The following is a 118,169-nucleotide window of genomic DNA, read 5'->3' on the forward strand; positions in this document are numbered from 1 at the left end:
GCTCTTTCTGTTCTCTTCAAGATACCTTCGTCTTTAGTCTTCACATTAATTGTTTCAAAGTCATATACCATATACATATGACTGTACTGACACATGCCATATAAAATCTGGTCGTTCATTCACACCGTTAACCTTCTACCAACTAGGATCAAAGCCAGCTCAGTGATAACTACCTCCATCCCAATCTGTATCTCCTTGATAATGCAATCTCAAATCCACCATCACTGTTGATAACAAAAATTCTTTACCTTCTCAAATTTCCCACAGACATCTCTTCTTCCTCCTCAGCCTCTCCATTTGAAATCTCCCTATATTTCTTCACTCAGAACTATCATACAACCGGTAGAGGTTTTTTTCCCCCTCACTTTAGCACCGTTGATGATTTTCATCACAATCAAGCTAGACAAGAATCCTTTCACAAATTTGTGAAATGGAGCTTCGATGTTTTATTTTGTGAATTTTCAATACAAAATTAGAGTAACATAAAAAAGAAAAATACAATGGATATTCATATAATTTAATTGATTCTTTATTAATAATTTCACAAAATGTACAAAACTATACACAGCAGTAAATACAATAGCAGTATTCACCAACTAAATAAATAAATTACACTGCTTCCCTTCTATAAAGAAACAGAGAATATGGAAGACCAATGATTCCCCAATATCAATTACAATCTTAATGGAATGTAAAAAATAGGATTATCAAGCAGAATTGTTTTTCTCTCTTTCTCAAGCTATCTAAAATGTATATTAGTGAAATATGTGTTTCAATTCAAACAGGATATTTTGGACTTGAAATATGAGTTTAATGATTTGGAAGATAGCACTGAAATGATGCCGTCAGGGAACAATTGCAAGTGAAACTCCCCAAATTTAATCACAAATTACAAGGTACTGGGTCTCGTTAGTTACATAAAGACTTGTTATCATAACATAGCACAACTTCTGTAACATATTTACCATCAGCCAATCAGATTGAAGGATTTCAGTAGCTTTTTACTGTTATTGCAAATTTGTTATTTTAACAACTTTTATGAAATGGCCCCCAAATTAGTTTCTTGCAATAGGAAGCGATTTACTACAGGTAAAATCGAAATTTGATCTTTCAATGGATTGCAAATAGAGAAGTTTCTTGCAACAGACTTCTGCGTAATATCAGATTAACAAAGACCGACTCTGTAGAAATTCTGGGAAATACATTCAATAATTGATAAAACAAATGACTTAAATCGAATGAATAAAAAATGGATTCCACACATCAAAAGCATCTAACAGTGTCCGGTAAGTAGAGATACAATCGCTCTTACAATCAGTTGCAAATTGTAACTGTAGTATATATGTAACACTTGGTTTGCCAAAGACCTTCAGATCAACTGTTTGACCGAAATGTGACGTCATCAATTTTCACTTTTTGCATATCAGCGTTTTTGATACCATATTTTGGTAGAGCTTGAGGAGAAACCCCCACAACCTAAATTTGGTGGGAATTGGTCCATTGGGCTCCAAGGTATGACCTCATGAATACATAATTAGCCCCACTGAAGTCAATGTATTATTGGCCTGGGGACCGTTTCTCAACACCGTCATAAGTCTAACTTCTTGACTAAATCGAAGATAGTGAGCTACTTGTCCGCTAACCGTTTCACGAAGCCCTCTTTGCCAAGAACGGGGACAACAACCTGACCAAATATTTATGACACCTCCGAACCTGTCATAACTTCTTTCTTAATGACGTAGTGGCATCACGTGGGTACACTATGACATGCAAAATTGCCTCGAAATTTGAAAATTGTAATCTTACGTAATCATTCATAGAAGTTGAGATTACTTTGCAAAACAGGTGTGATAGCTCATTCAATAATAATTGTAATGCACAGAAACTATAAAAACTGTTGGTAAAACGCAACAAAACCACTCATTTTGAAATAGTAAAATAATTGAATCGATAAAGATTCTACCACATCAGGTCATCCATAACTGGACTCGTATTCGTCGTTTTCAAACACCTATCAACATTTTTGATAAATTCTATCTCTAATTTATGCAAAGAATTTGACAAATCGTGTGTTTCGGTATGTAAAAATTTAAAAATTTATGTTAAACTATATTTTGATGATGTTTGGAACCATAAATAAACGTATAATTATCATTATTTTACAAAGAAAACAATTGTGGTTTACTTTCGTAAACTATCAAAATTTACTATCCCAGGGATACCCATCTCAATGTCCACATGTGATTTTTTAGTCATGAAATGAATTATTCATAATTTGATTTTCTCAGCAATTGAATGCCCCAGTCTTCATGGTTTAAGTATGCATGGTTCATATTTTGCCTCTGCTATTATTTTTATTAGATGTATTTCCAAATTAATCACAATAATTGAAGTTTTATCACATTTTTGCTTTTCAAAAATTATGCTATTTTGTGACTAAGGCTATGTCTCGTCTGCTCTTTCTACCGATAGTATCGATATCAAGGAATTCTAGTTAGGAAGCCCTTCGTGGAACGGGTTTAGTAAGATTGGAACTAACTCCGTGGTTGGTGGATAAAGATACGACTAACTTGTCCAGGTGTTGAGAAACGGGCCCCTGATTCCTAACATTTAGAACCTGGCCAATAATACACCGACTTCAATGGGGCTAATTACGTATTCATGATGTAATATCGAAGGTCCCAACGGACCGATTCCCACCAGATTTGGTAGTGGGGGTTTTTCAACATGCTCTACGAAAATATGGTATTAAAAAACGTTGAAATGCTAAAAAAGATTTTTACGTTATCTCTTCGGTAGTCTATAGCTCTATGGCCAAGCATGAAATAGATTTTAAGTTCAGAGAGCAGAGATTGCATAAAAACTGACCAACCACATAATAAATACATAAATAGGCAAAATATACAAACTAAAATTATCAAATTATTCAAAAAGCATTATACATATAAATGTACATGAGCTGTTTGAAACTATACAAATTATTTCAGTTCTTCAAGTGAAATCACCCCAAATGGAATACAACAGGTAAAATGTGGAATCTGCATACTATAACGTTGAAATAATAAATAAATAATTTTTAAATATTAAAAGATAATTCAAAGCGAATGCAAGAGCAAGAAATGCAATACTTGAAGGATAACTCATCACACGTACTCTTGTCAATTACATGTGTTGCTCAAAAACATGTATGTCAACAAGGGCATCGGAAATTGTGACAAAACGATAACTTTGACATTTCTAAAGAGAAGCACAAAACCAGGAAGCAGGTATGTGGAAGTGCCCCATAAGTTATGCTTTTCATAATACATGAATTTTAAGGGGGAGTGAAGTGTGTGTGGTCTCTCACTGACTGTGTGTTATAAATACATAGTCTTAAACTATACGTTTTCAGATATCTACTTACATGTAATACTACAGAGAATAAATCGACCTATAATTGTATTTGTATAGAGAAACTAATATGTTTTGAGAGGAAAAGTAATTGTTTTGCTACTTGGTAACATAATAATTGCGATATAAATGTATTGAGTAGTTAGTTAGCATGTTATCATTCCAGTGGGTCCATATTACTAGACTACACTAGCATTCTGGGTCAGGAAACTGGCCAGGTATGAGTAGTTGACGACTCGAGACGGCGCTATTGGTTCGTATCTGCTTTAAGTTGTGTGCCCTTACTGACTTATCCTTATTCTTCTCTGCATAGTTCACTTTAATATTTCTCTCATTTTTCTAATTCTTACTTGTTGCCTCTGCTATCTGATCTTGTATGTCTAGGGGAAAAAGTGGTATACCAACAAGCCACTCATGGTAAAGAACAACGGTGGCACATGTATTATGAACCACAAAAATTGAATGTTTTGTATTTCATCTCTCCAGCAATTACACAGCATCATGTGGAATGTGGTTTATCAAATACAGGTTTATATTTTTAAAAAAAAGTGGAAAACTTGACATAGCAAAGCATAAAAAGAGGAAGGATGTGCAAAAGTGTGTACAGTAACAGCAAACATTACTAGCACCAGCTGCATATATATTCTTAGAAACATGGAAAATACCAAGTAAAAAACAAACAAACAATAATTTGGTACTTTAAAATATTGGTGGGTTTTTATATATTAATCATGTATTGTAACTAAAATAGTATAACCTTTTCTGAAAGTGCTTTGGGTTGGCATAATCCAGTTATTTGGAAGAATTTGGATATTCCTATTTTTTGCTCTGTTTCTTTGATTTCATGAGAATTGATATCCAACTAGGCTTTGAAGAGTTAACATATCTCTTTGCATGTTCTTCTTTTTGGAGGAGGAAGTAAAAATGTGAGTCCTTTGGTCAAATAAAACTGTCAGACTTGAAGCTTAGCACGTTGAAGAGATGATGCGTCATTTGCAGATTTATTCCTTCAGCATTTCCTTGAAAGTGGGTCCTCAAGTCAGCACTCCCAAATTTTCTGTAAAGATTCCAACATCTATATGATATGCAGTAATGACTTGAAGTGAAATATCTTCACCTTACAAACACAATGCATCGCCATGAAAAATAACCAGCTTCTACAAAATGAATTGTATTGTTTTTGCATAGTTGAAAAGTTATCTTTTCAGACCATTATTTGTGCCTCCTGCAGGATGCGTAGCCGAGGTCCGATGGGTATACCGATGTTTTCAAGCTTCTCCTCACTCAGATAGGGCATCTCTATCATCGATATCCCAGCCTTCTCAAAATTGCTGCTGTATTTCTGTTTTAGGGTTAAAAAACAGATAGAAAAGAAACTTGTTGTAACATAGGTGAAATCTGTTGCATTCGAACAAAATGGATAAGACTGGATTCCAAAATATTCTTCAGGACGATAACTTTTTCATATGGAGAATTTCTATAAATTACCACCCAAATGGAAAAAAGAGGGCACATCAAATCTCCAACACCAATAAGAGGGGCATCAAGGCCATTCAATAGAGCATCCACGGTCACAGCCTTAGATTTAATAAAAGCCCTGCTGGATTCTACATTCCATTTCTTATATTTGATTGCAATTCTAGGGTAATATTTATCAAGATTTGATTTAAAAAAATAATATCTCTTACTCAAATTAACATTCATTTTCTGCCCCTTTACAACTCCAACTAATCCGAACTGAACATGGGAGCTCAAAATGCAAACAGGATTATTTTGTGACCAAAGCATAAGAAATTTTAGTTATTATCGAACAAAATGGCGTGCTTTATTCACAAAAAAATATTTTCCTTGATTTCTTAAACAATAAATGCAAAAATTAATGCCCTGAACAGCAATAATCACCTCATAGCCAAGATCCTTTAGGAATATTGATAATAACGGAGGCTCCTCCCCAAAGAATCTGAAAGATAAAAGTACAGGCATCCATGAATACCAGATTTCATTATAGAATAAAATGATGTTATGTACATACAGATTTGTTATAGTCTATAGATGCTGGGCAATTCCATAAATTTTGTACGTCCGACGACTCAGACCCCATAAATGTGAGACCTTCCTTTCTCTGTTTTCTATTTCATATGAAATGTTGTAATGCTAGAGATGTTTGTAAAGTGAAGTAAGGGAAAAAAGGGGGCTGACGAACAAAAATATTTATCATGTATATTTAATATATCAACACAATAAAATCTGAATTTAACACAATATTTCGTTTTTAACTCTGCATTTTCTTTTGTTGGGCAATTCCAAAAATAAGTACTTTTGACACCATATGTTTGGGACTTTACAGAAATTATTTGTCTCTGTTTTTTTTAATATTTCTTATGAAAACTTGTCGACTTGGGTAGTTCATGAAAAGAAGAATGGAGTAAAATGGGGGCTGGTCATAGAAAAAAAAGGTTGATTATGTGATGAAATTGCCCTTTTTTAAAATAAGATACACAAAATATCAGGGGTAGTATTCTGAAAACGTTCTTACCGGTATCTTAATTTTGTTCTTATCTACGTCACGATTTCAAATTGGTATTCTGAAAACGTTCTTATCTTTTGTTCTTATCTTTTTCTTATCTTGCTTAACATCCTATGCTGAGCGCGTAAATGTATTACTCGCGCATATAATACAAAAGCGCGCTAAAAAGATAAGAACAAAATGAAGATAAGTGGTATTCTGAAAACGTTCTTATCTTTTCTCTTTCTTATCTTTCACGATATTTATGATAATATTTAAGATAGCTAGAGGGTTATCACATCTCACGATGTCCGCGTTCTTTCTTGCTTAAAATCGATGGCCACTAGTTGTAACAAGTACCCACAAGTATTCCTCCCACCCTTTCTTTCATTCACCCTTTATTTTCCCCGTCTCTTTTTTTCTATCCCTTTTTTCTTTCTTTCTTTCTTTCTTTATTTACTTTCTCTTTTTCTTCCTTTCTATGTGTCTGTCTTTCTTCCTTTCTTTAAGTTCATTCTTCATTTATATTTTTTGTTTTATTCTTTTGAATCTTTTAATTTCTTTACTTTTCTTTTGCTTTGTTTAATTCATTTATTCTTCATCTTTCTTCCTTTTTTATTTTCCCTTTTCATTTTATCCCTTTCTTTCTTTTCTTGAATAAGTCTTTATTTCTGCTTTTATTATTTCCCCTTTCTCTCTTCCTTTCCTTTTCTTTTCTTTTCATTTTTCTTTCTTCCGTCACATTTTTGTAATCTTTTTATTTCTTCCTTATTTTTTTCTTTCATTCTTTCGTCTTTATATGTGCTTTTCCTTTTTTCCCCTTTTTCTTTCTTTCTTCCTTCCCTTAATTTATTTTTTTCCCCTTATTTTTTTATTTTTTTTATTTTTGGGTTCTTTTTTTTCTTTTTTCGCTCATTCGTTTGTTCTTTCATTTTTTTTTCAATTTCTGCTTCCTGACACTCTTGTGTCTTATTTACTTTCTTTTTTGTGTTTTATTCTTTATTCGCTCATTCTTTTTCGTTCATTCTTTATTTACTCTCTTTCTTTACTTTCCTCTCTGTGTTTTTCTTCTATCAATTAAAAAAAATATTTTTCTTTATTCTTTCCATTAATGTTTTTTCGTTTTCTTTTTTTATTCATTCTTCACTTTTCTTGACTTTTTATTTTCCCTTTTCGTTCCTTTTCTTTATTTAAATTTACCTTTCTTTCTTTTTATCTTTCTGTAATCTTTATTTTTGCTTTAATTTTCCTTTCATTTTTTTCTATCTCATCTTGATTTCTTTGTTTCATTTTCCTATTCCTCTCTTCCTTCACTTTTTACATTTTTTTCTCCTTTCGTTTTCTTTTTCTTTCACACTGTCTTTTTTTTCTTTTTCGCTTCTTCATTACTTCATTTTATCCTTTTTTAATCTTTTTTATTTTGTCCTTTTACTTTTTTCCTTTAAGTTTCTTTCTTTTCTTTCTTTATTTTTTCTTCCTCACTTTATCATTGATAATCGCTCTATTTCTTTTTCCTTATTTTTATTTTATTTTATTTTTTCTTAGCTCCTTTTTGCTTGCTTACTTTCGTTTACTCTTTATTTCTTTCATTATTTTCTGCTTTGTTCCTTTCATCTTTTTTTTAAATTTCTGCTTCATTCTGACACCTTTCTGTCTCATGACTTACTTTCTTTCTTCATATTTTATTCTTTATTCGTACCTGCTTTATTTACTTTTTTTCTTTCTTTATTTTGTGCATGTGTCTCGAAATAATAATCAGTCATTGCGTACAAAATGCCTATTTCGCGCAATGCGCCAGAAACAGTGTACGCACAGCGCCCATGATATTCTCTTGACATAAGGAACGCTTCTATTGGTTAAACTGCCAATATAAAGCGCATTTTGATTGGTAATATCCTAAAAATGGGCGTGTTGAAGATAAGAAGGAGGCAGTCCTTACAAAGATAAGAACGCGTTAAGAAGATTTTCAGAATACCGATTTGCAATGATTTTAGCGTCTTCTTATCTCAATGAGATAAGAACAAAGATAAGAACGTTTTCAGAATACCACCCCAGGTGTCTAGCAATTAGTTATGCAACCCAATGACAGGTAACTGGAAAATTGTACATTCAAGGTCAACCCTACACCCTACCCCCCAAGAGCTTAACTCTTACTTGGTGAGTTTCTTGATCTTCTGTGGGTTGGCACACTGCGGCACAAACGGTCTATGAAAGCTCCTTGATGATGCAGATACATCGTGATTAAAGTACGCAACATCCTTCAACTGATTCACTTCAATCCTCAATGCTTCGATCTCTCGAATCAGAGCATTCTGAGATCGCAATTCAGACGATAGGTGGGCAACGCTACGGGCCAGCGTCACGACATGAGACTCCACTCGGGAGAAACGCTTGTTGACTGACTTGATATCTCGTTCCCGTTGTTTGGTGGACAGTTTGTTGCCTGTTGGTGGGATTTTATATTATAAGATGTCCTTAAAAAATTGTAAGCTCTGTATAATAATTGTCATCTGATTGGTCATTCAATATTATAAAACAAAGAATAATTAACAGAAAATATACATATTGCAATTTCTTTTACAGCAACAAACATTTAAAGAAATAATTTCTTGCCAGGTACCCATTTGCCTGAATTTGGGCCTTTAAGATATACTTTATTTTAATTTCTAGCTGCCTAATGCATGTGTTAAACATTGGATTTAAATATCAAATTAAGTATAAGTCACTTAACTTTTGAGCAAATAGTTATTCTAAACTCTGAACAATATACTAAAGGTAACTCAGTCTTGGGTTTTCGCAAGTCAATCAGATTTAAAGGACTTTGTAATTACTGTGAACTTGGAGTAATAGCAAGGGTAACTCACTTTTTTGTTTGCCAATGTTTCTCATGGGTGCATTGATCTTGTTTCCTGCCTTTGGACTGTCACTCTCCAGCTTACTAGAACCAATCACCTAATGTATAGAAAAGTATTGAAATGAAGCCATTACATTTGATTACACACTAAATAAATCACCCTATACTTGAAAATTGCATTTATTAATTTGCAGGGGTCTTAAAAAAGGAAGTCCCTGAAACTCAACAACTGACATTCATAACAAAAAAGAGAGAATAATTTGAATTGGTATATTATTATTATCATAATTCAATAAGAAATCATTGGAAACCTACATCCTTTTTTAAGTGAGGAAAAACTTTGGATTATCAATCAACATTTGCATAAAATTACCATCAACATCAACATCATCATCATCATCATCACCATCACCATCACCATCGTCATCATCATTGTCATCATCATCAATCATCATCACCATCATTATCATCATCATAATCACCATCATCATCATCATAATCACCATCATCATCACTAACATCATCATCATCATCATCATCTTCATCATCATCTATTTCAGTCAGCACTCTCCCTCTTACAATGAGTTACTGACTCTCGCCCCACGATGACACTCCCTCCTTCCACTTTTTTCCATCTTGAGCATCCGCCTAATGAAAACAGCGTCTGAGGTACTTACACCCAGTATTTCTTTATACATTCCCTCCAGCGCCAGGAGCTGTGACCTGACAGCCTCCATGTTCTGGTTCTCCTTCCCGCCGGCCAACGAGGAGGCCCTAGATGGGTTACCCTGGAGGGTCTCCTCCTCCCTTCCATCAGGACCGGACATCAGACTGGATGGTGCCTTCTGCTTGGGGGATACATCACTGTCCGATGCCTCCGTCTGCTCCTGAACTTGATTCAACTGCAAAGATGGTACTGCTGCAGAGTAGCAAAGAAATATCAAACTTTATTATCATTCTCTGTGTCCCAGCAGATTCATTCTCCAAGATTATGTTCAAGAGAAAAGTTTTGCAGCCTTTGAATTTGAAACAATGGTATATATAAAAAATATATATTGCACATGCAGGAGGATGTACAATTCGATGGAACATTCAAAACTTATCAAAAATAATTTGCCTTTCTCTTTTATCTATTTTTCACCCTGAATAATTTAACAGGAGTTTATAGATTTTGACATCTTTCCACTACACTTGGTTGTTCAACTTTGATGTATAGAACGATATTGAATGAGATTCATGAAAGTACACACAAACATATTTCTATAGACATGCGACATAGAGTGAGTGAACATGTCCCCTGACAGCTGATATTTCTAGACAAACTAATGCATACATCCTCATCTTACAGAGGAAAAATAACAGAGGTGGTGATCTACATCTGACTGTCTTTTGAAGACTCAACTTTAATAGACAAGTCATCTCAAATGTAAACCTATCACTCTGTTAGTGAGAGAAGTTTACCCACCTCTGCTACTACTTCCACTTGATTTGCGACTCTCTTTCCCTGTCGAAGCGCTTCCTCTACTGTTAGTCCTTGATCCATGCTTGTTTTTCCTTCTGCTTTTACTACCGCTTCTCTTTAGCGGTGACCTAGAGTCTCCAAGTTTATAGTTCGCACTGTGACTCCTGTTCACAGGACCCTTTCTGAGCTTCCCTAAACTGTCCCCTCTGTTTCTCCTTGGATTCAATGGTGATTGCTGGTTGTTGGTCGCCCAGATGCTGGATGATCTATTCTTCTTGTAGGCCGAGGGCGATTCTGGAGGGGTCTCTGGAGGGGTAATGTCGGGAGAGAGCGGGGGCAAGGGCGGGGTGTGCGACCGCGAGGAGCTTTCGCTGTAAGGCATATCATACTCGTACGCCATCTGCTGCATGGCAAATGCTTCCTCGCTCATGCCGCCACCAGGCATCATGGGATACATGGGGTTCGATGCGCGTATCGGCACAAAGGCAGTGTTCTGATTCGGTCTCTGGTACAGCCGTTGCAGCAGTCCCTGATCGTCCAACGGCTGAGGCAGACTCTGCGACAGGAAGGCCTGCCCCCTGTTGTCCATTTGATCAATGTATTGTTCATGAAAGCCAGCATCTGCATTGTACTGGTCGGGGAATTGGGAACGCGATGACGAGTAATACCTCTGGAAACCCTGAGATCGAGGTAACGTCTTGGGAGAGCTACGGCCTCTAGATTCGTAGCCACTGGTTGGTGGGCTCTGGCCATTTGGCTGCAGCTTGCGGTAGACCGGAGGAGAATGACGTTGGATGTGATCCTCATATGAAGGAAGATGCCTTGTCCTTTGACCATCACCTGGTGTTCTGTATGGTGGGGACTGCAAAATGAAAAACACAGAGTGTAAGTTTTCCATCTATTTTCCAATATACTTTTTAAATAATTAATGTGAACCTTGGCAGATCCATGACTTTGTGAGGGGAGGGGGGCTGAAAATGTTTCCAAAGAATTTAACCAAAAAAATGGTTATCACAAATCTAGGGGGGCTACTTCCTGCTTTTCCACAGGCATTACTTTTGCAAGCTCATCCAACCCCCCAACCCCCCCCCCCCCCTGGATTCACTGTTGGTGAACAAATATTTTAAAGGATAACAATAAGTTTTTTGGTCGTAGACCTAATATGGATTTAAATTTGAAAAAGAACACACAAAAAAGTTGATGCAATCAAGTTTTGAAGTACAGTAGATTCAATGTACAGTTGTCTGAGCTGGTAGAAAACATTATCTTTAGCTGCAGTCCTGCTTCATCGCATCTTTCCAATTCAAAGGCATCAATCTAAATTTACTAAACTCAATCTAAATGAGTCCATTAACCAGGATTCTGAAATTTAGTATCATCTTGTGCTCAACATATTCTGGCATAAAAAGCCTAACTAAAAATGTGTAATATACAATGTTATTATTATTATCATTATAAATTTTTTAGAGCGTGGTTAACATCAATATATTTTACGAAATAAATCATGACATACCCATGTCTGGGAAAGATTTGACATTGACCCTTTGTTGATTGGCTCCTCCCCATAGACCACACCCGATAGGTTGCGGAAATTATCTGGGAGCTTCTTGCTGATTGGACGGATAGGTTGAGGCCTCCTAGTTCACAAAGAAATGAGAACAAATAAATAATAAATCTTGCAAATCAAATATATCATAGCTGCATCACATTAGCTCGATTAAAATAAACTAAAGCATGATTCAAACTTTTTTTTTAAAACAGAGCTAATGGATGAAATGCTTTAAAATGAAATATTGCAATCAGTAAATCTAAACATTATTCACTGTCTTTTGGATTGAATACATTGAATAATCAGAGTCATTAATATTTCATAAACATAAATCTTAATGGACAGAGAGAGAGAGAGAGCATAAGCTGTCACCTTACACAACCATTCAACAATATATCACCTTTATTTCATAATGGAATAGAGAAGGTGAAATTCCCCAAGGTTCTTTGCCAGAGATAGTAAAAGGCAGTGTCATATGGTACAAATATTTCAGAAAACACACAGAGTGATAATTACAAGCAATTCAACAAATTTTGAATTATGGTACACAAATAAATTAATATACTCAGAGATGTTTGATTTAATGGAATAGCATATATACAAGGGAAAGTGAAACACAATTTAAGACAAATGGTCTTAAATTCATTGGACCCAAATATAGAGAATATAATGACATGAGGTTCAGAGTGGCACTCTAATTCACACGAGAGCAGCACGCTGGCGATTTACAGTGTACTGCCCTGCCGGTGTAAACTTCAGAAGGTTCAGTACATCATAAGTCCCTCTTGCACAAGCAAGTATGAAGAAAAGCTAGATATATGCCTCACCCATTTGAGTAGGCAGACATCTCCTGCGGAGGTTGAGTTGATGGAGCAGTCCCCATATGATGCGATGAGGGACCGTGGAAGAAAGGAGCTGGACGGTTCCAATTGGTGGTTGGTGTGGATGCATCGGGAGGGGGCGTGGTAGAGGAAGGGGGTTGATCTAAGAGGACTTGAGCACGAGGACCCTCTTTCTTCTCAGTCGTTGTGGACGGCTGGAAAAGGATTAGAATATCACAAAATGTCGTCAAAAGATAACATGATGTAGAATAATTTGAAAGTACCTTAACTCAATGGGTTATGTAATTTCATGCCTTCACATTGTCAATTTGAGTTTGATTAAACCCTTGTTGCAAAATGATCAAATGTGGTATTAAACTTTCTGAAAAATAGATGAAGGGAGAATACATTGAAGAATACGATTTGAAAAGTAGACAAAGTGAAAATAATTCAAAGTGATAAGACTATAAAAATATAGCCAGTGATTATGAACTGATGTGGTATTACACTATCTGAGAAGTACCGAATCTCAGGCACAGCGAACAGCGGGTTGTATCTATTAGGAGACCCTCGCGGTCAAGCGGCGCAGACACGGATCAGATTCCACTGAGCACAGTGGCTGAACAAATTTGGTCCAGAATACAAACCAACTAGGACAAGACCACAGAGATTTATCATTCAAACTTAAAGGTCAAGTCCACCCTAGAAAATGTTGATTTGAATAAATAGAGAAAAATCAAACAAACATAACGCTGAAAATTTCATCAAAATCGGATGTAAAATAAAAAGGTATTTTTAAGGTTTCCCTTATTTTTCACAAAACAGTGATATGCACAACTCAGTGACATGCCAATGAGTCAGTCGATGATGTCCATCACTCACTATTTCTTTTGTTTTTTATTGTTTGAATTATACAATATTTCATTTTTTACAGATTTGACAATAAGGACCACCTTGACTGAACCATGTAGTATTAAACAATGCTAATTCCACATGTTCAGGGAGGAATTAATCTTTGTTTCCCTTGACAATGAAGAGAAAATTAGAATATTTCATATTTCATGTAATGAAATACAAAAGATATAGTGAGTGGATGACGTTATCAGTGTCCACATTTGCATACCGACCAGGATGTGCATATAACTGTTTTGTGAAATTAAGCGAAACTTTAAAATGTCATAGCTTTCTTATTTTACATCTGATTTTGATGAAATTTTCAGTGTTATGCTTGTTGGATTTTTCTCTTTTTATTCAAATCAACTTTTTGTTGGGGTGGACTTGTCCTGTAAAGAAGTGATATAAAACAAACTTACCAGGCATTTCTTGTTGAAAGTATTAATGGGAATTATTCATCCTTGGTTGAACTGGCAATATCAGAAAAAAAGTATTTGCAAGTCCAACCTCAGAGGAACAATTCCCCACTATAATTTCTCAAAGCTTGGTATAGTTGTCCAATATACTCACCACATAACCTGAGATGTATCTATCCCAATCCTTGGGGTAGTCAAACTTATCAGGATCCTCCAACATGGCTTGAAGGTTAGCCTCCTCATCAATAGCCTCATCTTCATCGGTGACATCACGGAAGTTTGGTGGAGGTAGCTCCAACAGCTCACCATCATCAAACTGAGGCTAACATCAAAGGGATATTACAAATTGAATATATGTGACTCGACACACCGAAATGAGAGACAAGTCGGAATGTTCCAAATCCAATTTTTTAGTGATTATTATTCCCCGTTTCTTTACCTTTAATTTGATATATCACTCGACCCTTAAAAGTAAATATTAGTAGAGATATTAGCCTTAGAATGCAAGAAGAATTGGGCTCTTGAAAATAAAAATCAAGAGAAAAACGTCTTCGAAGTTTGACTTCCGTTTTGACCCTGCTCCATGAATAAATCTATTTTGCCACCGCCGAGCTAACCGAAATGCCCTAGTAACCGCTTGCCAAAAAAGGCGAAACGATTAACCAATGAGGAGGCTGCTTTGAGAACAATAGTCAACTTGCAAGTCACGCGCGACTGCAAGACGAAACAACGTTTCATGTCAATCAATTATCTTCTACACATCAGTGGTTAAACCGGGGTTTCATAATAATCTTCGTGAAAGAAAAAGAATGCCATGATATAAAAGGTTGGACCTAAAACCACGGAGGGAGTGTTCCAATTGTGCCATCGGCTTGTTTGAATGTCGATGGCGTTTACTCTCACCCGGACTCTTGACATGTAATCTATCAAGCGAGTCATTATGACCTGAACTTTAACCGCATGTAAAAAAAAAAAATATCCCTTGTAAAAATAATGGTAAGATGGGCCTTCAAAATAATTTGTACCTCACCTTTACTAATGGCTTGTGTGCTCATGTTTTATTAATGCTTATATTAGATTGAGACAGTGAGAACAAAAACGCGAATGATTTGTTCAATATCGTCTATTACCGATCATTTGGGGGGGGGGTATAATTTACAGCATTGGAATGATTTGAAATTAGTACAAAATACATTAAGGTATATTAATGAAAAAAGGCAATAGAAAAAGGTTTATAATGATTCTAAAAGTGGTGCAGAAAAAAAACCTTGACATAAACGTCTTAATTCTACAACAAAAAGTTCGAGGAGGTACCCTGAGTAAAGTCCCGTTATAATTATTTCCAACAGAGGATAGATTAGGGGAGATACGCTTTTTATTTTTTTAAACAAACAAGTGCACACCTAGTTACAAATAATGCGTAAAGCATTTCCATTTATCTGAATGAAGGATATAAGAGCAAAGGTGTCGTAGCCGCGGGGATCAATCCCGGACTCTCCATGTATAGCCAGGCACCTTAGAAAACTCGGCCACGGCACCTTCAACATGAATGCTGATTCGGATCGATATCAAGCACAACCAATATTTTATTCTAACACAGTAACAGATAAAGAATTAGAACATGCAAATGCCTTGTGCAACAAGTCTTTGTAAGATTGAATGATTAAATTTGGAGGAGAGAGAACCCCCCTAAAAAGAGAAAAAAACATAATAATAATAAATTCAAAATAAAAAAATAAAACGAAATAAAAGCCCGGTTGTGTTTATAGTTCTCTGTTTTTTTCTTGTCCGTTTTCTTAATTTTCCAATAGAACTAGCTTTGACTCATTCCATTCTACCTTAATTTCCCGCTGTTGTTTGCTATTTTGTCATCTTTGTTGTTTTATTTCCCTTTCTTACTAATCACGCTAGCATAGTATTTTGGAATGATTTGTTCTTTCTCACATGTTCTTCTTTCATTCCTTTCCCGCTTTCCTTCCGTTTTCCCTTTGTATGTTTTTCTTACTTTTTCATAGGCGGATCCAGCACTGATAACAGTGCGAGAACTGATTAAAAAGCTACAATAATCCGTCTATAAATGCAGTCTCGACTTTCGACATCGCACTGAACACGCCATTTCTGAGTTGATGATCGACACTTCACACGTTTTGAAATAACAAAAGCCCGGACGTTGCGAGTAACAAAACCTAGACTACGGTAGACCCGGCGGTCGCCCAACGAGCGCCGGCGCGGTTTCGTATTAACAATTGATCATTAGCCTTTGTGTTACGGGGTCCTGGCCGCCCAAACTACGATGGATTGTGAGCTTTAGATAATAATGATAATTTTCCAAAGTTACAAAGCGCTGATCTCCTTTGTTTGAACAGTTCTTGTGCTTGGCTTTCATTTTGCCATTATTACGTTATCACCAATCTTGACCAACCTTATAACTCAGATTTCGCATCCCGTTTGACGGTTAGTAACTCTTTGATAAATATAATTAAAAGACAATTATTAAAATCTCTTTGAAGCACGGGTGGGAATGAAAGGGAAGGGGGAGCCTAGGTTTTCATTTCTCTGCCACGGCCCGTTAATTGCTTTTAATTTTATATAGATTAAAAATTATAATCACAAGCCCTTTAAAGCACTTTACTTCATGGGCGCGGTGGAGCGAATTTGAAGGGGGGCACTGGGAAAAATGGCACCTTCTCGTTAAAAAAGAAAGACTAATCTACAGTAGTGTGGTGAGCGAAAAATTTTGAATTGGCTGCAGTATCGAAGCTTCGAGCGAGCAAAAATGAACATTTTTATAACGAAAATCCAATTTTGTGTTAGATTTTGACAAAAATTATAGGCCTATTCAGAAATAATATCATTATCGACATAGAAAAAAGAGAAGATCGAAAGGGAACAAGAACGGCAAACAAAAGAGGAATTAACGAATTAGAATTAAAGAAGTGAAAGGGGTTGAGGAAGAACAAGAGGGAGATTTAGAAAGAAGAGACCGAATGGCCTGAATGAGAAGAGCGAACGAAAAGGGGGAGAAGGGAAGAAAGGAAGAAATAAAACACAAGAAAGACGAAAGAAGAACTGAAGGTAAGAGAATAACCGAGAGGGAAAGAGAGAATAGATCTGGACAAAGTTGAAGGGGACAACATGACAATGTCTTGTAGGTTAATGTTAATTTCAATAGGTGTATTTTAAATGACTAATATTTTCAATCAATATCGTAAGACCCGTATACCATTATCAAAAAATAAAAAATGCAGGCCTACTGCATGGTCCTTTCGGGCCATATTTCATTGGTCAAAGTCAGGGGCGGTTCCAGGATTTTCCAAAAAAAGGTTTTCAACCATAAATTAAGGATATTTCGTACCCGCCAAAAAATTGACAAGCAAAAAAAAGAATAGGTCTTCAATTTCAAAAGGGGGGTACATCCCGGGGTATATCTCGGCTTCAATGGCATTTTTACATTACAAATTTTTAATTTTTCTTCTCAAGGGGGGGACGTCCCCCCCTGGATCCGCGCCTTGTCGAAGTTGATAATTATTCTACTGTCTCTGACTTCCTGTTATTTCTGACAATTATTTCTTTCTCTATCGTTCATTCAAACATTATAAAAATTGAAGGCAAAAATAATTGGAAATAATGAAGCCCACCAAGCTTTCATGATAAACTTTTTTTCTTTTGTTAATGATACTGCAGATCCATTAACCCACATTCGCGAACATACAATACTTTTATGGATTTTAAACCATTTCTTTTGAAAATAAAGTTTTCTCTTCGAAACATCCCGATCACTTGCAAATAATAAAGAGAATCTTCAACATGTCCATGTTATGTTTCATGAAATAAATCCGGGGTATTTGAGGAGATTACCACATGGGAAGTGTGACCTTCCCACGAACCCAGGCACTGGAACCGTTGGAATTTGCCATTGTGTGGTATTTTTGACCAATCAGAGTGCAGTATACTTGTTTTCAAGCTGCTTTATGTACTTGGCAAATGAAAAGTGTGATCTTGACCCGATTAAACCAATTCTTAATTTGAAACCTATATCATTTCAAAGCATACATATTCAGCTTTATCATGATATAAAAATCATTTGGGCTCAAACAAAAATAAAGTGTGAAAATAGCAGCTTTTGTCAGGTGAAAATATTTATTTTGTAGCATATTTTAGATCAAAATTTTAACCTATATTACAAAATCTTTGAATAAATCCAAACACATGACCTGAAAGAATGATTCTTCTTCTTTACAATGGTACCAAATTCATGAAATTCGATGCATAATTAGAGCAGCAATGACCGAATGAAAAGAGGTGTTTTGGTCCGCATCAAGCTCATTAAATATGCAAAACATCTCAAGTCATGAATATCACTTGGATGAAAGAAGCCACTTTCTTGGGACCTGCAGTCTGACTGATCATTGCATATATCATCAAGGTTCCCAGCTTTTCAAGAAAACAAAATTCCCTGATTTTTCCCAGATGAAGTTTAAAAATTCCCTATTCATTATTCAATCCCATTCTCAGTTTCACATTTTTTCTAAGCTCTTGCAGTGAATTACATGTATTTTCAGTATAAAATCAATAAGGTAAAACTAATTAGTACCACCATAACCAGTCATTAAATGGATGTTGTTTTGATATGCAACAAAATATAACAAAGTCTGAATGACTAGCGTGCTTTCAACTTTTGGGCTGATCAAAATTCCCTGATTTTTTTCCAAATTTGAGGCATTTTCCCCTGATTTAAGGTATTTTTAAAATCAAATTCCCTGATTTTTCCCTGACTGGAAAAAAGTAAAATAATTTTCCCTGATGGGCTGGGAACCCTGTATCAGTGAATATATCATTGAATGCATGACTGATTATATCACTGAATATACGCATTGAATATATAGGTTCAGGGAATTTTGTTTTCTTGAAAAGCTGGGAACCCTGATGATATATGGAATGATATATTTGATGTATATCAGTATAAGTCTTATCAGTACAAATCCTGAATTTTATATTTTACTGTCCATAGGGACTGCCTCGACAGAACATTTGCTTTGTTCTTTTGCAGCTTCCCATTTCATGTTCATTTGTATGCATGTACTGTAAATAGCCTTGTACAATCTTAGCCTTTTTTAAAAATCTTACTTGCATCTTACTATGTATCTTTGTTTCTTCATGTATTTTGTTATTTTTTATATGCTCAATGTATTTTAATGGACTTGAATAAATCAATAAATGAAATGAAAAAAATGAGAACCAAGTAGATATGGGAGTACCATTTGGTAAAGCATTTATCCTTAATACAAGTTCTCTCAGAGAGGACCTCAAGCTGTTGGTCCTCTGGTTGCTTACTAAAAAGCATTTGTGCTTTCTCAGCCATTACGTAAAATAATAATTACTCGTACTACCCTCTCTTAATATACAATACTGATAGGTTAAAGTAAAGAGTATTGACTACTTAAAAAAAAATCTGGTCTTCCAATGATGAGTACCGCTACCACGCATAGCAGACACAATATGTTCATGCAACCTAAAAAACATTAGCACTCTATAATAGAGAGCACTCAAGCAGAAAAACAAAAGTGATTGTATCTCTACTATTGTAAAAAGCAATTGGGATTTACAATGAAACCCATCTCCCCCATAACATCATAATAAAGACTACAGTGGATAGTAGAGATATGATCAATTGAAAGAGAAGTGCTTAATGGGAAGAGTTTACGGAGTATGAACTAGTTTTTGTTCTGTTTAATCGATTGGGAGTTGCAACTGATAATTGTGACTGATCAAGAATGATATCACTAATTGGGGCGAGTTACAAAGAATGGATTCTTTTGTGCTACAGAACTCGCATATAAATGGTACATTCATTTATTAAATGTCTATTGATGATATCAAGATACAGATTTATAGGAGCTTTTCATGCAACAAACAATCAAGCATTTTCACTAAATTCTGTTATAAGCTTCTGAAATCCTTGCACCTGATTGGTGCAAGGACATATTAGTCAGTGAAGACCACTGATTACTTGCTTTGTGAAACACTCCCCTGACATGAAGGGGCATTGCAAGAAACTTGCAATCAATTGCAAGTTTAATTTCAGTCCCTAAATCAAGCATATGTCTTGATGTTAATTACAAATTTGCAACTGATTGCTAATCTGCTCCCTGAAACAAGGAGTGTAATCTGATTTGCTGCAACTAAAATTGATCAATTAATTGTAAGATTGCAACAGAATATTTGCAATTGATTGCAAATATTCTGTTGCTACACCCCCTTGGTATGTGTTAACTCACCTGATTGTTTCCATTGATAAGACTACCTGGTGTGGGCGAGTCGAGTAAGTTCTTTAATTTTTCCTCGACCGTCATGGATAATGTATCCCTCAGCGGAGATTTGGGGTTCTATGAAACAAAAGAACATACAAATAACAGAACATAGCATGGGGGATCATAAAAGTATACAACTTTGAATGAAAGTGATGAGTCAGACCTCTATGACTTGTACACTTCGATTTGGTTGCCCCAAAATCTAATTAGATCATCCTCAATCACATAAATGAGCTAAGTTTGAAATTATTGATTCATTCAATAATATACATGATTCTTTAGTCACAATGAGAACCTAAACTGGATGCATAGAGAAACCAAAAAATATAATGCCTTTGGTAACCACCTAGATGGGCAAAGGCATAAAAATGTAAATGAACAAATGAAAGTGGAAAAATTACCTTGTGTGTTAAGCAATTAACCCCTTCTCCTTATTCACAGAATTAACTATGGCCGGTTGGTGTTTCACAGAGCTATTAGTATTCGTAATCAAGAGCGACTTTACACAGGACCGGGGTAATCCTTATTTGTAGTAAATGATACACACCAGAATTTCATTGGTGTTGATATAGTCCCCAAGAAAGGAACACCAGTCTTTTGTAAAGTCGCCTGTAAATTACAAAGAGCTTCATGAATTACCCACCAGGTCTATCATTACTGTATGAAATGATAGAATTCTGCAAAATTGAAACAATTTAACAAATGAATGCCAAAAAGAGGGCTTTAATTAATCCAGGCCTGTTGATTGGCCTACTTGCCCCTTTTACCAGGAACTTGGGATATTTTGGTGCACTTTTACCTCCCAAAATTGCATTTGTGCTGTAATATCAAAATGCACCCTTTGGAAAAGGGGCCTTGCACTAAATAATATTGAAATTTAAGGACTGTGAGAACATAAGCAATACTTGTAGATTTGAATAATGCTTACAGCTAATGGGTTCCATGAATCTCCTGCTTTGACTGGTTGGGGTCTGATGGCCCCACGAGGGCTCTCTTTTGATAGCTGCGTCCGTCTAATCTCAGCTCCATGCTGCAGGACTCCTTTAGATCCCATCTCTGTCATACTCTGAATACATCGATTAAAAATATGAAAAAAATGAAAGTAATACAATGAATTTAGTGACACTCTACATCGAAAAATATATCATAGCATTTACACATTAGAAATAAACATATCATCAAATTAAAAATACTTAAATACTACATCTATGCTGGATACAGATCTGTATTCAGCATAGATATCTATAAGTATCCATAAGATTTCCACTGTTTCTTAATTCTATTTAAAAAAAAGGTTTATAAGATCTAAGAGAAATGGGAAGTTTATTCAATTATCTTGATGCATTAAATGTAAATGTGCAATCACCTGCTTCACTGCGGGTTACTGGATAACTTAAGTCGATAAAGATCTTTACTTAAAGAGTAAAAATATAAAACATAAATACAGTAGGACAAACAAAATGGAATTTGGACTGTATTTCCGAAACTGCTCGCTTGGGTAAATCAATATAAATAAATAAATAAAAGACTTGAGCAATAACAAGCAAAGTTCCAAATTAGAACAATTAAAATGTCAACTAAATCAGATAGGAAATTAGGCAGTTCTTGCATAAACAGCTTTTAATTGTTTCATGAAATTGTTCAAATTGCTGTATGATATTGAGTGAGTCAATGACAGCTCACCCTTTCATATGTTAATTTATTGAATGAAAGTTTTCCAACTATATCTGTTCAAATAATGTACACTCCCATGTCTATAGGGGTTGTAAACGATGCATGATATAGAAAAAGTGGTATGTGATTTCTTTAAAAAATACAATGAAGAGCAAACAAACTTGTCACACTATATCTGTGTATTCAATTTAACACTGAAATCATCAGGCTTATACTTTGATCAAATATGCAGAAAATGGCACTGCATATTAAAAATATCATTGTTTACATGACAATCAACACTGTACATACAAATCATAATTGATATATAGCCACTGTCAATATAAACAATCAATATTAACGACCAATGTAAACAATAAATACCAATAAACGAAGAGTATATTATGATGGGAAAGTGTCAGAGCATGGGCCAAAATGCCCTTCATTTTAACCACAATCAGCCAAGGTCATGCATCACATTGGTTTTAAAGTATCAAAATAAATACAATCCAATAAGCCACACAACCCTAAAATTGTCACAATTTGGCTTTATGAAATGATATCAAATTTCCCATGGTCACTCATCCTTCAAACTAAGAATGTGTCTAAGAGCAACTGAGTAACCACGCGGATCAATGCAAACATTCCACTGTGCAACTTTCTCACATTCTGCGGGTGAGGTGCAGTTGTCAGTCAATAAAAATCCATAAATATAATAAGAGTGAATAAATATTTGAAGCATAGATACCATGACAACGTGATCATTATGCGCAATGACTTGTAACTTGTCTTCATGATCATAAAAATAGTACAAAAAATCATCAATGTAACAAAAATAAATAAATATTTGAAGCATGAAAATACTGTATAATCACTGTGCCCAATGATAGACAACTCGTCTCCATAATCAGAATAACAAATTTTTAAAAATAACATAAAAAATATAATAAGAATCAATTAATATTTGAAGCATAATTACCATGACGGTATGTTCATTGTGTGCTATGGCCGGTAACTCGTCTTCATGGTTGGTAGATCCCATTAGACCCGGTAAGGCAGGCTCAACATGACCATTAGGAATCAGACGGGGTGTAGTGGTCTGCAACTCAGAGGTACCCTCTGTACCATTCACTGAAAGGGAACAAGAGAAGATGGGAATAGATATGTGGTTCTGTCACTTGACACTTCTAAAGGTTTAGGGTTCAAATCCATGGGAAACTTAATTTCTTAGGCAAGACTTTAAGGCATGTATGCCATTCTCCCCTCAAGTGTTAAATGGGTACCCAGTAGGATATGAATGTCAATGTGTGTATTAAATGGTTGCATATAGCCAGATGACCGTTTCATCAACATTTTTATCCTTGATTCTGATTGGCTTAGAAGCAATGTTACTATGGTAACTGTCGAATAAATCAGGACTTGTCGGATCAAGTCCTTTCATGAAACGCTCCCCTGGTGCACTTTATGTAAAGCACAGTGGTGGTTCAAATGACCGGGGTTATATATAAAGTACATGTACTTAGAAACATACTGTAGGTATGAAGCGCTACATATATTATTATTACTATGAAGGCTTCTATACACAACTGTTGTCTTTAGTCACATCAACACATCTGAACCAACGGATGGTATGTCTTAAGACAAGTAATAGCATAATAGCTCTTGTCGGTCTGGGCCCCGTGTTACGATTGATCCAATCAATCTCAAGTATATGGAATTCCATCTATGTCATAATTTTTTTCCACAGGAAATTTGCACATCGTCCATTGTAAACAAAGAGAAGCACACTGATTTTTCAATAAAACAATGATTGCATAAATATTCATCATAATCTAGAAAATATTTTTAACAATCAACATATGTCAATTTTAGATGTTGACGTTGCTGGCTTTCCATAGTTGCGATTGATCAGATCAATTGTAACTCTATGGAAATCCATCAGTGTCATAATTTTTTTCTACGAAAAACTTGCACATTGTCCTCTGTATGCAAAGAGATGCGCAGTGAATTTTCAAGAAAACAATTAATGCATGAATATACATCATAGTTAGAAAATATTTTGAACAGACATGAATAATACATGTTGATGTTGCTGGCCATCCATAGTTGCGATTGATCGGATCATTCGTAACTCTCTGTAAGACAGGGACCAGGAGTCGGTTTCATCAGTGTGACTGAGACATTATGATGCATACATAATCAACAACAGCAATGGCTGCTCATATCAAATCTTTAGAAGATGTAGAATTCGGCCAATTGTCTGATCTATATGATAATTTGGGTCACTTTAAACAAATTCAGGACAATATTGATTTAACTTAACGGCTAGAGATATCACAAATCAGTGTTTAACTTGGCACTGAAAATATTTTACAATTAACTACAATAGAATTTACCAAAATTAGCATTAATTATCCAAAGGGCATTAAAATCAATATAGCTTGTAAAAGAAGCAAAAAATTTATATACCTCACTTACGTATTTGCCTTAGAGCACCGCCCCCCTTAAAGTTTTATTTGCTTCTCTCTCAAGTTCAATCCACTTGATCTGCTTAACAAGTTAACAATATTGACTTCACATCTGAAAAGCTCACATGTGTGACCCTACTTTTCCTCTTTTTTTTTCTTTTAGTATCTCTCATCACTTGCAAAATGACCGCTTCTGAAAGAGCTAATATTGACACAGATTGAATTTAGTACTACCACAGCAGATACCGGTTTAAAGTGTATAGACTTTAGCCCATAATGTCAACCTCATCTGTAGAATATGAATACATGCAGCAGGTTTGTTTCTCCTAAACCTAAACCAAATGGATCTAAGGTAACAACAGTAGTTAAGGAACAAACATACTCACTTGTGTAATCTCCACTCTTTCTTCCAAAACTAGTTTCAGACTGAACAGATATCTGTGAAAGAAATAATTCAAAACTTACTTATTTTTTGAAAAGCAAACAAAATGGTTGGCAATTTTCTTTCCACGTTAATCTTATAGATATATGCATTGATCGCTAATCTGTTTCATTTTTTTTTAACTAGGAGTGTATACTGATTTACTGGAACTAAAACTGAATCTATCAATTGTAAAATTGCAATAGAAATTAGAAATTAAATATACAACATCCCCTATTCTGAATCATAATTCACCCTCCTTTGTAACAGACCAAATACCAACACCTTGCACTAAGAAAATGAAATGAAAGTAATATATTTCACAGTCCTACATACCTGGCTAAGAGTACTTGGATCTCTCCCCTGTAATGATATCCTTTCTTCATTCTGTGAGATGCTATCTGGTACCGGTCCTCGCGGCGTGGACGGTGCACTGTCTTGCTTCTGACTACCGGTGCTCACGGTGGTACTCTGTCAAGGTTCAAGCCATACTACTTAATAAAGGACTGAATCACTTATTACCAGTGTGTTGGCTCAGTTGGTAGAGTGTCTGTCTCACAACCAGAAGGTCATGAGTTCAAGCCTGTTAAAACCCTGGCCGCGTCAGACCAAACAATGTTAAAATATGGGAGTTGCTGCTATCCTGTTTGGCATTCAATGGTTTAAGGGATAGAGCAATGTCGATCAGGCACTGCTCAGTGGCTGCCAGGCCTACGATCAATTGGGCAAAAATAATTTTCTGATTTCCACCATAAGATATGGATTGGATTGAATTAACGTTCAAAAGCAGGACATGACTGATACATGAAGCAGCTTCTCACTTGAGATACCACAAATTCAGAATTTCAAAAATTCATAACTCAATCTCTTTAATATCTATTGATGGATTTTTTTTTCAAACCTTCACAAAACTTGTTCTCTCTAATTTGCATTTATTAAAACCACCCCACGTTTCCATGTGAACTTCCCCTTTGAAACATAGTGGTAAATGATAGAATTCACCTCAAAACAATGATTATTATCTCCATCCATTCACAATAATGCTTCTGTCAGGGTTAAATACAGTACCGAAGTGATGACGTCACAAAAAACTATTTTTGCATTTCAGCGGGGTTATTTTTACCATACCTCGGCAGGGCATGATGAATAACACCCACTACCAAAATTTGATGGGAATCGGTTCATGGGGGTCTTAGATATGACCTCAAGAATACATACATGTAATGGTTCCTAACATTTAGAACCATGCCAATAATACATTGCTTTCAATGGGGCTAATTATGTATTCATGAGGTCATATCTCAGGCCCCCATGGACAGATTCCCACCATATTTTGGTTGTGGAGGTATTCCATCATGCTCTACCAAACTATGGTATAAAAAATGCTGACATGTAAAAGGGAAAATTGATGATGTCACACTTCTGTACTCTATTGCTGTAGATATAAAAAAATACAAATATGAGTCATCTATTACCTAGCTTGATTTTGTTTAATTTAGCAATGACCATTTTTAGAAGACTTTATCTGTTGTATGTTACATGTACATATAAACTAGATACCCATAAAAGTAACATGTCCCTAATGAGTATAATGACATTGTGCATACCTCAAACCTTCGTCTAAGGGTGTTGATGAGTGCTATAGTAGACCGGAGATTCCCATCTGTTATTTCTGCAAAACAAGGTCAAGAAGGCATCATTATCATACTTTAAACAGATGCCACAAGCTATGCACTGTATACATTCAAACAGTAGAAATAGATTCAATAAGATTATAAGCCAAAAGTACAATTTGTATCTGATCAAAATTACTTGAAGATTTTACCCCCACAAAGATTATCAAAAACAGCACATATAAACTTGCTGATCTATTTCCAGAATGAAATCTATAGAGCTGTGATTTCTAATGACTTTACTTTAATTTTTCAGAGGCTAATTAATTTATCATCATACTGGTCATTAACTATCAAATAGAGAGCACTTGAAAACACAAATAATGTAAAGCAAACCTTCCTCTTTATCAAGGTAGGAAACAAGTATCAAATACAATAAACACCCCAGACCTCAAAAGATTATTTTCCAACACCAGTGGCATTACAAAATACATTCAATGAAAAAAAAATATCCATAATAAAACTTAAAAGCTGATAGTTTATACATACCTTCAGCATTGACCCCTCTGGTATCAAACCCCTTGGTTTGTAAGAATCGTAAACATAGATGAATGTTTTCAATCCTTTGGGCTCTGATGATTGGACGGGTCTGGATTCCTTGAATCTTCTCATTGACTAGAAAAGATAATGAAAGATCAAACAGAGATAGATATATATTAATGGTAGTTATTATAATAGAATTAAAATTAGCAATCAAAGGCTGAATTGCATTGAATTTGTAAAGACTAAAATTTCAATATTATTCTCTCTTATGGTTATTTCATTTATTTCCCTTTCCATAGGTGTAGGATTATTTTCCTTAAAATGTTGGTATACAACTTGTACATGCAAATAATAGCAAAACATGTAAACAATATACATGATATGGGGGATCAAAAGGAGAATGGCATTCAAATGAAGTTGGGATTTCAGAAAGAAGAATAGGCAGAGATGAAAATGAAAAAGGGAATCTAGTTATAATAATAAAAAAAATAATATCAAACAAATATGTAGTTGAGTAATATTGAGTGAAATGATATTTTGGAAATTGTAGATTATATAACAAACCTAATAAAAAAGTTCATTAGACTGTTTTGCAATTAAAAAAAAATCATATTAAAAGCATGAACTGTATGAGGCAAACAGGAATATTTACAAATAAGATGTTTCGCTATAAAGAATTTGAATATTTCCTTGCAACTTATCATTTGTTTATGTAATGTTATTAACGTTTCTGTGAAAATACTGAACAGAAATAGATGGGGTCATTATCCTGTCTCCACGTATAAAGAGGGACTTAGGGTTGGAGACGCGGTAAAGATGAATTTATATTACCATCAGAAGTATTCAATTAACAGAACAAAAATCCATTGAGTAACATGATACAATGTAGGGTCTCTGAATGGGTTATTTTGCCAGCAATGCTTGGGTAAAATCACTCTATCAATTAGTCAAATAACTTCTTATCTGAATGACAAACGTAGATGTCTGCACAATTCCCAAGATAATGGAAGTATATTTGTCATGACTAAGACCAACAGTAAACATTACCGAAACATGATGAACACACTGAATGTTCTATACACCGGCAAAAGCAAATACTGATATTAAACCTGCAAAAGGTTGCTACTGTTGAATAACATTATTCCCATTTCAAACAATTGCTTCAGTTGGATTCAATGCAAGCAATACTAACAATACACCAACATTTCCTGTTACGGTTGGCCTGCTACTTGAATTACCAGTTATATTTTCAAATTAACTTTGTAAACATCGTGAATATTTTCTACAATTGTGTCTGATATTTGTTTACATACACTCCAAAGAGTAGATGTTTACAATTACAATCTTTCTTCTTTTTTTCTTTTGGTGGAAATACAAATTATGCACTTTGGCAAGCTAAAAAAAGGTCAATTATGCACTTTGAACTGCTAAGAAAAGGTAAAGGAATTATAGCTTCTTGTTAATTGCTTTCTGTCAAGAAGAACTACCGGGAGTCAGCCATTGAGCCCAAATCAGTATGCATATCATGCACTGAATGGTGATTCCGGATAACAACTTGAGGACTGAGCCAGATTTACTTTTCAAGTCAAACGAATTCCCCGACCACAAAGGGTATTAAAGGAAGCCACGCTTCTCAAGGGTTTCAAGCTACTTCATGTAGTATCTATTACATTCTGGAGAGAGAAAATATTCATGAAGCTAAAATTTGAATGTTGCTGGAATAAACAGATGCAATATAGTATGTTACTTCGTGACTACAACCTCCTATGAAGGCATTACTGAATTGCAAACTTGAATTCAATTTAATTTAATCATTTCATTAGTTGGTATGACATCATAATGATAAAAAAATTTATGAATTATGTATTACTTTATCAAGAAATTTTAATGCAGCCTGTTCAATTTGTTATTCATTCTTTTTTTTTTCAAAACCACGTTATCCTGACACATTGTCCATATGGCTGGATAGATTGAAATTGTAAGGGTGGGCAAGCCTTTTAAATGTTGGGAAAGTTTAAAAACACAACAAAAGATTTACAAGAGAACTCTACCAGATTCCAACAAGGATAGAGCTTTATCCATGGGACAGAGTCAACAGAGAACCAGATTGCTTCATTGGTTTTCAATACCAGGTTTTGGAGATGATTCCAGCGTGACAGAAACGATTACGACTATTGAGGTCCTGATCGCCTTTGACGCCTAACAGTAGGATATCCATAGATATTTCAGAACCAGAAAGACTTAACTTTGTGTTTTATTAGATAAGTTGATGCTTTCTTGCTTCGAAAGTGCAATAAATCTCCAAAGCAGTGATTGTTGGCAACAAAGTCCTAATGGAAATTCTTATTATTTATAGCAAAAAGGTTTTCTCAGTATTCACGCTATGCAATTTGAATTCATGTACAGTAATTTAGTAGTTATATTGGAAAACTCAAGAAGCCCCAAGCACAAATGTTACTATAATTAGATACCCAAATAAATTCATTACTGAAGTCAAAAGTGACACACACAATATTTGATACAGGTACATATAATGCATCAAACAGTGGCATGAATATTACCAAATCAGAAATATTGCTGTTGTTTTTTAAAATCTAATATCCCTTGAAAATATTGCTGCTGAAAGGTATGAAAAGATACTTGTATAAATTGTTTTGTCAAATGTTGCACTCATATAAAAGCATGCATTTGAATGTGGCAATGAATAGATAAACATACTCTTGACTTGAGTGATTTATTCCATGTGCCAAGTTTTGAATGAGATTAATTCATGTGTACATCATACGATTGTAAATACAGTTACAGTAATCATAACAAATGACAAAAAATATCAAACAGTGTCACAAGTCATGACTGGGAGGGATTATAGCTGCATGCACCATTTTCTTTGAGAAAACAATTCAGGAATACGATGAGAGCAATTACACCAGTCTTTGGGGGGTATGAAATAAATCAATCCCTGCATCTTTCAAAGGTGCATGATGCTTTTGATGATTTTGAATCAAGCAGAGTTGTTCACATTGCATGGTTGGGTAGCGCTACACGTCACAAGTGGGTGATCTTTCAAGGATACGATAGGGTGATCTTTCAAGGATACGATTGGACTCTGAAGGTACTGGATGGCTGATAATTGTCTTTGAGTGTTCACCTTTTGTGTTAAATCCATGCACTACTGGTGGGAGGTTTTTTTTTGTAGCCATTGTCAATTTGGACACACTCTTGAAAGCTTTGCAGACCTGTATATTACAGACCCCCTGCAGATTCCACAGACTATTATATACAAGCTGGTCATGCTATAACTACAGATTAAGGTTGAAAACAATTCTAAGAATATTATCATTTTAAATATTTATGGAATGGTATCTTTTTCAGAAGTGTTAAAAATATCCTTTTTTTCATGGTATCAATATATGCCTGACTGTGTGGGGTAACTCTTATAGCGCATTTCTTATTTGGCCACTAAAATTTAGGATATTTATCAAAACTTTGATAGGTCGATATGGACCCCCTAAAACATGCTGACTGGACTATAACTACAGATTAATATTAAAACAAGTGGAACGCCTCTGGCAGTCTCGCCTGCATTACGCGATTTAATATAGCAGCAGTGCTAACTTTGTAAACTACTATAAAATAATCATTCACAAAAACACCATTCATATAATGACATAATACCACGTTCATTGACCATAAATGACATTTGAACGGTGACTTAAGATTTGTCAACTACACCCATGTCCACATTTCATTCACTCTATCTATAAACTTTCAAAGTTATGATGGCAATTCAACAATTACCCCAACATTGCCTAAGTTTATTGACCTTGACTGACCTTTGACCTTGGTTTTGTGACCTGAAACTCACAGGGGATGTTCAGTGATACTTGATTACTCTTATATCCCAAGTTTTATGAACTAGATCCATAAACTTTCAGTTACGATGGTAATTCAACAAATACCCCCAACACGGCCAAAGTTCATTGACCTTTAATGACCTTTGACCATGGTCATGTGACCTGAAACTCTTACAGGATGTTCAGTGATACTTGATTACTCTTTTGTCCAAGTTTTATGAACTAGATCCGTAAACTTTCAGAGTTAGGATGGTAATTTAACAAATACCCCCAACACGGCCAAAGTTCATTGACCTTAAATGACCATTGACCATGGTCATGTGACCTGAAACTCGCACAGGATATTCAGTGGTACTTAATTAACCTAATGTCCAAGTTTCATGAACTAGATCCATAAATTTTCAAAGTTATGATGGTAATTCAACAAATACCCCCAACTTGACCAAAGTTCATTGACCCTAAATGACCTTTGACCTTGGTCACGTGACCTGAAACTCAAGCAGGATGTTCACTTTTACTTGATTAACATTATGCCCAAGTTTCATGAACTAGGTCCATATACTTTCTAAGTTATGATGTCATTTCAAAAACTTAACCTTCGGTTAAGATTTTGAAAATAATTCTCCCAACATGGTCAGTTCATTGACCCTAAATGACCTTTGACCTTGGTAATGTGACCTGAAACTCAGGCAGGATGTTCAGTAATACTTGATTAACCTTATGTCCAAGTTTCATGAACTAGGTCCATAGACTTTATAAGTTATGATGTCATTTAAAAAACTTAACCTTAGGTTAAGATTTGATGTTGACGCCGCCGCCGCCGTCGGAAAAGCGGCGCCTATAGTCTCGCTCTGCTATGCAGGCGAGACAAAAATGATTATAAGAATGTTGCTATTTTTGGCACCTTTTTCAAAAGCATTGAAATACTTACTTTGCCCGGTATCCATATGTACACTTAATTGGATTGGGTACTAAATAGCGCACTTCTTCTTTAATAAGACATTGTAAATTAGGTCACCAAAACTTTAATAGGTCAATTCAGACCCCCTTAAGCTCTGAATACAAGCTGGTCAGATTATAACTACAGATTAATATTCAAAAAATAAAAATATTGTTGTTTTGATACCTTTTTCATATGTGTTGAAATATTTACTTTGCCCAAAATCCAATTAGGTCATCAAAACTTTAATAGGTCTATAGACATTTTGGCCCACTACAGCTCTGAATACAAGCGGGACAGAATATAACTACAATTAATCTTGAAAAATATTTCTAAGAATATAACTTTTATAGCATTGTACCTTTTTTAATAGGCATTGAAAATACTAGTTTGCACAGCAACCAAGAATGAGTGGGGCAACTCTTAAAGCACACTTCTTCTTTAGCCATTGAAAGTTGGGACATATATACACTTCAAAGATTTTGAATAGGTAAAATACATATCCCCTCAGCTTTTACGGACTATTATACAAAACACTAACACTATCAATTCAGAAAGAAAAAAAAAAAGAATACTGTTACTTTTAGATATGGCATGGTCTTGAAAATAACACTGCACGGTGTCTATATTTTTAACTGAGTAGGCTATAAACTCTTATCGAACAGCAAACAAGAAAATATCCTGTTCCAAACAATGTGACAAACATTGTGCACTTCTTCTGAAGATAGCAATGGTTCCCCAATTACAACCTATCAGATGAGCATGTAAAATTGAACTATACCACCAAGGACCAAATTATAAGGAACAGGCACATGGTGTAGTGGTTCAAGCTATGACAGTCAGAATCATTCTGTAGTTTTTGGTGAATATAATCCAATTCCAGTAACCCCACCCTCCCGAAAACAACAACAATTTTTTTTTAAAGAGATCAAGAAAATTTAAACTCTTTGCTTCTTTTCTATCTACATGTATAGTTATAACTTCTAATTTCATAATCTCAATTTGTATTGTAACTACATAATTTAATTTCATACTTCTTGAAAATATGTCACCTGTGGGGAACAAGATGTGAATCTTTTTTTGGACATGGATATAATAGATGAATCCTTGTTTTTATTCAAATAGCCTATTAATGTTTGCCAAGTTTGCCACATATATGTGTATCACCAATCCAGAAAACTTGATAATACCCACTTCATTTCCATCACCTTACCATAAATTCAACAGTTCCCATGATAAATTACTTGTGGTTGCATTATAAATCATAGATCCTTTCATTATTTCAACTCTAGACATGCCAGAGTAAGCTAGCCATTACTGATATGCTTCCGGCACTTACATTTAGAGATAATCCTTTCTTTCCACCTTGCCCTACCCCCCATTGAATACTGAATAATTTGATCTTTGACATCACAACCAATGCAAACTGTATATATAGAACCAATGATGAATTAAAGATATGATTTTATTGGTAGGGACTTGGATGATCATACACAAAGTATAAAGCTGGTAAAAGTTTTAACAAGCTCAAACTTAAAGGGATGGTCCGGGCTGAAAATATTTATATCTTGATACATAGAGTAGAATTCACTGAGCAAAATGCCAAAAATTTCATCAAAATCGGATAACAAATAATAAAGTTATTGAAGTTTAAAGTTTAGCAATATTTTGTGAAAACATTCGTCATGAATATTCATTAGGTGGTCTGATGATGTCACATCTCCACTTTCCGTTTTCTTATGTTATTACATAAAATCATAATTTTTTCATTATTTCATACTTGTGTGAATAATATGTCTCCCTTATAATGAAATAAGTTGCAGCGATAAATATCTAATGCACTAAATCAGTTGTCGATCCAATTTTTCTAGTTCTTGGAGGAAAAAATTTGAATAAACCTAATTTGATGTAATAAAATACAAATGAACAAGTGGAGATGTGACATCATCAGCCCACCTAATGAATATTCATGACAACTGTTTTCACAAAATATTGCTAAACTTTAAAATTCAATAACTTTGTTATTTGTTATCCAATTTTGATGAAATTTTCGGCATTTTGCTCTGTGAATGCTACTCTATTTATCAAGCTATACATACTTTTAGCCCGGACCATCCCTTTAAGTTTGAGCTTGTTAAAACTTTTACCAGCTTTATACTTTGTGTATGATCATCCAAGTCCCTACCAATAAAATCATATCTTTAATTCATCATTGGTTCTATATATACAGTTTGCATTGGTTGTGATGTCAAAGATCAAATTATTCAGTACTGTACAGTCACCAATGAATATTATCAGTATCAAATGAAGGATTATTATAATTTTGTAAGATTATAGTCATACAATGTCTTGTCCACCTGACCTTGGTTTGGTTATTATCCAAGCTATTGATTTAAAGACATTAGTCACTTTATCTTAAAAATTTGTGATAGGCGACAGACAGACAGAAAGATGTCCAGCTTATTCCTCCTCCCCTTCATCTCTAGTTGGCAAAAAAAAAAGATTATAAGGATCTGAATTGCTACCTGTTTTAGCCAAAAAATATCAATTTTCAATTGATATTCCAGTGACTGAACTCAAATGCTCAGAACAATCCAACTGATACCTTCTGGTTCAAAGTAAAGCCAAGAAAAAGATGTTTTAATTTGATATCAATTATGTCAGGTCACCTATTTCTCATTGTAACCTATTTCAATATACTCCAGACCAGACTGCTGCCCTGACAAATGAATTGTGAATTTTCTTTGTATTGAAGTTCAATATCGCAGGTGCATGAAATGCATGTGACTCAATAGGCAGGGGTATCTGATTATATGGTTCAAGCAGTGCACAACCTCACATCAATACACATGTATGAAAATGTACCACTGTTAGATATGAATATGTACAGCACATGTATGTAGATGGAATAATTTCCAAACCAAAAACCTGATCTGTGTATAAAGTGCAAACTAATTTTGTTATTCATGATTAGACTACACTGAATAACTTTCTCTTTCTTCTTAAAAACATATATGATAAGCCCTACCTCTACTATTTTGCGATATCCAACTGCTGAACAAGAGACATACACAAATCAACAAAGAAGCAATTCTACCAGTATGCATATGTACACAAAGGAGAGCCATATCATTTAAATAAAAAAAGTTATCATTCCGATGACATTAAAATTTATGTTCATATTCATATGATACAACACATGTTCATGCAGTAGTCATACAGATCTGCAAGTGTTATGAATAATCTAAATTGATATTTAAATACAACCAACTTGAGTAGTATATGTTCAGGCCCTAATAGTTGAACAAACCTGCAATCCTGAATGTCTTCCAGTTTTACCTAAGTAACCAGACTTCACCCAAATAACTCAAAATCACTCACCATTACCTACAAAACCATGGTAACCAACAGCTCACATTCCAACTCATAAGAAAGGATAGAGTAACCCAATTCCATTTCTTATGTTCCTACAGAAACAAACTTGCTGAGAAATTGAAGTAATACGATTTGGTGGAGCGCCATGACAACCTAAATTGTTCCAGATATGAAGGAGGGCCTTCTACAGACTCGTACATGTAGCCATGGGCATGTTTTCTAGTTGGAAGTTTCTTGTCGCCCAGCTTGTTATACCCTGCAGGGATCCAATGTAGTCTTTTAACAAAGTTATCACACTTACAGCACAAAGAAAGTATTTCTTTCAAAATGATCTGTATGTGGATGGACATAGGCCGACATGCACATATCAGTGACATTACAATTCTCTGTAGAAATATGAAAATAGACTGCTTCAATTCTTTCAAAACTCTACCACATCTTCGGAAGAAACATGAAACTGTCCTAGTTTTAAGAAACATTACCAAACTTGACATATTCAAAAGGTATCTGAAAACAATAATACATTAATTTGTAAACAGCACACTGTATCATCTACATACAGGAGCTATATGAATCAATTTATCATCATAAATATTAGGATTTGGTTATTGATTTTATGTATCATTTAAAACCTGCCTTTTCTCAAATTTTGCACACACCAGGAACATGAATCCATGTCTTGGAAACTATACCATTTTCAATCATGAATTAAGGCTGTGTTGAAGACTACTAGTATGCAGAAACATAATATTTCGTAGCGCATTCCATGGATTTGATATTCAATACCTGATGACCTCTGACCCTGAAGCTTGGATGATGGTAAAGGGGTAAACAGAATCACAATGCTCATCAATCATAATAAATGTAGATTACAGGGTGATATCGATTTCTTCATTTTCTCCATCTTCATCTTGCTAACAGACGGTAATTTATACAAGATCAAATTGTACATTTAGAAATCCCATGGGAGAAAATCAACTTGACGAAATTTGGGCCCAATTTGAATGTCATGACTTCAACTATCATATTTCGATCATTTCATGCTACTATATAGGGATATGCCTAGAAAATGATCTAAACGTCTGCCGGCAAGTTATGACATATCTGCCCAATCTCATTTTCTTGTTTCCAAGATGTTTTTGTAGAGTACCATTAATTTAGCAAATAAGATTGTTGATGCCAAAGATAAGTGGGGATGAACAAAAAAATATCATCAATTATCAGCAATCTGAAAAGAGAGATTTGTTCTCATCTTTACATCATTGGCACAAACAACCCAAGAATGCATTCTTGATTCTTTGGTCCTGATGGGCACCCGTATAACAATCTTAACAGGATTTTTATGGTGAATTTCATGATTTTAAGTGTATATTTCTTAATTTTTTAAGCCTGGAACAAGTGTGTCTTCCGTGAAATTCTCCATAAAAATCTATGAACTGTTCCCTTTTCTGTATTGCATACAACTGGCAACTCTGTTACGCAAAAGGGCCCAGTATTGTTTGCTCAATCATCACCTAATGGTGAGCTATAAAACACTAAATGAAGCCTTTCAAATGACAAAAAAGACACTCAACTTGCTATGGATCTTGAATAAAACCCCAGCAATACCCCCCTCCCTGATCACCAACTTCTTGACAAACCCCAAGGGGGTTTATCATTTGCATCTTAAGAGCCCTCATTGGTATACTCATCATCTATTGTAATTGCAGTTTATCCCTGTCATTGTTGGTTCACAGTAAATGGGTCTTCAACAGAAAGACAAAGTAATCAATACTGGTTCCACTAGGAAATCGATAGGCCCAAGGAAGGATCAAGCCAATTTTGGTCGCAGAGTGGTGGAAGGTCGATGGCTTGTAAAGAAGACGGAGAAGACTCTAATGCCTGCTCAAGGTCTCCGAGGGATAATGTCCCTTTGTGGATAATGTATCTACCTTTGTGGAGAGGTGTGATGGTAGCACATTTGTTTGTCTTGTTACAGTTGATTCCGAAAGACGGATCATGTCAAGTAAATTGACTTAAAATCCAAGAGTGTTACTCTCTTGATTGTTCATCCCACAAAGGTGTGCATTGGTATTCACGACTTGTTTCTTTCTAGTATTCTCTTTCCTAAATGAGGTTTCCTAGAAAAGACGTCATTGAATAGTTGGCCGAATGGCTCTCATTTTGCTTTATGGCCTTCGTTTCACATGGAAAACAAGAAAATCAATTATAATCAATTTACAATTAATCATCTGAGGGAATCAACCAACTATCTATCCTTTATTTTGTGCAAAACTACCAATTTAAAAAAATAATTTAGTTTTTTGTTTGTTTAATACTTAACAAAATATTTTTACTAATTGATTGGTTTTAATATACGGTAAATTAATTGCCAATTCGTCTACTGCCAACCCGTTCACTCACCACATGGTCTACTTTCATTTAGTCTAATGCCATTCTGTCCATGAACATTTCGTCTAACAATCATTTGGTCAAATCATCACTTCATCTAATCACCATTTCATCTATGACTGTTTCGTCTCATAACCAGTTGGTCTAATATCCATTTCATTTTCATTTGTTTGCAAAATTAACACTTAGTCCAATTAGACTAAATGGTATATGGACTATAAAGTGGCTATCAGACCAACTGGTTATTAGACGAACTGGTGAGTGGACGAATTGGCAGTTAGACCATGTGGATAGTGGATGAACTGATGGTAGACCAAATGATAGTCGACGAGTTGGCAATTGGACAAATTGGCATGAGACGAAATTCAAAGGATTTAGTAATTCACCCTGTATTGCTTAAAAGTTTGTGTCATTCAAATGTTTGTAAATCAATTTGCTATATCCTCTGGAACACAAAACAAAAGTTCAGGGTCTATCATTGGATCAAGTCATGCAGTTTATCTTATAATTGCCTTTCACTACAAAAACAGCTTTTATCGATAAATGCTAAGGAGTTGAATAAGATCCTTTTATTGCATGTTGCACCTTATGAACAAATTTCTAGATTGACAAGCGAATAAAAAAAAAAAAAGCTACATTACATTCAGCTTAGAGAAGTTGGCATGTGTGTAAGTGAATGGTACCCAAGTTTCTAAGGGAAAACCAACATAACATGTGAACATTATCGCATATTAAATTTCATTGTTGAATTCATTAATATTGTAATCTTCATCATCATCATCATTAAAGAACATCCAAAACAGGTAATTTTCATTTGAAGTTTTGTTTGAAATGGCCTTGTGACTTAAACCGGATTCATGATGTGAATGCAAATGTACGTGTATCACTATATTTTTCCTAAATCAGTTGGGTCCTACATGTCCTCTACACGACCACATCCATGAACTTGTAACCCATTAAACGTGTTTGGTTAAGCTCACTAATGGGGGAAACCATCCACTAAGAGGGTCTAATGTAAATATGAAAAGGCAAATTAGGGCAGATCAATGATGGGTCATTTTCTTTACTCATTTCAATGGTAATCTATTCATCTCTATCCTGCTAGGACCCTACCCCTCCCTAGTCTGCAGGCACAGACCCTGATTGAAACTTTGGTCAACAAGTGTGTCTCCACGCAAAGACTAGCACAGACAAAACTTGCTGTTTCAATTCAGCTAGCGAGAGGGCCTTCAGTACACAAGACATGAGTAGGCTGTAATTCAGACCCTTTACTCGAGTGAAGGGTTTGCATGGCAGACTAACCCCTCCCCATATCTCTCTTTCTCTCACTCTTTCAAAATTTAAGATTTTGAGAAAGTAGGAGAATTTTTTTCTCTCTCATGTTTCTAAAGTGCCGACAAAGAGCTTCTGCTTTCTCTCTCTTTCTTCTTCAATCCTGTTTCTGAGGAGTCAAATTTGACTTGGTTATATAGTGCCAGTCTGGAGTCAGCTGAGTCAAAGTGACTTGATTCTGAGTGAATTTGACTCATGATCAAATTGTTTTCGGCTGATGCCACACCAATCCAAGTAAAATTTACTCTGAATCCGAGTCACTTGGATTAGAGTTGACGCCCAAATGGTGCCATTATTAGTCAAATTTGATTCAGAAGAAATAAAAAGTGTTCCTTCTAAAGGTATTTCTCCAAATTCATAGAAATCATATACTACTAGTATACAGAGCAAAAGCTGGGGGGGGGGGCACAGGGGGGGACGTGTACATAGAGGACCACACCTGTCATTTTACTCTGGTGTTGAACACCCATGTGTGTAATTAAAACACTTCTGGTATTAAAACACTCTGGTTGTTACTTTTACACTCTTTGGTGTTATATATTAAAACTCAAGGGTGTAAGTTTACCATCTCAAGGTGTGGCCCTCTTAGGAAACCAACTGGGGTCATGCAGATTTAACACCCCAATTTTTAGCAAAAAAGATTTATCCACTGATGTAACGGCCCTTCAACCTCATAACACCTACATGTTGGATAAAAAGGACAACACACTTTCACCTCATCAATAGACCATGAAACCCAGGCCTAAATAAAAATATTGACTAAAAATGAGGTGCTTAAGATTCCAGCAATTACAGCCTGCTATTTAAATAGTCTTGAGACTATTGATGGTAAAACCACTGCTAAACAAATAGGCTCCATTTTCCTTTCCTTCACCAAGAGTCAAGTGCGTCATTCAAACTACAAGGGAAGGGACTCTTCTTGCCGTGCGACCACACTCTCACTCCTACCCCATCGACTTCAGACTATCGATTTAAAGCTTCGTATTGATTTCTTCAAACCATTGTAAAGAAGATTTTAATCTTTGAGAAGCTGTTAGGTATTGAGCATGCACAATGTGCAATCATAATGATCATAGTGCTGGATGCATACAGCGCAATTAGTGCGCCTGATCTAGTCATCATCATTAACTTAATACTACTACCACAGACCAAATGGGAACATTTTGGTTAATTTCTACCATTTTCTTGTAAAGCTTTGTTTTTCTCAAATTTAAACTAAATTGATATGATTATCCGATTTCAGGAAATCATTCAGTAGTATACTTTATTCCTAAAAAAACGTCATTTAAATAAAATAAAAATCATTTAATAGCTTCCTTATATTTTTTCCTGAAAAAATAGAAAGATGAGAGTGACACCCATCAGTGCAGTAAATAAAGCAGATGATTCTTCTGCTACTATCCTTATTGCAATCAAAGCACGCTCCAGTATTCTCAGACGACTAAGTAAGTCATACCACATTGTGTTATCAGATAAAGTGTACTCAACAAAATAACAGTTATTCTAACTGGAAAGAAATGATTATATTTTAGTGTCTCTGAAATGCATTTCATTTTTCTTTCTTTCTTAATTGGAAAGGACCACGATACAGTCAGTGTATAGTTTCCAAAGAATGTGAAAGTTGTGTATAAGAATGGTTGTAAAAAAAAGGACAGGTTTACATGTAAGTAAAAAATTACATCTGCCTTAATAATAACTATTGAAAACTCCTTTGAATTTCATTGATCAATATGAAAATGCTTCTAAAATACAAAATCCTAGAAACTTATTCATTCCTAAACATTCTCTGATGACAGTCAGGTTTAATCAACCACTAAAATGATTATCTTTTACAATCCAATAATGCAATTCTGAGACCTACAGGTGATTCTGGCCAGACTCATAAAGATCTTGTATCATTTTCTTCTAATGAGCGCAACTTAATAATTAATGAACAAGATGGTAAGATTCCAATGAAGAGAAGGTATTGATTAATAGACCTAGAAAGTACACTGAGCGGAACATGGGTTCATGCTCCGATGGCAGCGAAGGGTTGGTACAATGAATGGCTGTCCCTGGAATCGGACCTGATACCAATAACACATGATGACTGCAGAATGCGTGATGACGTGTGCTGTAGTAAGACCATTACTAGGCTATTAAGGATTATAAAGTGTTTCCCTGAATTTAATGAAATGCCTATATATTGAGTGAGGGGTGTATTCAGAAATAACACAAACAAAACACTTAGAGATGACTTAAAGATACAAAGTATATGGGAAAAGAATAGTTCCAAGGATAGAGTAAAAAAGTTTTCGCTTCCTTCTTTCTCAGTCCTCCCCGGTGATCATGTCAATGTAATACCATGTTAAGGTACATGTACATGCTAAATAAAACAGAAGGGAAATTCCATAATGATCATCAGTTTCACACATCAAGAAAACTCAAACTGACTACAATTACAATAGTGAGGTTTTGAGAGAGTATCTGGATCGTTGTCCCAAACTGAGCAGGCTTGTAGGTATTTTGTTCAATTTCTATGGAAATTTTTGGTCAAGTTAATTCAAAATAACTTAAAAAGTGAGGACCTGAGAAAATATCTGATCTTTGTCCCATACTGAGCTTTTAGATATTTTGTTCAATTTCCTAGATGAACATTTGGTCAAGAAAATTCAAAATGACTACAGAAGTGAGAACTTGAGGAATTATCTGATCTTTTATTTGTCCCAAACTGAGCAGACTTGCAGATGTTTTGTTCAATTTCTATAGGAATTTTTCTTTCACATCTGTCAAGAACACGTCAAGCCAATTACAGTGAAGATCAATAATGTCCTTTACATTCATAAAGCCATTTATAAGGAGCTGCGACAAATGGAACATGTTTTGTTGAAAAATAGGGTGGAGGAGGTCAAAGGTCACAGAGCAAAGAAAATAAAAGGACATGAAAAAATAGTGATAAGACATGTCTTTCTTGCCTATTGTATAAAGACAGTAGTCATAATGGGAAGAATGTTTGATGATCGTTGAAGAATGTTGTTGATTAGTCATAACTGATTTTAAGGCTATTGTGCATTGGTCATCTTTCGCTATTTTCATTGTAACATACAACGTAACATTCACTGGGTGAATTTGTATTGGTGATTACTGATTAAATGATGGGGATTACAATAAAAATATTGTGTAGAACATTAATGCTACAGAATAAAGCATACCCAAGCGCTTGCTAAGCCTTTAAAAGTGGTTTCTTTGTACTTTAATTGTGTTATTTTTCCTTTCTTGAATGTACCAGTAATTCTGTTTACCTCAAGTAGTATAGGAGCCAGGATTAAAAACATCACAATAGTAATAGACAAGCTTACATGACTGTATGTATAGCAACAAAGCTTACAAGATTTATACACCTAAAATAAATGTGTATATAGGAAAGGGCAGTTTCAAGATTTTGGCCAAGAAAATGTAGAATAAAACTCTTGCAAATTAAATATGATGAATTCAATTCAAACTGTAAATTGGAACGGACTGAAGTACATTACCACATCAAACTGCCGCCACCCTGAAAAATATATTCTGATACTTTTGCATGAGCAAAATGTTTCTGTAGTTGTTCACAAGCATTTTTGGTTAACTATACGTACTTGTACTGTCTACACACGCCTGTCTTTTTTTCTCACCTGTATTTGAAAAGAGAATTTATAAACTCATGAGAACCTTATGGAACATATTTCATGTAAATTATACTCACACAAAATTTCCAACAAGTTGACTAGAGTTAGACCATCTGACACACTCTTGCGGAAGTCCGTCAACGGCTTGTGTTTCTTCTTCTTCAATACTTTGTTCAGCCATGTTAAGTGCTCCTAGAATTGGATTGAACAAAACAAAACAAAAATTATATCATTAAAGATATAAAGAAAAAAACTTTTTTAATATGAGAAAACAAAGATGAACCAGAAAATATGTTGAAATTTGAACATTAAAAGTACTTACCTTTTCAGTTGAACTGCCACTAGATTCACTCCGAAACAGCTGAGTGATAGATCCTGATCTTATGTGTCGAGTGAATGGTTTGACCGATGTCCCCATTATTACAGAAACAGATCAAGATTTAATTAATATAATTCTGAGAGCTTTTTTCCATTAAAGGTACATAATATAAGATCATAAGTAAATTCCTTCATCATTGAATGTAACTCCAAAATTGATCCTTGTTCATGGATATTTTGTTTAATTGAATCACCAATGCAATGTTTCTAGCTCTGCTCACTACACGGTGTATCTAGTGTAATATTGGACTTTAGCAAATAGTTTTACTTTTAAATGTACATGTGTACAAAGGCTAACCATAAATCTCCAAATAGCTTTTTATCATTCCACTGATCAGAATTGATAATGTAGTCTTCTCAAAGAAGATGTAGTCTTCTCAAAGAAGAAAACAGGGAGAGAGACCATTTAAACACGATGAAATTTTCATTGTATTTAGCATTGTTATACAACATTGAAGTACAGTATGCTGTACTTTAATATTATTTCTATCTATGTACAGACCTGTATACAAGCATGTATACATGCTCAGCATGAAATTTGTCCATATTGTACCACACTCTACCCTGGTGAGGTAAATGGGGACCTGGCAGAAATTTATTTCTTGATACAGAGAGTCTATAACTGCTGTGCTAAAGCCACTGGGGTAAGAAGTGTGAGGTTCTATATAAGCAATCATATTTATTATCATCATTTATCATTAGACTTTATACTGCAGGCGAGGGTCTGGATGAAGTAGATATTGCATATTGTATCATCGGAGGGAAAAAAACCAACAAAAAAATACAAAAATACAGCAAAACTTCAATCATTGCTCTGGAAAAGATACAGCAAAAAAAATTGCCAACTAGTCCATGAAATGTAGACTAGAACTTATGCCTCTTTTTTAAATAGCTATCATAAGAGCATGAGCATGGGTGTTTGTATACTCTATACTGGTCTCAAGCACAATGGTCAACAAATCAATCAAAATACATGTTGGACAAGAAAATGAGAAGCAGCTAAGCACATAAATGTAGATGGAATCGCTCAATTTTTTTTAAAGAAGACATTGAATAGACTCTTATTTTGAGTCCTTGTTTTTTTTTTTTTAATTTGGTTACAATTTTGAAAATTTGAGATATTAATGACAAATACTAAAATGCATGCATCATTTCTACAAGCCTGTATTTTGTTCTTAGTGACTTTACAAATCGAAATAAACCTAACTTTTGATCAAATTTTCGAAACTGAGTTTTCTGCATACCGGTACTGGTATTCTGAAAGCCTCTCATTATAACTCTATAGAATACCAATTTCAGATCAAATTCTTATTATTTAAAGAATAAGAGCATATCTAAATTTTGTACAAACCGGCACATCCCCATCCCTTGTGACACAAACAATTCTTTCTGTTACTAAAGCAGTCTCCAGAATGGTGCGAATTAAGAGGTCAATACCCTGACCTTAGGTATATGTTGTGCGCATGTGGCGTGTACATGCATCAATTGAATGATTTTATGAACTGGCAAAAACCATGGTTTATGCTGCTAAAAACTATGCGCATGGTTTTACAAAGTGACTAAACACTTCTAAGATGCATACATGTACATGCATTGTGCTTTATTTCAAATATTGAAAACATGCATTTCAAATTCTGAACAACATTTCTATTTTCTAATTTGAAGGAAGAACATCCAATGCCTGATAACTTTAAAATTGGCTTGAAAAGGGAGATTGCAGTAGGGCATTTTCTGTGTAATTTCCAGGTATCACGACATTTGCTCTGGCAACAATTGCTCCAGGCTTTATTTCGTCTAAGATATACACTGTAGGGTTAGGGCTACGGTTGCAATTTAGGGTTTTATCTTAGGTTTAGGATAGGGTATAGTGTTAAATCAAGGGTCCTTCCATTAGTGTGTGGAATTTAGAGTGAAGCAATTGTCTCCGGAGCACGTGTCATGGAACCGGTGTTGTATAGGGCGTTACATACATCCATGTGGATACAAAGTGAGCACTCCTACATGTTGACCACTTTAGGCGTCTCTTTTTGGTATGACTTTTATCCGAAAGAAAAGGAAGTGCATCCCTCACCAATTTCACCTGGAGGACGAGCCCCAATTTATTGATTATATGTCACCCCTATAAAGCTTTCGCCAAAGGATACTGACTTGGGGGAGAATACGAAGGTGTTAAAATCAATTCGACTTGCCTGTGCTAAACCAGCAATTATCATTACAACCGTAATTGATAAAGAACATATAGCACCCATAGTACATGTATCGGATGTAAAGCACAATGTTCAGTATGTTTTTCAGGGCTGTGAAGTTTCCTTAAGTAGTTGAATGAACTTTTGCATCCCTGCCATAATCATATTTTTGTTTTAATGACTTAAAAAATCTATCAAGTGATGTCCTTTCTGTATAACTCCGCTCTTTGTGTTTTAAAATAAAAGCCATTACATCTTGTCCATGATTTTCAGCCTCCTCCACAATTCCTTTTTCATTATACATATTTGTTGCCCAAGCTTATTGTGCTTTTATACTAACTTGATCATTGATCATTTTTTGATCGCAAATACCTTCTAGAGAAGACCGGGAATGGTGTGGAAACAATATACAGGAGGGGCAACTGAAAAGTTTTGAGCCTAACATAGAACTTAGGATAAAGATATGAAGACCAGATTTGGTCCATAAAATCTTTCAATTTCTTAATCCCACCCCCCCCCCCCGATTTCTTGGTCATAGCTATATTGAGTCTGATTTTTAAATTTAGGAACCTGTAAAATATGACTAGATATTGCTATGGCCAAGGAAATGGTAGGATTAAGAAATAAGAAAGATTTTATGGCCCAAATTTGGTCTTGATATTTCAATCCTTTCTATTTTAGGCTCAAAACTTTTCAGTTGTCCTTTGTAGAGTCTATAGTGCATGAGCTGACTAAAAATGGCCACTGCCCTAGCCTAGAAGGCATTTTGCGAACTGTGACAAAGCAAATCATTATTTTCCCAAACTTAATTAGCAAAGTGCATGTATTTTGACAACTTATCGTAATCATTAACTGATATTTTTGTGACCGAAAGTGTATGAAAGCATTTGACGATATCTCACCTCGCATTCTTGCAATTCCCATTCTCCTCTGACAGTGTACTTGACGGGCAGGGGATTCTTAGTCTTGGTGTACAGACCCCGCTGTGCAGGCACAAACCCGTTCTCCCTCGACTTCTCGTACACCTTCTCCGACTTGGCTGTCCAGGATTTGATGGGCTGAGGCTTGAGTTGCCTCGGACCTCCTCCTGAGGTCGTTGACCCCAAGTGTCCCTTGATGACCATCATGGCAGCTGGTTTCTGCGGCGGCGATTCAACTCTCGTCAATTAAAAATGACCGCTTCATCATTGTCATCAATATCTATGCTTGCACCTCTGATTATAATATCCCGTTTACAGTGAATAATTGACTGTCTGACATCAAGGTCTCCACTAGTCAATGAACGGTTTTTATAGAAGCTACAAAATCTAAAATTACATTCCAGTAATAAGTCTGTATGGCATGTTTTGGCAGTTTCAGTAATCACTTCATGAATATTTAAATAGCCGTCTGGCAACCGAGCATGCCGAATTCCATACACAGTATGCTACCAATTGCATTTCTGGATCAATATCTCATTATAATGAATAACTTCATCACTGGTTTCATGCATATTGTGTTATTCATTTATACACAGATCTTAAATGGTGCAAGGATGATGTCTCCCACCATGCAGGAGAAGTTAAACTGGAAATAATTGAAGTCAAAATGTGTTTCGAATCTCTGCAATGGCGAGTTGAAAGTTCTTCATCCGCTGTTGAATTGATTTTCTATGAATCTGAAAGTGAGAAAGAAAGAAAGAAAGTAGAATACTATTATTGTTGGGGGTACCACATTACGTACAATAAAAAAAACTGGTAAAATGTGAGTCAGCTGGTAGAAAACAGATAATACTAAAAAATGAAGATTTTTACTCCATTTATTTAATGATTTATTTCACCATTCAACTAGACCCACTTTAGTGGTGGTCGCTGTTTCACGGCATTACAAAGTTTTAACAGGCAGATTTAGTGGTCTTTAAGCCAAAAGTGAAGTCCATCAATGAATAACAATATGATATTAGCAAATCTTTGAAAACAAACTACATGTAAATTGTAATACATGTATTTAACAAAAATAAGAATGATTAATGTAAATCATGCAAATAAAACAAGGTTAAAGATGGTATTGCAAATGCAATTCCTCTTTGCAAGGAGTTAGTTTTGACACACTTTTCATTTGAAATTAATGGACGGAAGCAGTGTTTTTATGATGAGTGGTGGTCAGAAATCTTCTGTGCCAATTAGACCCATACCACTATAGCTATAACACCGGTTCATTTGTCAAATTAAGATGATTTTCAGTGCCATTTTTACATGTTTGCATCGATACATAGGCCTGTACATGTAATAGATTACATAATTTATTTATGATGCAAGAATTTATTTGAAATTTTTTTTTGGGTACACTCATAAAGTCTGGTCACATACTTCTCATACAGATTCATTACAAATCAGTGTGTGAAACATTGATTTTAAAACCCTTTAATATACAAAATAAATGAATTATTTATACATGATGATTCTTACATGTAATTTGATGGTCTATTTATTGATAATATTGGGAATAGTAAAAAACACTGCTCTTTACCAGTGCATTGATTCACTACAAGTCTACACGCAGACCACTGACAAAACCCTCCTACAAGTAGGCCTACATGTTTGGGATACAATATGTAACACTTGTTTACAATTTAAATGAAAATAACACCTTTGAAAATATGCTTTCCATCTTTACCAGAGCATGATCATTTTATCATTGTAACTATCAAATACCACTTCCCAGATTTTACGAACCAATGGTGAAATCCCTATTCTATGGGGCATATGTCGCTCACATGGATTTAGATCCTAATCTAAAGAGATTTAGGAAGAGTTTTGAACAACTTTACAAGTAGATTTCCTGTTCTATTCTTCTGTTTACAATCAAAGGGAAAAGAGACTGCAATCTTTGATCAAACAATCCAACCTTTCCCCTTTATCCTCCACCCCCCCCCAAAAAAAATGACTGAAAATTGATAAAGATCCATCCTTTAGAGATTCTTTTGGGCTTTAAGTATTTCTAATACAAAATTATTCAGATTAAATACAGGAAAGCACCCCTCCCCTCCCACCACCCAAATAATATGAATAATAATTGAAAAACTAGAACATCTAGTTAAAAAGAGATGAAATTATGCAAACAGAATTGATTTTTAATGCAGACAATGATGAATTGCTATGGTTGTTCTCCCTCAATGGCTAATTTCTATTCATTGTTGTCCTTTACAAAGGAACCCACGGGACCATTTCTCATGAATTGAAAATGGGCTTTTGATAGCAGCATAACAAAGAACAAGATGGATGTGGTTGTATCGTATTTAGTAGATAGGCCTAAATGCACTCAATTGTATGGTGATAGTTATAAAAAGTTCTTAAAAGCCTGTACATTTATACTTAATTCCATTTTTTTCCAGTATAAAGTTGTGTATAAATAAAGTATATACATTTAGGTAGCCAATATACAAATGTAGCAACAGGATTTTTTTTATCGAATTCCGAACTATATTACACATTTGGCAGTCAAATATTGAAACTTTCTGGACATTATGAAATTAAATAGTTTTCTTCACCATTGAAACAGTTGGAATAAAGTTTCGTTCGTAATCATTAATGATGAGCACAGAAAAGTTTTGAAATGTTTTGATTTCTTCAATTGGTTGGCCTATTTACATGTATAACCACAATCACATGCGTCTCAACGTGTACAAATTACATGTATGTACCTTTCCACAAATTGTAAATGGTAAAAGAAGCTAAAACTGAAAGCAAAATGAAGTTATGATTCAACCATCCTTTGCAATAGGTAAAAATCTGGAATTAATCAACAGAAATAAGTTATTCTGAAAGTAATTACAAAAAAGAGGAAAAGAGCCATTCACATTGATCAATCTACATTTGCTGCTCCCCAACCAGGATGAAAAATGACAAACTTGGTTATTTGAATGCCCGCTTGTACCCCATCATTGTCCCTAATTAAAAGGGGCTACATGTAATGCTCTGTAGGCCTACTGAGCACAGATTACAGAGTACTGGTATTTACTACCAATATGTGTACAAGCTGGACAACACTAAAAGTAAAACACTATTGGCTAATGATAGCACTAATAATAATCAGGCCTGCTAATAATAAAGACAATCTGCAATAAATCATTGATTGCACAAGGAGCTCACCGCAAACAGCTGGAGAGATAGCACATGCAGTTGTCATGGTGATGATGACAGCGGAAGATAGAAAATCTTTTAGGAAGAGAGTGGAATATTGAAAGTCTTGCAGGGGGCAACATATTATTCAAACTTCACCAATTTGAATGAAAATTGCAAAGGCTATTTAAATTGCTACAAGAACTGTAGATGTAGACCTAAAATACTTAGCAAACACTGTAGTCCTACGGTGATCAGGTAGTAATGTTACAATTATGTATTACAAACCAAAGCCTAGAACTGACAGGCCTGTCAAATACCAGCCATCAAAACCGGCAAATGAGGAAAGAAACTTGGCTTAAACATACTCTGTTTTCTTGGTACTTAACAATGATCAGACCAAACTGATGTGCTCAAGTGAACTTAAAATTTGAAAGATACTCCAGACATCATTCTTAGCTTTCACTCTTCCCTATTATCTGAAGGACATTCCACCTCCACCAACTGTATTGATCCTACCTGAAGGTCTAATCCTCAGACCAAACAGTTTTACTTCTTCGCCAAGAAGCCATGAACACAACACCCTAAGTAAATATACCCTTTCATTCATATTCTTCCCTGCATAAATTTGTTTTGGGAAGAAGACTGGCCTCTTCAGAAGCTACCCAACACTTGTGAAGAAGGTTACAATTAGTGCTATGAAAAGAAATGATGATAGATTTGCGTCTGGATTCTAAAGGATACATGGGTGTTTTTGCTCGAGAAATCCCCCCTTTTCTGCAATTTGACACTTAAAATTTCTTGGGAAGTGGGTGATAAATACCTGGCTTTACTTTTGAATAACAATACTCTTACATTTATCTCTCTATGGAGAAAATTGTGAACAAAAAAATCTTTAAGTTTTCCATACTGGTGGGTGTCTCATAAAAGCTGTTTGTACGAATGACTGGTAACCCTCTCTTATGTACTTAATCAACACTTATTAAAATATATGGTGTACATCATTTACCACAAGAAAGGATCACCAGTTGTTTGTAAAGTTTTTTACAAGTAACTTATGAACAGCTTTATGGAACACCCATCAGGTATCATACAGCCAGTAATTTGGGGACCAAACTACATGTAACTGTACAACATTTTGGGCATTTGTTTGAAGAAAAAAGATCAGTCAATTTTATGATGAGTATAATCATAATTAATTTTTTTTATGGGGGGTGTAGTAGACCTGACACAGCCTGTATGGTATCAGGAAGCAAGTGGTAGGCACATAATTGAATTGTGTCAGTCTTGCAAAATGAATTCTACAGATCCCAGGCAAGGGAAGAGACTGTTTCAAAAAGCTGTTTGTAAGCAAGTCATTATCTACTTAATACATAGCTGGTGACCAAATTCTTGTGCTTCTTGTACTTTACAAATTCTGTTTTAACACACGGTAAAAGTGAACATTCTACAATTCTGTTTGAATCTTGAAAATAACACCTTTTCTCAATTCAAATGCTTGTTGACAAAAAGAATTATAATCTAACTTTATCTGATCTGATCCAAATGACTATGTCACAGAATTGTGATTTACCCTATTGGATGTGCAACAGAATTGCATGTGTCAGTAATGGTAATTGAAATTAAATTGAGTGAGAACTACATGTACATGTGGTCTCAGCAGATTTTAGAAACCTAGCTTTTGTTTCAGTCTAGCATGAGAATGACTTTTTCTGAAATCATACAATCAAACATGTACATGTACATATGTAGGCCTAAACCAGTGGCGGAGAGGAGGAGTTTAACAAACAAACAGAAGAAAGGACATTTTTAAAATAAGTGTTGATCCCGGTGTCAAATGACAAACAAACTAAAAACAAAACAGACAACCCAACAAAAATTAACAGCCATTAAAACAGACAAAAGGTTCTGGTATGAGTGAATCTATACTAGACCCCTCTATTTATTTTTAAAAACATATCTCAAATGATCACATCACATTTATTTACATGAAACGTCAACGTAAGTGTACTGTACATAGGTTTTAATACAATACCAAGGTACGATAATACGCCAGTGGCGGACTGTACCAGACTGGAAGAAGTAACTAACTAAGACACCGTTCTCACTACCTTCTTAAAACTAGTTTACTGGAAACTAGTCTAACGTGTAGTGAGAATGGTCGAAAGGATTTTGGAAGCGATCTTCCAAACCGGTTCAGAAAACCACCTCGCAATGTAGTTTTCAAGATCGCTTTGCCTCGTTTAACTGGTTTTAGCGTAAGTGAGCACACCACTGTTCTTCGGGAAGCAATCTTCGCACACCTTGAGCGCGCTACTCCACATGACGGGTGTAGAATGCCTACCCTGCGGTTTCGAATTTCACGTGAAATGTGTCGCCCCACTGAGAGCATTTCCATAGCAACAAGATCGCTTTACGTGAAGTGATTTTGAAAACTACTTTCGTGTGATCAAGTGGGAACGCTAGCAAAGCGATCTTCCAAACTGGTTTCCGGCAAGAGTTCCATATGCACCCCCACTAAAATTGAAAATAAAAACATAGAGAAGGTTTAGAATAATATATCTAGCCCTTATATAGAACATATATGATGGGGGAGTGGAAATACATACCAATTAAAATATGGCTTTATTCTGTCAAATTTTGAGCAGGATCTAGTGCGTGTAATTGTCCATAGACATCGGTTTATTTAGTCAGTAAAGGGTCTGTGAGTCTAGACTAGACAAACTATCGGCTGATAATCGTTAAAATACCCCTTCTAGTATCAGCGCTTCTCGCTAGCATAGCGGGAAGAGGTCTTGAGACTCGACTGTAGATAAAATGAGGTGAGTTCGAGTCCCAACTAAGGTAAGCAAGAGTGACAAAAGTCAGAAAAATCTTAAGTTAATGAACTGGAAAGTCTGGAAGTCTAAACAATCTTCTGTTATTTTTGGTGTGGGTGCATATGGAACTCTTTCCCTGGTCTCCTTTCCTGAATCGGTTTCCAGTAAACTAGTTTTTAGAAAGCATAATGAGATCGGCCTCTTAGGATTACATTTAATAGGATTAGGATAGCACCAAAAATTTAACAGAAAATGTCTGTCTTTGTTTACTTCCAATCTCTCCTCCATGAATTGTGATTGAAATGTACGGAACAGAGACCAAAGAATTCAGTCTAGATAAGACCCAAAACATCAAGAAAAGTTCAAAGACTTACTCTCTATTTTGTTAAATCTAAACGGACTCTCCCCCTCCCCCCCAACAAATTTGTAAACCCTCTCTCTCTCCTCAGTCTGCGTGCAGTTGCTCAGGTCCGACAACGGGGTTCTCCTCATTACCACACGGATCGTTGCGGCATGCGGCGTGCCCAAAGCTTAGCCCCCGTCGAGGCACGCGTCCAACATCAACTCTAATTAAACTAGTTTTATAAATTCCAACTGGAATTTTAGAATATTCAAGAGAACAAAATACATAATAAATTGAGTAACAGATGTGTAAAAACTTAACTTACCAGACAACAAGTATTTCATTTCGATCTTTAATAAAACAAATCACATTCCAACGGGGAGGACAGTTCACGATCGCGTCAGTCTTGACTTTAGCTCTGTCAGCTCCGTCGGCTTCGCTATGGGGGTAAAGCAAAGGGGTAAACAATGCACACCACTAATCCGGCATACGGGTGCATTGAAACCAGGCAAGTGGCGTTCAAAGCAACGGCGATCAATTTTCAAAACATATTCAAGCGGGTATAAAACAGCGTGCTGGCGCTGTGTTAGAATGAATGTCCACTACCCATTGAATGGCGTCACAATTCCGACGCCACTTTTGTCGGCGGAAGAGTGTGGATCGCAAAGTTCTCAAATCTCAACAAAAATTAAATAAACTGATAATCTGAAATCAACATTTTCAGATTAAGGGTGTGAACAATGCCCGGGAGTAAAGTGATGGTGCTGGGACTTTGGAATCTTAAATAAAAAAAATTTAAAATGGGAACAGCAAAAACCGAAAAGATCTCCTCTTATATAAAGAGGAGAAAAATGCTCGTTTTATTTTGACACAAAGCTACAAATTTTTTAAAATCTCATGCCATTTTCTGGCTTGGCATCAACACGCACTCAGTCTTTCTCTTTTATTTGCATACAATTTAGAACGATCTAATCCAAAGGTCATTTGATATAGCTAGCGCCTTATTCCTTTCGGTCACAAAGCGCTGCAAACACACTACTCCATGTTTGGGTCAGCGTATAGTCTATACAATATTATTCATTGTCCTTTAATAAGCAAATTTCAAACTTCTCTCTTTATCTTTCTCTCTCTATGTGTATATATATAGAGAGAGAGAGAAAAAAAAATGACATAATTAAATTAATAAAATTTTCTTCCATTTTCTTTTTTTTCGATTAGTTTGTTAATTATTTTCTTTCCTTGATGGAGAACATATATGGAGAGAGAGAGTATAACAAAAAATATTATATAACAATTTTCTGGGGGCAAATCATTCGGGAAGAACATGTTAAACTCATTGACGATCGTCTTTGTACAATCATGCTCATAAGTGAGCACGCCATAAAAAAAATCACTAAAAATTCACAAGGGGCCATGTATTTTTGGAAAATTTGTGATTCAGGATCTTGATAATTTGTTTTCTGGTTATAAGTGATATTCAGCAGTTAACCAATTACCCCTCTTTTAATAATATATGATTTAGTAAGCTCATAATGATAACTAATAGTTACTGTTTCTTACGTTTTAAATTTCCAATCTGTTAAATTATTGAATAATTATTAATAAGTTTAATTTCAGAAACTTGTTCGTTTTCCGAATATAAGAGTTTGAAATCAATATGATGGTTGAGTTGTGAACAAAGAATATGTATAAAACGAAACAGCAAATATTGAGTGTTATTTGTAAATTTTGAAAAGCATTACAATACATTGATAATCGACATGCTTACTCACTTGACAAATGAATCGTATTTCTCATTAGTTGGTAAAAGAAACATAATAGAAAAGTTAACCCCCCCTTCTCCCCCACCCACCCCCTCTCTCTCTCATTCCCTCTTCCTTTTATTCACCTCTCTTCCTCACTCCCCCTCCTTTTCTTCACAAAGATAAATGATTTCATTGTCTACTCTATCTACCCAAGGCCTTTCTCATCACTTTCAACTTTTATAATTATGTTAAAATATAATAGATATTTATTACGGATATTCATAATTGCTTCATCAAGAAGACCACTCAAGGACGAACTAGAATTATGGTACACATTTAGAGGTTGCCCCTCTCCCACCTCTCTCAGTTACTACAGATTTTTCACCGTAATCAGTTATTATTTTTATCTAGGAACCGTACTAAGCTGAAGTGCTACCATTCAGAACTTTGCTAAACCATTTTCGGACATTCTTTGGCTATATTATTTTGTCACCTATGTTTCTCACGATTTTTGTGAGCAGCAAGCCTACTATAGCCATGTTTGACTTGTATAGTGCAAATTAAGAGTGACACTGCACGGACTTTAGTGAGGATTAGTTCCAGTGATGAATAGACGGAGGTTCTATTCAGGATCTACTTATCTTTGACTTACCAACTTGAAACAATAACATTAAAGAAGATTACGCCTCATTCTTTGGTCATCCTTCCATTGTTCTCCCTGGACTGCGCCAAGGTTCTAAATACATACAATGCATTATGAAAACATGACGTCATTATTTACAATTTTTTTTGTCATTATCCCAGTATTTTATTTTTCGTGACCGTGTTTCGATTTTTCGTTCGCACGTGATGAAAAAACACAATATGACATGAGTTCAGTACATGGTGTTTTGAACCTGCTCATTACAAATAAATTTTGTAATGACATCCATGCACTTTGGTCCGTATGTTGGTTCATCACCTCTGGAAATATGGTCTTTAATTTAGCCACCTTTCAGTTCCAAGTGCAACATAACCTCTTTTAATAATTTACTCTCCAAGGATTTAATATAAATCCAGATCGGCAGTGAATAGTGACCAACCAAATATTAGATTTAGATTTAAACTTGTGGATTTAAAATATAGAGCTAAAAATAGTTGAATTGAAATCTTTTGAGATTTAAAGTTCAACCCCTCAGATAAAAATAAATCTTATATTCGACTGGTCACTATTCACAGACAATCTGTATCTATTTTGAATCCCTGAAATTTAGAGTGCACTTTAACGAAATGAAAACTTATTCTTCCATGTTTTTATCTTTCCAAAAGCTTTATATTTCGAGTGTATATGAATAGGGGACTATAACGTAACTAAATCGTTACAATACAAAAGATCAGATTGGATGTTCAGGAGACTGGTTTTAACTGGGGGGGGGGGGGGGTACGTGGATGAAAACATACTATGAGAACAACAAAAAAGTTTGATGATATCACACTCTTTTTATTTGACACCAATTGGGATTTAAGTTAGAATTTATAGCGATTATATGCATCAACTCTGTGCCACCAAAGCACTTGTATTATTCTTCGGTGAGTGGTTGCAATAAAGCGGTGTTTTTTAAGAGAAAATCAACATGGTGACAACTCTCGATTGTTATTCAAACAGATAAACCCATTTACATCTTTATGGATGATCAATAAAATCCACATTCTCTAAAATATTTTTTTAGATATAACAATTTCCGTTCTACGACGCAATAGTTCAGTCACTAATTTGATCAGTTCAATGCATAAGCCTTTGGTAAACGATATTAGAAAGGATCCAAATAAAGATGTCGAAATTTGTGATTAGTTTTAAACAACCCACAAGTATTTTAACATTTTAGACATCCTCCCATGCAGCGAAAGAACGAACAATTAACGAAGATGCATAATTATATATCCCTTCAGTTAATATACAAACATGATGAATTTAATTTCTTGATGTGATCTAAATAACATGCAGGCAGTGGCGACGACATGGTATTTTGATAGGGTGTGCATAACATTGACATAATTTTTATCTTAGTTGAAAAGTAGGGGATCATAGAATAATACACGGCCAGAATCTCTCATTTTCTTATTTACTTCCTCCTTTTTTCTTATTTTTCTTCCTTTTCCGTCTTTTTTTCCTATTTTCTTCAACTACTTGAAAATCATAAGGATGGTCGCCCCTATGCCCCCTCCATCCGTGGCAATTCCCCAAATAAATTGCTATAAAGTACACCTCCACTCTACTGCATTGTGAGGGGGGCTATAAACATTTATATGCATATATTTTTCAACAGCAAACATGGTCATTAAGACACTAAAATATATTTATTGTGATTGCTCCGCTGTATGCATTTATTTATCCTCAATTTTAGCTTGCATGCAATAGAATAGTATACCCCCCCCCCCATCCCTACATGCAAATTTCGCCACACAAGTCGGTGTCGTTATTCGATATCGAAACATCATATCAGAATATTCATACGCCACAGTACAGTGAGTCACACACGATTTAATAATGCAACATCCAGATGCAATCTACTCAACGACATGATGACATGCATGCAAGCGAGTCAAGCATGAATTGAAATAACAAGATCAGTCACTCTTATTTTGACTGCCATAATTTCCAATATGAAAGAGCAGGCAATATGGCCGATCAGCTTCAACTTGCTATCATAAAGCTCGAGTGTTAGCAGCGTATACACATCCAACATGATTGCTCCAACGTATATCCACATTGCTGAATTAGGCCTATATAAGAATTTAAAGCATTTCACACCCTCAGAAAAGTTTTAAGCAACCTTTAAGTTGGTTCACGTAAGATAAACCAATTATTGGTTAAAACAAGAGTTCATGAAATTGAACAGGGCTTCTTTTAACCAGCAATTAGTCGGTTCACCTTTTAACCGCTTTTGGGGTAGTTTCAAAATTTTCTGAGATTTTAAATTAAGTGGCCGTCATAACATGGAGGCTTCCAGAGAACCTTCAATTAATATGTTATGAGCGTGGTGTGTAATGTAGCTGTGCCTAAATTTGAAACTGTTTTCTACAGATAGTGCCTACATTAAAAGGTAATATACACGTAGCTTCATGATAATAGTCTGTGATAAATAAATCTTTCATATACATGTAAAATGTGGTTTTACTAAAATCTAACACAAGTATAGAAAGTAGACATCGAAACCAGTATATTACTGTGTGCCTTTGAGGCTATAACAATAAGAGAATATTAATTGAAAATGATAAAATATTCTATAGGAAGCATTGCGATGTTATTTTCACCTCCATCAATCATCGACATGTCTGTCGTTAAAGCTTGAATTGTATTATAAACCTATATATACGACAAGAAAGAAAGACATTACAGCTGATTTAAAAACACGATTAACACATAACCTCTGCATGAGCCCTCGTGTAAAGTAGATCTTATATACACGCAATATACTACGGATAATCATATAATTTTTGATGAAATAAAGGGAATAGCATTGCACCAGGCGAATGTGGTAATACTGTATATAAGTCGTACTCTAAAACCGAACTAATAAAAGTCATTTAAGTGATCAGCCAGATGTAACTATTATTTCAGCGATTAAAAAAAAACTATTTCCTAGTGGCATTTGACTTGAACAGTATTTTCTGAAGAGAATATAGATAAGCTTATGATTACATCAGTTGCTCACAGCTGGCTATTAATCTATAATCTAGTCATTTAACCATGTTTACTAGTTGGTTTTTAGAGTGTGAAAGGCCCTGAGAAACGAAAAGTATATTCTTTACAGCTTTATAGTCTAGTGCAAAAATGCCTTACATGTACATTGTGACAAATCTTTGAAACCCAAATATACAATCATGACAAAAGTTTGAATATATACAATGCAAGTATAGATTCTACATCAATCATGCAAAGATTTTGAAAATTACCATGTACCATTTGCCAATAATTATGTTTGTCTTTGCAAATGAAATATTTAGATTTAGATTTATCATGATAATACATCGTGTATAAAATAATTTTTTCTGATTTTTTTTTCTTCTTACCTCTGATTGAAATGAAAATCATATTACCAAATGTTATAACACACTTTCAAGATTAAGATAAAAAGTGTATTGAAAATATTCGAAAATTAATGGTCCGCATCAAAACGAATCTCAAATATTAATGCATAATTAAGCATGTTAATATTAGCAGGTGTGTTTCAAAAACAAGTTGGTGTTCCTAGAGAGCCATCCCCTGAAGTAGTAAAATCACAATATGTATCTGTTTCTGTTTATGGTAACTCCCGTAGGAACTTGGCAGGACAGCATTTTGCTAAACGCCAAGCCAGTATATAACCAATTACCTAGGAAACATTTTACATCTAGGTTAATCAGTCACAGTGGCTGACCTTATCTCGAGATTGAACTTAACACCATCGAGTGTATTATAAGTAACAATTTTAATGGAGTTGTAATAATACCCACATATATTGACCTAAAAAGTGCAAACATTTGACACTGGAGTAAAATGACTGGTGTAGTCCAATCAACAACAATATTTGCCGAATGACACACACACTGTGTTAATCGTGCTAATTTTCAAGACTTAATACTCCCAAGAAAGTCCCCTTGAAAACTGCTTTGATTATTCAATTCAAACTTAAGAGAGCTAAGATCAGCAGGGACACTGAGAATGGTGATGTTTTCGAGTTCATGCCGACGGGTTGTTAGTTGTGACTTAGCAGAGAACACTGTGGCTGTGCTGCTATCAGAAGATATAGCGCTTTCTGCCATAGAAATCATGTTACGTAATATATCCACAGTGCGCTGAAGACCATCAATGTGGGCAGCCATCTCACTTTCCTTATCCTCCTTGGTCTTGTGGAGGGTGTTGATAAGACGGGCCTGTTCGTTCTGTATTATGGTGAGGAACTCTCGGGCCCGTCTCTGCACATCCTTCTGGGCTCGGTCGGATCTTCTCTGGAGGTCTTTGGCGATCTGCACCGTACACTCAATGGCGGTTGAGAACACACCGAGCTTACGCTTGCAGTCGGCTAGGATTAGCCGGATTTGATCTCGTTCTCGATCCGCTGCGACGGCAAGAGTCACAACCCTGTGTGGAGGTCGGGCATGGTCAGTCTGACCACACTCACCACATATCGCCAGCTCACAAGCTTCACAATACACTGCTACAGTGCGATCATCATGTTCTGGGCAATAGTAAACAAGATTTGTATTTTCCTCTCCATCTCCTGGACTGCGAATGCACTGTCCAGCTGCTAGCCATGCTTCAATGTCCCGCATCACATGGTGACGTAGAGCTCGGATCCTCCGATGGGCCCTCACACAATCCTCACAAAGAAACTCACAGCAGTTGAGACAACGAGAAGTTGCGGGAGAGTTATCCTCGCAGTTTGAACAGGTGTATGTGGTCCCATTGGGTGCTCCACATGGCAGATCTTCCAGTGGCTTCTGAATCGAAGTGACAAGGTCCAGGAGATTCGAAAGCACGAAGTTATTCTTCAAGTCTGCCACACCCTCTCCTTGCAACGGGGTCTGCTCTCGACATGTCGGACATATCACCGTGTCATGGACCGTGGGCGCCATACGAAGCAGACACTCCTGACAAAATGTGTGCAGACATTGCAACACCTTCGGTCGCCGGAAGCTGTCCAAACATATCTGACACTCTAAAAAATCCCCAATCTTCTCAAGCAATGATGATGCCGCCATATTTTCGGTTTCATTTCAATGCCATGCATGCAATGCGTAACCGTATGCGAGTTCCCCTCCCACTCCCAAGCACGTCTACGGAAGATAGCAAGTACATAAAACGAGTGGAGTGCTGAACGAATCGCCAGTGGTTGTGTGCCTGCATTACACATTACTCACTCATCCTCGCGCTAACGTGTGCATTTTCATATTCCATTTCATGAAAGAAACGGTGTGTACCGAAGCTATCATCTTCACTCTCTTCTATATTCCAATGAGTATAACTACATCCACTGTAGTCTTGCACGCTATACTCATGGATGCGTATTGAATGTTAGTGTTTTGTTATTATTTTTTTTAAGTGGGAGTATCTTGAATAGTCCTTTCCTTTCAAAATTATTTATTTGCTATAATATTGTAAAATGTTCATAATATGTTTACTACAATTTAGCGTCTATGTTAAAATGAAACTATATGTCACTATATGGGCCTAGAACATCACTGAAATTCAGTAAAATAAAAAAGATATACTATCCATATACTCTGTGTATATCTCTTCCTCCCCCTCTCTCTCTCCCTCTCATGCCCCCTCTCGCTTTTGTTATCTTCTTTTCTCCGGCTAATCTCTGTATTTCTCATCCTCTCTCACTTTCATTTTCCCTTTCTGTTCATCTCTCCCATTCACCCATTTCACTCTCCAGTTTTTCGAATCCTTTCCTATGACTCTGACTCTTCATCTCTCTCTCCCCCTCCACCCTCTCTCTCTCACTCTCTTTCTATTTAATTATGACCAGAAAGAATAATTCACGCTTAAAATCTCCTAATTCCAGAACCTTGAAGTGTCCTCGGGATGGTATGATCAAATTCGTTGTATGTGAAAAACTGTCGAAATCAGAGAATAAGAAACAAAATGATGCACTTGTTAATAGTACAAAATAATATAAAGAACACACTTATAACATGAATGTAGTTAAAGGGATCGATGTATGCATCCTGCTAACACTCATCGTTTCTCTCAGCTTTTACACGTCAAAATAATGATTTCGTCATTGGAATCGGGTCTGGATTACAAGGCTGGTGATGAGGTGTGTTGCACACGTGTATGGGACATAATCTCCGATTGTGTCAGCTACATTACATCCCATATTCACGCTCGACATCACTTTTAATTACCATTTTTTCATCAATTTTCCCCACCCCTTGCCGTTACTCATAGTACAGCCCTTCCTTCTTTTCATCTTCATGAAAGGCATCATTATTTTCAGTCACAAAACCCGCGTATTCAGTATCTATACAGGGCTTACAGGCTGAATAATGCTACACACCTTCCTGGTTAAAGGAATAAAATTGCACTCAACATTCAATTTTAAAGGGAAAATGTTGTTCGCCTTTTAACCGTTATTTTGGGGATAACTTTGGCATTCGTTAAAAAAAAAAAGGTATATAGGATCATTCTTGAGAATTATTATTAAGAAGAAGGGGTTCTTTTACCCAAATTTTGTTCCACTCTACCCTTTATAATTATATTGCAGCGAGTTGTGGAAAGTAACCGAGATAACAATCTTCTAATCCTACACATTAAGAAATAGGGTGAAAGAAAGGTGTAACTTTGCGGGAAAAGGTGCAGAGCGAGTATTCGAGCATCGTTGCACCTTTCACTCGCCGCCAAAATTATTGCATAATTCGCATATTTTATGAATTTGTTACGCTTGTCTGATTGTTTTGGGAAGAGTACTTTCAAGAAAAGTGGTTTAAGCATGTCTCTTAGTATTATTATTTTTAATTTGGTGGGGGTACGTATAGAACTCTTTTCCTAATTTGCACCTATCACTATCAGAGAGGTGCAAAGTTGCACCTTTCCAAAAAGGTAGAAAGTTGCACCCTAAAAGTGCGCCCAGCGTGACATCTACATAGGAGGATCCAGGGTACGAGGGCCCGGTCCTCCCCCCCCCCCTTATTGACGGAGCAAAAAAAAGGGGGGAAGAAAGAAAAAAAAGAAAAAGAAGGGAAAGAGAGGAGGAAAAAAAAGAAGAGGAAAAATAAGAGGAGGAATTAAGACAAAAGAATAAATTAAGGCCAGGGGGGAGACTTGGAAAAAAAAGCTTTCATGTCTCTATATAAAATTTTCGCTCGCCCACCGTGCTCGCATTGCCTGTTCGATGAGATATACATATCTTGCTAATAGGCTGATACGGAGCTTTGAAATATCAAGTTTTGATGTCAAAATACAAACCATATTTCAGCTCGGACATCGAGCTATCATTATTAAGTTTGATTTGCAAATTGATTTTTTAATCTGTAGAATGTCCGTTTTATGGTTTGAATATTAACGTTTTCAGCTTGTGTATGCGCTCGCATTATTTGATTTGCCAAGCTCCTATTATCTTCGTGCACGCAATAAAGTGTTCAAAATATCCCTTTTCAGGTGTCTGATTGTCGAAACATAGGCCTATATGAGCTATAGTACTTTGCGCTCTCATTTGATTGGTGAGTTATGTATAGGCCTACCTCTATATTAATAACAAACTACTTAAATTCCCATTTTTATGAGTTTATCAAAAATTTCGGCTCGCGATTTGCGTTCGCATCAATTGTTACAAATTTTATGTTAACCCATGCATCCTATTCATAATTACAAATGTGCTTAAAATGTCCAGTTTTCAGGCTTCAATATCAATAAATTTCACGCTCTTATTAGGCTCATTAGGTTAACAAATAAGATATTAGGCCTAACATTTTCATAAATTCCTAATAACTAAATTGTCCCTTTTCAGGATGGAATATCGACAAGATTCATCTCGCATTTAGGAAGAGGAATAGGAAGATTATCGTTTTCAAATGATGACAAATGTCTTTAGAATGTCCCGGTTCTAGGTCAAAATAATAATGAAATATATCAGCTCGCATCATTTATTAAGTGCGATCCAAATCCGCTTCACAATTTTCCTACACAGTGCTTGAAAAAGTGCTTAAATTGACATTTTTTCAGATTGGAATATCAAATATTTTCAGCTCACGCTTCGCGCTCGCATTTTTGATTTTCATGATAAAACATATATTATTCAGAATGCTCTGATTCTTTCTAACTCTAAAAAAAAGCGCACGCCTGTTTGTTGATATACGCAGCTTGATCTTATTCAAACGTGCTTAAATTATCCAGTTTCAGATCAGTATATATCAGCGCTTCGTGCTCGATAAATGTAGGAAGGTACCAAATTATCCATCCTTTTTCATGATTTAAAAAACATGAATAGAGTGTTCCGTTTTTAGGTTTGAAATCTCATTTTTCCGGTTGCGCTTCGCGCTCGCATCAATCGTATATTTATATACCTATCCCGTTCAAGATTACAAAAAGTGCTTGGAATGTCAATTTTTTAGGTGGTAATGTCAATTTTTTTTCAGCTCGCGTTTCGCGCTCGCATTATTTTCTCGTTTAAATACGTATCTTCTATATGGCTAACTGCAAAAATCTCTTAATAGGTCCCTTTTCGATCAGGCCAGAATGCATATTACAAAATTTCTGCTCGCGCTCGCAGTAATTATCTTGTTACATACGCCATGTACGCAGGATCACAAGCATTGCCCAGAATGTTCAATTTTCAGGACAAAATATATGAAATATCCAAAAAATTTAGCTCGTGCTTTGCGCCCGCACTATTTAAGGTGGGCTTAGTAGATTATTACATATTTAAATTATGTTGTGCTGTAAAAATAAAGCTAAGAAGTAACTGTTAGGACTACCTCTTCAAAGAAACAAACAAAACAACTTTGATTGGCCGATCGGGAAAATATGGGTGAACAAAAAATTCGCGCCCATCCCCTATTGGCGAAAGCTGGATCCGCCCCTAATCTTGTCTGCACCTTTAAAGGTTCAAAGTTGAACCTATTTTTCTTAGTGCGTATGGTGAAGAGGCTGCGGAGCAAATTTTGAAAGTGGGGACGTGGAAAAGGAACTTCTTCTTTTGAAAAGGGCTCTAGAAAAATTACCAAAAGAGCATATCTGCCCCTCTCGAAATGACAAAATGCATGCATGGGTGTTCATATTTCAGGAAACGTTATTCACGTGGAATCAGGGGCGGCGTAACATATATTCATTTGGGTGGGGCGATTAAAGGACACTAATATGTCAAGGGGGCATTTATGGTTCCCGGGGCACTGTAAGGTGGGAGAACAAATGCATTCATGTTCGTTGAATAGAAATTACGCAATATGCCTTCTCTGTACTGTATACGTGCCATTTCAGGGACGAAAAAAGGAAATGAATACGAAAAAAGAGGGAAATATTTCACAATATTACAAAAACTGAGAGAATCAACTTCAGAAATTAAAATGTGCAATTTAAAAAAGTGTTACCTCACTAATGGTAAATTTCATTAAAAAAATCCTATAGGAAATTATGGAGGCAAGTGCCCCCTGTCCCTTTCGGTTCTTCTACCCCAGCAGAAAGGAAACGGTGCTAATATAATATATAGACATAATATACTGATCTATTATTATGTAAAAAAGCAAACATTTAATCCGAGCTGGACATCTTTACATTACTAGAAGGCAAAACCCCGCGGCAAAATTGGGCCAATATTTACACCACTTAAACAATAGATATCATTTCATTCTTGAAAATTGGGAGATGTTTGTCATATTGTACAGCCCCTTGCCCCCCCCCCTCGATTTACGCCTGTAACCAAATTTCATACTAGTAACAAAACTTCATCGAATATTTTTTTTTACTCTCTTGATTGCACAAACAGCAAAAAAAAAAACACTCCAACATAACTAAACGCCCCGACCCCATCTCGCTTCGAAATTGTCAACTATTTTTCAAGAGGGTTTACGTGCATTTATGCATATACACCAACTGATATACACGCTAGGTCTCAGCAAGGAGATATCAGAAGTGATATCTCCTTGGTCTCAGTCAAGTATCTTTGCTTTTATCAGAGATGTATACATGGACACGATAATGATGTAATATAGTGATTTTACGATTTACGCAATACCCGATGGACGAGTCTACTTAAATCATAGGGTCCACAAAATCAAACTATTAATTATTAAACGATATAATGCTCCCAATTTAAAAATGATTGATTGTAAAATAATTAACAAATAGTGTTCTGAACACAATTATTTGAATTAGTGGCTGCCGAATTAATTCTATCATCATAAAAACATATATTTTAATAAATGCATGAAATAAATATCCCTAATATTGTGCAGTAGAACGCGCTAAATAGCCTTGTTGCTATCGAATATCACTATCGTATCGAAGGTGTGGTTTTTTGCGAAGAAGACGTTGAGTTAGCTCAAAATGGGGGGATCTGTGTCAAGATCAGATTTTGCATGGGTTTATACCGATGAACCACATCTCACAAGAAGGAAAGAAATGCTGAGTAAGTATCGGAAATTATATTTTGATCCTTTAAATTGTCGGGATTGAGCTGAGGTTTGGAGCGGGACTTGAGATCCTGCTTTGATCAGGGAATAAAAATAAGTAACGGTCCCACGTATTGCTTTCTACGCAGGCTTGGCAACGTCGGACTCGGATGGTCTAAACTAAAGTCCACCGCACACATTACGACTGTTCGCAATCGCGCAATCCGATTTCAGAATAAAATGTAGTAGAATTAGTGGGACTATGCTATCATCCTTCTTAGAATAAAAGCGAATTTATCTACCGTAGACGTAGTCGTACGATTGGTTACGATTTTAAACTAATTTGGCCTGTACTCTTAAATAAATGCTTACAATCTTTCAAAATGGTTAAATTAGTTTTCATTCAATTAATTTTAACCTCAAATAAAATGATAATATACTGGTATTCCATTCACATTTTCAGAAAATGAGCAAACTGTCATAAGGTGTGCGGTGGCCTTAACGTAACGACTAACGTTTAACTCAGTAACTGATCGAAGTTGACTGTTACTTTTATTCTAAGTTAGCAACAACAAAAAAAGTTAGTCTGGCACCAAATTTACCCACAACTCAGACGAAAATAGTCATATTACTATTAGCAGGCCCCAGGATATTGCTTGTTCACCCAATCCAATTGAACAATTAATTGTGTAATTATGGTTAAATAAAGTTTGGTGAATTTCATGAGAATGATCACGTGTTTGATATGATTGAATTAATGAAGTGTTCGGTAATACGATCCACTATCATATAGTCAGTAAGATTCCCAACCAAGATTCCTTAAACATTGTAGGCCTATTTGTTTTTGATTTTGGACTCGGACTCATCTCGGAAGATTGATGGATTGAGCTGAAGAATGAATTAGATGATGATTTCTAGGAATCTAGCTAGTATTAAGATGATGCTAGTATTAGTGATTCATTATAATTATTCCTTATAAAACTTCTCTTTCAGAAAAATATCCCGAGATCAAGAGGCTTATGGGTTATGACACTAACATTGCGAACATCATGCTTGCCATGGTCCTGGTCCAAGTAATCACATCGTACCTCCTCCGCAACGAATCGTGGATGACCATTGTCATCGTAGGCTACTGCTTTGGAGGGGTGGTCAATCATTCCATGACCCTAGCTCTTCACGAGGTTGGTCATAACTTGGCCTATGGGCATGCAAGACCATTGTGGAACAGGATAATAGGATTCATTGGTAATCTGGTGATTGGAGTACCTGTTTCAATCTCTTTCAAAAGATACCACCAGGATCATCATAAGTATCAGGTAAAGATTTGTTGAATTATTCATTTTTTTTAAATTCTTTTAGCAGGATGACTCTATCTGTACTTTATACACTTTACCCTTTGAGGCCCAGCAGCATAAATACAAATTTAACATTCATGAAGAGTAATGATACAAGTTCTATAAAATGGGTTTTTACTTTTTTACTCTCTCTTGAACTGCTGAAAGTGGCAGATGACCAATTCGGATCCCCCCCATGACAAAAAGAAATTTGGAATAAAATGTTCTTGTATAGATTGTTTGAATATTCTTCTGCAAGAATCTTTTACCCTGAAGGAGGCAGATGTAACCTGAAGAAGAATATTTCCAATACTTCAGATTCGAATCTGGTACATCCAACTATTGTATATTTTGTAGATATGTTGACAATCTGTTTCTGTTTATACATGTTTTTTTTCTCTCTCTCTCTCTTGGATTGGGATTAGGAGGTAATCAATTATTGTTCCATTTGTGGTGTGCATAGACAAACCCTATTGTTTTATTATTTTAGATATTATATTCACTATTCAATTGACAGTTTCATTATTGTTTTTGTATAGGGTGAAGACACTTTGGATCCTGATATTCCATCAGAATGGGAGGGTATTCTCTTCCGAAAGCCATTTACTAAAGCTATCTGGATGCTACTACAACCAGCTTTCTATGCCTTCAGACCATTTATCAAGAGACCGAAGGTAATTATATACAATTAACACACAGAACATATGGCATTCACTGCTCCGAGTGCTACGCCATCAGAGCTCTGAAGACACTTATAGAAGAAACTAAAAGCAAAATTCTATCCATATCATTTGAAAAAATGAATTTTATACATTTTTTATTGGTAATGTTGGATTGTTTTATCAAGTCTTTGAGCTTATTTGGAATATTATCTTGATGTTATGTTCCAATAACCTAAAACCAGTTAAAGTGATGAGTTGCACAAATAGACCCAAATACATTCACTGGAAGACATATACACGTATCAAATAATTTTCATTATTGTGGTTGTGGAGTAACTCTGGTAAAAACTGAAAACTAAGGTTAGTCTGATTTCTGCCATTGACTTTAACACGGCAAAAACTCAGGTAAAAACAACCTGAGTTTTCTCAGGTAAAAAGTTTTATGCAACAGGCCCAAGTAATATTAATGACTGCATTTTACTATGTGCAGTTAAGTCATATTCTGCGTTTCATTCATATATTGTGGTCTATCGAATATTTTGCCAGGTCCCCAGCAAGCTTGAGGTCATCAACCTGATAGTGCAGCTGGTCTTCAATGCAGCCATCATCTACTTCTTCAGCCTGAAGGCGTACATCTATCTCATCCTGGGGTCCATCTTGACCATGGGACTTCATCCTCTAGCCGGTCACTTCATCTCGGAGCATTACCTCTATGAGGAAGGACATGAGACCTACTCGTACTATGGGCCTTTCAATTACATTGCCTTCAATGTCGGATACCATATGGAGCACCACGACTTCCCCAACATTCCTGGTTACAAACTTCCTCTGGTGAGTTTACTTACAGTCGTTGAATTGCACTGTTGCTTCCATTTGACTGTACAGACAGATTTGCATTGATATCCTCAAATATATCATATTCATAATGGGGTTGAAAAGTATTCCCTTTCCCCTGATTTTGGCAATGTATGATTGCGTCATTGTACATTTTTACATCTCCCGGCCATGAAAAACTACCATTTCCATGTGCTTTTTTGTATGAGCATGTTGTCCACCTTGTAATGACTGTGCCAAAAAAAAGGGCAAGTTTGTGTTAATTAAAGTTAAAATAATGGAAGTTGTCTTTACACCCATGTCTTTACTATTTAATCTATTTCACTTGCCAAATGATATGGGATTAAGAGTGAATTTGGATTGTACGATTTGTTTGAGGAAACATGTCCATGATTTGTTTAGATATTATCAATAAATGACATTTTAATTTCTTTTCTCTATATGTGTACACAGATCAGGAAGATCGCCCCAGAGTACTACGATCCTCTTCCAACTCATGAATCCTTTGCAAAAGTCGTTTGGGACTTTGTCATGAGCCCCAAGATCGGACCTTATGCTCGCGTGAAGCGACCCAACTCTATTGACCCCAGGTCCATTGACCCCTGGGATATGCCTCATTGATGTTCCTGTTTGTGATCGTTTGTTGGGTGTGTCTTTCTGCAATTGTATCGCTAGATTTCTACATAATTAATAGATAATTTTGTATATAGAATGATCAGGGTTGATCAAGTCAGGTGCTGAATCAAGTTTATGATTCATTTAAATCCAATCCGATGAACTCTTTGATAAGTGATTAAGCCTAAATTGGGTATTACAAGAGAGTTCCATCCCAAATCAAGCATAAGTCCCAAAATCTTGATTTAGTGCAAATTTGTTGATTTGTATACAGTTCGAACTACTCATTTTGCTTGATTCTGGAAATTATGCTCGACTTGTAATGTAACACAAGTTTCTTGCAGCGCCCCATAAGTTAGGAATATTTATTTGCAAAAACACTGATGTAAACATGGAAAAAACAAAGGGATAGTTCATGAAACCATACAACTCCCTTTGCACTCTCAATTATGTAAACAGTGAGTTCATGAATAATAATGATAATAGTGATATCTTATTGAACGCGCACACCGTCCAGAGATGCTCATGGCGCTAGCGCAGCAACAGTTCCTTTAGATGCAAATATTTTATACACATACATTACAAACAGCTACTTAGATATAAATAGAAATCTTAAATCACTGAAACTGGGTATTGGATATTATTTACATTTACTACATGTAAATAGAATGTGAAGAAAGGTGACTCTACATGTAAATTCTCTTGGAAAACAGGAATTTGTTCAACTTTGGCAAAAATGTGTCTAAGAACATGTAAATAAGACATGTTTTGCATAATCTGGTCTGAAGTAATGTTTAGAATTAAGTGATATGTAAATTTATGGAAGGTCAGCTTTTGCAGAATCTGCTGTGTGTCTGATGTCAAATTTTGTATAAAACTTGAATTGTCTGAATGGTTTGTATTCTTTAAAGATTAAGCTTTAAAATGCATTGTGAAAAGCAGTGTGAATACTAGTCCTTGGGTAGGATCTCATTTCATTTGGTAATTTCCTTGTTTTAAAAATTAATTCAGGGCAACTATCTCTTCTTTTTTATCAGAGAAGTAAAAACCAACTACTTGTAGATCAAGTGAATACAAACCTCATTTCATTGTCCTTCTTTTCACTGTGTGGTCATCATTGTATGTGGAGTGTTTTGTTAAAACAGTACTATGTTGCAGACACCTCCCCAAAACAAAAGGCACCTCACATTTCAGTGAGGTAAAGTATGATTAATTAACATGAAAAATCTATGTGTAATTAAGATCAAATCAAGATGTTGGGAGTTCTCATATCCATTTAGATAAGTATATATTTTTTTCAATGAGGTGATGGAATTTTCCCCATAGAGTGGGGGTATTGTGCTCTCTGTGTGGAATACTAGATAGCTCTAATTGCTCAGGTAATGAACTGTGCTCACGAATAGTATTGTTATTGCATAATTCAATGTCTGGTGCATTTTCATAATAGGTTTAAACTAGAGGCTAGAGACCCTGGGAGCATTTTATGAAAAGTTATTGTCAATGATTTTTCACCGATGTTATACAAGCTACCAACAAAATCCTTGCATGTGATTGGCTGAAGGTGAATTAGGCTGTGAAAATCACTGGCAAATCTTTAAATGAGATGCTCCCTAGAAAGGTAAACAAGCAGGAATTGTTAGGTGTCATGAAACTTCTCAAATTATTAATTAGCTGTTTAGTTTCGTTTTCCTTTTGTATGTACTTTCTTTGTCTTTCAGATTGTGCCTATTGACATCTTCTGCAGGGGGAGGGGGCAAATTGGATTTTCATTAAATCAAAAAGCATTCATAATCATTTATGATTGATTGATGATCTTGTGTTTGGTGTTTATAGGTGGGAATTAAGGAAAATTCTTGATAAAGCCCAATGGAAATACTTGTAGTCTTTAAATTTTAATTTTAGTAGGTTGCTACATTTTATTAAGGAATTGTAATTTGTCATGTTTCAGTATGCATATTTATTTGACTACTTGATTTACTTTTTTTCTTTCCATAAATTCATCATATTGTGAAGATAAATCATGCTACAGCCAGACATGAATGTTATTCAGTTCTGAGAGAATATTAGCAGGAGAGCTGGCACAATTAAACATGAATAAATATGAATCATCAAGTCTTCTTTATAAATCAAGGCTTCTGTAAAATGTTTTTATTTTTAATGTCCAGGGATAACAAAGCTTAGCAGTGATCGTGGAACATTTTTCCACGATTGATTGCATTTACTACAATGTACAATAAATCGTGAAAAATCAAGCATACGATTAGTCGATAACCTTTGTGTTATGGGACCTAGGTTGGTTTCTCGTCCTTCGGATGTAGATTCTGTCAAACATGTAATTTCCCACTCATCCATATAAAAAAAATTTGTGGGGGGGGGGATGGGGATCCTCTTCTATAAAAGAATCCTTCACACTTTTTACCAAAAGGGTTGGAAAATCTGCAGCGTTTAATATAAATTTGCTTTTGAATGGAAAGGAGAAATTCACCCTGACTTTAAGTTGGTTTGATAAAAGGAGAAAAAAATATTGAAGGTTTGATGAATATCCGTCAAAGAATAACAAAGTTATAAAGTATTTAACTTGATTTTGTGACTTCAGACAAGCTCCTCCATCTTTAACCATAATTTTCAATAAAAAAATTGAATTGATCTGGAATTGCTCACATATTTGAGATCACAAATTTAAACATCTCGTACTGTTTGATAAATTTTCGTCAAATCTTCACCAATATTTTTCTAAAAAATGTTATGCTTTTGTTAAAAACAAATTATTTCAGTACTTCTCCTTGAAGATGCCAGTTTAACATTTTTTTTTCAAATTTGAAAAATTGTGAGGCAAATAATCAGAGATTATGTCAATTTCTACAGTTTTGGCATGACAAAAAAAAACCCGACGAATTCATGAAAAATACTTATGTTCAATAATTATATTACTGTGTATCAACTTGAGCTTCAATATACTTGGTATATCAATTTGTATCACAACATGGTACATTGAAAAAAGATTTCTGTATTTCAGAAAAATGGGGAACAGTGCTTTCTAAATTCTGAACACCCCATCACAGAAAATCAATGGTGTTTCCCGACAATAAATCTACCGTTCAGAAAATTCAAATATATGTGCAGTATGAAAAGCAAAGAATTTGTAATATCCCCCCCCCCCCCAAAATAAGAAAAAGTGGCTGTATGCTGTAGGTTAGTGGGTACTTTTATAAATAACAAGAAACCATTTTGCAGATTTTTTGCAGTGTAAAAATATTAAAAGGATGGTGGATAAACAATAATACTCCACTTTTATATAGCACTTAATACATTGGAACGACGTCTGTAAGCGCTTTCGGATATATCATTACCCCAGTCTTCGGATCCTTGCATGCCCACACACAAATGTATGCACCTCCACTCCCTGGGGAGCATTCCCCATAAATGGAATCCTTTGTAGGGGAATGCTAAAATCTGGCTGCTTACTCAAAACTGAAATTCAATTCTGGTTCAGATGGGTGTTCATGCACCAACTATCACATATTTCGAAGTTCTTATTTTGGAGCTGCCAAATTTATTTGTTAAAAAACCCTATTCTTTCTCTTTTTTATCCTTTTTTCATGGCTAAAATAAAAAAATTATTTGAAATTTTGAAAAACATACCAAAATCATCCTTACCAGTTTCAAAATCCCATTTCTTGGGGGAAATCCTATTGTCACTTTCCCCTTAACAAGTGGAACGCCTCTTGCAGTCTTGCCTGCATTACGCGATTCGATATAGCAGCAGTGCTGATTTTGAAAACAGCTATTAAATAATTATTCACAAAAGAAAACACATAATAAAACACCATGTCCATTGACCCAACGTGACCTTTGACCATGTGACCTAAGACATGTGCAAAACAATCATTCATACTTGATTACCCTTATGTCTATGTTTCATGAACTACATGTGTAGATCAATAAACTTAAAAAGTTATGACAATTCCACAAATACCCCCAACATTATCAAAGTTAGTTGACCATAAATGACCTTTGACCTAGGTCATGTGACCTGAAACTCGCACAGGATCTTCAGGGATACTTAATTGCTCTTATGTCTTAAGTTTCATGAGCTAGATCCATAAAATTTTAGTTATGACAATTCCACAAATACCCCAAACATGGTCAAAGTTTGTTGACCCTAAGCTATGACGACGTTTCAAAAACTTAACCTTGGTTAAGATTTCAATATTGATTCCCCCAATATGGTCCAAGTTCATTGACCCTAAATGACCTTTGACCTTGGTCATGTCACCTGAAACTCAGGCAGGATGTTTAGTAATACTTTATTACCCTTATGTCCAAGTTTCATGAACCAGGTCCATATACTTTTTAAGTTATGACATTTCAAAAACATAACCTTGGTTAAGATTTCAATGTTTGACGACGCCGCCGTCGGAAAAGTGGCGCCTATAGTCTCGCTCTGCTATACAGGCGAGACAACAATCCTACTAAATAGGATAAAATCCTACTCATTGGCAGCTCTGTAGTATATAGGTATTTTGTGATAGAGTGGGTATAAATGCACCTAAAATGCAAGGATTAAAGGGATGGTCCAGGCTGAAAATATTTATATCTTAATACATAGACTTCACTGAGCAAAATGCCGAAAATTTCATCAAAATCGGATAACAAATAATAAAGTAATTGAAGTTTAAAGTTAAGCAATATTTCGTGAAAACAGTCGTCATGAATATTCATTAGATGGGCCGATGATGTCACATCCCCACTTTCCGTTTTCTTATGTTATTACATAAAATCATATTTTTTTCATTATTTCATACTGTGAATAATGTCTCCCTTATAATGAAATAAGTTACGGCAATACATATCTAATGCACTAAATAAGTTGTCAATCCAATTTTTCTAGTTCTTGGAGGAAAAAAATTAAATAAACCTAATTTCATATAATAAAATACAAAAGAACAAGTCAGTCAGACGGCAGGTCTCAAGAAAGTGGCTTCTTTCATGACTTGAGATGTTTTGCATATTTAATGAGCTTGATGCGGACCAAAACACCTCTTTTCATTCGGTCATTGCTGCTCTACTTGTGCATCGAATTTCATGAATTTGGTATCATTGTAAAGAAGAATTGTTCTTTCAGGTCATGTGTTTTAATTTATTCAAAGATTTTGTAATATAGGTTAAAATTTTGATCTAAAATATGCTACAAAATAATTATTTTCACCTGAAAAAAGCTGCTATTTTCACACTTTATTTTTGTTTGAGCCCAAATGATTTTTAGATCATGATAAAGCTGAATATGTATGCTTTAAAATGATATAGGTTTCAAAATAAGAATTGGTTTAATCGGGTCAAGATCACACTTTTCATTTGCCAAGTACATAAAGCAGCTTGAAAACAAGAATACTGCACTTTGATTGGTCAAAGAGACCACACACTGGCAAATTCCAACGGTTCCAGTGCCTGGGTTCATGGGAAGGTTACACTTCCCATGTGGTAATCTCCTCAAATACCCCGCGCCTGTTGTTCTGTGAACCTTATCCAGCCAATCAGAACTCTGGATTTCATGCAAGTACAAAATTTCAGAAATCTCGTCTTGTACCTTGGTGGGAAAAGTGTGATCTTGACCCGATTATAAGGTGCCGCATATCAAGAGTGGCATTGTGAGAAAGTACAGAAGTTCAGCTTTATGGTGATATAGATATCATTGAGGCTCAAAATAAAAAGGTTTGCACAATTTGCAAAAGAAAATAGAGGAAGAAAATTCAGTTTTGAGGCACATTTTCAGGGCAGAAATTTACTTATTTAACAAAATATTGTATACAAAATAAATAACCAATATGAAAGAGTAACATTTACTCTATCTGATGGTGCAATAATATTTCATTTAACTTGAGGTTAAAACAGGTAAATTCTTAAAGAAAATCTCACGAATCACGGCATTTTGCAAGGATTCAGCCACAAGATGATTTGGATGAATCTGGCCTTTTTGCTCATTAGCATAGGGACCTGTGGTCTGTCTGAAGTGGGGATGTGACATCAGCCCACCTAATGAATATTGACGACGACTGTTTTCACGCAATATTGCTCAACTTTAAAATTCAATAACTTTATTATTTGTTATCCAATTTTGATGAAATTTTCTGCATTTTGCTCAGTGAATTCTACTCTATTTACTAAGCTATAAATACTTTCAGCCAGGACCATCCCTTTAAAAAGCTATTGACGAACTGAATTTGCTTCTCAACTTTTGAATTGCTTTAATAATTGTGGAGCGTTGTGGCCCAGTGGATTAGTTGCCGGACTTTGAAACAGAGGGTCATGGGTTCGAATCCCAGCCATGGCGTAATTTCCTCCAGCAAGAAACTGATCCACAATGTGCTGCACTCAACCCAGGTGAGGTAAATGGGTACCGGTAGGAATTCCTTAAAAAGCTGTGTGCGCTATGAACGCCTAGCTTAGCCGGGTAATATAGGAGTGCCTTGAGCACCTAACAAGGTGGATATGTGCGCAATATAAATACCCTATATTAATATGACATAAAAAGAAACAATCCCAAGAAAAAGACAATTTAACATGAAAATAAGGCTGGTTTATGCAATAGTTATTTGTTTATATCTGTTGCCAACTTACAGACTTGGAAGGATAGTGCATCCCAATATAAAGTTGACTTCAATAAATGACATCCAATTAAACAAGCACCCCCTAATTAAATGGAATAAACAAAGGAATTAAATATATTCTGCAAAAAGAAATACAGGTAAGCAAAATGATCAGCTGATGTAATAAACACACTCAGTTTTGTACTTTTTGTGGAATCTGTGATAATGGATTTTCTTCATAGGTATGCATGAACCGTAATCTTTCCCTTCTTCCATTCAAGTGACAGAAAAGATTGTTGTAGGTATTCCGCAGGGAGCCAAACCAAGATTTACATTCTTGGTGCAAAAAAATATTTGTGATATTTCAAAGTTCAAAATTCATATTTTTTTCCTCTCTCACTTGCTCTGCCCTTTTTTCTTTCCTGCAAGTTTTTCAAGTTAGTCTTTTCCAGAGCTGCCAACCTGAACAAGTACATTTCAGTATTTTAAAAGCTGAAAATAAGTATTTTGGTGAGGAAATCAGTATTTTCAAAGAAATATAATAGGACAACACATAAACTGAAACTTTAGAAATCAGTATTTTGTATGAAAACATCAGTATTTTTCACATTTTTCAGTACTAAATACGGAAAATAAGTACTACTTGGCAGCTCTGCTTTTCCCATCCTCAACTCACCCAACAATTGAACAATCAATACAAGTTTTAGCTGACTCTTAAAAAAAAATAAAAAAGCCATGTTTTTATCTGTGTATTCTTAACAATACCCTAGCTTATTCAATGTTTTAAGGCCTGGTCCAACTGCCTACGGACACATAACGTACTCATAACGGATACAGCGGACAAGTAAAATTTCGGGGTGGCTCCATCCTTTTTCATCCGCTCCGGAAAATGGACAAAATTGGCGAACAATGAAATCAGTGGACGGATGCTCGATGGATATAGTGTATGAAACACATATGCAAGGAGCACACAACAGATACATAACGTTTTCCAACGGATGGCAGGATTCTTTTCCGTTTAACATCCTCTCTGCATCCGTAAGTGCAGTGGGACCAAGCCTTTAGCCAGACTTCTTTTTCAAAAGAAGGATTGTTAGATACAGTAGTACACGGATCTACTGTCATAATCTGACCCCTTTGAATGAACTCCTGGGGGAACTGTCATTTCGTGATGGACACCAAGCTTGTTCACAAAAACTAGTTTAGGATCCATTTTAAAAATCCAGGTACGATTATAGTTTCAACATTGTAATGACAGTATTCTCTGGCATTCAAATTACGATCACTCATTTATGATAGTTTGCACACAATTTACAAAAATAAGTTCTATACTTGAGGATATTTTGAATAAAAACACATTAAGTATTTAATGTTCATGTAAGAAAAACAAAATTCTTGCAAAAAAAAAATAGTACATTAAAGAGTTCATAATACTGAACAGTCTGCATACAAAAAATACTGGCCAGTACCATAATTTTTGGCAAGATATTATAGACTTACAGCACAAAAACAGGTGCAAAACCTGGGGGGTGGGCGCACTCGGTAATGTTTGGTTGTTAATAAACTCAGAATACAAATGTATATGATACAGCTGATCCCAATTTTCAGCCCTAAATTTCAGTTCCTAACATTGCGATTTCTGAAGCCACACATAACTTTCCACACTTCAATTTGCTTTATTTTCCTTCCTTTCAGCCATGAATTTAACTAGAGTAGTACATTTCCAGTGCTGTTACCGAGAGCCCCATTTTAAGACCCAAGTTTAGTTCCACAGCCCCCAATTTGCAACTTCGCCACAGCATATAGGTATCATTTTATACGTTGAGAGCCTCCCGCCCTCAGGGAGGCTCAACATTATATATTAAACATATTACTCTGAGACAAATCTTATGAGATCAAACTCAATTTTGAAAAATTATCCAAAAAACATATTAGCTCTATAATCGCAAAGGAGGCGAGATATGAACATTTTAACCAACGTATTACACTACATATATATTTAAAAGGATGTAAATATAAGGGATATGTTGAGATAAAATGAAGACAGTTCAGAAAGATACTACTATGGTAACTTTGCCATCCAATGGTATCACTGATCAGCAGCCAATCAAAATCAAGGATCCCATGCAAGTTACATTTGCTTGAAAGGTTATCACAATGGTAACTTTTATGCTATGGGGCCGTGGTGCACTGAAGGATAGTTCAAGGAAACAGTGGTAACATACATGTACACAGTCAGTCGGCAAGCCCTCAAAAAGTAGCTTCTTTTATCCAAGTGATGATCATGACTGGAGTGTTTTGCAGTGTTAAAGAGCTTGGTACAGACCAAAACACTTCTTTTTGTTCGGCCATTGCTGCTCTAAATATTGACCAAATTTCATGTTTTTGGTATCTTTATAAAGAACAAGTGGAATGCCTCTGGCCGTCTCACCTGCATCACGCGATTCAATATAGCAGCAGTGCTGATTTTGAAAACTACTATAACTCGCACAAGACGTTCAGTGATACTTGGTTACTCTTATTTCCACGTTTTATGAACTAGACCAATACACTTATAGAGATATGATGGCAATTCAACAAATACCCCCAACGTGGCCAAAGTTCTTTGACCTTGATCATGTGACCTGAAAGTCGCACAGGATGTTCAGTGATACTTGATTACTATTATGTCCAAGTTTTATGAACTAGACCAACACAATTTCAAATTTATGGCTGTAATTCAACAAATACCCCAATTTGGCCAAAGTTCATTGACCCTAAATGACCTTTGACCTTGATCATGTGACCTGAAACTTGCACAGGATGTTCAGTAATACTTGATTACTATTATGTCCAAGTTTCATGAATCAGATCCATAAACTTTCAAAGTTATGATGGTAATTCAACAGATACCCCCAATTCGGCCAAAGTTCATTGACCCTAAATGACCTTTGACCTTGGTCATGTGATGTGAAACTCAAGCAGGATGTTCAGTGATACTTGATTAACCTTATGTATAAGTTTCATGAACTAGGTCCATATATTTTCTAAGTTATGATGACATTTCAAAAACTTAACCTTAGGTTAAGATTTTGATGTTGATTCCCCCAACATGGTCTAAGTTCATTGACCCTAAATGACCTTTGACCTTGGTCATGTGACATGAAACTCAGGCAGGATGTTCAGTAATACTTGATTAACCTTATTGTAATATAGGGGAAACTTTTGATCTAAAACATGAAACAAAATTATTTTCATGCAACAAAAGTTGTTTTTACACTTTAATTTCTATTTGAGCCCAAATGATTGTATTAGATTATGATAAAGCTGAAGATCTAAGCTTTAATATGATATAATTTTTATAAGAGGTATTTCAGATGGGTCAGCAGCCAGCTTTTCATAGGCCAAGTACATTTAGCAGCTCAAAAACAAGAATACTGCGCTCTGATTGGTCATAGAGACCACACACCCACGCAAATTCCAATGTTCCCACACTCGACCTCGGCAAGGTCAAACTCACCATGTGGTAATCTCTTCAAATTACCCTCGCCTGTTGTTTTGAAAACATTATTCAGCCAATCAGAACTTTATGTTACTCAAAATTTCAGAAATCTCGTCTTGCATCTTGATGGAAAAAGCTGGCTGCTGACCCATCTAAAAGGTTCACATATCAAGAGTGACATTGTAAGAAAGTAGAGTTTCGAGCATTTTGATGATATAAATAATGTTTGTTCCCAAAACACAAAATTTTACACAATTTGCAAGAGAAAACAGAGGAAGAAAACTCTGTTTGAGGCATCTTTTCAGACCTGAAATTCACTTATGTATCAAAATATTTTATTCAAAAGAAATAACCAAGAGTAACGTTTACTCTTTCCTATGGTACAAAAATAATCAATTTTACTCAAGGAGAAAATGGTTAAATTCTTTGAGAGAAAAGTCTCACAATTCACGAGATTTTGCAGGGATATAAATTCAGCCACGAGAGGACTTGGATAAATCTTGCTCATTAACACAGGGGCTTGCAGACTGACTGTACAATGCCTATCAAGTGACATTCAGGAATCAACAGCCCAATCACAAACCTGCATGGTGCCAATTCGTCCACTCACCACATGGTCTACCTTCATTTAGTCTAATGCCATTCTGTCCAACATTTCGTCTAACGACCATTTGGTCCAATCATCACTTCGTCTATAACCATTTCGTCTCATAAACAATTGGTCTAATATTCATTTTATTTTCATTCATTTTGCCCAATAAACACTTCGTCTATTTAGACCAAATTGTATATGGACTACATGGCAATTGGACCAACTGGTAATTAGACGAAATGGTGAGTGGACGAAAAGGCAATTAGACCATGTGGATATTGGATGAACTGATGGTAGACTAATGATAGTAGACAAGTTGGCAATTGGACGAATTGGCATTGGACCAAATGAAAATAAACCAAATCAATACATGACACTTTAATACAATACAGCATATTTACAACATTTATACTAACTTTTTAAGAATTTGAAAATTTCCAAAGATTTTTGCAAAGAATGTTCTCCCAGATTTTTTTTGTATGTAGCCTTATATCATATGGGCTTGACATACATAATTACCAAGCCTTGTAGCGCTATGTCTTCAAAAGCCATGACATTGTCAGGAAGTTTCCTCCCATTGTTCTTCTTACAAATTACACATATCTGAATAGAATAAGGTGAAGAGTTGTTTTGTGATTCATACATGCACCTAATCTTTATCAGGATATACACATTGGAACATATGTATTGAGTTAAGAAAATAACAGCATTGCCAAATATGAATTTTTACCAAGTTATGAACATACCTACCTGAAGTTTTACACCATTCTGTGTTTAATAATGTATTATTACCCCCCCTCTCCCCCGGTGAACAAAAATGAAAGCAATTAATTCTCCATCAAAACTACCATCTATCGGCTAATGCATATACAATGTTGGCAAGGCTGGCACCCCTCTCCCACCCCCCCTGTTTGAAAATACATCAGTAAAATGGAACGTGGCTAACAATAAAAATAGATAATGAAAAAAAAAATACATACAAAATTGCGAATGCTTATTGTGAATCAAGGCATTTTTTTCCTTTTCAACGGTTTGATAATTGACTAATGGCACATGTTGATTATGATTTCAGCTGCTCTTTTATTATTTTTATCAATAAAACCGACACGCTCAAGGTAAAAGATACATCCATTAATCTGCATAAGATACTGTAAGACTTCAACTATTCCAAATCACTTTGGTTTTAATCCTATTTATACTCATAAAACTTTCCACAACACACTTTAAGGACAAGTCCACCCCAACAAAAAGTTGATTTGAATAAAAAGAGAAAATTCCAACAAGCATAGCACTGAAAATTTCATCAAAATCGGATGTAAAATAAGAAAGTTATGACATTTTAAAGTTTTGCTTTACTTAACAAAACAGTTATATGCACATCCTGGCTGGTATGCAAATGAGGAGACTATGACGTCATCCACTCACTATTTCTTTTGTATTTTATTATATGAAATTTTCTTATTTTCTCCTCATTGTCAAGTGATGGTTCAGTCAAGTTTGTCCTTATTGTCAAATCTATGAAAGATGAAATATTGTATAATTCAAACAATCAAAAACAAAAGAAATAGTGAGTGATGGACATCATCGACTGACTCACCTAGTTGTGCATATCACTGTTTTGTAAAAAATAAGCGAAACTTTAAAATGTCATAACTTTCTTATTTTACATCCGATTTTGATGAAATTTTCAGCACTATGCTAGTTTGATTTTTCTCTATTTATTCAAGTTAGCATTTTCCGGGGGTGGACTTGACCTTTGATGGTTTTGTTTTACACCCAAGGCTGAACAGGAAAAGGGTATACAAATCTATCATACACATTTTTGACACAAGGGCTTAAAGTCAGATAGATGCTGGTGCATAGCAGTGCATGCTAACAACAAATACTTCCATTTCACTTCCCGCCTATTCACACAAAAATTGATCTCCCATGCTTAATCATGCACATACAGGTGTATTGAGAAAACAATGATATTTTCATTTACAAGGAAACAAGGATTCATGGAAGAGAAAACTGTACTTAACATGAAATCAATTTCACTTCAACTTTTCAGATTGTGCATACTTTGCACTCCAGTTAGTTGCATCGGGGCCCATTGCATCGAAGTTACCATAATGGTAACTTTGCCATCCAATGGTAACTTGCAAAAAATCTTTGATGTTGATTGGCTATTGATATCATTACCATGCTAGTTGCAATTGGATATCAAAGTTACCATAATAGTAACTATTATGCAACAGGACCCTAGAACAGTGTTGGACTTCTTGGTTTGTCATAGGATGAAAACAAACTTTTATCAATGGTTTGCCACAAACATCGATGCTAACAGAATGATGTCCTTCGCTTTTCAACCAGGTGGGTGCTCCTAAAGCTGCATGTAACATATGATTTTACGCACGACTGGTGATCCTTTTGTGTGCTAAATTAAACCTCTGACTTTGCACCTACGAACATGTTCCAGTCATGTGTAAAGTTGTGCATAACTTTACAAACAGCTGTTATGAACGCCCATGGAATGCCTTGCCTCCTTCTAGTGTGATTCCTGTGAAACAGAGAAATGAAAAGCGAAAGAAATTTTTTAAAATATAAGAGTTATTTCAAAATTACTGCTTCACCTGTTCAGTATAATCACAGTCAAATATCTATTTTTTCCCCCTTTAAATTTGAGAAAACATCCCTCAGTTGTATAATTATTGATCATCTTGTTTGTTATATTAGTCTGCTTTTTTTCAAATAAATGTCAGGCAGTTTTTTTTTTTTTTGGGGGGGGGGCAAATTGATATTATAGCAGAAAGAATTTAAAATTGAACTGAAGATCTTTGTCTGGCATGGATAAAATAATACTGATAAAGTTTGCTTTTAAAGCACATATAACAATGATAATATACAGTTTATTTGGACATATTTTCATATAGAATAGTTAACTTTTTAACTACTAATGACTTCATCATTCCCCAAATATAGAGAAATTGTTTTACATACCTAATCAAATGATCAGGCCCTCCTTGATGACAACCATTTGCAAGGAGGGATGATGATCACTAGGTTGCCTGATAAACTATCAAAGGATTAGGTTGCCTTACATATCATCTAACGATGAGTTTACATCTCTGGCCTGTGAGACATGTGGTTTCCAAGGTCTTCATGGAATCCTTTGGCGGAGTAAGATTGCCGTGGACTACCCCGAACGCGAGGACTGTCCCTGTGAGCAAAGCGCCCTCGTTGAGGACTCCTGCCAGGAGGATGTCCTATCATCTGAACGGCTTCGGCTGCAAGATCTTCTGCTCTTTGAAACCCATTGGGAGTGGACAGTCTGTGATGGGGGAATAGAAGTGATATGGTAATTAGACGACTGTAAATTATCTACCATAATTCCATTCATTAATATCTTATTGGGCATTGCAAGAAACTTACTTTCAATTGCAAATTAAGCGCTCTTCACAAAAGAGTATTGGGGAGATGCAAGACGGTCGAGTCACTTGCAACTGAACGCAAAATAACTAAAAAAAATTGAGTTCAATGGACTGATCCTCAACTTTGGTACAAATGCCTAATTTTGAATTGAATTGCTTACAATGCCCAACAAAATACACAAATAAGTAGTATCCTATTAAAAAAAAGTTAAAACCATTCTTAATATGTAAAAAAAAAAATTACTTTGAACTACGGATGCATTCTATAAATTTCTATTCATCATACATTAAGTCAATTAATACTTCTTTTATATTTAAGAACCAACTTTATGATGCTGATTTATTACTAATTTCTCATCCTGTGCTGGCAATTAAGAAAAAAAACACACCTATAATATGTAAAAGCATAATGAAGAAAGCTCCTTTGTATAAACTGATGATCCGGAACATTACAAAAGCATATCTTTCGCTTTCAGCAGCTATCTTATCCGGTCACGCAATGAGAGATACTTACAGGTTCTCGGAAGAATAATCACGACAAGGAGATTAATTCTTTGATCGCAAAGCGAACACATTTGCCATCGGTGCATGAATATCTTGAAGTTATCCGGAAACGCGTCATCACGCTCTTGTTCATCGTATAGTTCACGAACATCGCACTTGCGGGATACCTTAGTTCCTCGGTAAAAAGGACACACATTCCTTCCGACTCCTCTTCTGGTCAATTGGCCACAAACTCTAAACTCTGATAAAACATTCGTTTTTTCATATCAGCGAATAAGGAATCAACATCTACACAGTTCCGCTTCTCGACTAACAATAAACATTGGTCAATCCTAGCAACAAAGCTTGAGTAAGGCATTCTGGAAGGCATGTCTGTGATCGAATTCTGAAACGTTTTTACTGAAATGGTATTTTGACGATACAGGCAACAGGCCTATAATTCTATCTGACAACGAAACATTAAATATCGTTTTCATATTTCCTTCTCACTATATTCAAATTCATATCAATGAAATCAGAAGTGGGATTAACATATGAAATTATTATATTTCTTGTCCAAATTTCTCAGTGTCTTGATAATCAATTGTGACAATTTTTTTTGCATGATTGGGATTACAAAGCACCCTTTGCAGTGACAAATGTGTATTATGGAAGCATCTTAAACGAAAGACATTGTAGAAATGACTTTGGACAAGAAAGTAAAGAAGCGCTACAAGCTAATCCCAAAGAAATTTTCAATTTCATTGATAAGGTTCAAAGGAAAATCCTTATAGCGTAGATAAAGATTTTGAATTGTTGGAGACAGGAAATCCAAGACTTTTGAATGTTTCTTTTTAAACATTCAAGTTCTTATTATTGATCTATTGGAATATGAGATTCCTTCCCGGAAGACGTACATGTAATCTGTATCCGGAAAGCAAAATTATTGGCATGACTCTACCCTACATACATAAAGAAATTTTTCTTGTCAGATTTTCAAATAGCAATTTTATCATTAAGGAGACATCCTGAAAAAGATGGTTTTAACAAAAAAGGTGAAATTCAAAGGTTGGTGAAAATTTTGTTGATTTTGATATTACAAAGCATGGAAACTTCGGAAATTTAGATTTATCAAATGCAATAATTCATTATCATACCTGTCTTTTTTGTAAAACTCATCAGAAAATAGGAGAGAATCCCCACGATAATTATAATAGTAAAATTTGTAAAGCGTTATAAGTTTGAAGCAGTAAATTCTAAGTCAAGGTGTTTGAACTCTGAATTTTGACAATGAATTCACCAGAATTTGTTGAAATTTTCACCAAATTAACTTCCTTATTTTTTTCTATTAACTAAACAAAAGTCATACAGGACCTATTGATCAACTGACTACTATGAAGAACACTGTGTTCAAGATGTAAACATGCTCATAAACAGAATAGAAATTGCTTTCATTAGTAATGCTGCTTTGACTCAAGAAGATAAAACCGCTGAATGACTTTTTTTTTTACAGAATTTTATTGACAGAAATACAACAATTGCTAAAACAGCTAAAAGCGTCCACTTTGTTGGTACAGTATAAAAAGAATTATCACCGAAGTCGTACATAAAATTTGACATTTTCTTGTGAACGGACAACGCGGTATCCGACAATAGCAAATAATCGCCAGTGAACACTTAGCGGTCAAGAGTAACAAATTATTTTTCAACGCTGGGTTATGTCCAAAGTGATCGATTCACTGGCTCAATAATACAAACAGTGGTCAGAGATTTAACGCATATCAAGATACTTGGAAGTTGCAATCAAAAGTTCAGTTTCGTAAATTCTCTTTAAACGTTAATTCTACGATCAGGAAACATTTCGGTTATAAAAAGGAATACAGCTATTTACATGATCTACGGGTCAACATCTGTACGCACACACAAACAACTAATACATCCGAAGAGCTTATCAATTCTCAGTATCGTAATTCTGTCCATGATACTATTTACATTTCTAGATGTTCTGATCTTTGATACGGAGAACGGATCGAATCTCTGAAACCGCGAGTCTCGTTAGCATAACTGCGGAACGGTGCTTGGTAAGGTCCGGATACTGTGATATGGGATCAGCGTGGTGCGACTAGATGGGGATATATCCGGTAACTCGGTCGCGATTTTCTTGCTTTTTAGAATGCCGACGTCTGACGCGGAGGACTGTAACGGGCCCTCGGTGGTGGGTAGCTGTAGGGGAGGGTTTCACGCAACGGAAAAAAAAAAGAATGATCAATGGTAAAGATAGCACAAAAGGCGCATCATCTCGCTCTGCGTAGCAAATCAGCACGGAGGTTTACGTGCTAAAAAAAAAAATGCAGATGATTCAGATATGAAAAGGTAATTGTATACAATATGAACACAAACACACAAAATTGCCTTATTAACACAATCTTCTATTGACAATAAGATATCGATATTATCTCTAGAATTGTCATCTCAAAATATAGAAATATGGTGTAAATGGAGATAAATATACCAAGCAAGCCAACATTTTGATTTGAAGCATGATTTCATTCGATAATCAAATGGAGTGATGAAATGATAGCCACAATTACCCAAAGTTTGTTTCATTGTTTTATAGTCTATATGAAAATGAAGTTCATTGGCCTTCAAATACTCTTGTACAATCATGACCCACTTTGATATTTTTTTCTTTAAGACTTTATCTCATTTCATACATGTACAGAGCAGCATGAGTGCTCGATGGAAACCATTCAGAGTGGGTACATCCTAGCATATGGCCAAATATATAGCTGTGCCAATTTCACAGTATTTACACTAAAATTCACCTGAAATCATAATACATCCATCTACATATAGCACACCTAGTTCATGTTCAACTTCACTTAATTCTCAATATATCCTATTTTTACCTAGGCTAAAGCTAAGCTGCAACATAGGTACTAAGCGGGGGGGGGGGGGGGATTACATGGGGGTTTTGGGGGGGATTTTGACCCCGAAATACTCAAAAGAGCCCTGGAAAATCCCCATTCACTGCAATGTTAAAGTTTATCCAATATTGCAGATTGAGGCAGTAGATCATGAAAAGCAGCCCCCCAAAATAAATAAAAAATATATATAAATATTTTTTGCTTGTACTAGAGCACTCAAGGAATTAATCCTCCCGGAATCATAAAAGGAATAGCCCAACACACAAGTCAGAAGCTGGGAATGCTCTATTTCGGAAGTTTAAATCAAGTGTTTGGGGTTCTTTCTTTCAAATTTGCAGTATACCTTCAAAATAAAAGGATGTTTGTTTGTTTTTTATTTCAGAAAGAGTAAGGTGTACATAATGATCCAAATACAAGAGAAAGTGGATGAAAAAAAAAATAATAATAAATCCTAAATAAATAAAGATATGAATAAATAATAAACAAATAAAATAAATAAATAAACAAGTAAGTTAAGGTTGAGAGTTGTACTCACTGACTCCTGGACTCCGCATATCTATCAGCTGGAGGGTAGTCATAGTAGTCCCTGTTATATGACAGAACAAACCAACATTTGAATATTATTATATAGATGATAAATGTGTTATGAGTGCAATGAATCATTTCATATTTCACTGAATGAACAATTCTGTCCATTGCACAAATGTTAAGTCTGATAATGGTGAAGTCTGAAACATCGACTAGGAATAAAAAACTAAATGGCCATTTAAATATGGCATTGCTATATTAAATTTTGTATTGGCAACTTGATTAGATTTCGAAAAGTGGCAAGGACAACTCCCCCATTGGTCATGTACATTTATGTATTAGGACTCTCTCTCCTGTACTGGTAGTGTTTCCCTTTATATGCTTTGAGTAGTAATAAAAATAGAAAGCATATTATCATGAGTCTTAAAGGAGAATGAAACCCTTGAAACCAGCTTAATTCATATCAAAGAGAAAAATCAAAGAAACATGTTGTTGAAAGTTTGAGGAAGATTGAATGAATAATAAGAAAGTTATGAGCATTTGAATATTGAGATCACTAATGCCATGTAGATCCTCCCATTGGCAATGCGACCAAGATCTATGATGACACACACGTACAACTCCCTCATTACTTTAGTACTTATTTCACTTATATTCTCACTTTTATAGTCTATCACAAGGTAAGGTGTTCTCTTTATGAGAGGACAAGTACAGAGGTTTCACATTATATCATTGATGAATTGTTTGTCATATGATTAGAATGAGCAAAAAGAGATGTTTTGGGGTATATTTTCAGTGTCCAAAAGGGGAGAGTTGTTCATCTGTGACATCATAGATCTTGGTCGCATTGCCAATGGGAGGATCTCCATAGCATTAGTGATCTCGACATTCAAATGCTCATAACTCTTCTATTTCTAGTCCTATTTTACTCAAACTTTTGTTGATCTTATTCTTTGATTTTTCTGCTTTCACAAAAGCCAACTTACTCCAAGAGTTTCATTCTCCTTTAATAAAAGATAATAATTGCAATTTCCAAAAGATACAAAGCGATTTGAGAAAAACTTCTTGTTTTTTTTAAGATAATTTTCTAGTCATTTTGTGTATGGGAACAAAAATCAAATGGTCTTTACCCTAAACACTACGACATCACATATGTGGCCAATATGACATCCCCATACATATAGAAATTGCAACTTAATACAAGTTTTCAAGATTGTTTCTCTGGTTTTTCTTTTTTTTTTTCCTTGACAAAACAACTTTTCATTTGGGTTGGAATCTGGTTTAAATTGTTAATGTCTGTTCACGGTTTTCTGTTGACAATTCCAGCAAGTCAGTCCTCATGAACATTGCTACTTCAATAGTTTGTCTATTTTGAGTGATGAAAGGTGCACAGATTATAGTAAAGTAAACCCTCAATGTGAATTAAGAACTTCACAAACACAGTGCAAACTCAGGGGAATATCTGGGGGAGTGTTTATGAAGCAAATAATGCTTTTCCGCTGACAAATTTGCTCTCAACCAATCAGATGCAAGGATTTCAGTTGCTTATAACAGTGGTCAGTGAAAATCAATGACCATTTGCTTCATAAAAATGCTCCCCAGTGATAAACAAACGTGCATAACTCGACAATCTGGGGCTGTTTCACTGCAACACTTTGCCATGCATTATAACCAACATGCAACACATAACTACATTGATGACTGAGCAATAGCGCAGGGGGAGCGTTTCATAAAGCTGTTCGTAAGTTAAGAGCGACTTTAAGAACTGGTGATCCTTTCTTAACATGCAAAACCATCGCTTATGAATATACTATTTGCCATAAGAAAGGATCTCCAGCCTTAACTTGTTGCTCTTAACTTACGAACAGCTTTATGAAACACCCACCAGGTCCCACAAGCAAATAAACTAATTGAATGCAATTATTTTGAATAAGTGCAGATTTATATCACACTAAACTCTTTGTACATGCAACAACCCCATGGAGTTGTAATGCACAAGTACAGTCAAATCTGTCTTAGCAGCCATCTGTTGTCACCTTCACTGTCTCCCATTGGATAGGAATATGTATGATTGAAACTGTCTCAAAAGGCCCCTAATTTTACAAAAAGGTAGTACATGTACATTAAAGTTTAAATAAGTCAACCTTCCATCCATAAATAGAATAATTACCTAAGGCACCTTACCAAAATTACCTTACCAGTGCTGTGTCTTTCATGCAGGAATCATGCAAACATAAAATTAAATTTCATTGCTATTCCCAACATGAAATCAAGGTACCTTTCATGGCAACTTTTCTATATGATTCCATATTGCTATGTCTATAAAAAACATGAGCAATGATGGATGATTCAAGACACTTGTATGATTCCTGTGAGAAAAACCTTGCTCTGTCTTGTGGGTAAGGTGCTGAAGAAATTTCATCCAAGATTATAAATGCAAAGATTGTATTTGCCTCTTCTTACCAAATTTGCCTTTGAGCCAAAGACAATGGAGTTAAAAATGAATTTCTTGAATATACATAACAATTTACAGTGTTAATAAATATAAATTAGTTCACAAAAACATGCTTCACACTGAAGTTAAATCAATTATTGAAGGTCAAATTCATTTTGACATGCACACATTAAAATGGGTTCAAAATTCAAACAATTCTCGTTGCAGCCATTACAGAGTTGCAACTTTCACAGATTTTTTCAAGGCCTTGTGACTTGCAATAAATTTATATGAAATAAAGCTAAGGCAAAAAACATAGAAGTTAATTCGAAATTTAAGGCCACTGTTATGTGGGCAAAATAATTTGATGGCGCAAGCATACAAATAATTTTACACGAATAGACAGACTGCGTTCATAAAAGTTGAGCAACATTTATAGAAAACCAGGGGATTTTATTATCAAATCACTGTCCTTTTTCTATGCAAGCAAGGGAAAACTTTGGGATGATTTGCTAACTGCTACAATCAAACTCGATAAGATAAAATCAATTCCATGGGATTTAATTGGTTTGACAGTTGCCTTCTTCTGCCTGATTGTACAGTCACACCAATGAGACCGACTCCAGACCGATCAAAGCTATTACATTATTTCCAATGGCACATCATTGGTCCGTTTGGAGACTGTTTCGTTAGTGTGTAATGGCTACAACGTTGATTACAACAACAACAAATGCTAGTTTTTTTTTTGGGGGGGGGGTGATGCAAGAAAATATTGCATTCAATTGCAAATTTCCGTTGTAGTTTGACAACTGATTAATCACTTTTAATTATTGGTATTGATTTATTTACTTGTTGCAAGAAGCAAAGTGCAAATTTGCAATTAATTGCAAGACATATGATGATTTTTTTTTTACCTATAAAAGACAAACAATTGATTGCAAGTTTCTTGCAACACCCCATTAGTATTAAAACAAACATGTTATTAAAATCAATGCAATGAAAATATTAGTCTTGTTAGAACCCACCTAGGAGGTGGAGGTGGAGAATCACGTCTCCTGTACCTTGGTGGGGTCAAGGGTCGCCTTCCTGGTGGCGGGCTTCGGCTCCTTGTTCTGTAAGGGTCGCGGGGGTACGGGTCACGGGAGTATTCATGGTACGGATATGGAGGCGGTCGCCTGTTAACATACAGGGATGATACAAAGTTGTTGAGTTATGCATAAAGATCCAGGACTCCATAATTAATACAAAGGTTAGCGAATCATCATGGGCTGATCTTTACAACTGATTGCATTGATTATTGTGTATGATCAATTATAAATATCTGCTCCACAATCAATCAATACATTGTATGTTACAGGGTATCAATATCGAGTGTCTACTTGTATGCATAGACTTTATGTGCTTAATAAATCCTGAAAGAAAATGTGTAATTAATGACAAACTGGCATGGGATATTAAAACATTATTTATTTTTTCTTTAAGTATAATCTATGCAACTACATTTGTGATCAAATTAGCTTTAATACAATTTTCGTTCACTACGATAAATCCAATGACTTACTAAAAGTTGGATAAAACCTTGATTTTCATTGGCTGCTGAGCTCCGTTACCATGGTAGTTACCACACTGGCGAATTGGTTATAATTGTGTTTATGAAATAGGGGCCCTATTACAGATCAATACTATCCATAAAAATATGATTATCAAAATGGTGTACCTGTAGTAGTCCTCATAGTAGCGATCGTAGTACGGGTCAGGTGGTGGCGGTCTGCGAGACCCATAATCTCCGTATTCCCTGTCTTTGTATTCTCCAGGGTGATCTCGACTTCCTCCTCGACCACCTCTGAAACCTCCTCCCCCTCCTCCTCGACCGCCTCCATCACGGCCACCACCTCGACCACCACCTCCGCGTCCGCCTCGGCCTCCCCTTCCGCCGCCGCCTCCACGGCCGCCACCTCCTCGGCCGCCACCTCTGCTTCCCCTTTATAAAAAACATTAATAGAAAGAGATAAATGTTGGTGAAACAAAGGCTTGGGGTAGTGTTACTTTCATGAAGCACTTTGTCAAGAATTAGTTTGTCCTGACGTCTGAGCCAATCAGAAGCAAGGTTTTCAGTAGCCTACAGCTGTCAGTGAAAACCGTTACTTGTGTCATGGAATGCTCAATAAGTATCATATAAATACTCTGTGATGAAATGGCTTAAAATATGGACAACAGGGTTAACCCAAATACATCTTACAAATTACAAGACACTGATCAAGTTACAACAGAATTTTACAGCTTATTCTATGATACATGTACATGTACGTAAAATTAACATTGATTAAATAAGCACTCTGATAGCCTGATTTATTTCAACTTATTTGGATACAGATTTGCCCATCTTATGGGGCATCGCAAGAAAACCACAATCAATTTCAAGCCCATTAGAAATCACAGAATCAATGCCTTTGAAATCATTGGTAATTTTGTACTTGACAAAAAAGGATGTGCAAACTGATTTACTACAGCTAAAATTGATCTTGCAAATTTAAATTGCAGCAAAACTTTGTAATTGATTGCATATAATTTCTTGCAACACCCTCTACGAGCTTAATTATCCTGTCCATTTATAATATCAACACTGGAAAGCCTCATCACATTAACATACAAATAATCATCATCATAATAATAACGATATGAATAATGCTAATGATTTATTGGACTTAAATCCACTCTGTAGAGTGCTCAAGGCACTTTCCTAGAAATCAAGAAGGATGTTAAGAATTGAACAGAAATGTTTTACTTGTATCTTGAAAGTCTTAGTTTTTCAATGTCTTCAAAAAGGCTTATCCATAACTTAAATGATGAGTGGACAAACGACCCCCCCCCCCAGATTTTGGCGATGACTTAAGTATACAAGAAAAATAGTTTTGTTTGTCCAAGGAGATATTAAAAATTGCATGCTGTTTATCCAGTATTGTTCTGTATATATTAGATTGACTTTGGCAGCATGGTAGCCTGCCCTATTTCCGAAAAAATCACCAAACCGATATATTGACCGGGATAGAGGCAAGCGTTAATCTCGAGGTGCAGCACTGGACGCGCGGCGCGCCAAGTCTGCTTACCTCCCGTTATCACGGCAGTCGCGAGAGAAGTGCCCCATTTTACCGCACGAGAAGCATTCTCCACTGTTGCCCACACCAGTCGTTTTGTGCACGGTGGATGTGGACATTTGAACCTGGATAACGTTCCCCAGGAAATCAGTCTTGTCTAGCTGAGTGACCGCCTCTTGGCATTCTGTTTCTGTTGCCATGTGCTTTAATAAGAGAAGGGGCCAATGATTGGGAATAAGAAGGTAAATGATCAGAATCCGAGGGATAAGACCAAGATAAGAGAACAGCAAAGCTTCTGGTCCACACAATCACCGACTACTTTGGCTATGCTATAGCCAAAGCAAATGTGTTTTAATTCCGAAACCGAACATGCATCTTTCGACAGGATAGCACCTACAACACGTCCAATGGATGACAGAAGCTTTGCTGCTCTCGAATATGATTTAAAAAAGAATTTACTATGAGACTTACGGCTCTTTTCGTTCAGTTGAGGTAGAGTGTTGTACCCTGATTGTATTACCATACAATCTATGACCACCAAGTTTGTTAACTGCTTCCAAAGCCTCCTCTATAGTTGACATGTGCTAAAACAAACAATTTAAAACCATCGAAGCAATATCAAGAACAAGATTCTTAAAACTGAATTTCCCTTTTACCTGCCTCACAAAATAACATGAGATGAATCCAAATTCAAATAAAATGCCATCTAGACAAAGGTGGAAAATGCAATTTAGTGCATTTTTTACCCATAAATTTTGTTCAAATTAAGCAACAAATATATTCAGATCACAAAATAATAGAGCTTCGAACTGTAATGCTGGAAATTCACCAATAAGACATATCTGGATATTAATTTGTGAACATATCTTGGAACATTTTAATGAGGAAGAAATTGAGTCGAGGCATTGCATTAAAGAGTCTAACATTCATACTTTTATATGCTTTTCAGTTCACACTCCATTTCCTTAACCCCATACTATCCTTAACCCCGCAATATCTTTTTTGGTTTCACACTGTCTTTCTTAACCACATACAATTTGCTTAGCCAGGGTTAAAGCCGTAACCGCGGACTATCGCACAGCTCATGAATATTGATGATTTTGCCACAGAGAGCGTGATTATTGTCCAATTTTGACTTCTGTAATTGGCTAATGCTTAGCCCCACTCTTCCTTAGCCCGGTTTCATTTCACACTGCATCTCTTGGCACCGCAATTGTGGTGCTAACACCCAATTAGCTTGCTATCCCTGCTTTTTTGCAGGGCCAGATAGTACCATACTAATTACTGTGCTAGCCCACTAGTTTGCTAACACATGAAGAAAAACGAAGTGGGCTAAGCTTAACCCCGGGATATTGGTGGGGCTAAGCCCCCCCCCCCCAAGCCCCACCAATTTCCCAGGGTTAAAGAAAATGTGTGCAGGGTGAAAAGCATATTATATTCATTAAACATTATTTTATTTCAAAGGTTGTACATGAATGTTTTAATTACAGACCTGCCCTCCCATTAATGGCACTAGCTTTGCATGAAAAAAAGAACATTTCATTTAATCGAGTATGAACATTTTTCCCCCCTATTTCGTAAAAAAAAAACACAATTTGCTCTACTTCATTAATGGTTAATACCCTACTATATTTCTTCAATGATTATTAAAGATTACTCCAATTTACATCTAAAAGGTGCTTATCAATACAAACTTTGCATATTAATAAGTCACAAATTTTCATTTTCATATGCTTGTTGTACTCTGTAATTTGTAAAATTATCTATATTTGCAACATTTGTACCTAAATTTCCAATAGCATTTACAATTTATTTCTCATGACATTTATGGTATTATATAGATTTATACATATATACCAATGCTTGTCATCAAGTTATTTGAAAATGAAAAGAAATAAACTGAAACTATAAAACTCACCACAAATCCATAATTCTTGAGAACATCACATTCTACTACTTTTCCTACTGTTTGGAAAAGCTCCTTCAGGTCATCGTTTGTAACTCCTTGTGGCACATTACCCACGAACAGCTTTTTCGCCATGGCTGAAATATCTATCCCTCACAATCTTCTTTCTCCTAATAAAATATAGAGAGGTTGGATTCATGAGAATAGTAACAAAGCTAAGTCAATATAACAAAGTATGCAGCCCAGACGTATCACATCATGGCGCACACAAGTTGTATACCACGAATGAGCACACAACAATCATGCAATAAAACACAAAATTTTTATATGAAGCTCCAAAATGTGTTTAAAGAGCTGGGGCAGACCCAGGGGTGAAAACAAAACGACCGATCGAGTATCCATCCCACAAGTGAAGTTCATTTTCTCGTTGGTGCATATCGTCTGCTGCTACTCATCATGAGTTGATTTGGATACATACAATATTTGATTCGGACATATTTTACTTGTTTGTAAGTACGGTACAGTACATGCAATTACTATTTTTAATTATTGTATTTTGAAGTTGATGAGTGAAGAGACTCTGCCGTGGACTCTTTTTCATTGTTTGGCCTTTGGGTGGTGCACCGTGCAGGTGCAAATGAATGTGAGTTGACTAACAGTTACGACAGGGATTCACGTTTGTTCCACTCTCCATCACCGGCGCAATTCCCCTAATTTTCCTTCTCCCATGTCGCTTTGTTGTTCACTAGACCTAGAATCTTCCTTATCAATATCTTCTTCAACAACATTTGTTTTCGAAATCCAAATCTAGATAAAACTTCTGGGTTTTCTTCCATTTCATGATCGAACAACTCAGTGACAGTGTGGACTTTCGCACGTTTACTAGCATTCGCAATAGGTTTTGAACGCAAGTGGAGCTTGAAGTGGGAGAGCTATTCACGTCTCTGGTACCATCATACACGTCATCAAATTTGAGTCAATTCAGAGGCCGATGCGAGGCATATTTCAGAGGGGAATTTTAGCGCTTTTTAATTGGCGATTTCCACCTTACGTATTATTTTCGTTATTTTCAAATGACCTAATGATAATCCCCACACCATTACCTTTCCATTGATATAAGTAGGGACAGTGATTTTCCGTTTCAGAAAATCTTAAATTTCGTTTCAGCATGTCAGAAAACGGAAATTCCGTTTCCCCTAGACTTTGTGTACAGGTAAAAGTGACAATTACGTTTACCCATTGAATAGCAATATAACATCACTCGCGCTGGTCAAAATTTGTATCTGCCACTGTACCAACAACGCAATCGAATCTATGCGGGTAAACAAAATATTTTGACAAACACATTTAAAGGACAAGTCCACCCCAACAAAAAGTTGATTTGAATAAAAAGAGAAAAATCCAAAAAGCATAACACTGAAAATTTCATCAAAATCGGATGTAAATAAAGAAAGTTATGACATTTTAAAGTTTTGCTTAATTTCACAAAACAGTTATATGCACATCCTGGTCGGTATGCAAATGAGGAGACTGATGAAATCATCCACTCACTATTTATTTTGTATTTTATTATATGAAATATTCGAATTTTCTCCTCATTGTCAAGTGAAACAACGATTAATTCCTCCCTGAACATGTGTAGCTAGCACTGTTTAATACTATATGGTTCAGCCAAGTTGGTCCTTATTGTCAAATCTGTAAAAAATGAAAAAATGTATAATTCAAACAATAAAAAACAAAAGTAGTGAGTGATGTACATCATCGACTGGCTCATTTGCATGTCACTGAGTTGTGCACATCACTATTTTGTGAAAAATAATCGAAACTTTAAAATATCATAACTTTCTTATTTTACATCCGATTTTGATGAAATTTTCAGCATTATGCTAGTTTGGTTTTTCTCTATTTATTCAAATCAACATTTTCTGGGGTGGACTTGACCTTTAACATGAATACATCCTCACCTTTCACATTATTAGTATTATTTTACGGTTAAATGAAATTTCATAGATAATTTTAGGGGTTTTTGGACATCGTTTTGAGCCATCAACGATTTTCGCCTATCCGCCATTTTGGATTTCTCATGTTACATCTTCGAACGCAGAGGGCAGCAACACACGATCGTGTTGTTCAAAAGATGTGTGCATGTGAATGTTGTTTTCGATAAGCCCAATCCGGCGCCCGGCCGTGTACGGTACGGGCGAGGGGTACGATCGAGTGATGAAGTCGAGTGCAGTCACGATGTGTGATTGTCATGATTGTAGCGAAGTGAGATCGTGTTATCTGGGGTTTTGTGGCCATTTAATATTCATATTTTGTTGAGATTTTGGAGAAATTTCTGTTGCTGTTCTGTGTATTTTGAGTAAGAATATGTTTTCCGTGATTTTCCGTTTGAAATGCCACTTTCTGTTTCAAAAGGCCCTTTCCCTGAATTCCGTCCATTTTCCGCGATCGCGGAAAATCACTGTCCCTATATAAGGCCATATGTTCATAATCAATATATTTCTCCTTTAACCACTTATAGGCTACATATATGTACATCTTTGGTTCTGAAAGATAAAATTGATTTTATTGACTTAATTTCAACTGCTTTGAGTAGATATGAAGGCTTTGTTCATGTTTAGACAATAAATAAAACTGCCTCAACAAAAAAAAATTGTCAATCATTTGTACACATTTTCAATGGAAGTGATTTAAATTAAAAAAATCATAGTGATTTAAATCGCGATTTAAATCAATGTGATTTAAATCAGCCAACCCTGTAATTTATTTTGAGAATATAAAGACTTTGAAAACATGTTTTTGACCATTTTCCATCATCTTTCTATCAAGTTCCCTTGAAATATGTTACAAAGTTTTGAGTGTATGATCATTTCTGACGCGTATGATGCATGCGTTAGGTAATTAAAGGCCGGTAGGTACAATCAATCACTAAGATATCATAAACTGATGTAAACATTGATGCAAATTTAATTTTGTGAAAATAAATTTTTAAATTTTAAACGATGTAAACATTGGTTAGGCGTAGCCAGGAGGCTTCAGCCTTCTAGAGAGTAAAAATCATTTACTAACATATGCTTACTCTCAATGAAGCCAGGGATTCTATTGCATTCATCTACACATACCGCCAAAAAACCTCAAACTTTCGCCCCCAAAATTTCTACTTTCCTTCTAAAAGATCTAGCCCTAAATCATGTACATGGGATACAACTTCATTTCCGACATTGATTTCATTTTTAAACAAGAATTCATTCAAAAAACGAGAAAAATGTCATGAAGACGGGGGAAACTTGCCGTGTTTACATCGCCATCTTGATTTCATTGTCTTTCGCTTGGCGACAGCACGCAAATCGCACGATTTATTTTAAATGTAGATGGATTCTCATATTACTGATTTGGTGAATTAATGTGAGGAGCTAGTTTTTTAGTTTTTATTACCGTACTAGATCGGTCTAGTTCTTTCAACTTTTGAGTCTTCTTTTTATCGGTGCAATGGGAAGAGATGCCTGTATATGTGTTATGCCGCGATGTTTAACCTAATTTTTAAGTCTGATGTTTTAACATTGAACATTTTAGTTTTCTAACAATTTAAAAAATATATTTAAAAAACCCCAAATATCAGTGAGATTGTTAGATGATTACATTTTTCTTTGTTTGCTTGAAGTTTGAACTTTTTTCCCCCCTTTCTTCCTTTCATTTTTATTTATTTTCTGTCATCCTTTCTTCTATCATTCCTTCTTGCCTTTTTTGTTCCATCTATCTTTATTTCCAGTCTTTCCTAGTGTAGCTTTCTTTCCTGATCCTCTCTCTGTTAATTTTTCTTTCTTTCCTTCCTTCCTTTTCTTACTTTCCTTCTTTTTTCTGTTTCCGTTCTTTCTTTCCTTAAAATTTTCTTTGCTCCCTTCCTCTCCTTTTTCTTTTCATTCTTTCTGTCATCCCTTCTTCCATTCCTTTCTTGCTTTCATTCTCTCTTCGCTTCATTCTTTCTTTCCTTTTTCCTCTTTGTTCTATCTTTCCTTCCTGCTTCCTGATTTTTCTTTTTTTTCATTCCTTCTTTCTTCATCCTATCCTTCCTGAATTCCTTTTTCCATTCCATCTATCTTTATTTCTTATAATTTCCTAGCATTCCTTCCTTTCGATGTTCATTTGTTTTCTTCATTCTTTCCTTCTTTAATCCCTCATTGTATTTTTCTTTACTTCCTTCTTTTTTTTCTAATTTAATGGATCCTCCCTCTGTTTCACCATGTCTTTCATTCTTTTTTTGCTATTCCTTCCTCCCTGAATCCTGGCTATTTTTTTCTCTTTCAAAGAATGAAGGAAATCGCAAGATTTGTGTGCTGTCGCAAAGCAAGACAATGAAATCAAGATGGCGACGTAAACACGGTAGCAAGTTTTCCCTGTCTTTTCATAACAATTAACATTTTTGTTTCTTGAATGAATTCTTGTTTAAAATGAAATCAATATCGTAGAAATGTCGGGAATGAAAATTGAAGTTGTAATCATGATTGTTCGGGCTAGGCCTAACTTTTTAGATCTTTTAGCAGTAGAGGGGCTGGTCCAAAAATTGGGATTGTCCCAGAAAACAAGGATGTCCTCATAAACCAGGACAAATCATGTCTTGAGAAACTGAGATTGTCCTTGTTTATGGGGACAATTATTTTTCATTTACCCCTGCGGGACATGGTTGGCAATTTACCGGATTGAGAGTGCTAAAAATAGATTCAGTGACCTCAATTCTCCCCAGTTCACCGTCTATTTTTCACAACTTGCCGTCTTCCAATAATCTTGTTAATGAAACCAGATAATAATATGAGATATGTTTACACTGACTGCACACTCAATTGATGTCAGCACTTAATTGACAGGTGAATGAACTCTCATAGATTTCTTATTATGTGGAGAAATCTTTGAAAACTGAGTCTGAGTCTGAGACAGTCCTGTAAACTGGGAGTGGGACAATCCCATTCCCAATTTTCTGACCAGCGCCTCTGGCTCTGAAGAGTGAAGGACATGAAAATTGAAGGAAAGTAGAAATCTTGAGGTTTTTGGGCGGTATGTCACTATGTGTAGATGAATGCAATACTAATAGAATCCCTGCCCTGGCTTCGTTGAGAGTAAGCATATCCGGTACGTTAGTAAATGATTTTTACTATCTATTCTAACGTTTCGCGTTAGAAGCGGACCTGGCTAGTTGGACGAGGCGTCTTCTTCGGCTTTTCGCTGCGCTGGGATTGGGAACGCCTGGTCCTGCCGCTGGCGCTGCAACTTGGCAGAGTTTGAGTTAGATCTAACTTAATGTTACTCACACAAATTCAACAGACTCCAAAGCTGACCTAGTCTAAAAACGATTCCAAACATATGTAATACATATGACACTGTACTGAATATATTATAGATTTTGACTTTAATTCAATAACTCACCGAAATTCATAAGAACAACGTCTTGACAGTGACACACGCACACGCTTTCGGCACCTTCAACAAACGCGGTAATCACGTGTCCGGATATGACACACGCGTTGCATTGTGGGAGAAGTGTGGTTCCAACACAGATTTTCTTTGTCTTTTGTCTCATATGGTTCCAGCTTTACAGGCCAGGGACTAGTTCAAGTGTGGTAGATGGATAGATAGATAGATTTTTTTTATTTATTGAATTCAATGCAATATCACATTTTCTTCCTTAAATAAAAACAAAATATACATAGCTTTTTTATCACTCATTTGACTTGAAAAAAGTAGTACATAAGTAAATATCGTCATCCATAGTATTTCCATCGAACCGATTTGTATATGAAACTCATATCGTACCTTGTACAGAATGAATTGAATTAAGTAAAATATATAAACTGAAGGATAATTTTTTGTATTGAAAATTTATTATTTGTCAACAACTTCAAATCATATACAAAATGAAAATATCATCTCTTTACAAAGTAATATACATTGAGAACAAAATATATTGAACACTATATTTTCTCGTTTTTTTTTTCTTGAGTGATACAATCAAAACCTGATAAACTCAACGTACTCAAATATTTTTTCTAGTGTCAAATATTCACAACATAAAAATATTTTTCAACTGACACATAAAATAAAAACATTAATAAAACCTAGTCGAATTGAAGCCATTAACAATTCCATAGATAGATAGATTCCACAGACGGTCGATCATGATAGATAAATAGATAGATAGATAGATAGAGAGAGAGAGGGAGAGAGATAGATAGATAGATAGATTTAGATAGATACATAGATATATATATATATATAGAGAGAGAGAGAGAGAGATAGATAGATAGATAGATAGATAGATCAGATACATGTATAGATAAAATTAGAACACTTTTGAAACGTTTTGACAAGCGTCCAAAAATAAAGAACTTCGAATGTTTCTAGAACGTTCGGAATCATCGAAGCGCCCCTCCCCACCCCCCCCCCTCCATCTCGGTCGCGCGATGGCGACGACAATCGGCATGTACTTTATTTATTTATTTATTTTATTTCTTGCAAAGGAATACAAGGAAATAAAAGTCCCCACGTCATCCAAAAACAGACAGTTAACCTTAAACAAATTGATCATAGGTTAAGTATTCAAAATTGATATGATAAATTCAGGCCCGCGTCGCCACGCCTGGTATAAAGTAGTCTGCTGGGCAAACCCTTCACTCGAGTTAAGGGTCTGAATGTGCAGCCTACTCATGCCTTGTGTACTGAAGGCTCTCTCGCTCAAGTTTTGTATGTGCTAGTCTTTGCGTGGAGGCACACTTATTGATCAAAGTTCCAATCAGGGTCTGTGCCTGCAGACTAGGTATAAAGCTAGGCTATTCTGGATCTGAGGATTATCCCGGGATTGTCCAGTCTAATATGGGGGCGGGGGGGGGGGTCATATACTCATACAAACGTGTTTACCTTTATGTTATGAATACATTGTACTAAAGAGCGATGTAAAGAACATGGCCCTGAGAAGTTCTGCTAATCCTTCACTCGAGTTAAAGACTGTGCAGCCTATACTCATGCCTTGTGTACTGAATTTTTGTATGTGCTAGTCTTTGCGAGGAAACACATGCACTTGTTGACCAAAGTTTCAATCAGGGACTGTGCCTGCGGACTAGGGACACCTGGAATTCTGGTATGTATGACAAAATGGAGAAATGTAACCGAATTGACCTACATCTTGTATATAGTCTTTTTTTTTTTTTTTTATAGAAACCTGTTTTTTCTTTTGCTTTTCAAAGTTCTCGGGACCAAAATGACCTTCATTTTGTAGTGAAACCCTTTTTTGTCAATTTTACATCAGCACCTCCTGTAATAAAAAAAATCGTTCCCAAGGCCCTGGAAAAGAAGTTGTCTTGACTGCAGCTTTGCATGAATAACTCATGTAAAAGGAGACAGGTTTAGACGTGGCATGACACAAAGGCCAGGAATTCGTTTGTTTTCAAAAGTGATTGTGAACGCACAAAAAAGGGATAAAATGGAGGAAGTTAAAGCGTTTTATAATTTTTTTGGAAAGAAAAGGGTCCCGAGAAAATGGTATCCTCTAAGTTACATTGAATACTTCCCTTGGAAATATCAGATTTGATTACAAACAATTTAGCGACCGTGCATATCTTAACTCGCAAAACAGAGGAGAAGAAGGATATATATGCCGGGAGGAAGATATTCCTCCCCGTGCAGAGCAATGAAACTCTGAAATTTCAAAGGGCGGATCGAAGTTTCATTAAATGCAGATACTATAGTATCTCTAATACCACAATCGGCTCTAATTCAATTGATTTTCTTCTAAGATTATTGAACTTCATTACAAGGAAAATAGTGCGCAAAAAGTTGAAACTTCTGTGATTTATTGAAATTATATAAAACAGGATGATATATAATTTCTTTGACTTATCCTGATGCACTTCATTTTGAATGATAAAGATACTTAAGTGTCAAAATTTCAAACTGAGGGCGCAAAACAGGACAGGAGATGAATGTGCAGGGAAATGACATGAAGTTTAGTAGAATTTGATAAAAAATATTGTACTTTTTTTTATTTAATACGACACAAATTTTATACCTTCCTCTTTTTAAATTAGGCACCTGTTTGCCCCCAAATTATGGTTGTTTAGTAATGAAAGGGTTCGCGCCGACGACCACACAACACGGACACGACTCACAAGGGCTGAGGTTTCATTGGGTTCTTTTATTTACCAAGGGAAAACAGCCTTTCTATACTTCAAAGTTAAACTTTCTTCTGTAGGGACAAGTCTCCTCCTCAACAACAAACAGTGGGAATGCCCTTGCTACTGCCAGTGTGTCATGAGTCACTGGACTCTCTCCCTATCTAACAATAAAAGTGCAATGGTGCACATCAAAGTACAAAAGCATCCCTAAAGGGGGTACATGAATTGGCATTACTGCTACTCCTAAAAAGGCGGGAAAGAATTAGCCAATGAGCAGAGAGGGAAAGAGTAAGTCAAAGTTGGTAGAAGTACAGAGAGGGAGAAAGAGTACTAAAGATAAAGTTGGCAGATATAATGTGAAATATAGATTCATTTTATACATTATATACTGAAATGAAATAATAAAACAAAGTATCCTTTTGACTAGATTTTTTAAAGAAATATTATACAAGAAAAATCCAATTTACAACATCTTCCCCACGATTAATGTCATAATGTTTGAAACAAAGATACATGTAAAACACAAAAAATACAATATCTTCCCCACATTCCATGCAATAACAGTTGCTATCTGCGGTAATTGCATGTAATTCAAAATGAAATTAAGTGCTTACTACAGTAAGCTAAACATGCAAAAAAATTTATGTCGAACATTATAGAATATTAATCACACTCTATATCAAATTCATACAAGACAAAAAGTCTCTCTAAAAGAAATAATCTTTTCTCTTCACTTTGGTAATACCGACACTGGGAGATGTAGTCGATTTCTGTGTTGTCCTTTGTTCACCCGACGGGACCTCCGACGCTCGACCTCATGATTCAAATTATCATGTCGAGATCTGTCTTCTCCAAGAGGTTCATTCTGTAGTATGGCATCTTCAGCCGCATTGGTTTCTTCACTGGGAACATTTCTACCAGTGGAATCATTCTCTCCGCAAGAGCCATTTTGATTAAGGGTGACTGGTCTCTCTTCACCAGATGTAAGCCTATCAGGCTCTGAGGGTTCCCACAAGAAGGTGAAGTAGGGGGTAGTGTTCTCTGAAGTGGGCAACGGTTGTGACTTCACTTGGTCCTCTAGCTTATCCTGTGGAGTAGGAATTGCTATTTCCTTCCGTGGGTCAGGAATCAACAATCTCCTGTTGACTACCTTTGTTGGTCCTCCAAACATGGGTCGGATTTTATACACGTCACCCATCTCGTTCACTGCTGTCACGATGAAGGGGTCCCTTAAGACCTTGTCTTCAAGTTTATGACGTCCTTCAAATGCACATTTCTTCAGTAGTACCCTTGCGCCGATGCTGAGAGGTGAACTCATAGGGAGGGCGTCATGCCTCGTCTTCTCACTATTCTGTATCATCTCCATATTCTGCTGCGCTAACATGTGGGCCTGTTGGAGTGACTTAGAGTGTTCTGACACAAAGTCTTCATCCCAATCTGCATGTCCATTCCCTATGAGTTGGTCCAGTGGGGTGTTGGGCTCTCGTCCATACAGAAGTCGGTACGGTGACAATCCAGTTGTCCCATGTGGAGTACAATTGTACAAGAATACCAACTGGCCAATAAGCCCAGGCCACTTCTTTCGACGGTCAGGATCAAGGGAGCGAATTATACCACACAAGGTTCGGTTAAATCTCTCTGTCTGCCCGTTTCCTTGGGGATAGTAAGGAGTGGTATGTGTCTTTTCAATGCCATATAGCTTGCATAACTCTCGTACCAACGAACTTTCGAAATTTCGCCCCTGATCTGAATGAATTCGAAGTGGAGCACCGTAGTGAACGATCCAACCATCAATCAAAGCACGTGCTACTACTGCGGCGGTTTGGTTCTTGCAAGGAATGGCTTGAGCAAATTTGGTGAAGGCGTCTGTGATAACTAAGACATCCTCATATCCACCTTGGCCCTTGTCGAGCTTGAGGAAGTCTATCGCGATTAACTCAAGGGGTCTGAATGCCAACAGATGCCGTCTTGGGGTCCGAATAGCTGGCGTTGGAGTCTTGGATGTAACACAGACAAAACACTTCCTGATGTGTCCTCTCACATCATTGCACATACCTGGCCAAAAGCACCTTTCCCGTAGGATTGCTAAGGTTCTATTGATGCCTTGGTGGCCCCATTGGTCGTGGGCCATTTCCATCATCTTTTCTTGGAGACTCTTTGGTACAAGAAGCTGTCTTCTTTGAGGATGTTTTGATTTTGTTGGTTGCCTATACAGGACTCCCTTGTATTCTATAATGCTAGCTCGCTCCTTCAACCAGGACTTTATTTCTGCATTCTCTTGTTTGATTTCATCCTCAGACTTCCATTCACACCTGAGATAACGTCTGCACACAGAGAGTGCATTGTCACTCTGTTGAAGAGTTTCAAGTTCTTCTACTGAGTATGATGGGTACACGCCAGGAACTCTCGGCGGCTCCTCATCTGCCAACTGGTCCCCGGAAACTACAACTTCTGCCGGGAGGACAGTAGTCACCGTCAGTGCTCCGATCATCTCTTTCACCTCGCCCTCATCGTTTCCAGGGCACCTGCTGAGTGCATCGGCACATCTGTTGAGTTTTCCAGGACGGTATCTGATATCAAGCTGAAAGGCTGCCAGCTGTGCTACCCACCTCTGTTCAGTGGCCCCCAACTGTGCAGTTTGAAGGTGGGCTAGAGGGTTGTTATCCGTGTATACAATACACTTAGCACCCAACAAATACCCTTTGAACTTCTCGACTACTGCCCATTTAAGGGCAAGAAGTTCTATCTTGAAGCTTGAGAAATCTGGATAATTCTTCTCGGCTCCACGTAGGCTACGGCTTGCAAACGAGATAGGGTGTAAATGTCCATTGTCATCTTTCTGTGACAAGCAGGCACCAAGTCCCTTTAGAGATGCATCAACCTCGAGTATGAATTCTTCTCCAAACTTGGGATAGGCAAGAACTGGTGTTGAAGACAGTCTCTCCTTAAGCTCATGAAATGACTCGTCTGCCTCTTTGGTCCACACAAAGCTTGTGTCTGGAGCGATATCCCCTGTCTTCCTTCTCCTTTTCTTACACTTCTGTCCAGTTAGTGCATGGAGTGGTGCTGTTATTCTGGTAAAGTCAGGCACAAACCTTCTGTAATATGAAGCAAGACCGAGGAAGGAGCATAATTCTGATCCGTTTTGAGGTACAGGCCACGACTTGATCCTTGATACCTTGCTTGGGTCTACCATGACACCCTTCTCAGTGACAATGTGCCCGAGGTGAGCTACTTCTTTCTTGAAGAACTGGCACTTTCCTCCTTTCAACTTCAGGCCATGTGTTGTTAGGCGGTCAAAGACTTCTCCGAGTGTTTCGAGGTGCTCCTCAAACGTTCTGGAAAAGACCAAAACATCATCAAGGTAGAGTATGACTTTTGTAAAGTTCATGTCACAGAAAATTGCCTCCATCACTCTCTGAAATGTGCTTGGGCTGTTGCATAGACCCTGAGGCATTCTTTCAAATTCATAGAGTCCCCAGGGTACACGGAAAGCAGTTAGGGGCACTGATTCTGTGTGCATAGTGATCTGGAAATATCCATGAGACAAGTCAAGGGAAGAGAAGTATTTGGCTCCATTCATTACTTCTAATGATTCGTCTATTCTGGGTAGCGGAAAGGAGTCTTTGACTGTTAATTTGTTCAATTGTCTATAATCAATACATAAGCGTAGTGCCCCTGATTTCTTCCTTACAAGAACGATCGGACTGGCATAGGGGCTAGTTGACCTCTTTATAATCTTACGTTCCAGCATGTCTTGTAATAGATCACGAACCTCTGAAGTCACGTGAGGAGCTATCCTTCGATAGGGCAGACACACTGGCTTGTCAGAGGTCACTCTGATTTCATGTGGTACCATATCACAACATCCCAGGTCGAATTCATCTTTAGAGAATGCTGCTTCATGATCATGTAGGAGTTTAGCAATCCTAGATGCATCTTCATAAGCCATCCCATCTAGGCTGATGCCCTGAGGAAGCAGTATTTCCGTACCATCAGTGAAAGTGAATCTCTCCTGTGATGCTGATGCTGTCCTACTGGGAGGCTTGGTATCCATTGCTTGCTCTGGCTCATGTCCGTCGTCCTCCACTCCCGGCTCTGTCTTGGCAATCAATATATCACAGATATTAACCTCTAGCTGGTCATCTTTAGTTTGTAGACAAATTTCACAACGTTCTTCCACTTGTTTGGCAGATGCAATAGTTGAATGAGGTGGTACTATGAATTCTCTGTCTCCAGAATTCATCAGTAGAACATGCATGTCCCCATTTTCAGCACAACAGCCTTCAATGACTTCAACCTGGGAATCTCCAAACTGGCTGTTACCCTGGATAAGCCAGACACTTGACTCAGCATCTTCCCCACCTTGGAAAGGCCTAATTGCGCACTGTATTTGTTGTATCGTCCTGGCAGGCAAAACTACTCTTGTTGCCCCAGTAACAACCTCTCGTACATGTGCACTACCTGCAGTCTCGATGTCCAAGCAATCCTTCACCATCTGGAATTCCCCTTTCGCTCTCTCCAAAGGAAATAGTGCTCGAAGGGCATTGCATCCCAGCAGAATAGGGAAGTCTCTTTGTCTTTCCCCGCATGACTCTCGTTGTACGATTAGAAATCCTATTGTAGCTTTTTGACCGTTTACAGAAACATGGGTTCGGATGAAGCCTTCCACTGGTACTTTAGTTGGCCCCACACCAACAATTTTCACAGGTTTATTAAATGGGCTCACTTCTCCTACCGCTGCTTCCAACTGTCGATGAAACACGTCTGATGGTATAATGGATGCCTCTGCCCCAGTGTCGAGGATGCAGCCAATGGGTACACCAGCAACTTCTGCTATGACAGCTGGGCTTTCAGAAATCAAATCAGCTGTGTCAACTATCTCATCCATTGCTGGCACAACCTCTGCCACTGAAGTCTGTCTGCCTTGTGCCACACTGGATTCATTGACATCCTCTGAATTACCACCAAATGACACATCAGTTTGTGGATAGGTTGCAGTTCCTTCTATGGGCTCTTCTGTATAATATTGCTTTCTATTGTCCTCTGCCGTTTGGCCCTCAACAACAGAGGGGTCTAGTTTTCCTGCTGGGATGCGATATGTTGGTGAGGAATACTGGCAGCTCCTTGTGATGAGGACTGGTAGACTGTTGGCCTATTGAAACTGTCATGATTCTGCATGGTACCTGATTCCGTGCTCCAAGTGGGGAAGCTTTGATTCTCCTGATGCCAGTTGCCAGCAGAGTAATTATAATCATGTGCAGGGGAACCGTTAGGTATGTTGGGGCAGTCACGTCGTAGATGTCCCTTATGACCACAGCTGAAGCATCGTCCATCAGTCCTCTTTCTCTGAGGCTTTCCTCCTTTCAGTCTGGCTACTTCTCCCCTAAGTTGCTCCAACTCCGTCATTATAGCTTTCTGTTGTTCTACTACCTGTTGCACAAGCATGGAATCTTTCATGACTGCCCTTCCAACTTCGATATCTGCTTCTCTGACTCTGGGCCTCTGAGTGGTGGCAGTCTCCTGAAAGAGTTTGAGGGCTTCCTCACGAATCTTGGCGAATCCATTGGTTTCATGCATCATCTGTATTCGCCTCAACTCTCTCCTCACCCAAGCCTCCCGGGCACCATTGACAAATTGATCACTTAAGGTCTTGTTTTTCAACTGGCTTAAAGCTTCTCCTTGAGCTTGTGTAGTGGCAGCTTTTTCCATCTTGTTGTAGGTGCGAATCAGGGCACGGCTGAAGTCACAAAGTGATTCTCCATCTCTCTGTATGCGATTATGAAACTGACTACTGAGGGTCTGTGTGGTTTCCTGATAGCCAAAGCACAATTTCAGACGACTTACTATTTCATCAAAATCCTGTCTCTTTGATTCACTGAGACACATTATTTCCTCTCGTGCTGGTCCTGAAAGGTGATCTAGCAACAGTCGAGCTTTGCTACTCATTTCCATATTTTGGTTAGCAGTTACTCCATTAAATTCTTCAAGCCATTCTGACAAGGACATATCATCCGCATGATGTGGCATCCCTCGGAATTTTGGTAAGTTGCTCTGTAATATACTCTGTAATCCAATTGAACGGCGGAAGAATTGGGACAAAACATCCATATTCTCAGTCGTAGCTGATGATAAACTCGATCTGGTTTCCATGATCCTAGATTTGAATTTGGCACATAAAAAGAACTTTGCATACAGAATAGCGAAACCACAATACAATCACTGCACAAATCAGAGAAAAAAGAGCATACAAATGTTGTCCATTATTTTACATACAGTCTGACCGAGGCTGTTTAGAACCAGTCTAAAGTCATTCCAATTTTATGTTGTGCACGATGACACCAGGATAAGACCACATACACGTAAGTTCTCAAGATTTCTTCTAAGTCTGATATCTGCAGAGCCCGTACCAGATGGTCCCTTGTTGCTGATGATCCCACTTCTGACACCATTGAAAGGGTTCGCGCCGACGACCACACAACACGGACACGACTCACAAGGGCTGAGGTTTCATTGGGTTCTTTTATTTACCAAGGGAAAACAGCCTTTCTATACTTCAAAGTTAAACTTTCTTCTGTAGGGACAAGTCTCCTCCTCAACAACAAACAGTGGGAATGCCCTTGCTACTGCCAGTGTGTCATGAGTCACTGGACTCTCTCCCTATCTAACAATAAAAGTGCAATGGTGCACATCAAAGTACAAAAGCATCCCTAAAGGGGGTACATGAATTGGCATTACTGCTACTCCTAAAAAGGCGGGAAAGAATTAGCCAATGAGCAGAGAGGGAAAGAGTAAGTCAAAGTTGGTAGAAGTACAGAGAGGGAGAAAGAGTACTAAAGATAAAGTTGGCAGATATAATGTGAAATATAGATTCATTTTATACATTATATACTGAAATGAAATAATAAAACAAAGTATCCTTTTGACTAGATTTTTTAAAGAAATATTATACAAGAAAAATCCAATTTAGAGATGCATCAGTAATGAGCTGAAAAGCGGGAGAAGTTGCCTATATGGAGGTGACGGCAGAAATTGATATAAAGATTTTACCCGCCCGGAGCCGACCCGACCAGAAGTTGCGCGATCAATTAAAAAAAGATAACATCATATACTTCGGCCTATCCTTACTCTAATTTCATGCCCTAATGTATATATTTGAACTTTGACGGGCAAGAAACACACATAGCTAAGGTGGAAAAACAGGGTTAGAGAAAGGGTGAGGGAAACAAAGGAGAACTGCAATATTGTCATTTGGAAGCAAAATTCATATATATAAATTTAGAGCAAGAGTGAAGGAGTTTCTTTTTTTAGAAAAAATTTAAGAATAAAAAGAAAAACCCTCAAAGCTACCTTTCTTCCCTTTCCTTTCTTCGCTATTCCTTTTCTCCTCTCTTTCCCCCCCCTTTTTTTTTTTGGGGGGGGGGGGGGCGACCGCCCCCATCGCCCCCCCCCCTTGCTACACCCCTGGCATGACAACATCATAAAGCTTTGATTTTTGAGACGGTAGACACATAAAACAATACGATACAAACATATGAATGAACTGCATAAACAACAATAAGGACGAAAATAATGTTCACATCAATTAATTCCAAATAAAAAAATGTATATACAGTATATAACGCCACTTTAACGCTGCTTGCTATTATTATCAGAGCCCTGGGAACGATTTTTTGTTCAGTGGGGGTGCTGACATGGGCTAAAATATCTCCTCAAAGGTGGGGGGAGGGGCACAAAAGAGTTTTCCATTGTTCTTTTATATAAACACACATGCAAGGACACCCCACACACACATATATATGAGAGTCACTTCTTACCTTTATTCTTATAAAAGATATAGATTTATGATTGAATCGTACGAGCTAAAACATTTTGGAAATTAAATGTATTTTGTCCTGAAAATTGAACATTTTGAGCAATGTTTGTGAATTGTGATCCTGAACAAGATGCATATGATAATTACGTACTGCGAGTGCGATTAGCGCGAGCAGTTATTTTTAAGAGATACGTTCTAGCTAGCCTGATCACTCGAAAAGGGACCTGTTATAAGGACTGTTTGCAGTTACCCATGAAGACGATACATATTTCAACAATCAAATAATGCGAGCGCCAAGCGCGAGGTGAAATAGTTGACATTCTGACCTAAAAACTGGACTTTCTAAGCACTTTCCTAATCATGAACAGGATAGGTATATACAGTAACTTACAATTGATCGGAAACAAAATTGAGGTTTCTGACCTGAAAAGGGACACTGTTCATGTTTTGTAAATCAGGAAAAGGATGTTTCATTGGATATCTTCCTACATTAATAATGTGAGCGCGAAGCGCTAGCAGAAACATTTTGATATTCTGATCTGAAACTTTATAATTCAAGCACGTTTTGAATATATAAAAAAAGCTGCGTATCTGAACAAAAATGCGTGCGCGTGTTGAGATTTAGATTAGGGCCCTGTTGCATAAAAGTTTATGTATTGATTTATGTCATGATTTATGTCACGATTTATGTCATACAGCATAAATCACGCTATAAAATCATGACATAAATCCATTTGAATGACATAAATTTATGTTGTGATTAAAATCAAGACATAAGCGGCGGCTTTCCGCAAGAAGTGACTTAAGGGTAATTTCACGATTATTTTTTTTTTATTATGCCCTCTGTAATTTGATGATATTTTGAGTTTTACTTGGACTTTCGAAATAATGTTTGTGTCATTGGATAGCGTATGATGTATTCTTTCAATATTTGAAAAACTAACAATCATAAATATTTCCCTTATTTTTATAACCAAAACTAGGCCTAAGCTTAATAGTGAATGTGTTTACTTCGTTGAGGATAGGACATTTTCCTTAGAATAATATCATAATTTAAATATCAACGTCACATATTTTACAAGCACCACCCCTCCCCCCCAAAATAATGCTAATAACTCTGACTTTCAGTCTAGAATCGCCCCTTTTGTGCTTAATTCAGATGTGATTAAACAAGAAGTTTGCTACACACATTTGCTGATTTCAAGTCCGGTGTTGGCGTTGATGTTGGAAGTTGGATATTCCCCCTAGCTCCAAAACATATTTTGTGTGTTGGAAATCATGTTACCATGGTAACGGCATACTATATGACAAAAAATGGTAAAACATTTTCAGGTTTAATTACTTCATCAATTTTCAACCAATTCTCATGAAATTTGGTTCACACATTAAGTTAGAAGTAAAGGTGTGACAGACACATATTTTGTGTGTGTCGAAAATTGTGTTGCCATGGTTACAACATATTATAGGCCCCAAATTAGGTAAAAATCTATTGGTTCCAACTACTTGATTAGTTTTCAACCAATTCTCATGAAATTTTGCTCACACATTTGCCTCGAGGTAAAGATGTACAAGACATATTTTTGCATGTGTCGGAAATCGTGTTGCCATGGTAACATTATACAATATTTCCAAAATTAGGCAAAAATCTTGAGGTTCAAACTACTTCATCAGCAATTCTCATGACTTGATCACACATACATGTAGGTCTTGGGTAAAGATGGGCAATAAATATATTTTTTACATGTGTTGGAAACTGTTGCCATGATAACGGCGTAGGGCAGGGGTATTAATCACCTTCATTGATAGTTCTAGTTTAAGTTACCCCAAAATTTTGCTTGCTCGCAGTTTTTTGAAATTTTGCCCTTTACACCATGTCTGCCCTATAAAAATTTAAATTCCTGAAGCCACCCCTTTAAACTAAAAGAAAACTCCTTTGCAGAGAACAATATTTATATCAGTCATCCCCAAACCATTAACTCCGATTGACAACTATGCATATATCCCTGTAATAATTTATTCATTATTTTTTTAATTCTATATAATTTCAGTTGTCTATTTTATAAGCGTGTCATGGAACCCTCTTGCCTGAGCAGTTTGGGCGAGGGTTACACATTTGGAAGCACAGTGGGGCAATTTCGTCAAGAAAATATTTGACATAAAATATAAATAAATAAATAAATAAATAAATAAATAAATAGGCCTAAATAAAAATGTTCCTCACTTCAGAACAATGGTCTAATCCGATGGTTTGGTTTATTGTTTTTTGCTAAGAAAAAAATAAAAGAGATACGGTTTTCCTTGCCCAAAACTGGCCAAGATGGGGCGATGGGGGGGGGGGCACTTTAAAAAAAATGCCCACTTATTGTCCAAATTTCAAGAGGAGTGCATATGAGGGGCCACTACTCATCACAGCTTTGTGCCTAAATTGGGACACATTCATGCCACCTGTATCCCTTGATCCATGCCTCTGTCACCCATCATTTATATTTTTTTCATCTTTAAGCACCTGGCCATTTTCTTTCTATCTCTCATGAAATGTAACCAACCCCTTCCCCAAAAATGCTTTATCATATTTTTCCATTTCATTATCTTCCACCCTCCGAGGTTGGCCCACTATCATTCTCGAAATTTATCTCTTTAATTCTCTATACATCTCTCTACCTCTGTTAATGACTTCTTCACATTTCTACTTTTTTCCTCTCCCTTCTCCCATTCTAATTCACCTCGCCTCTCTCTCTCTCTTTCTCTCATTATTCCTTATACAGTGTAATTTTTGCATATCTGGATCTTTCAAATTTTTTCATGATATTTCCTTTTCATTTCTCGCCCTTGCTAATTCAAATCTTCATCTCAATCAATTATTTTTCTAATTTGACAATTCATGGGACAACTATTGGTTTTAACTGGTATCAATTGGTTTGATATTCCAGTATGGTTAATGGGTTTTTTAAGTGGGTTATGGGAGGTCTATGGGTTTCAACTGGCATAATCTGTTCCATATTGGTTTATGGGTTTTAACTGGAATCAGCTGGTTGATATATCAGTAAGGCCTATTGGTTTTAGCTGGTATCAATTGGTTTGATATTCCAGTATGGTTAATGGGTTTCAAGTGGATATGGGAGGTCTATGGTTTCAACTGGTACATTCTGGTCCAGTTTGGTTTATGGGTGTTTACTGGAATCAACTGGTAGATATATCAGTAAGGCCTATTGATTCTAACTGGTATCAATTGGTTAAATGATATACCAGTATGGTTAATGGGTTTAAGATGGCATTAACTGGTATATGCACCCATTGAGTTTCTATGGGTTCCAACTGGCATCAAATGGTCCAGTTTGGCTTATGGGTTTTAAACTGGAATATATTGGTAGATAAACCAGCAAGGCCTATTGGTTTTAACTGGTATTAACTGGTGTACTAATTTATACCAGACATAGTTAATTGGTTTCAACTGGAATCAACTTGCATGTTTTCAGCATGTCCAGTTGGGACAATTGGTTTCAACTGGAATATACTGGTATGATGGGAGTTTACCAGTTGTGCCAATTGGTTTCAACTGGTCCCAGTTAAATCCAGTTGAAACCAGTTAAAATTTCAACTGGTTTCAACTGTTTTTTTTTACCTGGGTTCAGAGTTTATAAAAAAATAATCCTCATGTACAATTTTTTACAAATATTAATTACTATTTCTAGTAGGGAAACGTGTGTTCTGAGGGGCAAATCATATTTTAACCCCACCCCTCTTCCTCCCGATTCATTGAAAGCAACAAAACAAAGAGATGAAGCAAAAAGAATGACATTTTGTGTAAATTTATTACTTTTAAAATAAATACACACCAAAATTTGTAAAACAATATAATCTTTTCACCTGTCCCATGTCCTTTAATCATGACTGTATAAACATGATTAAAAGAGGTACATACACATACAAAAATATTTCTTAATCAGTTGTTAACACTTAATGTATAAAATATAAGAAAAAATTATAATTCATAATTATTTTTTGCTTTTTTAAAGTAGTTTCAACTTGTCTTTTAATTTACTTGATTTATTTGGGTTCAATATACATTTAAGAAAATTCACGTACTGCTAGCTTGCTTCAATTGAGTGAATCTAACTTAATTCGGCAAAGATGATTATTACTTATAAAATCATGTTGAATGTACTTATATTTTCAATTAACGCCTTATTGAAATAATGCATGAATATTCATTAGAGCAAGTCATTTTTTTTTTTACTGTCATATGCCTATCTATTTGTGTTTGAAATTGTTTTGGATAAGGGTGTGCATTTTATTCTTTTGTTGAATTAAAGATTGAGCAACATTAAATTTAGCAGAAAATTTCAGATTTCTTTTTAGGTTTTCGGAAAATGCTTATATTATTCTCATTGTTTTATTTGTAAGAATGAAACGATCGCGTATAAATATCTGTCAGTACCTATACATGTACAGGTAAGTGACAATGCACAAAGTCTAATATTTGGATAAAAGATGTCTAAGATGAAAATGATGCCACTAAAAGTGGGACGATGGGGGGAGCGGACTTTTTAATCACGAAAGTCCACTCCCCCATTTGATTTTTTCAAATATTTTAGTGATTGTTTTACTTAATTGAATTAAGTTATTGTAACTTAATTTTCTTGAGTAAAAATGGATGCAAAGAAAAAAAAGTAAATTTTACTTAAAACTGCCAAACTCATAAATACTGGAAAAAATTTAAGTAATTTTTTGCCACAATTTTATACAGTCATTTCAACTATTTTTTTTTACAGTGTCGATTCAAATGAAATATATTATTCATATCCTAAATGAATACAATACCTAAATCAAGTGTACAACTTCAAACATGACATATAATACATTAAAAAAAAAACATGAATAACTATATCGCATTTGTATGCTTATTAAGAGAAAGATTTCTGTAAGATTTCATGAAGAGGAACTCACAGTGATGTAATTTATTCTTATTCTCCTTTTCTCCTCTTCCACCCCTCCTCTTCTATTTCTTCATAATCTTCTTCTCCTCTTCCTTCTTTGTCGCCTTCTTTTCTACTTATTGTTCCTTTGTATTATGACTTATCATCATTATCATTATAATAATTTTATGATAAAAATCATAAAAAGGTATCCACAATATCAATATAATGATTATTATCTTTCAAAAATGAAAATGAGTACTTTGGTTAATTTTACAAAGCGTTTAGAGAATACTTAAGTCAGTGAACAGTCATCATGGTCATATAGTTCCCTTGCCAGGTGCAACCAGGTCCATGGCGTCACGTCTTCAAAAGTCTTGACTCTTGAACAATCTGAAATAAGAAGAATCAGTGCAAACCACGTTAGCAGCTCAACTTGATAATAGCAGAGTGTTCACATTCATGTACAGTATGTATGATTTATGGAAGAGCCTTATGATGTTGCAATCACTGGCTTAAATTAAAAAAAAGATAGAATGTGAAATTAAAACAAGTGGAATGCCTCGATCTGGCCGTCTCACCTGCATCACGCGATTCAATATAGCAGCAGTGCTGATTTTGAAAACTACTATAACTCGCACAAGATGTTCAGTGATACTTGGTTACTCTTATTTCCACGTTTTATGAACTAAACCCATACACTTATAGAGATATGATGGCAATTCAACAAATACCCCAAACGTGGCCAAAGTTCTTTGACCTTACATGACCTTTGACCTTGATCATGTGACCTGAAACTTGCACAGGATGTTCAGTAATACTTGATTACTATTATGTCCAAGTTTCATGAATCAGATCCATAAACTTTCAAAGTTATGATGGTAATTCAACAGATACCCCCAATTCGGCCAAAGTTCATTGACCCTAAATGACCTTTGACCTTGGTCATGTGACATGAAACTCAGGCAGGATGTTTAATAATACTTGATTAACATTATGGCCAAGTTTCATGAACTAGGTCCATATACTTTCTAAGTTATGCTGTCATTTCAAAAACTTAACCTCATCAGGTTAAGATTTGGTGTTGACGCCGCCGCCGCCGTCGGAAAAGCGGCGCCTATAGTCTCACTCTGCTATGCAGGTGAGACCAAAATAAATATTACCCTACAGTATACTTGTATTTACAAGTAGAATGTTCAATAAATACATCTTTATATACAAACTCACCTTCATACTAGAAGCTTGACCCCCTTATCCAAAGAGAGATTTCTTGTTCAATGGCACACAGTGGCAGAGTGTCTGGACTTCCATCTCCTTCCAGTTGCTGTCCCCCTCTTTCTTTCTACCTCTTCTCACCGTTTGTGTGGTTCACCTGTTAGAAAAGTGAATACCAAATTTTTCTATAGTAACAGATGAGAATGAATTCATATGTACATTTTGTATCAACAACAACAACTGAAGTCCCTTCTTTAAAAAATATTGTTATCATTACAGATTTTGTCAAATATATTTGACAGGGGTGTTGGACTTTTGGTACAGTTTCACTGGCTATTATAAGAACTGTGTAAAAATGAATTCTATCCATGAGTGCATTGTGAATGAGGTCTAGTCATTCAACCTTGAAATGGTTTGATGAACACACTAAGAATCAGGGTTCAAATTTTAGCCTTAGGGGTTGGTACAGTAAGGGGTGCTAGAGAGAGCAATGCTCATTTGTGCACCTTCATGGGTGTAACATAAGCTACATTAAGCACCATATAGGGTGCAGATTTGAACCATGTAATGAAAGTTTTTTTTTTTTTGAACATTTTTAATGTTTAAGTATTATACACCTTAAAAGGTAAAATGTTGCCCCTTTTATTGTGCAAACGAACATTTCTGGGTGCAAACAATAATAAGGACAATTTCACCTTTTATCACTTAGGGTGCAATATTACAAGGAGAGTACAAGTGTTTCATTTAGCCTTCAAATTTTTTAACTTAGAAAAATATGTTAGGAAAATGATTTACAAACGCAATATATGAATACTTCAAATGAAGATACATGTAGCATCCTAACCGATTATTACAGCGAGAATCAAGAGGATCCAGTGAGTTTGAATTTTCGACCCCCTCGCCCCACCCGCGACATGGAAAATTGGGCAAAATTGGCAAAAATTGAGCAAAATAATATTTGTTCAATATTTCCCCCGAAACTCCCCCAAATCAGCCGTCTTCACTCCCTGGGATGTTTTAGCATCCTAACGGATTATTACAGTGAGAATCAAGAGGATCCAGTGAGTTTGAATTTTCGACCCCCTCGCCCCACCCGCGACATGGAAAATTGGGCAAAATTGGCCAAAATTGAGCAAAATATTATTTGTTCAATATTTCCCCCGAAACCCCCCCAAATCATCCGTCTTCGCTCCCTGGGATGTTTTAGCATCCTAACCGATTATTACAGTGAGAATCAAGAGGATCCAGGGAGTTTGAATTTTCGACCCCCTCGCCCCACCCGCGACATGGAAAATTGGGCAAAATTGGGCAAAATTGAGCAAAATAATATTTGTTCAATATTTCCCCCGAAACCCCCCCAAATCAGCCGTCTTCGCTCCCTGGGATGTTTTATCATCCTAACCGATTATTACAGCGAGAATCAAGAGAATCAAGAGGATCCAGGGAGTTTGAATTTTCAACCCCCTCGCCCCACCCGCGACATGGAAAATTGGGCAAAATTGGCCAAAATTCAGCAAAATAATATTTGTTCAATATTTCCCCCGAAACCCCCCCAAATCAGCCGTCTTCACTCCCTGGGATGTTTTAGCATCCTAACGGATTATTACAGTGAGAATCAAGAGGATCCAGTGAGTTTGAATTTTCGACCCCCTCGCCCCACCCGCGACATGGAAAATTGGGCAAAATTGGCCAAAATTGAGCAAAATAATAATTATTCAATATTTCCCCCGAAACCCCCCCAAATCAGCCGTCTTCGCTCCCTGGGATGTTTTATCATCCTAACCGATTATTACAGCGAGAATCAAGAGAATCAAGAGGATCCAGGGAGTTTGAATTTTCGACCCCCTCGCCCCACCCGCGACATCGAAAATTGGGCAAAATTGGCCAAAATTGAGCAAAATAATATTTGTTCAATATTTCCCCCGAAACCCCCCCCAAATCAGCCGTCTTCGCTCCCTGGGATGTTTTAACATCCTAACCGATTATTACAGCGAGAATCAAATGGATCCAGGGAGTTTGAATTTTCGACCCCCTCGCCCCACCCGCGACATGGAAAATTGGGCAAAATTGGCCAAAATTGAGCAA

At 36.1% G+C, this 118,169-nt stretch overlaps 5 protein-coding genes across 13 annotated transcripts; 1 reads left to right on the forward strand and 4 right to left on the reverse strand.

Moving 5' to 3' along the window:
- Positions 1–507: 507 nt before the first annotated feature.
- Positions 508–52,777, reverse strand: LOC129265194 (uncharacterized). 2 transcript variants are annotated; one of them, XM_064102619.1, is made up of 19 exons: positions 52,589–52,777; positions 45,904–46,658; positions 42,515–42,629; positions 26,908–27,033; positions 26,353–26,417; positions 25,082–25,216; positions 24,711–24,762; positions 22,836–22,987; positions 21,132–21,269; positions 20,171–20,278; positions 14,047–14,214; positions 12,589–12,797; positions 11,726–11,849; positions 10,216–11,074; positions 9,428–9,666; positions 8,761–8,848; positions 8,051–8,339; positions 5,293–5,350; positions 508–4,732 (listed from the first exon to the last, which is right to left on the reverse strand). In XM_064102619.1, the coding sequence occupies exons 2-19, from the start codon at positions 46,126–46,128 to the stop codon at positions 4,595–4,597; spliced, it is 3,288 nt and encodes a 1,095-aa protein (XP_063958689.1). In that variant the 5' UTR covers positions 46,129–46,658; positions 52,589–52,777; the 3' UTR covers positions 508–4,594. The 2 variants fall into 2 exon arrangements, with proteins under 2 accessions (XP_063958689.1, XP_063958688.1); XM_064102618.1 differs by having other exon boundaries at positions 9,428–9,669.
- Positions 52,778–55,476: 2,699 nt separating this feature from the next.
- Positions 55,477–59,832, reverse strand: LOC129265759 (tripartite motif-containing protein 3-like). The gene has a single exon (XM_064102620.1). The coding sequence runs from the start codon at positions 59,730–59,732 to the stop codon at positions 58,599–58,601; it is 1,134 nt and encodes a 377-aa protein (XP_063958690.1). The 5' UTR covers positions 59,733–59,832; the 3' UTR covers positions 55,477–58,598.
- Positions 59,833–64,952: 5,120 nt separating this feature from the next.
- On the forward strand, positions 64,953–70,659 carry LOC129264452 (sphingolipid delta(4)-desaturase DES1-like). The gene is made up of 5 exons (XM_054902329.2): positions 64,953–65,101; positions 66,078–66,400; positions 66,958–67,092; positions 67,627–67,911; positions 68,368–70,659. Exons 1-5 carry the CDS (start codon positions 65,020–65,022, stop codon positions 68,533–68,535), a joined length of 993 nt encoding a protein of 330 aa, XP_054758304.1. The 5' UTR covers positions 64,953–65,019; the 3' UTR covers positions 68,536–70,659.
- An 8,251-nt stretch (positions 70,660–78,910) lies between these two features.
- On the reverse strand, positions 78,911–99,484 carry LOC129264453 (uncharacterized). 8 transcript variants are annotated; one of them, XM_064102623.1, is made up of 8 exons: positions 99,397–99,483; positions 93,988–94,145; positions 92,082–92,272; positions 90,692–90,955; positions 90,036–90,149; positions 86,548–86,598; positions 82,172–82,502; positions 78,911–81,731 (listed from the first exon to the last, which is right to left on the reverse strand). In XM_064102623.1, the coding sequence occupies exons 2-7, from the start codon at positions 94,108–94,110 to the stop codon at positions 82,292–82,294; spliced, it is 954 nt and encodes a 317-aa protein (XP_063958693.1). In that variant the 5' UTR covers positions 94,111–94,145; positions 99,397–99,483; the 3' UTR covers positions 78,911–81,731; positions 82,172–82,291. The 8 variants fall into 8 exon arrangements, with proteins under 8 accessions (XP_063958693.1, XP_063958691.1, XP_063958695.1 ...); XM_064102621.1 differs by having other exon boundaries at positions 90,000–90,149; XM_064102625.1 differs by lacking the exon at positions 92,082–92,272 and adding an exon at positions 92,541–92,653.
- Positions 99,485–107,209: 7,725 nt separating this feature from the next.
- On the reverse strand, positions 107,210–108,290 carry LOC135154662 (uncharacterized). Its single transcript, XM_064101502.1, has one exon. It carries the CDS (start codon positions 108,288–108,290, stop codon positions 107,214–107,216), a length of 1,077 nt encoding a protein of 358 aa, XP_063957572.1. The 3' UTR covers positions 107,210–107,213.
- Between the last annotated feature and the right edge of the window lie 9,879 nt (positions 108,291–118,169).

This window comes from Lytechinus pictus, chromosome 7, assembly GCF_037042905.1.
Source record: "Lytechinus pictus isolate F3 Inbred chromosome 7, Lp3.0, whole genome shotgun sequence".
In the NCBI taxonomy this organism is placed as follows: domain Eukaryota; kingdom Metazoa; phylum Echinodermata; class Echinoidea; order Temnopleuroida; family Toxopneustidae; genus Lytechinus; species Lytechinus pictus.

Excerpts from the sequence above, each read along its gene's own strand:
- LOC135154662 (XM_064101502.1), bottom strand. The coding sequence starts at position 108,290 with ATGGAAACCAGATCGAGTTTATCATCAGCTACGACTGAGAATATGGAT.
- LOC129265759 (XM_064102620.1), bottom strand. The coding sequence starts at position 59,732 with ATGGCGGCATCATCATTGCTTGAGAAGATTGGGGATTTTTTAGAGTGT.
- LOC129264452 (XM_054902329.2), top strand. The coding sequence starts at position 65,020 with ATGGGGGGATCTGTGTCAAGATCAGATTTTGCATGGGTTTATACCGAT. Across the intron at positions 66,401-66,957 it reads AGGATCATCATAAGTATCAG|GGTGAAGACACTTTGGATCC; the intron begins GTAAAGATTTGT and ends GTTTTTGTATAG. Across the intron at positions 67,093-67,626 it reads CATTTATCAAGAGACCGAAG|GTCCCCAGCAAGCTTGAGGT; the intron begins GTAATTATATAC and ends ATATTTTGCCAG.
- LOC129265194 (XM_064102618.1), bottom strand. The coding sequence starts at position 46,128 with ATGATGGTCATCAAGGGACACTTGGGGTCAACGACCTCAGGAGGAGGT. Across the intron at positions 42,630-45,903 it reads GGGAATTGCAAGAATGCGAG|GAGCACTTAACATGGCTGAA; the intron begins GTGAGATATCGT and ends ATCCAATTCTAG. Across the intron at positions 5,351-8,050 it reads AAGATCAAGAAACTCACCAA|ATTCTTTGGGGAGGAGCCTC; the intron begins GTAAGAGTTAAG and ends TTTATCTTTCAG.
- LOC129264453 (XM_064102621.1), bottom strand. The coding sequence starts at position 94,110 with ATGGCGAAAAAGCTGTTCGTGGGTAATGTGCCACAAGGAGTTACAAAC. Across the intron at positions 90,956-92,081 it reads GACTGCCGTGATAACGGGAG|GGGAAGCAGAGGTGGCGGCC; the intron begins GTAAGCAGACTT and ends TTTTTTATAAAG. Across the intron at positions 86,599-89,999 it reads TCTCCACCTCCACCTCCTAG|GGACTACTATGACTACCCTC; the intron begins GTGGGTTCTAAC and ends GTCATATAACAG.